The sequence below is a fragment of the Copadichromis virginalis genome, linkage group LG18 (genome assembly GCF_057382275.1).
Source record: "Copadichromis virginalis isolate Kocher_CV1m ecotype Utaka linkage group LG18, C_Virginalis_male_GT1.1, whole genome shotgun sequence".
NCBI lineage: Eukaryota > Metazoa > Chordata > Actinopteri > Cichliformes > Cichlidae > Copadichromis > Copadichromis virginalis.
Window position 1 is genome coordinate 36,779,002 of NC_140635.1, and position 123,459 is coordinate 36,902,460.

Genomic DNA, 123,459 nt, shown 5'->3' on the forward strand with positions numbered 1-123,459 from the left:
TGTTCTGCTTGTAATCTTGCAGGGAACACCTGGCTGTGACCCGATTTATGGTAAAATAATAATTATAATAAAATAATTAAAATAATTATTAGTTTAGAAATTCTTCTATAACCAGTGCCATTGGTACTTTTTGCAACAATACGGCCACAAGTGTGTTGCAGAAGCTCTTTGGTTTTACCCATGAGATATTTGTGTGACACCTTGGTAATGAGACATCATTTTACAGGCTTTATCAGTTGGGACTGAACCAGCTGATATGGATTTGCACTATGTGACAGCATTTCTTGGATCATTGATGATAACTGGTGATGTGTTCAATACTTACTTTACCTGCTGTTTAGTGTTTAACAGCAGGTAAAGTAAGTAAACACACACACACACACACTTCTATATACTTCAGGTGTAACGACTGAATATTAGAATTAGGCTGTTGCCTTCCTTTGAGCTCAACAGTCACCTCTTGAACCATTTTTAAATAGAACAATTGATATTTTCTCTGTAACAGATCACTCTATGTAACCTGGTTTTATGCTTAAATCCCAGCAGATACGCAGCTTCTGAAACCTTCAGCCCTGTAGTACCACAGCATGGCGTGATTAAAGTCATTTAAGTCACACTACTTTCTCATTTTTATGCCTAGTTTGAAAAGGTTAGGTTTGACAGTGTCTACATGCTTAAAGGCATGGAAGCGCTTTAAACATGTAGCATGTGGCTAATTACACGCTGTATGCGTAACAGTAAGCACACGTACTCCAAGTCCCATGATGCATCTGGGCAGAAAACAGGCACAGACACACCCCGCATATCCGTGTTGGTTCTGTTTGATGTGACATCGTGCTTCTTCGCCCGCAGGCTACACAAACTGCTGTGACACAATATTGAACGGCTTGTGTTGGAGACGCGGTGTTGTCCCACCAAATAAAGAGCACGGTACGTTTCCTTTCTCTGCGAACTCTACAGATACGCTTTATTAGTTTCCGTTATCAGTTTGATAACGTTAGCCTATGTGGAGAGCAAAGGTTGACTCAAACTGATGCGGTGTGTGCCAACAAGGCGAGGGAACGGGTTCACTGTCAAACCGCCTGAACGGGACTCTGGGTTTTTGGTGAGTTAATGAAAGTTAATTTCAGCTGAAAGCATCAAAGTGTTTCATGATATGCTTGCCTTTTGCAAACGGCTGTAACACGGCAGCGTGTTACAGCTGGTGTTAAACTGCCAGTGATGCTTCACAACAAGATACAAGTTTTGATTTTTGAGTAAGTTTTTGTCTAAATTCCTAGAACTGGTTACTTTTAGTGAATCATACAAAACTTCATCACCAGAAAATTACTTACCCGGATGTTTGACAATCAACAACTCGAGTTTTAATTGTCCCAGAAAAGCCTGCAGTCGTTTTAAAAAGCAAAAGGTGTCCTGATTACCTTTGACACGAAACCTACTTTCTAACCTTTGTCCAATCGGGACAACAGTTTTCAGAGTTTTGAGGTTTTGACCGTTCAAAGAGGAAGTGGTTGTTGCCTTGCGGTTTGGTGCTGTCTGCAAATTCTGTCTCACGTGTAAGGAGGTTTTTGCGAAGGGTGATTTCAGTCTTGTGGCATATATTTAAAAAAGTACACACACATAGAAAAGTACACACATTGAGTTCTCAGGTTTTTCTCACTTACTCATTATAGAAATAAAATCGGGTCCCTGCCAGCTTCTGAAAGTAAAGTAATGCAACCTCTGATGAGCAGCACATGTTGTATTATACAATGTCATTATTTAACACGGTGGTTGATTCGACAGCTGTTAGCTGTCCTTAGCAGCAACACATTGAAGTAATGAATGGCTGTCAGTCTGGCATCATTGTCAGTTTTTAAACAGCGTTGCTTTACGTTGAGCTTTGCAGCCAGTTGTTCATGTACAGCTCTTGCTCTGGTCCACTACAACATTTCAGTCGAGGTCTGGACTTTGACTGGGCCATTGCAGCTCATTGATTCTTCAGCCCTTCTTGTTGCAGGTGTGTTTGGCTCTTTATCATGTTGCATGGCCCATTTGCAGCCAGCCTCTAGATTTTAAACAGATAGTCATACATTTGACTGTAGGAAACTAAGATAGGAAACGCATTACAATTAGGGCTGGGCTATACTGATAATCACGGTCACGATAATACCGGTGTAATGTTGGGCAGCGATAGGAAAATGAAATATTGCGATAGAATATGGGTAAAACACGCATGCGCAGTTACTTTTTTTAAGTAGTAATGGAGTTACAATATTGTAAACGTAACTAATTACCAGGAAAGGTAACTATTGCATTACTTTAGAAAATGTTTAAATTAGAGATGGCACGATACCACTTTTTTTTATGTCCGATACCGATATCATAAATTTGGATATCTGCCGATACCAATATAGAATAGAATAGCCTTTATTGTCATTGTACAGAGTACAACGAAATTGGAGTGCCACTCCGTTGGTGCAAGTTTCAATAATAAATATAAATGTAAAATATAAAAAGTACAAAAAAAACAATCGTAAGTACTCAAACAATAGTATGTACAATATATACAGGATAGCAGCATTAATATAATGACAGTATGAGTAGCAGCATAATATAATGACAGTGACTGTATGGAATAGGTTCAATTGTTTTTGTGCTTATTTACTACGGTGGTAGCTCTGGGAAAGAAGCTATCCCTGAATCTGTTTGTCCTGGTTTTATGTGACCTGTACCGTCGGCCTGACGGTAATAGTTCAAAGTAGTAAAAACGAGCACCAAACTGGAGAGCTAAGAGCCGCTGCACCCGTGCGCGCCGCCATCTTGAATCTGTCAATATGAATCCGATATAGTGTTTTTTAATCAATAAGACTGTTTTTTTAATATCTTGCTGCATTTTGATAAGTTCATACTCAAGTTTAAATAAACAACAACACTAAAGCTATTCTGTTAAACCTGTATGTAAAAAATACACTGCACCCAAAACATTACATAGTTCAGCAAAACTGATCAATCTAATAAACTTAAACCTGCTCCATCCTCCCTATTCTGGCATTTTAAAGAGTACTTAGCAGAAATATTAAGCAACCTAACTAATAGGGTTGCAAACTCCCAGCAAAAAAAAGGGGGGAACCACGCTCCACCTCATGACGCTTAATCGACATAATCAACTTTAATTTGATGCAGTGTGAAAAAAAATGCACAGAAATCAATTATTTTTCAAGAATAATTAAATAGATTCAACATCTTTCTTCAACAGAACTGCACAGATGGTATCTTTCCAAAGGAAAAAGTACTATAGCTTACTAGGGTATATTAGACTTAATAGTTACTATATACAGTAATGGACTTCTATACATTTTACATCAGATTAAAACTTTGGGTGTAAGATTCAGATAATTATTTATTAAAAGCTCGACATTTTAAATGAGAATAAGAAAGAAAAGTATGTCTTTGTGCCCCCTTTTCCCTGTTCATGCCCTATCGGCCCCCCTGGCTAAACTTTGCTAGATCCGCCCCTGCACAGTTACAGCCGTCAGCTGTAGAAAAAGATCCTCGAGTAGAAAGTAATATTAAATACATTATAACAACAGCTTATCAAGCTAAAACGTGCTGCTGTTGTTCAGCCGCTGGTTTCCTCTTTCTGGTGCAAAGTGGGCCAAAAACAAAGAAGAGAGACGGACTCGCCACAGAAAAGCCGATCAGCTGATCATTGATCAGTGTCACGATTGAAGTGGCAGCAGGAGAGAGAAGAGGCAGTCGCTCCATAGGTTGTTAAGCTTAACGCTGGAATGCTTTACAAACATTCAGAGATGAACTTACACACTTGCTTTACTTCTCTCTGGGAAAACTTCCTCGGAGATGAAATGTTGGTTTGGTAGCGAGGCTACAAATACACACAGCTGCTCTATCACGTGACCACACTGCTGCGACGTGCTACGGTTATGAGCCGAGTTACGCCGTGTTGCAAGTTTTGTGAGGTGCTTTTTTTTTTTTCTTATATTTATTGGATCGGATTACATTTTTTATTTTTCTCCGATATCCAATCCAGTAATTTACGTCAGTATCGGACCGATACTGATATGTAATATCGGATCGGTCCATCTCTAGTTTAAATATGTAAAAGAGCTTGGATCCCCTCTTAATGAACTCTACTAAAATATAAATTACTAAACATACTTGAACATACTAAAATATATCTTCAGCTGTTTGTTATAAAAATGAGTTTATTATTAAAGTAAATGGGAACTAGCCTTTTATCTCTTCTAAGAGAAAAATCATTTCTGCACTTCCACTTCAGCTGTTTGCTACCTTTGAATTATCTGGACTCTCCATGACTTTGTCTCATCGCTCTACATATCTGTTTGTATGTCAGCACCCGCCCATGCCTGCCTCTGGTTGATTTACCATGACTACTTTACTCTTCCTCAGCCAATCAGCAGCACTTGTGCAATTGTTTCACCCTCCCTAGCTCACAGTAAGATGAAGACGGCTTTAAGCATCTGTGTGTTGAAAAACAGTAACGCACCCACCGCATTTTCTTGTTAGTAACGGTTACGGCGTTGTAATGATAGAAAAAGTAATTGGTTAGATTACCAGTCGCTGAAAAAAGTTATTTTAATGGCCTTATTCTCATCACTGTGAAGAACATGGCTGCTGGTTTGTGGTACCCCAGATACTCCACCTTCCTCCGTCACTTGGTTTGGCCGTGAGTCTGGCCTGCCTCAGAGACTCCAGGATCGTGGCCACCTGCTCCACATTCTTGGCACAGATGTCGTTGTGGATGATGTTATCTGGGGAGGTGCAGGAAAGTGTCTGGGACTCCGAACAAGCCAAATGCATTACTCTGTGTGTGGACAGGGGAGGCCAGTTAACCAAAGAGTAAAAAGTACAATGGTGAAATATAGCGCTGCATGATCAAGCAGTGTCTGTAAAAGAGCTCACGCGAGTGTTCATATAAGTAATCTCATCATAATCAACGTGAGGTAAGAACGTGGTAGCAAAGTTGTTTTTGATTCATTTCTATAGAAGAACACTACTTTTAATCTGAGCTTTTTTTTAAATTAATTTTTAATATGTGACTTGAGACACATTCATGTATTAAAATAGCTAGGTGTTTATAACCACACAAATTCAATTAGGCAGGTATTTCTTTTAGTTTGCAGACAACATGTGCTTCATTTTGCCAGCATTCAGTACGAGTTTGAGATGGAACAAATGTGACTGAATAATAAATGCAATCTGTAGATGATCAAAATCCAGGGCATTTGAGTTTGTGTGATAGTAAACAACAGTGTCATCAGCGTAGAGATGCAGCAGATGCATTCTGCTCCAAATTATTAATGTAAACTGCAAATAGTGTCGGTCCTAATACAGAGCCTTGAGGTGCACCTTTTGTGACACTTGGATAACAAGAACAATCGTGGACTGCATCGTGAACACTCTGCTTATGATCAGAAAGATAATTTGAAAACCAGTCAGTAGCTTGGTCTGGAAAGCCAATATCTAAAAGTCTGTGACATAACAGCTTATGATGTACTGTGTCAAATGCTTTTGACAAATCTATAAAAAGTGCCACACAGTAAAAGCTTCCACAAAGTCATTTAAAACTTTAATCGAAGCTGTGACAGTGCTATGTTGCTTTCTGAAACCAGACTGATCGGGGGAGAGAATATTATTTTAGAAAAAGATTTGGAAAGCCTCATTCGCACTGGAAAACTACATTTAACATACATTGCTACTACACCATCTTTTCTTGGACGATGAACACCATATCTATCTTGTCAGGTAGGCATTAACATGTAAAATATGTAACCCAGGCATGTTTTTAAAACTACTCAGGTGGGCCAGGATTAGGCTGAATGCCAGAAATGAGTCCACTGTCAGAGGCCATAAGAAGATCATTTGTAACCTTCACTAAAGCTGTTTCTGTGCTGAGCTCTGAAACCTGACTGAAACTCTTCAAATAAACCTCTGCAGATGATCTGTTAGCTGTTTGACAACTACTCTTTCAAGGATGTTTGATATAAAGGAAGGTTGGAGATTGGCCTATAATTAGCTAAGACTGCTGGGTCTAGAGATGGCTTTTTGAGTAAAGGTTTAACTACAGCCAGCTTGAAGGCCTGTGGTACATAACTGATTATTAGAGATAGGTTGAGCATATTTAAGATCGAAGAATTAATTAATGGCAGGACTTCTTTGAGCAGTTTTGTAGGAATGGGGTCTAAAAGACACGTTGATGGTTTGGAAGAAGTAATTATTGAAGTTAACTCAGAAAGATCAATTAGAGAAAAAGAGTCTAACTTAACATCAATGGTACTAAGAGTAGCTGTAGATAATAATACATCTGTGGGATGATTATTGGTAATTTTTTCTCTAATGATAAAAATTTTATTTGTGAAGAAGTTCATGAAGTCATTACTAGTTAACGTTAAAGGGATGGTTGGCTCAAAAGAGCTCTGTTTGTCAGCCTGGCTACAGAGCTGAAGAGAAACCTAGGGTTGTTCTTATTTTCTTCAATCAGTGATGAATAGTAAGATGTTCTGGCTTTGCGGAGGGCTTTCTTATAAAGCAGCAAACTATTTCTCCAGGCTAAATGATGATCCTCTAAATCTGTGACACGCCATTTCCTCTCCAGATTACGAGTCATCTGCTTTAGGCTACGTGTTTGAGAATTATACCACGGAGTCAGGTACTTCTGATTAGAGGCCTTAGTTTTCACAGGAGCTACAGTATCCAGAGTCGTACGTAGTGAGGAGGTGAAATTATTAACAAGATAATCGACCTCTGTTGGGGTAGCGTTCAGATAGCTGCTCTGCTCTGTGTTGGTACAGGGCATTGAAGATGATAACAGTGGGTGGATTATATTCTTAAACATAGTTACAGCGCTTTCAGAAAAACATCTACTTTGATAAAGTCTACTCTCCACCGCTGTGTAATCAATTATTGTAAATGTAAATGTTATCAGGAAATGATCAGACAGGAGAGGGTTTTCAGGAAACACTGTTAAATGTTCAGTTTCTATGCCATATGTTAAAACAAGATCTAGAGTGTGATTAAAGTGGTGGGTGGGTTCTTTTACATTTTGAGAGAAACCAATTGAGTCTAATAACAGATTAAATGCCATGTTGAGGCTGTCATTTTCAGCATCTACATGGATGTTAAAATCACCCACAACAACTGAGCATTAAACCAGATTAAAAACAAAGAGTTCTGATAAAGTCTGAGTAAGGCCCAGTTGGATGACGGGCCGCAACAAAAAAACAGGTAGTGTGCATATACTTTCTCCTGGCTGTGTTTGACATCATTATTTAGGGCTGTGCTGATAATATGGTATGGTATTACTTTTTATGTGATTGTCGTATCACAGTGTCATTGTTATAGCAATGCTATGCGTTCACATCTTCAGCACACACAATGGAACAAGCACAGACACACAGGCATGTCTGAGAGGGAGAGCTATTCAATCTTCAATACTGTGTAAAATAAACTTGTTTCACCACTTAAGACAAAAAAACTTTTCTCCTGCTATATATGCACTATGATGCAGCTCATGTCAGATTTGCACTCCAAACGAGGTAGTGTATGATAAATGAGGGGCGCTTGCTGATTGTACTCATTATTTATTTACACTTATAAATGGTCCTGCCTGCAAGTTGCCAGTATCAATGCTGATACACGGTGCATTCAGAAAGCATTAACAGCATATCCCTTGTTCCACGTTTTGTCACGGTACAGCCTTTTTCTTAAATTATTATTGAAATGGTGTCGGTCCTAATACAGAGCCTTGAGGTGCACCTTTTGATTATGATTATTCCTGAATTCATTTTTCACAAAATTCTATAATGCCCCAAAACAACTTGCTTTGAAGTTCTTTTAAATTCATTAAAGACAAAACTAAAAAGAGTCATAGGAATAACACAAAGGTTTCTGTAATCTGACTGAAGCTACTTGTATAAAAAATTGGAGGAAAATCATTTCATCAAGATTTCCAGTCTTATTCATAATACCAGGAAACGTTTGTTTTGTTTTTGATTGATGTCTCTCTTCTTTCTTTCCAGATTCATTATGAATTTCTTCTTGGAAACCATCAAAGTACTCCTTTTGTCCATCTGGTACAATGTGGAGTCTTTCATCTACTTCTTTGTGCCAAAGAAAAAGAAGAACATTGCTGGTGAGGTGGTGCTCATTACAGGAGCCGGTGGTGGAATCGGCCGTCTCATGGCTCAGGAATTTGCAGCTTATAGCACCGTGCTGGTGCTGTGGGATATCAACCAGGAAGGGATGAAGGAAACTGCTAGACTGGCTAAAAGTAATGGAGCCAGTCGAGTCCACTACTATATCTGTGACTGCAGTGACAAGAATGAAGTTTACAGAGTGGCTGACCAGGTAAAGTTTCTGGGTGAACATTAGACCGACGTGCCTGTAGCGCAACTGGCATCTACTTCGTTTTTGACTTGAGTTAACATCGATGTGTACGTGCAACAAGTTAACCACCTGAGCTTATTACAACGTCCAAACTTTCAGTGGCTTGAAAATAAAAATACATTATATTAGTCTAAGTAGTTTTAGAACTTTTAACTTTTGTATTCAAATGATTTTAAGTCTTCAGAGAAATCTGTGGTTTCCCTCATTGTCTAATTCAGGTTCATTGGGGGGCTGGAGCCTATTGTAGTGGGTGAAAGATGGGGCGCACCTTAAACAGGTTTCTACTTGTTGCAGGGCTAACAGAGAAATGACCATTAAGAGTCATAGTCACAATTTAGAATCAGCAGCTAATCTAACCATATATTTGTGATGGGTGAAGCTGGAGTACCTGGACTGCTACACAGAAAAGTCCCAGGAAGCCAGTGCTTTTAACTGTAGGACGTAATTGCTGTGCAGCAACAGTGCTAACCACTGGATCAACATGTTACTTACTTTGTTATCACACTGTCTGATCCATTCACTTTAATTCAGTTTTTTGGCTTGTGACAATGATGCTATGGTTGCACAATTATAAGAAACCATATGAAAAATTTATGACATACAAGTTGTTCATAATTTCTGCAGGAGTTGGCAGAGCTGCATAAACGTTTGCTCATTAAGACCCCGTTGAATGCTAATGATGTGTTAATTCTCTCCTACTTAACAGCACATGGAGCTTTTGCACTTATGAGTAACTCGCTCTCTCACACTCAGCCACACACACATAGGCTTTCTTCTGTGTTTAATTTTACTTTTCCTTTATTTTTTCACGAGCAGCACTTGTCTCCTTGTGTACGACCGACAAACCTTACTGGACATAAAAGACGGTCTTTCTTATAACTTTCCGGAGTTCAAGTTTTGCAACACGGACGCTCCGTTTGCAGACCCCCCATTCATCTCACCTGAGACGCCTTTGTTCTCTGGCCCTGGAGGCCGCAAACGCCGACGCAGAGGGAGAAGATCTGGCGTTCTGGTTCGACTGAGACGGCGCACTAACAGACCACCGTTACCCAGTTTATTACTGGCTAATATGCAGTCTCTGGAGAACAAGCTGTGCGAGCTTCGGGCACGGATCTCATTCCAGCGAGAGATGCGGGACTGCTGCGTGATCTGCCTCACAGAAACCTGGCTATCGGACAAAGTACCGGACTCCGCAATACAACTGCCGGGGTTCTCTGTGCACCGCGCGGACAGGTCACAGGATCTTACTGGGAAAAGCAGAGGCGGTGGTGTGTGTTTCATGATCAACAACAGCTGGTGTGATTATGCGAACGTGCACCCGGTCAAATCCTTCTGCTCACCGGACCTGGAGTACCTGATGATTAAGTGCCGGCCATTCTGGCTACCGAGGGAATTTACAGCAGTGATTATTACGGCTGTTTACATTCCCCCACAAGCCGACACTGACCGTGCACTCAGGGAACTGTACAGCGCGATCAGCAGCGAGGAAACCGCACACCCAGAGGCAGCGTTTATCACAGCCGGAGACTTTAATAAGGGAAACCTGAAGAAAGTCTCACCAAAACTCCATCAACACATCCATTTTAACACACGTGGAGACCGGCTACTCGACCACTGCTACACCTCTTTCCGGGATGCGTACAAAGCCCTCCCCCGCGCCCCATTCGGCCAATCAGATCACTGCTCTATCCTGCTCCTGCCCGCCTACAGGCAGAAGCTGAAACAGGAAGCTCCAACCCGGAGGGCGGTGCACTGTTGGACGGACCAATCGGAGTCTGCGCTGCGGGACTGTTTTGATCACGCGGACTGGGAAATGTTTCACGTGGCCGCCAGAGACATTGATGAATACACAGACTCAGTCTGTGGATTTATCAGGAAATGCGTGGAAGATGTCGTCCCATCCAGAACAGTTAAATCCTTCCCAAATCAAAAACCCTGGATTAACGGAGATGTTCGCGCGGCACTGGCGGCACGGAGCACCGCCTTTGCCTCCGCGAACACATCGGACTACAAACACGCACATTACCAACTCCGGAAGACGATCAAAGCAGCCAAACGTGAGTACAGGGACAGGGTGGAACAACAGTTTGACAACCCTCGGAGTATGTGGCAGGGACTAAACACGATCACAGACTTTAGAGGGAAAACCAGCACACCGCAGACCACGGCCTCTCTGTGTGAGGATCTAAACGTATTCTACGCTAGATTCGACGCAGCGAACACCATGAGACCGGACAGTGTGCGCACCGCGGATGACGTCAGTGCGCACTGTGTCTGAGGAGGATGTGCGGAAGTGCTTCAGGAAGGTGAACGCACGCAAAGCTACTGGTCCGGACGGGATTCCCGGCCACGTCCTCAGGTCATGCGCGGCTCAGCTGGCTGGAGTGTTCACGCACATCTTCAACCTTTCCCTCTCTCTGTCTGTAGTCCCAGCCTGCTTCAAAATGGCCACCATCGTCCCTGTACCCAAATCCTCCACCATCTCCTCATTGAACGACTGGCGACCTGTAGCCCTGACCCCCATCGTGAGCAAATGCTTCGAGAAGCTGGTCAGGGACTTCATCTGCTCTGCACTACCCGACTCACTGGACCCTCTACAGTTTGCATACCGCCACAACAGGTCCACTGATGATGCCATAGCCCTGACACTACACACTGCCCTGTCACACCTGGAGAAGAGAGACACGTATGTGAGGATGCTGTTTGTAGATCACAGCTCAGCATTCAATACCATCGTTCCCTCAAAGCTGGACAGGAAACTGCAGGATCTAGGACTGAGCAGCTCCCTCTGCAGCTGGATCCTTAGCTTCCTGTCTGACAGACGCCAGGTGGTCAGACTGGGCAGCATCACCTCATCCCCCATCACACTGAACACTGGTGCTCCACAGGGGTGTGTACTGAGCCCTCTCCTATACTCACTCTACACCTACGACTGCACAGCCACTAACAGCTCCAACATCATTGTGAAGTTTGCGGACGACACTACAGTGGTGGGTCTTATCACCAACGGTGATGAGACGGCTTACAGGGAGGAGGTCAGCGCCCTGACCCACTGGTGTCAAGACAACCATCTCACCCTCAACGTCGCAAAGACAAAGGAGTTGATAGTGGACTTCCGGAGGTGCAGAGAAGTACACACCCCCATCACCATCAGCGGCGCTGCTGTGGAGAGAGTGAGCAGCTTCCGGTTCCTTGGAGTACATCTGGCTGAGGATCTTACGTGGTCAGTACACACAAACAAAACAGTGAAGAAGGCGCAGCAGCGCCTCTTCTTTCTCAGGAGACTGAAAAGATTCGGCATGAGCCCCCGCATCCTCAGGACCTTCTATCACTGTGCCATTGAGAGCATCCTCACTGGATGCATCACCACCTGGTATGGCAACAGCACCGCCTACAACTGCAAAGCTCTCCAGCGAGTAGTGCGGTGCTCTGAACGGATAATTGGAGGTGAGCTTCCCTCCCTCCAAGACATCTACAGGAAGCGGTGCCTGAGGAAAGCGGGGAGGATCATCAAGGACTCCAGTCACCCCAGCCATAAACTGTTCAGACTGCTTCCATCAGGAAGGAGGTTCTGCAGCATCCGGTCCCGTACCAGCAGACTGAGAGACAGCTTCTTCCATCAGGCCATCAGACTGCTGAACACGTCACTTGTTTTGCACATATTCAACTCTGTATATTTTATTATTATTATTATTATTATTATTATTTTATTTTATTTTTTTACTATTTAATTTGTAAAAATGTGTATACACACACACACACACACACACACACACACACACACACACGTAGGAAAATATTTAGTATACCCATCCAGAAATGCATACACTATTATATATTGTACATATATTTATTAGTTTCAGGTTGGCCATTCTTGTATTTTGCTCGTTTGTGTTGTTGTGTTTGCACATCTCTGTTGCTTGTGGGGCTCGCACACAAGAATTTCACTCACATGTGCTGTGCCAGTGTGCCTGCACATGTGATGTGACAATAAAAAGTGATTTGATTTGATTTGATTTGATACACTAAAATTAAAATTAGCTGCAGACAGCTTGAGTAATGCCGTCCTTTGCATTGTTGACTTTTCATTTATTTGAAATGCTGGTGCAAAGTGGCAATGACAGCAGTCGTGTTAATCACAGTGGCTCCTACAGCAGCTTTTCCCTCATCGTTAAAGTGAAGCTCCGCATATTTTAGGTATAATTCTTTAGGGCAAAAAACCCCAAAACAATAATAAAAATAATCCAAAGACTAAAATGCACCTTTCTCTGACTCAGCAATTAATTAATTCATGTTTTATATTAAGACTTTTGCTTTTTGTACACATCTGTATACATTAGCAGTACGGTTAAATAATTGATTTGTCCTTTCATGTGTAGAAACATGAGTCAGCAATAACCATCGAGTACAAGCATCACTTCCTGCCTTCTGTCTTGTTTGGGTCTAGATCAGCGTTTCACAGGAAGATTTAACACTGAAAAATGTAAACAGAATGAATATACAGTGTAGGAAGCTGTAAATGAACGGACACTCACACTACTCCCCCGGTAGTGTTGCTTAGCGGCGTTACTACTCGTGGTGTCATTGTCCACGTCACAGGCGTGGGATCGCTTTACCTTGGCCACGCCCGCTCCGGCTGAGGAGCCACCACGGGCCGTTTTAAGTGTAACTGTAACCATCCAAACATGTTTCTCTCTTTGCATACTCTCTCTTGATTCAGTTTGTTGTCAGAGGTTTTCTCTAAGATGGAAGCTGACAGGATCTTTGTTTTATCACTTTATTGGGAGGCTTTTATTTTGTGTACCATAATGAAATATTTTCTAGTCAGTGTAACATAATGTAGTGTGTGTTTGATCTCCAACTGAATTGTGAATTGGTGCTATTTAAAATTTAACTAAAAAGTGAATCTAAATGTTATGTAGACTGAGCCTGCGGCGCTGTGAAAAACTGTTGGCCCCGTCCTGATTTCAGGTTTTTTGTATGTTTGTCACACTTGCATGTTTGAGCTCATCAAAGAAATTCAAATATTAGATGATCAAATATTAGTTACATGACACACAAACAGGAAGGCTTTTAAGAGGGAAGAAAAATCCATACCTACATGGCCCCATGTGGAAAAACTGATATACCCTGATCTGATTTAAATCTGATTTAAACTGATATACTGGTATACAAACCCCCCGTTATAACAAATTCATTGTGGTGTATCACAGCATTGTAACGCTGAGTTCAATGCCAATTTAGCCACATCCAGGCCTGATTACTGCCACACCTGTTCTCAATCAAGAAATCACTTTGAATAGAACCAAAAAGATCCTCAAAAACAAGACGACATGGCACGATTCAAGGACATTGAGGAAGAAATGAGAAGCTAATTGAGATCTGGAAAAGGTAATGAAGCCATTTCTAAAGCTGTGGGACTCCAGTGGACCACAGTGAGAGCCATCATCCACAGATGGCAAAAGCATGAAACTGTAGTGGACCTTCGCTGTTCTCTTAGGGTAATTTTGGTCGGCCGGCTTTTCCTGAGAGGAGTCATCCGAGATCACCAAAGACCCCAGAACAACAACTGCAGGCCTCACTAGCCTCAGTTAAGGCTACTGTTCATGACTCCACAATAAGAAAGAAACTTGGCAAAAATGGCCTGCAGAGCAGTTCCAAGACAAAACCCACTGCTGAGCGAAAGGAACATAAATGCTCGTCTCAGTTTTGCCAGGAAACATCTGGATGATCTCCAAGACTTTTAAGAAAATACTCTGTGGACTGACGAGACAACACTTTTTCACACCGCTGTATGTTTGAGTTATGTCTGTGCATCACTGAGGCAGCTGAGAGAACAACAACAGCTCTTCGTCTAAATCACAGATCAATTTCAAGACAACACAGATTGTTTGGGAAATCATAGAATCTCTTTTCCTCATGCATATCCTACAGCTGTTGTACATTTTACTTTGGAGTATCTTTTTTACAAAATGATATTTATTCATACGTGATGGTTTTTCTTCATTCCTTCATGTAGGTGAAGCGAGAGGTGGGTGATGTCAGCATTTTAGTGAACAACGCCGGCATTGTGACAGGAAAGAAGTTCATGGATGCTCCTGATTCACTGATTGAGAAGACCATGGATGTCAACATCATGGCTCACTTTTGGGTCAGTCAGTAAAGGACATGGACAAGTCTCCACATGATTTTACTAGCAGATTAGACAACACTGTGATATTTAATTTGGCATTAACGTCTCCAGTTGATTCTTTAGTAGAATTTAAGAATGAATACGACCTTTTCTGTTACAGCAGGTGATTTGGTCTTTTTTTTTCCCCCCCTTTTCTTTCTCCCCTCAGACCTACAAGGCCTTCCTTCCTGCTATGATTGCCAACAATCATGGGCACCTTGTCAGCATTGCCAGCTCTGCTGGACTAATAGGAGTCAATGGATTGGCAGGTGTGTTTTCTTCCCTAAACATGTGATGCATCTCAGTAATTCTAAAGTTGAATGTGTTGGATGAATCCCCTGTTTGACACGTGGAGCTTGAGAACATGACGTATTCTTTAATCTATTTATTGTTTTTATTAAGGACTGAATTATTTATTAAGCCATCAGTGTAAAAGTGCATACTCCCATACGTGATCATTTTAACTAAACAAATACACTTTCTGGTATTGGTGAAGTAACCTTATTTAAGGAACATCTCTTTGTAATGCTTTGTCTTATACCTTCATTCTGCAGACTACTGTGCCAGTAAATTTGCTGCAGTAGGGTTTGCAGAGTCTGTGGGTCTTGAGCTGCTAGCAACTGGGAAAGATGGTGTCAAAACTACGATTGTATGCCCGTACTTCATCAACACCGGAATGTTCGATGGATGTCAAACTAAGTAGGTCATGCTACATGGTTTCCATTTTTATGGTTTCAAATGTCACAGGTGTCATTAAGAACCTGTACAGTGGTTTTCAAAAGTATTGGCCCCCTTGAACTTTCCCACATTTTGTCACATTACAGCCACAAACATGAATCAATTTTATTGGAATTCCAGGTGAAAGACCAACACAAAGTGGTGCACACGTGAGAAGTAGAACGAAAATCAGACATGATTCCAAACATTTTTTACAAATAAATAACTGCAAAGTGGGGTGTGCGTAATTATTCAGCCCCCTGAGTCAATACTTTGTAGAACCAGCTTTTGCTGCAGCTCCAGCTGCCAGTCTTTTAGGGTCTGTCTCTACCAGCTTTGCACATCTACAGACTGAAATCTTTGCCCATTCTTCTTTGAAACAGCTCCAGCTCAGTCAGCTTAGATGGGCAGCGTTTGTGAACAGCAGTTTTCAGATCTTGCCACAGACTCTTAGATCTGGACTTTGACTGGGCCATTCTAACACATGGATATGTTTTGTTTTAAACCATCCCATTGTTGCCCTGGCTTTATGTTCAGGGTCGTTGTCCTGCTGGAAGGTGAAGCTCCGCCCCAGTCTCAAGTCTTTTGCAGACTCCAAGAGGTTTCCTTCCAAGATTGCCCTGTATTTGGCTCCATCCATCTCCCCATCAACTCTGACCAGCTTCCCTGTCCCTGCTGAAGAGAAGCCCCCCCAGAGCATGATGCTGCCACCACCATATCTGACAGTGGGGATGGTGTGTTCAGAGTGATGTGCAGTGTTAGTTTTCCGCCACACAGAGCGTTTTGCATTTTGGTCTCATCTGACCAGAGCAGCTTCTTCCACATGTTTGCTGTGTCCCCCACATGGCTTGTGGCAAACTGCAAACGGGACTTCTTATGGTTTTCTGTTAACAATGGCCTCAGACTTCTCACTCACTCTGCTTCATACTTGGCTGTTAACCACTCCGATGTGGGATGGAGTTCACCACCTGATACCAACAGAAGCACATCATCTACAAAAAAACAGAGATAAAAGTTGCAAAAGTCGAAATTTTGAGATTTAAGTCAAATGTATTTTGAGAAAAAAGTCAAAATGTGGAGATTATGGTTGTTTCCAGACAAACTGCAGCAGTTGCTGTACCCTATAAGTTTATAACGTAGTACTTCAGAATCTCATTTAGTAACAAGGAATGAAGTTATTTCTCTTTTGGGTCAAGTACAAGGACATTGAAAAGATGGTGCAGAAAGTTGCTTATGGCCACACAAACTTGGAAGAATGGATTTATACAGCATGAAATGGTTGTTCATGGACAGATTCAAGGCTACCAACAGTTGCATCACAAGTATGCTGATCAGTTAGTAAAACTAACTGTCTATACAAGGCATTTTGTAGCTGTGGCAGTTTGTCTCGAAATAACCGTAATCTGAATATTTTTACTTTTTTTTCTCGAAATAGAATTACAATAGTTTTTCTTAGTGTCACACCAATATTCCTCCATGCTACAAACGGAGATAGATGCCACTGTTGTCAAGGTGCATACTCCTCTTAAAGCATGGAGGTCTCCACCTGAAATCCAGCACACTGTGACTCTATGAGCAACAGGAGGGGGAGGATTAGGATTACTGAGTGTCAGAGCCATCATCAGAGATGCGCCAGCCCACCAACCATCACCACCTCACCAGATGAGTGGCTCCAAGAATGCCTTAAGCAGCTGAAGATGCATAAAGATGTCGGACCAAGCCCTTGCATGATACCATTGGGCGAGGATGTGCTGACATCAAGAAGTGCTACCAGTGGCTAGAAAAGGCCAATGTAGACAGAGGCTCTGATTATTGTTAACAGGCCTAAGCAGCAGGTCCACAGAGACAGGAGCCTACCCCAGCTGACATGACCTAAGTTGCAGATTCTGCAAAGGTGTCCCAAGACGCCATCTAGCACATAGTCGCAAACCACCTTGCTGACACATATGAGGAGTAGAAGTCCTGTTACACTTCCAGTTTCACACAAAAACAGCAGCTGCTGACCAACTAACCAAACATATTGGTTATTAACCAGGAACAGAAGACCACAGGTTATGTGATGGAAGTGGACTGGCAGCACTGAAAGTGCTAAGCCACATGTTAACAGACACGACTGAACATGAGGTTCCTTTTTTTTGGGCACACGCTTACAGCCACTTTATTAGGTACACTGTTCAATTGCCTCTCAACACAAACATGTGATCAGCCTACCATACAATGCAATTGGGCAAGTAGACATGGTCAGTACGACTGCCTGAAGCTTAAACTGAGGATCTGACTGGCATCAAACTGAGACTTCAGTGACTTTGAATGTAGCATGGTGTCAAACCATGCTTCTTAGTGTTTCACAAACTGCTGATCTGCTGGGGTTAATCCCACCCAGGCATCTGTAGGATGGCAGAGACTGGTCCAGAAATTAATAACCAGTGAGTGTCAGCTGTCTGGGTGACGAGCTGATAGGCAACATTAACAAGGTTACTGTGACTTACAGTAAAATTTCCTCCCTTACTGTAATGTTTGGATGGCAATGTCAGAATGTCAGTTCATGCTTGTGGAGATGTTACGGTGTGTGTGTCCTGTTTAAATAGTGTTCAGTTGGTACTGAGTATTGTTGCCACAGTGTCCATCCCTGTATCACCACAGTGCATCGAGCCAGATAAGGCATCATGTCATAAAGCTCAGTCAGCTCAATATTGTTTCTTCAACATGGCAATGAGTTCACTGTAGTGGCCTTCAGCTGCCACATCCCAATGAAGCAGCTTTGGGATGTGGTAGGTTCACATTATGCACGTGCAGCCGACAGATCGGCAGCAGCTGAGGCCATGATGTCAACGTGCACCAAAATCTAAGTACTGTTTTCATCACCTTGTTTAATCTATGGCACAAACATTAAGGCATTTCTGACAGCAAAACGGGGGCAAACCTGGTGCTAGTACGGTGTAACTATTCATAGAGTTGCCATTTGTAGCATTATTGAAGGGTAAAATCTTTTTAGGGGGCCTGTTTGTGCAGATTCCAATAGTCTGTTTAAAATTAGAATTACATGTTGTATATTTGGTGTGATGAATGTTATAATACACATCATGTAAGCAGATGTAGTGCATTAATTACATGAATTATATAAAGTGTAATAATTTTCCAAATCATTTAAAAATCTACCCTCTGTAACCTTCAACCAAATATCTGATTACCCACCCAGATTGTCGCAGGAGAACTTGAAATGGAGAACTTGACAAATGCTAAGTTCAGTGCTTTTTTTTTTTTTTTTTGTCTCTTTTTTTGTGTTCATCAGGTGGCCAAAACTGCTACCAATCCTGAATCCTGATTATGTGGCAAAGAAGATCATCCATGCTGTGCTCACAGACCAGGTCTACTTGCTTTTGCCTCGGAGCATGTACCTCATAGCTGGTCTGAAGAAGTTAGTCACTACCTTTCTTTGTTTCTTTCACTTGCACACAGTTCCACACTCACTAATGTAGAGATATCTGAAGATTTATCCACTTCACTTGTCCCATATTTTGTCATGCCTTATCACAAAATGGATCATTTGTATATCCCCATTGGAAAATTGAGGGTGCAGAAATTGGTAAAGTGAAATAGAACAAGTGCTGGGGTTTAATAGACCGCCTGACCTACCTCAAGACACAGAAGGCCTTGATTGGTCCTTCCATAGATCAATGCACCTATCTGGGGAAGGGTAGAGAATTTCCACAGCACTGAAGATCACAGTGAGCACAGTGGCCTCCATGTGTAAATGGAAGAAGCTTAGAACCACCAGCTCACTCTTTGGAGCTAGCTCCCCAGATGATCTGAGGGATCAGGTAGAAGGGCCTTAGTTAGCAATTATAACCAGATGGTTGCACTCAAAAAAACTGGAGCATTGCTGTTTGGAGAGAGAACGGTCCAGAAGGACTGGCTGTTTTGCAGCACTGATCATTTATACGCAGAGGCCAGACAGAAGTCACTTCTTAGTAAAAGGCATGTGGCAGCCTGCCTGAAGTTTGCCAAAAGGAACCTGAGGGGACTCTGAGATCACGAGAAATTAAATTCTCCAGTCTGATGAAACAAATATTAAACTCTTTTGCCTGAACGCCAAGCGTCATGTCTGGAGGAAACGAGGAACTGCTTATCACCTGACCAATACGGTCCCTACAGTGAAGCCGGGTGGTGGCAGCATCATGCTGTGGGGATGTTCTTCAGCAGCAGGAACAGGGAGACTGGTCAGGGTGGAGGGAGATGAATTCAGCAATGTACAGAGACGTCCTTGATGACCTTTTCCAGAGCACTCTGTACCGACCTCAGACTGGGACGAAGGTTCATCTTCCCCCTAAGCACACAGCCAGGATAGCAGTGGCTTCTTATCATGTCCCGAGTGGCCCTGCCAGGAGCCAGACTTGAACCGGCGGGGTTTTTGTTTTTAAGGTGAAAAGTGAATTGAATCCATTTTGAAAAAAGGCTTTAAGATAAAAATGTGAAACAAGCGAAGTGCTGTGAATGCTTTCTGGATGCTCTGTGCATAACAAATATAGTTTGGCTGCACTCCACTTTCTGGTGAAAACACTCATGCAGCAATGCACAGAAATTATGAATGACTAACTTTTTAATAATATTGTGGGCTATTTCTGGGGTCATGGGGGCACCAGTCACCATTCTGTGTATTTCTGGTTGTACTCTGGTGATTCAGGTGGCCTTGATGGGAGTGGGAGTGGCCTAATGACACTGCCTGTTGCTCTCTGGCCTTTGCTCGACTTGGTTAACTTCTAGTTTTTGTTGTGATGCATGTTACCATCTTTGAAGGTCGATTTTTGCTGGAGGTGGGGTGTTGAGGAGGATCATGTACACATGTTCACACGATGGGGCGGGGAAAGGCTATCACAAGAATACAAGGTGATGGATGTCTCTACCTGTAGCTGGTGACGTTTCACCTACAGGAATGGGACAACCTGTCAATATTTACCTGAAGTCCAACCTCGAAAAGAAGGCCTGGCCAAAAAAACGGGACTTTAGACCCTAAATCATATTTAGTTAGAATAATGTAAACCATATCAATAAATCCTGTATCCATTTTTACATATAAATATTAGGGGTGCAACGATACTCGTATCGATATTGAACCGTTCGATACAGTGCTTTCGGTTCGGTACGCATATGTATCGAACAATACAAAATTTTTTATTTATTTTATCAACTTTTCTTCTGATGATGCTGTCTGTGTTGAGCGCTCAGTGGATCTGCGTTCGACTTATCCGCCTAGGCTGCACTGTCGAGCGCAGATCCACTGAGCGCAGCGCAAGCTAGCAAGACAGAAGCTAAGCTGTTGCAACATGGCAAATTGAACCTCCCCCACCCTCATTCAGATCTGGCGTTTGGAACTATTTTGGTTTTCATGTGACGTATGACCCTGAAGGTAAGCGCGTCATGGACTAAAGTAAAACAGTATGTTGGATGTGCCACGCAATGCTCAATTACATGGGTGGGAACTAGTGTGTTAGCGCAGTTAGCTTGTTAGCTTGTTGGCCGTCCAGCCCCATGCACGGGGCGATCCGCGGTAGCTCGTTAACGGAGATTTGCCGTGTTGTGGCGTTAACGTCATTTCAGATTAACGCTGACAGCACTAGTGGGAACACAACGAATATGACTGCACATTTACTCCGACAACATCCTAGTGCAAAGACAAGTGGAAGCAGACAAAAACAACAAGCACGCATGCTGCAAACTTTACCCGAGTCATTGAGACAGCCGTTAGCACAGGATTCTCCTTATGGGGACCTGATATGTTTAATATGCTGCTGAGAATATAGCCCAGAAGAAGCGTATAGTATAGCTTTTATTTTGAAAGAGCAATTTCTCTGTAATAAACTCTCTTTTCCAAAGATGAGGGATTCCTCAATCAGATTTATTTTTTATTACTTTGTTGTTTCAGCAACATTAAATTTAAAAACTGTACTTTTGAGTTAAAATATATATTTATAATTTTAATAAATGACAAATTAAAAAAGCATGAACATTTTTTTGTATCAAAAAAATATGAAGCCGTGACACCAAAGTATCGAACCGAACCGTGAATTTTGTGTATCGTTGCACCCCTAATATATATATATTTTGCCAGAATCTCAGCTTAAAGCTCACAAAACTATTTCAACAAACTCCAAACAGTTAAAACAGCAAACGATTAAAACGGAGTCCACATAAAGTGGTGATGTTCCTAAATGAGAAAAGGAGAAATCCAGATTCTAGGTTTTATCCATTTCTCAGCAGAGAGAGTTTTATGGCTTTGTCCAGCAGCTGAAGCTGTGTCACGAGTTCCATACATATTGAAGGATGTCAGTGTGTCAGTTTGAACTGCTGTTAGCAGAGTTGGAAACAGATCTGAGGAGGAGAAATCGTTTCAGAGAGCCCAGTGAGCCAGACCAGCGTTCATCAGTGTGTCTGTGGTAAAAATGGTAACATTTTCCTCTTTCTGTATCATTGTATATGCAGCTATGAGCAAGCTTGTTGCCAAATACAGCGATTTGGTTGGTCAGATCAGTTTATTCGGATCCAAAACATCTGAAGAGTCAAGCTTGGTTTGACAAAAATAAATTCAGCAAATTCGTCCAATAAAAATACACGATTGGTGTGAACGGCTGCATTAGCAATAGGTAGTCCAAAAGTATTTTTAACGCACAAAATGTTCACACGGACGTCGTATGTCCGTATGTCCGGTGTGAAAAGGCACCAAATTTAAAACCAATTTGATACGTGCAAAAACTTATTGTATATTTAAAAAACAAAACAAACCCAAAACTGATTCTGAGATTTATTTTGTTTTTAATTATTTCTTTTTGCCCTCTTACTAACGTTTCCAGAATGACTCAGACCTAAATAATGTCTTTGGCACACACTGAACTCATGCACACTAACTAACACTCATAAAGATTCCACTTGGATGACTTTTGTGCCAGAATACAGTAATGTTGCATGTTGTTTATGTAATGGTCTTATCGTTGTCGGTGTGTTTGGTACAGTAGTTGTTTCAGGTCTGTCCTCGTCTTTGTCATCTTTTTGTGTGGATGTTTGTTTTTAGATGGATACATCCCAGCAATAACATGAGGTTAAACTTGGCTTTAAACTGATTGTTGAAGAGAAATATTATTTCCTTATAATTAAAATGACATCACAGCCATCACTGGCAGATTATTCGATTGCCGTAATGGTTACATATGTTATGCATTTCATTAAAATGACCTTGGTGCTGATGGGGTTATATTTCTGTTGTTGTCCTCATCCTGTTCTCTTTTGTTTCCCTCCATCATCGTCAGTGTGTTACAGTGGAAGCTGCGCTACCTCTTTGGCCGTTACATGGAATTGGCCGTTGAAATAGACTGCCACAAACGCCTCAGTGCACACTGAAATGTGTTTGGATGTTGTGCTCAGCTGTAATCTCTAACCACGTACAGGGCACATTGTAGCTCGGACTGTTGTAACGTGTAACGAAACATTCTGCAACCTCCGTCTGTGCTAAATGTTGAAGTTTACTAGGAGGGATTTGATGCTTTATTGACCATGAAACCCAGCACATGACATTTTTACATGTGATGGTGTATTTACATGTAGTGAAGCCATGAGTGCTATATAATATCTAAAATGTCAAGTATTAAAGACAACATTCAGATACTATGTCTTGCTCTCATAACACTTATTTAACTTTCATTAAATTTGTGTTTCCCTAATATTGTATTCGCCAATGTCATTATACTGAAACAAGATGTGGGGTCAAATCTTCCTGGACCTGACTTGTGCTACAAAGCTGGATTGCTCTTACGCAGCTAACTAACCCAGTGGTTTAAGAACTACAAAGGTGGATCATTTCTTATTGGGGAAGATTACCATGGCAACTCATGCCTAACTGGTTTCAGAGCATGTTATAATCCAGATTAGAGATCAGCAGGTATCGGATCAGCCACCGACTGACCAAGATCCCTAAGATCTCAGATGTTTCAGATCCTTAGGATTCCTGGGACCTCGTTCCATGAATTAGATTGTTTTTGTTTTTTAAGAGCATCTAATGTCTTTGTGTTGCCTCAAACACAAAGTGAAATACTTGATTGTAATTCATCTAATCCCCAATTTAATGATAGTGTTGTCATATTGATAAATCTGTTAATTTTCTGAATTTTATTAATGTGAACAAATGAAATGGCTGTAGCTCAGGTGGTAGAGCAGATCAGCTACTGAGCTACTGTTGGTGGTTCGATCCCCGGCTCCTGTCTGCATGTCAAGTGTCCTTGGACAAGATACTAACCCCGAGTTGCTCTCCGATGCGTTCATCAGAGTGTGAATGTGTGTGAATTAGGGCTGCCACGATTAGTCGACTAGTCACGATTACGTCGACTATTAAAATCTTCGACGACTGATTTAATAGTCGACGCGTCGTTTGAAGCTTTGTAAGATCCCAAAAGACGCAGGAATAAGTAGCAGGATTTAAGAGTGTAATAACGGACTGAAACAGAAGATGGCTGCACTGCATGTACAAGGATGCCAGCTACCGTTAAACCCCGAAGAAGAAGCAGCTGTGTCCCAGAATTCATAGCGCAGCCCAGCTCAGTTTCCAACAATGGCGGCAGCTAGTTAGTTTTAATGTTACTCTTATTATTCTTTCTGGGTCACAAAATAAACGTTTAACATATTTCAGGCGAGAATGTAGCTGTGTAAACCTCAAATATCTGCTCAGTTTATCAAGACACCACATATTTTCAAAAGCGCTCCGACGTTTTCAGAGACGTCTGTTACCCACTAGCTCGATAGCGAGCCGGGGGCTAGGTCACTAGAGCCGTGAGAACACCGGACTCCCGGCAAATCGTTTTCAAACCCACCGCCGTCTTTCGCTACTCAGGTTAAACATGATATATGAGTCACTTAGATAAATTAAAATGTTATTGTTTGGCTTTTTTTAGTATTTTATTTGTTCCTGAGTGAATCGGTTTGGCTGAGATTAAAGTTATAGTTTTTACACAGCTGAATAAACATCAAGCAGACAGCTGATCATCAGAAGTGTGAGATGCTCCAGAATATACTCCGTTGTCCTGTTATATTTTAGATAGCAAGGAGTTTATTAAACTTCACTGAAACAATCTGCAAATTTCATTAAAATTTAATAAACTATCATCCTGTCTTTATTTTTAGTGAGCACAGACCTTAAACACTTAAAGCTGTAAGCTAATGATAGTTATATAAGAGCAGATGCTGCTGGTGCAATAAGCTGTAGTTTTACGTCTAATGGATGATGATCTGATTAGTCGACTAATCGCAAAAATAATCGGTGACTAGTCGACTATCAAAATAATCGTTTGTGGCAGCCCTAGTGTGAATGCTTAAGTATAGAAGGAAGTGCTTGTATGAGTGGGTGTGAATGGCTGAATGTGGCATGTTCATTCATGTTCATGTACACAGTGCTTTGAGCACTCCGGGAGAGTAGAAAAGCGCTGTATAAGAATCAGTCCAATGTTCAGAGCACAGACTGTCTGCAGCCTGCATTTAAAACTCACCTCAAATGCATCTAGTTCAGTTTTTGATTTTTGGTCATTTTAGGCTCAACTTCACTCAAACACTGGAATCCTCTCAGACACGAGTCACTGACCAGTCTGGTCTGTTGAACAGACAGCTGCATTCAATTCAGTTAAATTTCATTTATTTAGTGCCAGAGTTACAAAGATGGAGATTATAGAGTTTGTTCTGAGCTGCTAATAAATCTGTGATGTGATCACCGTCTCCGGCCTTTGATGTTGACGAGTGAATGACTGTAAACGTGTTTGTGTCAGCTGCCAGTGCCGCCCCTCAGCCTCCAAGTAGATGCATGTTTGGTATCCATTTGAAAATCTTAAGTGTCTTCCTACTTGAGTTATTGCATTCACAGGATTTTCAGAAAACGTGACCCCTGACCTTGACCTTAAATCCAAGGTCACTGAGATTCTGACTCATCTAACATGCCAAGTAGGTACACCTGTGGTATGAATTTTAAAATCCTACATCATCTTGTTCTTAAGTTATTGCATTCACAAACCACGCTGCCTGTTATAATACAAATGTATAAAGACACAATATACACTGCAAAAGCAAACAAGTTTCTAAAGGCAAAGAATTTGGATATTGTATCAACTAGTCTGTCACTTTGTGCTCTGCTGGGGGAAAAAGACAAAACTGGATTAAAAAATATGGCTGAGGGACGCTACAGTAAAGGGCTGGCAGATTCTCTGAACGGAGGAAATGCAGCATTTGGTGATGTTCATGGGTTCCAGACGTGAGGCATTTAGTGACTGCACAATTTTCATTGTGTAAAAATTACATATTTTTTTTATTTGTTAGATATTTTTTTCTGCCTTTGAGACTGAAAATGTGTCACGTGTGTAAAATTGACTCTGATTATAAACAAAAATGAATACTTTTCTTAAACCTCTTGAATTACAGCTACTGTATCCACTTCAATCATCTTGTTTGTTTTAAACTCGTCTGTAGTGGTTTATTTGTTTATTTATAAGGAACCCCATTAGCTTCCACAACAGTGGTGCTGAGAAACAAAATGTAAAATAAAAATAATTTTCAGCAACCTGCTGGGTCTGCCCCTAGGATACAAGGGACACTTCACGCACCTAGTAAACACACTTGTGGTTAAGAACTTTAAGTAAAAAAGCAAGGTAGGGCCAAAGTCACATAATTAGGAAGTTTTTCCTTCATCGTGTATTCCTACAGAGAAAACAAAGGTCTTGGAAGGATCCAGCTCAGCAGAGCTAATTTAAAAGACTTGAGACATAGAGTGGCCACATCACTTCCCCATGACAGGTGTATCCCTGCTGCTGCACCATCTTTGCCTTTTGGTGATGCATTTAAAACTATGTAATGGTTAAACTTAAATATGATCAATCTGTTTCTATTAATGGGCTATGTACCAGCAGTCATTAAGGTGGCAGTATTTAAACTGTTACTCAGAAAGCATCTCTAGACCCAGCTGCCTTAGCTAATTATAGGCCAATCTCCAACCTTCCTTTCATTCCTTTTTGTCTTTTGAGTAGTTTCAGTCAGAATGTAACGATCATCACGGTACAGAAAGTGCAAAGTGAAGGTTACAAATGGTCTTATGGCCTCTGACAGTAGATTCTAATGGTAGTTACTCTGGATGGTGTTACCCTTTATGAATGAGGCTCGAGTATAAAATGCTCTGAGTGTTCGAGCAGAGTAGAAAAGCACTAGGGGAGACTCATAACACCACAAATGTCACCAATGAGGAAGGCGCTAGGAGTCTCACGATCATTTCAGTGTTTGCCCACATGACACAATCCCTGTTTTTGCATGGTGGTTGTCATGGCTGGAAACCGCTGCATGCAGGTTTTATTGGGGGGAAACTGATTTTGAGGTAAGAAAGTTGATCTTTTGAGCAGGTTTAGTGCTAAACTTTGTTTAGTGCTTAAACTGCAAAACAGTGTGACTTACAGTAGATGAAATTGTAGTTTCTTAGGCAAACTGTGATGCATTTTCCCCCTGATCATTTCAAACCACAATGCTAAAGCCGTTAACAGATAATGGTAGGGTGGGTTGTAACATATTTTTTAAGTGTTACAACCATCCCCTTCCCTAAAGAAGAGTTTATTCATTTTTATACTTTTCCAGCTGCCTGGAAAAGGGATACTGATACTGGTGTGGCTGCTGAAGGCAGTCAGATCAGTGGCAAAGGAACATCTGCCATGTAACACTGAGTAGATGCTGCAAAAAGCTGTGAGACCGAGACCCCGTGATCCTTGGTAGGTTAGTATAGCAGCAATAAAGCTTTCTCCGAAGCGCAGGAAAAAGTGTTGGTTGACTATTCGACTTCGACAGCAGACCTGGTTATAAGTTAGACAGAATACTAGCAAAGGTGCCTGACCAATTAAAAAAAATGTTTGTACTCAGTCGTTATTCCACTTCTTTTTTTAGGTCTGAAAGTTTTTTTATTAGCTCACAGTAACTTATAACACCCACAATCATGTGGTGAGAAGCACATGGTTTACAATTTTTATGAAGCAGAACCACAGCCTGTTGCAGAGGAGTGCAGAGGCAACTAGTCATGAAAATAAAGAAAAACCATTAAAGGCGTGTGGTAGTGCATATATCAGTGAAAGCTATCCAGTTCTGCGAGGAAAGGGGAATCATGGCGCTTACCTTCCATCCCATCTGCACCCATGAACCTCATCCACTGGATCGCAGTGTCTATGACCCATTTAAGAAAACGGGAAATAATGCAAGTGTTGCCTGGATGAAGATGAATTCTGCCAAGACTATGATCATGTATTATATTCCAGGGATTGTCGAGGCTGCTCTGCCTCCAGCTGCAACACCCAAAACCATTCCATCTGGTTTACAGTCCACAGATATTTCGCCCTTCAATTCTGACATTTTTGAGAAGTGTAGCGATGCACCGTCACGAATCAAAGACCGCCCAGAACCAGGTCCATCACTAAGATCTGCAAGTTCCCAGCCATGCTGTCCTCCAACTCTCCTAGGGACTTATGACTTCCTTACTATTTATGTCCTGTCCTCTAGATGAACCTAGTACCTCAGGGTTGTCTACAGCTCAGACAGTCAATTCTTCAGGTATACGGCCATTTTCAAAACCAGGGCCAAGAAAAAAGACTGGCAGGATCAGGAAGAAGAGGCAGTCTGAAATGATCATCAGTACACCAGTATGGGATGTGGCTCAGGTGGTAGAGCAGATCAGCTACTGATTGGAAGGTTGGCGGTTTGATCCTGGGCTTCCCCAATCTGCATGCCAAATATCCTTGGTATTAGTTAGTGTTAGTATCCAAGATACTAACACCAAGTTCCCCTCTGATGTGTTCATCGGAGTTTGTTAGTTTGCACTTGAGTTTAGAAGTGCTTGTATGAATGGGTGAATGAGGCATGTTGTATACAGCACTTTGAGTACTCCGGGAGAGTAGAAAAGCGCTATGTAATCCCTGACAATTTAATGTCTTTAGCTATTCAGCGATGCCCGCATCATCAGCTGGCATTGTGTGGGAAATGGCCACTATTCTCTAAAAGTAATGACGGAGCGGTATGCGTTCACACCCAGTAAATTTGTCTTCTCATTTTGACTTGCAAACCTGTCTGAGTCTCATGCAGAGGTTTGCCAGCATCTGAGGTGTCGTATTACAGATTTTTCTGTCTCAGCGTGCTGTTGCACACTGTAATGCAGATACAGTCATTCTTTCACTGTTTGTCTAGCACAGTTGATATTCAAGAAAGAAACTGTGCAGAAGAGAAGATGGAAAAGCTGTGCATTTCTCAGTTTTAAATTGTATCTTTGAGGACTTTGTTACTAGTAGCCTGTCGCAAAAACACATAATTTGCTCACATTTCTTTAATCGAATCTATGGGGAAAAGGGGGCAGACCTAACAAAACAATTTAAAGAAGATAAAACAGTATCTGAAAGTCATGTCCTTAAGAAACAGATGAAAAGACAGTAAAGACCGTCTCAGTGGAAGCATTGCTGTCAAGGAGCCATTCTTAAAGAAGGGAAACATGGAGAAAATGCTGAGCTATGCCAAATTAAACAAGAACTGGACTGAAAATCAGTGGGAACAGGTCTGATGGTGGAGGGACTTCAAATGGGAAATTTATGGTTCAAACCTTCATCAATAGGTACGAAGCAGGTCAAGAGAAAGACACAACAGCCATCTGTAAAACATGGTGCATGGTGCAGACTCTACCATGGTTTTGGGCTGGATTTTAACCAGTAGTATTGGGAATATTACCAAAATTGATCAAATTACGAAGCAGAAAAGTACTGGCAGATTTTGATCCACCATACAAACCTTCTAAAAAGAAGAGAAAAGAAGAAGAAAAAAGTGCTATATAAGAATCCGTCCATTTACCATTTAAAACAAGCACTAATGCAAGTGGACCAGAAAATAACCAATATTACAAGAAAGAGTATCTCAGGAAAAAATCAAGGCGAGCAGAAGAAAAATAGAAATGTGCCCAAAAAAGTCTTAAAGTAACGCTGAAGATTCTGAGACAGCAGATGACAAAAACTTTTGCGTTGTCTGTCTGGATTTGTTAACTCAAAGCCGGAGGTAGTTTGGGTAAAATGTCCACCCAGCCTGCACTTTAAATCAAACCTATATGTTTGTCACACAGGTGCATTGTACTAACTGTTTGAGTATTTGTAGTGTCATGAAAGTTTGTTTAGTGAACTAATTTACACACTGATACCACAAGAGTGTGTTTGAGTTATGGCCAGTCACAGAGAGAGGCGGACGCTGTTCTTTCTTTTCAATAAACCACTTTTTTGAAGCATGTTCTCTGGTGTAATTTTAATGTTAACACATGAGATCTGTGGTATTCTTGCAGGTGTCATTCATAGTAAACAAACAGGATATTTTGTTTAAAAGTACAAAAATTCATTGAGTTACAGATGCTTAAGCACAATGTGTTACAACCACACATGGCTTTCCCTATATAGGAACCTATCCATTTACCATCTCTTTAAATAGAGACGTTGTTATATAAGTTGTATTTCACCAGTGTAAGTCAAATAAAGGTTCCCAACTAAAAGCACCCAGGATGTTTGCTTTGTTGTCTTTATATACATTTAGGAAAATATCTTCTTATTCAAGGAAAAGAGCCAAGACATGAAAAATACAGGTGGGTGGATGCTTTTGGAAAATATAGTAGATATCTGAGGAAACGAATCTAAGGCAGCTTGAAGGGTTAGACTGGCAGCGTGGCAGAATAACAAATTTACAGGATGTGTTTGGTAGCAGTGTGTGATATTCTGAAAATGTAATCTTGAATGGATATGAAACCTGACTGAGTGGTGATGAAGTTAGGAGCTGCAGCCATTATTTGTGTAATGGATTTACATATGTTAATGATATTCCTGGTTCTCCTTGTTATAGTGATGAAAGCGAATGCAGGCCACAGTCCTATTTTAGTGTTTGTTCATCTGGTTCATTACAGTTTTTTATATAGCACCAAATAATAGGACCAAATCAACAAACAGTTGCCTCAATAATCGAGAGAAAAGACCAACAATCAGACAATGTCCTACGAGCAAGCACCTGGCATCAATGGGGAGGAAAAAAACTCCCTTTTAAAAGGGTACTAGCTAAGAATTATGGGGAAATTGAAATTAGATGAATTGTAATAATTACTAATGATTAAATGTGAGTTTGGTGTGTAAATTTGCAAAAATAGAGTGGACTAAGAGTGAAGAAACTGATTTTGAGGTTTCTTCTGAAACTCAGCTGCTCCCTCCCTGAGCCTGGTTGTGCTGGAGGTTTCTTCCTGTTAAAAGGGAGTTTTTGCTCTCCACTGTCGATACATGCTTGCTCATGGGGGATTGTCAGATTGTTCAGATTTTCTTTCTAATATTGTAGGGTCTTTATTCTACAGTATTTATTTAAATAAAATCAATTCTAGCATTAATATATAGAGGTGTATTACAATTTATGCCAAAAACATGAAGATGTATCATATCTGCAGTTGCCAATTAACAGTCTGTACTGGGAGTTTTCATCCTTTTTCGATGTGTCAAAAATATAATTCTCAGCTAATTGAACCTTGCACTCAAACTTAATTAAACTTTAATTGTTACTTATAATCATGTATGTAACTTTGTAATTTTAACATGTTGTCGCCTCTTGGCCAGGACTCCCTTGGAAAAGAGGTTTTTAATCTCAATGGGACTTTTCCTGGTAAAATAAAGGTTAATAATAAACTTAATATTTCTATCAGTTTTCTGTTGCTCAGTTACAGAAATGGGATAGCAGAACATCATATAGACATTTTGAATGTGGCATTTACTGTGTCAGTAATTCTGTAGAAGTCAACAAAGAGGAGAGATCGTAGTCTGTCTAAAATGTGACTTGCCTTTTCAATGCATTGGTGGAACTTTAAAACATTGCAGATTTTCTGTACAGTTTGTATGAAGGTGAGCAAATTTCCACCAGCTCGTATGTCAATCAACGCCATACTTTGCTCTCATTGGCTTCACATGCTCCCCTGGAAGTTCTGCCACTTCCCTTCGAGCACAGTTGTTTCACATGTAGTTGCTCAAAGTCACTGCATGTTATTCACTTTCCGCAGCTTCTGATCACCACATCAATATGAGTTGCTTGACACCTGAGTCTGAAGCTCCGAGAATAGTGAGGGAGGTTAACCCCTTTTGGTTATAAAGGCAGCAGAAGTGAGCAAAAATGTCAGCGCGTGAGTTTTACATAATAGTGCATTAACCTGTTAATGTGGTTTCCTGATCTCCACGATCTCCTCCCTCTTGCACCCATCTTTGGGTGTTTAAGAGGTTAACAGAAGTTGCAATGATTTCTTGCTGGGACTGTAAGGTCACATTGTATTTGACTGCCCTCAGCTTGCCAACATAAGTTAAAAGTCTAGTTGTATGAGCACTGTGTAAACTTCACATCACTTTACCCAAATGAGTGAAATCTGTAATACCTTAGCAATAACACTGATAATAGAAATAATAATGCACCATTTGGAAGAGCCAGGTCTTAGATAGCTGAAGCCCCCTGCACTGCTGCTGAATCGTTTTGTTCTTTAATTGTATTTCATGAGTGAGTGTTTAAGAAGAAAAGATGTCTGCCATTCTTTTCTTCTTCTTCCTCTAGTCCATTTATCTGAGGACAGGGCTATTATTCTCTATTAGAAAGATTTTTGTCTCTGGAAAACAGCTCACACAAATACAGCTCACAGATAGTGCCTCGCCTGTCACCTCTGTTCATTTTAGATAAAAGCCATTGTATCCGGGCTTTTAATAATGTGTTGTATTATCCTGCCTTGTCTCTGCTCCCTCTTTGAAGACAGTCATTGTTGGAGTTGTTCGTCATCCAGATTTCGCTACCAGTGAGAAATGCAAGCAACATTATTCTGGCTCTATGAAATTATTAGACATGACCTATTTAAATTAGAACAAATATTTTGTTCCATTAGGAGCTGTTTGTTAGATTCATTGTTATGCTTAATGCTAATGATGCTAATGAGGTCATCAGTCCTTGGAATGTTTGTTTATTTTTAAAGGATTGCTGCAGCACTCTTGTAGAGTTGCTGGAGGTACAGTTTCATTGTTTTAGAACTTCTCACGTGATCATAAACTTTCTAAGAACCAGCTAGCTTTGCTCTGCTGCCTTGCTCATCTTTACAGTGAGTCGTGTCCCGTCGAGGTGTCGTGTGTTTATTGAGTAGCTGTTTGGTTTCTCCAGTACATACACTATGTTGCTTCGTTTGTGTTTGGGAGTTCTGTCCTTGGGATGAAAGAGTTCATTTACATGTATGTGCTCCTTTTCTTTCTGTTTCTGCCTTATTGGGATGGGCTTTTGCCCGGTGTTGCAGGGTCCTGATTACTCCAAGTTTGTGTTTCAAAGGGTGATGGGAGTCAAAGAGTAGATGCTGGTCTGTGTGCGTGAGCTTCCAGTGAACGTAAATGTTGAGGCTTCCCGAGTCCTCAATGCGCTCAGCACAGTCCATAAATGGCAAACTATGGTCCTTTGTGTCTTCCCCGGTGAGCTTTATGTTTCTATCCACTGAGCTGATGTGAACAGTGAAAGATTCTACTTCTTGGGTTTTGATAGATTTTGATTTTAACCGCAGTGGCATCCACATATCTTTAGGTGGCTAGGTTCTGTCTGTTTGAAAGAGCCAAGAGCTGTACTTATCTATAGATACCCTTGTTGTGTTTAAAATATCTGGTTGTAAGTATGTGGTCTAACAGCATGTCAATCTAATGCAACTTGTTCTTTACAGTGGCCCTTTCTCTGATTTTTAGATATATATTCCTCTTGACTGTCCTGTTTGCCATTTATTCCTGCTGTCAACTATTCATATTTTTATTCCAGCACAGTTACTGTGGAGCACCCACAATTTCATTGTACATGTACAGTGACAATAAAGGACTATTCTATTCTATTCTGTTCTGTTCTATTGTATTCAGGAGTAAAGTTCTCTTCTGTAAGGAGCTGGATGCTGTTGTCTTGTTGTGACAGTCTCCACTGCCTTGGTTAAAGATATGCAAGTGGAAATGTAGGCCTCATTAAAGGACACTCTGGTTTCATCTGGATCCAGTGATCCAGGTTTTAGGTCTGTAGAGTTTTTAATGGGGTGTGTTTTCCACCGGGGGCTGGGATGGTGGTGAGATGTTTGGAAATGTTGTAGGTGGATGAGTTTACTGCTAACAATGCACTTCTTGTGCTACATACTGGCAACCATGTGGTACTGAATCCCCCTTTCTAGAGTAGGTTTGTGAATGGCTGTGGAATTAAAGCACTGAAATTAATTAATTTATTTATAATAGGCTGACTCTTTATAATACACCCTGTCTATATACATGTGTGTCAACATGTATGGTTTGTATTGATAGCACAAATGAGATACTGCAGGGTTATTGAAAGGAGGCACTCTCTCCAGTGTTCATGTATTTTGTTTGAAAATGACTGAGTGCTGCGGAGAGGTGCGGCCCTACTACTTCCTCAGCAACTTTCTGTGGGCAGTCACTGAGGAAGTCCTTAATCCAGAGGGAGATGGAGTGTAGGAGGCTGAAGTTGATTAAGTTTGTTACCAGTCTGTTAGGGATGAACAATGATGTAGGTTTTGTACATACTTCGGAAGCTTTCTGGGGGAAACACAACCTCTTTTTAGGAAAGATGGCATCCATTCCACTTTGGATGGAGCCGCTTAAATTTCTGGAAATCTGGCCAAATTTCTTAAACCACCTGAAAATATGACTATCCAGTGATTCCACACAGAGCACCTTGGGGCTCAATGTCTTGCCCAAGGATACTTTGGCATGCTGGATTAGTCAGGGTTCAAACCAGCAACCTCCCTGATGACCTCTCCTAGGCTATAGCCACTCCAGTTGCATTTGGACTTTTTTACTCAGTAAAACTTGATCACAAAAGTTTTGCAGAGTTGATGTTGAAACTGTTCGTGGAAACTTACACTCGCTTTGGTCCGTGCAGTTTCTGGTGCAGTTGCATTGTTATAGCATATTAAGACATTGGCACATAAAAAGAAACTAACACAGATGTCAAACACCTTTTTGTATGTATTTTGTATGTTCATTTCTATGTTTTTTCTCTCTTCAAAGTGTACTGAACATGAAGCAGGCCATTGTTCTGGGCCAGTACCTGGGAGCCTTCAACCTCATGGACACGTTCAGGGGGCGCTCCAGGAAACAGGAGTGACGGAGAGGAGAAGCACTTATGAAGAATACCTAAGATGGAAGGATGGATGCATTAAAATTAACATCAACAACAATTTAATTGTTAACCCTCGAATTAAGTGTTTGTTGGTGTAATATCAGGGAGCAGCACATCTCAGTATAACGAGCCTTGTGTTTTTAATCTCAGCTTCCCAAATGAATGAATGTGTTTTTAAATGTGTTTTTAAATTGCGTTATTATTATTAGTGAATCATTGTCATTTTACAGTCTGTGATATAGTATTAACAGGAATACAAAGACCATTCATGGTGATCCTTTATATGTAGTTTTGTTAATGCATGCTAGTCCTCATAACTCTGCATCAAATGTGACGTTGTTGTGAATGTTTCCTGACATTTCTGAAATTGCCTTTGTGTAGATTGTTTAACACTGACAGTTTCCAGCGTAATTGTCAATTAAAAATGCTTATATGATGTTGCTACCAAATTTAGTGCATTAATAAAGAACATCCATTTACTAAGAGGCCTCTTCAGTGAACGTGCTATATTTAGAAACCTTTAAAAATGGCATCAGTTGAGTTTTTAAACAGGCACACCATGGACCTGAAAATGGGACCCCAGGAAAAGAGAGGCTGACGCATACATTTAGTTGTTCATGCTGTTTAGTGTTTACCAGCTGAAATACTTTCTCATCAAACACCAAGTGCCAGAGCTAAGCACTCAGGAACAATCAACCATGATAAAGGAATTTCTAAGACAATTTCTCACCCTGCTAAGGTTAATAGCTGTTGGTTCAGATTACTTAAAACTGCAGTTAGTTCAGGCTGGAAAAATCATTTTCTTTATTTAAGTACGTCTTTATTTGTAAGTAACTTTACAAAACGTTGAGGCATTAAATGTCGTGTGTTGAAGCAAAAACTTGAGACAAATCTTTGAAGTTGAGACTTCCAGCTTGTGCAGATGCACCAGTGACATTGAAATAAATGTGGTTTTGTGTAGGCCTGAAGCAACTCTTTCTAACTTTAACTGTAATATAACATAGCAGGAGCCATGAGCACGTGCAGCTCTACTTAAATCTGGTCTTTGATGTAACACGTGCATACATGTGTGTGTGTGCAATGCTACCACTCTCTGCACCCACCTAGTGTGTCAGATCTTGTAATTATGTCTTCATTCCACATATTTTACATAAAGGGCCATGGGTAAACACATGGCTCGGTTCTCTCCCTGTGATGCCCTCACGTCTTGTAAACTGTACAAGAACTCACCAATCTGCAGGTAAAATCCAATTTCAGATTTTTCTTTAAAAGTTCTGAAATTCTCTGATCCTCGCCTGCGTGCAGTCGCCTTTTTATGAATTCGCTTTGGCATTTAAGGACATTCTGTGCTCAGTTTACCCAAAGCTATTGCATTGGCTAGTTACTAGTTGCTGTTTAATGATTACTTTAAATATGAATTAAAAATAGGAATATTTTCTGTCACAAACTTTCCACGTTCTCAGTCCGATCATTCTGGCAGCTGCCCAGATCCAACCCACTCGGGTCGATCGCTCTGTTCGGCAGCCTCATGTTGATCTAGAGAAACGTCTGCAGCAATTGTAGTGAAACTAATTGCATTTGCCCTTCTGCTCCTTCCTCCATTTACGGCAAACAGCGCTTGCATCAAGTCATTTGAAAGTGAGTTGTGTCTTAACCTTGTAAGCAGAAAGTGATCATTCATTCCTCCCTTCAATAGATCATATTATCCCTAAAAGCAACCAACGTAAAAGGGGGAAAATTAGTTCACGACACATTGCTCACCCCCAAAATTACAAGAAAAAACTCATAATCATGCATCAAGGAGCTCTGGGCTGCCCCCACACCTTATTGGAGGGAGCCTGTTTATAAGTGGATCGTTGTTCGAGTGTGTGTGTGTGTGTGTGTTTGTTTGTTTGTGACTCAGAGGTGGTTAGAGTGTTCTGAGGCCTCTCACATAGAGCTAGCTCGAAAATAAATGCATGGATGTGATCCAATGGATGTGAGAGGAGATGGGGCGGAAAAAGCAAGATATATAGATAACAGACAGTATTATTATTGATGACAATGAAACAGTTAAACTATCTGAAACCTGGCTCACAAGAACAATTACTGACAAACACATCGCATTAACGGGTTACAATCTTCTCCACTGCGACCGCCCAGTGTTGCAATTTATGTAAAAAACAAATTCCATGTTACTGTCCAATCATCAGTAACTGTTTGTAAACACATTGCAAGTTCTAACTTTACAAGGGCTATTTTATCACCATTGTGGGCTGTTATAGACGCCCCTCAGCTAGTAGTGAGGCTTTAATTTCACTTAGTGGAAAAATGATCTACTTTAGATTTTAATGAAATTATCCTGACCGGAGATTTCAACTGGGACTGGTCGTCTTCTGCCTCAGTTTTAAATCTATGTGTGACTGATATAATCTCACACAACTAATTTATAGCACAAATCTTAAATACCTGGAAAAGTTGTCACTTATTGATTTATTTTTAACTAACATGCCACATAAACATTCTCACACTGGTGCAAATGAGATCAGTGACCACTGCGTGGTAGCTGTACTCCGACGCTCCTAAAATCAAGACCACAAATAGTTTTTAAACAAGATTTTAAGCATTTCTTTGAGTAAGCTTCTCTTTTTTAAATCAAAAGTAAAAATAAAGAGTAAAAATACAGAAACAATCCTTTGTTTTCTCCTCAGCTCTCCAGTCTCCTCAAAAAAAGGGGTGCTGCCTGGGCTCAGGCCAGAAAAACTCAATCTGAAGTGGATTGGCTGATTTTTAGACAGCTCAGTGACTGGATGAAGGAGAGAAGTAACGTCGGCTACCCACACACTTTTCACCCAGAGAGCTGCTGCACTTCCGATACCAACGTGTTCACCTTTGAAACACAGACCAACGGTCCGGTGTTTGGAGAGGACAGGGAAGGCCGAGGACCAGGACGAGATTCCGGTCTTGACAGATGGCGAGCCAACCACTTTCAGGACAAATCACTACCACAAAGAAGATACACACATCCACACTCATACATTACATTTACAAGGACCTTTGACGTCAGCTGTTGCTAACATAACTAAATTCTTTAAAGGGCCCCAATGAATACTTTTTAGTTTGTTTGAGTGTGCACACTCTTCATTTCACACTCTAAGCTCTAAATGATCGATTTTGTAATTTTATCATCAGAGCCGCATCCATCTGGACACTCGGGTGACGAGAGGTTCTGAGCTTTCAACTGATCACCATCTGGTGGTGAATTGGATCAGGTGGTGGGGGAGGATGCTGAACAGCCCTGGCGTGCCTAAAGGTATAGCGATGGTGTGCTGGGAGCACCTGGCAGAGGCCCTGGTCCACGAGATCTTCAACTTCCACCTCCAGCAGAGCATCAACAGGATTTTGAGGGGGACTGGGGACATTGAGTCCGAATCGACCATTTTCAGCACCTCCATAGTCAATCAGGCAGTTAAACAACAAATTAGTGGCAGGGCCCCTGGGGTGGACGAGTTCCTGAAGGCTCTGGATGTTGTAGGGCTGTCATGCCAGAGGGGCCGATGGCGCGATATGGCAGCCTGGCTTCTGTCAGTCTGCCCCAGGGCAGCTGTTGCTACAACTGTAGCTTGCCTCCACCAGTGTGTGAATGTGAGAGTGACTGAATAGTGGCATTGTACAGAGCTTTGGGTGCCTTGAAAAGCGCTATATAAATTCCATCCATTATTATTATTATTATGGTTGACACACCTCTACAATGTTGCGTGGAGATAAGGGGCAGTACCTCTGGATTGGCAGACTGGGGTGGTGATTCCCATCTTTAAGAAAGGGGGCCAGAGGGTGTATTTCCACTATACACACTCCTCAGCATCCCCTGGAAGATATATGTCAGGATTCTGGAAATGAGAGTCTGTCTATCAGTCGAACCTCAAATACAGGAGGAACAATGCGGTTTTCTATCTGGTCGTGGAACACTGGACCAGCTCTTTACCCTCTCGAGAATACTTGAGGGTGCATGGGAGTAACAACCAGTTACTGCACAACTAGTCCATGTCTTTGTGGACTTGGAGAAGGTATTCGACCTCATCAGAAATCTCATATCTATTTTTTGGAGATGAAGTGTTTCTGTTTGCGTCATCGGGTGATCGCCTCTAGCTCGCACTGGAACGGTTCACAGCCGAGTATGAAGTGGTGGGAATGAGAATCAGCACCTCCAAATATGAGGCCATGGTCCTCAGCTGGAAAAGGGTGGAGTGCCCAATCCGGGTCAAGGACGAGTTCCTGCCCCAAGTGGAGGAGTTTAAGTATCTCAGGGTCTTGTTCACGAGTGTGGAAAGAAGGTGGCGGGAGATCGACAAACGGATTGGTGCTGCGGCTGCAGTGATTTGGACGCTGTACCGGTTCGTCGTGGTGAAGAGAGAATTGAGCGTAAAAAAAAGAAGCTCTCAATTTAGCGGTTGGACTCAGGTGCAGACCAGCTGAACTAGAGTTAAAGTCACAAGTTTATCTTTGAATAAATCCCAGCCCCAGTGTACTGGGGGTCCAGGGAGAAAGGGAAGAGGGTCCAAACACACTCCGCTCATTCACTCCTCTCACTCCTCTCACATTTGTCTTCAGCACCCACACCCACTCCACGCCACGCTAAACTAAGAAATCACACAAGAAACAGAGCTTACCAGAGCTGAGCTGACGAGTGTTACTCAACAATCCAGCGAAGACGCGTGGCTGTGTTTCTGTCAGGCAAACTATCCTGGAAATATCACCCTCTCAGGTGGGTTTTGGCTCCACCCCCATGAGAGCATATAACTAATAGGTGGTCACAGTACTATTTTAGCTCAACAGTGTGTTATCACTAATAAGTTACACCACATATAAAATGACAGAGGCCCAATATTAAATATGTGTTTCAACTCAAGCAAAGACAGTGAAAGTTTTAAAACACACCTCGGCAGCTTCTGTGTATGAACAAAGATGCTCATCGTGAGTTATATAAGTCATAATCTGATCACGTTCAGAACATATAAAATGGGGAGTCTGCAGCTTAGATGGACTACTACTGCCATCATATGGACTACTTGTTAATAGCTGTTTGATAAAACACTTGATGTTGTTGGAGTTTTCAAAGCAGAAAACTGACCTGTACTTTAAAGAGAATTTGATAGAAGTATTTCCTGATAGGCATTATTATTTGTACTTCTGATATCAGGTTGTTAAAGCAGACAAGACAGCCCACGATGCTGATGACATTTATGAGACATTCTTAATAGGACATATGGTCTCACTTTACAGTAGGACTCCTGTTATAGAAAGCTAATAAATAGTTTATATATATGTTATTAATGAATCTGCAAACAGTTTTTCATAAGTGTTTACTATTCATTATTTAAGGGCAAAAGATAGAAAAATCTGACTAGTTTCTTGCCAAATAGTGAACCGAATCTGTTCACCTATGTACTTCATCTAGAGTTGCTATATTAAACATTTCAGAGTAAGCTACTACCTTCTAGGCGCAATAAGCATTTTTCAACATATTTTTTTAGCATATACTTTATCACTGCCATATAAATATCCAGAACTATCAAAGGGAGCTATGTTGTAAAGTGTGTAACGTGTGAAACATTATACCTTTTATTAAATCAAATTAAATCACTTTTATTGTCACATCATATGTGCAGGTACACTGGTACAGTACATGTGAGTGAAATTCTTGAGTGCGAGCTTCACAGCAACAGAGGTGTGCAAAAAATACAATAACATAAAACAAGCAAAAATATAAGATTGGCTAAATCTGAGAGTAATAAATATATGTACAATATAAGCGTGTATGCATTACTGGATGTGTTTACGGTCAAGGACGGCTACAAGGCACAATCCCGCCCCCCGTTTGGCAAATCTGATCACGCCGCCATCTTCCTCATGCCAAAATACAAACAAAGGCTGAAACAGGAAGTTCCGGTTCAGAGGAAGGTCGCGCGCTGGACGGATCAATCGGTGGCCGCGTTACAGGACGCACTCGATGACGCAGACTGGGGCATGTTCAGAAACAGCTCCGACGATGACGTCAACGTGTTTACGGAAGCGGTTGTGGGATTCATCGGGAAACTAGTGGATGATACCGTGGAGACAAAGACTATCACAACGTTTCCCAACCAGAAGCCGTGGGTGGATAAAACCATCCGCGACGCTCTGAGATCCCGCACCGCTGCCTACAACACGGGACTCATGACGGGGGACATGGACCCGTACAAAGCCGCGTCATATAACGTGCGGAGGGCGGTGAAAGAGGCGAAGCAGCGCTACGGGAGGAAACTAGAGTCACAACTCCAACAGAGTGACTCTAGGAGCCTGTGGCGGGGACTAAGGACAATAACGGACTATAAAGCACCAACAACCGGTATGACGAACGCGGCCGTGACTCTGGCAGACGAGCTGAACACTTTCTATGCTCGCTTCGAGGCTGCAGCTAAGGTCTCCAACAATGCTAGTGTTAGCGGCGCTAACGGCTGCAGACAGGAAGATACTGCCAGCACCGGAAACGTGCTCGTCATCTCCGAGCATGAAGTAAGGAGAGCCTTCAAGAGAGTGAACACCAGGAAAGCAGCAGGACCAGACGGCATCCCAGGTCGTATCCTAAGAGACTGCGCATACCAGCTAGCTCCTGTGTTCACTGAGATATTCAACATCTCTTTATCTCAGTCGGTGATCCCCACATGCTTCAAAGAGTCCATCATTGTTCCTGTCCCGAAGAAACCCCACCCTGCTTCTCTCAATGACTATCGCCCTGTAGCCCTCACCTCAGTAGTGATGAAGTGCTTTGAACGCCTGGTCAGAGACTTCATCATTTCTTCACTACCAGACACACTGGACCCACTACAGTTCGCTTACCGTCCAAATCGTTCCACAGACGATGCCATCTCTCATCTCCTCCACACATCACTCACTCACTTGGACACTAGAAGGGGGAATTATGTTAAAATGCTCTTCATAGACTACAGCTCTGCATTTAACACCATAATTCCCTCCACACTCACCACCAAGCTGGAGCATCTGGGACTCAGCTCATCTATGTGTCAGTGGATCTCCAACTTCCTAACTGGTAGACCACAGGCAGTAAGGATGGGCGGACATGTCTCAGCCTCCACCACTCTCAGCACTGGAGCCCCCCAGGGGTGTGTTCTGAGCCCCCTGCTGTACTCTTTGTACACATATGACTGTGTGGCCACTACCAGCTCCACCACCATCATCAAGTTTGCTGACGACACCGTCGTGGTGGGCCTGATCTCTGATAACAACGAGACGGCCTACCTGAAGGAGATTAGGAATCTGGAGAACTGGTGCCAGAGGAACAACCTCCTTCTAAACATCAGTAAGACAAAGGAGCTGATAGTGGACTTCAGCACTAAGCAGGAGAGGAACTACCAGACCCCCGTCATCAACGAGTGCCCAGTGGAGAGAGTGGACAGCTTCAAATACCTCGGAGTTCACATCACGCAGGACCTGTCATGGTCCTGTCACATCAACACCGTGGTGAAAAAGGCCCGACAGCGTCTCTACCACCTCAGACGCTTGAGAGACTTCCAACTGCCCTCCAAGGTGCTCAGGAACTTTTACTCCTGCACCATAGAGAGCATCCTGACGGGAAACATCTTAACCTGGTTCGGGAACAGCACCATGCAGGACAGACGAGCTCTACAGAGGGTTGTGCGATCAGCTGAGCGCACCATCCGCTCCGAGCTCCCTGACCTGCACTCGATCTACAGCAGGCGGTGCTGGACCAAGGCCAGGAAGATGGTGAAGGACCTCAGCCATCCCAACAACAGACTGTTCTCTCTGCTGAGGTCAGGAAAGCGATTCCGCTCCCTGAAGACCAACACAGAGAGACTGAGGAGGAGCTTCTTCCCGCAGGCGATACGGTCTCTCAATCACACCACCACACAGTACTGACCCACACATATGGTTCTTACACACACTGGACTTTCTGGACTTTGGTTTTGCACAACACTGGTCACTATATTCTTCATTTCCGGTTAATACTTGTACAGCTGCTGTTATTGTGTATATATTTATTTATATTTCTTCATACATTCTTATATAGTTCTATATTGTGTATTTTGTTGTACAGTTATTTTATTTTCAACTTTAATTTATATATTTTATCTTATTCTCCCAGTTAAATTTACCCTTCATTCTAATTTGTGTTGTACAGTTATTTCATTTTTAACCTTAATTTATATTTTATTCCTTCCTAGTTAAATTTACCCTTTTTAATTTTTCATATTTATTTCCTATCTTATTCATAGCCTTTTCCTTTTTTGTTTTCTTTAGGTCACGAGCAGTTGTCCAAGCATTTCACTACATATCGTACTGTGTATGACTGTGTACGTGACAAATAAAATTTGAATTTGAATTTGAATTTGAAATTTACTAAATACGTATATCTACTTGTGTGTATGTGTGTGTGTGTGTGTGTGTGTATGTGTGTGTGTGTGTGTACACATATTTTACAAATTAAATAGAGTAAACAATAAAATAAAATATATAAAATATACAGAGTTGAATATGTGCAAAACAAGTGGCATTTATATACAGTGTGGAGTGCATAATGTTGAAGTTCCAGTAGTGAAGCTGAGGTGTCTATGACGTGTTCAGCAGTCTGATGGCCTGGTGGAAGAAGCTGTCTCTCAGTCTGCTGGTACGGGACCGGATGCTGCAGAACCTCCTTCCTGATGGAAGCAGTCTGAACAGTTTATGGCTGGGGTGACTGGAGTCCTTGATGATCCTCCCCGCTTTCCTCAGGCACCGCTTCCTGTAGATTTCCTGGAGGGAGGGAAGCTCACCCCCAATTATCCTTTCGACCCACCGCACTACTCTCTGGAGAGCTTTGTGGTTGTAAGCGGTGCTGTTGCCATACCAGGTGGTGATGCATCCAGTGAGGATGCTCTCAATGGCAGAGTGATAGAAGGTCCTGAGGATGCGGGGGCTCATGCCGAATCTTTTCAGTCTCCTGAGAAAGAAGAGGCGCTGCTGCGCCTTCTTCACTGTTTTGTTTGTGTGTACTGACCACGTAAGATCCTCAGCCAGATGTACACCAAGGAACCGGAAGCTGCTCACTCTCTCCACAGCAGCGCCGTTGATGGTGATGGGGGTGTGTACTTCTCTGCACCTCCGGAAGTCCACTATCAACTCCTTTGTCTTTGCGACGTTGAGGGTGAGATGGTTGTCTTGACACCAGTGGGTCAGGGCGCTGACCTCCTCCCTGTAAGCCGTCTCGTCACCATTGGTGATAAGACCCACCACTGTAGTGTCGTCTGCAAACTTCACAATGATGTTGGAGCTGTTAGTGGCTGTGCAGTCGTAGGTGTAGAGTGAGTACAGGAGAGGGCTCAGTACACACCCCTGTGGAGCACCAGTGTTCAGTGTGACGGGGGATGAGGTGATGCTGCCCAGTCTGACCACTTGGCGTCTGTCAGACAGGAAGCTAAGGATCCAGCTGCAGAGGGAGCTGCTCAGTCCTAGATCCTGCAGTTTCCTGTCCAGCTTCGAGGGAACGATGGTATTGAATGCTGAGCTGTAATCTACAAACAGCATCCTCACATACGTGTCTCTCTTCTCCAGGTGTGACAGGGCAGTGTGTAGTGTCAGGGCTATGGCATCATCAGTGGACCTGTTGTGGCGGTATGCGAACTGTAGAGGGACCAGTGAGTCGGGTAGTGCAGAGCAGATGAAGTCCCTGACCAGCTTCTCGAAGCATTTGCTTACGATGGGGGTCAGGGCTACAGGTCGCCAGTCGTTCAATGAGGAGATGGTGGAGGATTTGGGTACAGGGACGATGGTGGCCATTTTGAAGCAGGCTGGGACTACAGACAGAGAGAGGGAAAGGTTGAAGATGTGCGTGAACACTCCAGCCAGCTGAGCCGCGCATGACCTGAGGACGCGGCCGGGAATCCCGTCCGGACCAGTAGCTTTGCGTGCGTTCACCTTCCTGAAGCACTTCCGCACATCCTCCTCAGACACAGTGCGCACTGACGTCATCCGCGGTGCGCACACTGTCCGGTCTCATGGTGTTCGCTGCGTCGAATCTAGCGTAGAATACGTTTAGATCCTCACACAGAGAGGCCGTGGTCTGCGGTGTGCTGGTTTTCCCTCTAAAGTCTGTGATCGTGTTTAGTCCCTGCCACATACTCCGAGGGTTGTCAAACTGTTGCTCCACCCTGTCCCTGTACTCACGTTTGGCTGCTTTGATCATCTTCCGGAGTTGGTAATGTGCGTGTTTGTAGTCCGATGTGTTCGCGGAGGCAAAGGCGGTGTTCCGTGCCGCCAGTGCCGCGCGAACATCTCCGTTAATCCAGGGTTTTTGATTTGGGAAGGATTTAACTGTTCTGGATGGGACGACATCTTCCACGCATTTCCTGATAAATCCACAGACTGAGTCTGTGTATTCATCAATGTCCCTAGCAGCCACGTGAAACATTTCCCAGTCCGCGTGATCAAAACAGTCCCGCAGCGCAGACTCCAATTGGTCCGTCCAACAGTGCACCGCCCTCCGGGTTGGAGCTTCCTGTTTCAGCTTCTGCCTGTAGGTGGGCAGGAGCAGGATAGAGCGGCGATCTGATTGGCCGAATGGGGCGCGGGGGAGGGCTTTGTATGCATCCCGGAAAGAGGTGTAGCAGTGGTCAAGTAGCCGGTCTCCACGAGTGTTAAAATGGATGTGTTGGTGGAGTTTGGGTGAGACTTTCTTCAGGTCTCCCTTATTAAAGTCTCCGGCTGTGATAAACGCTGCCTCTGGGTGTGCGGTTTCCTCACTGCTGATCGCGCTGTACAGTTCCCTGAGTGCACGGTCAGTGTCGGCTTGTGGGGGAATGTAAACAGCCGTAATAATCACTGCTGTAAATTCCCTCGGTAGCCAGAATGGCCGGCACTTAATCATCAGGTACTCCAGGTCCGGTGAGCAGAAGGATTTGACCGGGTGCACGTTCGCATAATCACACCAGCTGTTGTTGATCATGAAACACACACCACCGCCTCTGCTTTTCCCAGTAAGATCCTGTGACCTGTCCGCGTGGTGCACAGAGAACCCCGGCAGTTGTATTGCGGAGTCCGGTACCAGGTCTTCTCCCTCTGCATTGGCGTTTGTGGCCTCCAGGGCCAGAGAACAAAGGCGTCTCAGGTGAGATGAATGGGGGGGGGTCTGCAAACGGAGGGTCCGTGTTGCAAAACTTGAACTCCGGAAAATGATGAGAAAGTCCATCTCTTATGTCCAGTAAGGTTTGTCAGTCGTACACAAGGAGACATGTGCTACTCGTGAAAAAATAAAGGAAAAGGAAAATTAGACACAAAAAACAGCTGTTGCAGTATGGCAGCTTGCGACGAGGCTGCCATACTCGGCGCCATCTAGCATCTTTCTGAGATGTTATTATGACTAATATTATTATTATATATATTATTATTATTATGACTAATAAACATGTATTAACGCCAAAAGAGTGCCTCGTTGTAAAGTGTGTATTTTTCACTTCATCGCTGCCTTGAATTGCAGCCTCACATCACTTATCAAAGCTAGAACTGCCTCTCCACTCGGCCTGTTGGACAGTAGCTCCTGATAAACATTTGGAACTGCAAGAAAAGCTCCTCAGCTGATGAAGTGGACACAACAGTGTTTCTGTTCATCACATGCTTCTGAAAATCTTTCGCCATGTCTTTGGAAATGTCTTGAAGAGGGATTTGTATTGCTGCACATTGTCACCTTGCGTTTGGACAAATCTCTCTCTATATATATATATATATATCCTATTCATGTAGCCCCTTCCGCCAGGGTTACTTGCGTAGTAGCATTCCAACAACGCCCTGTTTTCGTCTCTTGCCCACCGATGCCTTCTTGTTCCAGTAGCCCACTTTTCGTCAGGGTGCCCTGGTTCCTCAACACCTGACGCGGACCTTTTTGATCCGGGCGACGTCCGAGCCGGCATAGGGGGTCTAGCCTTAGGACCCTTACTGGATACAGACGCCCCAGGCAGGAATCGAACTTGCGATCCTCTGTTCCAAAGGCGTGTAGTCTAACCACTACGCTATCCAGCTGCTATCTCCCAAGCTAGGCGAGTGGCTCCAGCAGATCCCAGGAACAACATCGGAGATCTCTGTCCAGAAGAGCGCAGTCCTGGGAACAGCTAAGATACTGCGCAGGACCCTCAAGCTCCCAGGCCTCTGGTAGAGGACCCGAGCTTGAAGGATAAACCGCCCGCAGGGGCGTGCTGGGTGTGTTGTGTGTATATATATATATATATATATATATATATATATATATATATATATATATATATATATGGCTGCAGGACCATAAAAATCTGTCCCCACAATCAAAGGATGCTTCAGGTGGGAGCTCACTGCAGCTTGTACTTGATGCGTTTTGCCATTCTATTTCATTTGTAGTGGCTCTATGGGATATTTGTGTATGTGTACTTGTCTATCCCCATGTCCCTATACACACCTCAACTCCACCCACTCTAAAGCCAGTGGCTGATGCTCCATGATGATGGCACACAGTGGTGAAGCGTCCTGGAGCAGACTGCACAGAGCTGGAACTAGCTGCCTCCCAGCCGTTGGTCATAGGTGCTCTGATGCCTCCCTGGGCGCGCCGACAGGTAATCCATGGCCCGCATCATGTCCAAGCTGGCCTATTGGTGGCAGTGGACCCACTCTGTGGTGTCTGAGGGGGTTCCCCAATGAATTGTTTGTTCACCACCTGCTCCAGTGATGTGAGCCTTCAGTGGGGCCATGTTGTAGCCACCATGTTGTTGTGTCAAAGAGCCGCTTGTCATAGGCAAACGTCCAGTTCTCAATCAATGCTGGTGATCATCCTCCGTCCCGGAGTCTAAGCAGTCCACTACTGCTCAGCGGACATCTTCAAAGCTGCTCCTTGCTGCTATGAGCCATTGGAGAGCTGCCGTGGCAGTGATGGACCACTGCCTGCTGCCACTGCATGGCCTACAGCTTGGCCACCATCTGGCCCAGCGCCTCAACTGGCTGGGCCGGTTGAGGGTCCACCATACCATGGCACGGCACTGTTTTGGCACCACTGTGATAGAACAAGGAACCTTGCAGATAGTGTTGCAAGATGAATGAACTTTTATCTGCACAATTTCTCCTTGCAGCAGATTTTCAGCTACACACCACATTCTGAACCCACTGCTCCACCCCTGCCCTGTAGCTATGCCACAAACCACACCCCGCCACAGAGGTCTAAACACCAGCTCTGCTGCACTGAAACCTGTGGACCTTTCTCACAGCATTGGGAAGACAATTGGCAACCCCTCATCCCACTCTCTTCTTATCTCAAGGCAAAATTTCCTCATCATGGACTTTTGAAGCATTTGACAAAAATGCTCAAGTGCCTCAGGATGGATTCTGTGACTCACTGGATTGTTGATGCTTGATGGATGATCGTGACTTTTAGGACTGAACATTTTAGATATGAATCTGAATCCTTGGTCAGTTTGAATGGACTTTGGCGAAATAAAAACTGAGAAAAAATGCTTTGATTTTGAAAGTGGAATAGCCTCGGAGAAGTGTGTGGGAGCGCACATTAGCGGACCTACACAGTCAGGAGTAAATGGCTAAAAGGTGACATATGTGGAAAGAGCAGCAGTACCTGGTTCTGTCCCCTTTTCATTGATATAAACACGAGGACCTTCAGCACTTGGGTTTGCAGTCGACAGATACAGGGAGTGCAGAATTATTAGGCAAATGAGTATTTTGTCCACATCATCCTCTTCATGCATGTTGTCTTACTCCAAGCTGTGTAGGCTCTAAAGCCTACTACCAATTAAGCATATTAGGTGATGTGCATCTCTGTAATGAGAAGGGGTGTGGTCTAATGACATCAACACCCTATATCAGGTGTGCATAATTATTAGGCAACGTCCTTTCCTTTGGCAAAATGGGTCAAAAGAAGGACTTGACAGGCTCAGAAACGTCAAAAATAGTGAGATATCTTGCAGAGGGATGCAGCAGTCTCAAAATTGCAAAGCTTCTGAAGCGTGATCATCGAACAATCAAGCGTTTCATTCAAAATAGTCAACAGGGTCGCAAGAAGCGTGTGGAAAAACCAAGGCGCCAAATAACTGCCCATGAACTGAGAAAAGTCAAGCGTGCAGCTGCCAAGATGCCACTTGCCACCAGTTTGGCCATATTTCAGAGCTGCAACATCACTGGAGTGCCCAAAAGCACAAGGTGTGCAATACTCAGAGACATGGCCAAGGTAAGAAAGGCTGAAAGACGACCACCACTGAACAAGACACACAAGCTGAAACGTCAAGACTGGGCCAAGAAATATCTCAAGACTGGTTTTTCTAAGGTTTTATGGACTGATGAAATGAGAGTGAGTCTTGATGGGCCAGATGGATGGGCCCGTGGCTGGATTGGTAAAGGGCAGAGAGCTCCAGTGCGACTCAGACGCCAGCAAGGTGGAGGTGGAGTACTGGTTTGGGCTGGTATCATCAAAGATGAGCTTGTGGGGCCTTTTCGGGTTGAGGATGGAGTCAAGCTCAACTCCCAGTCCTACTGCCAGTTTCTGGAAGACACCTTCTTCAAGCAGTGGTACAGGAAGAAGTCTGCATCCTTCAAGAAAAACATGATTTCCATGCAGGACAATGCTCCATCACACGCGTCCAAGTACTCCACAGCGTGGCTGGCAAGAAAGGGTATAAAAGAAGAAAAACTAATGACATGGCCTCCTTGTTCACCTGATCTGAACCCCATTGAGAACCTGTGGTCCATCATCAAATGTGAGATTTACAAGGAGGGAAAACAGTACACCTCTCTGAACAGTGTCTGGGAGGCTGTGGTTGCTGCTGCACGCAATGTTGATGGTGAACAGATCAAAACACTGACAGGATCCATGGATGGCAGGCTTTTGAGTGTCCTTGCAAAGAAAGGTGGCTATATTGGTCGCTGATTTGTTTTTGTTTTGTTTTTGAATGTCAGAAATGTATATTTATGAATGTGGAGATGTTATATTGGTTTCACTGGTAAAAATAAATAATTGAAATGGGTATATATTTGTTTTTTGTTAAGTTGCCTAATAATTATGCACAGTAATAGTCACCTGCACACACAGATATCCCTCTAAAATAGCTAATACTAAAAACAAACTAAAAACTACTTCCAAAAACATTCAGCTTTGATATTAATGAGTTTTTCGGGTTCATTGAGAACATGGTTGTTGTTCAATAATAAAATTATTCCTCAAAAATACAACTTGCCTAATAATTCTGCACTCCCTGTATTTAGCCATATATATACTGTGCTTGTGTCATATCTGTCCTTTCAATTTTAATAGCATTTTAGTTTTCACCCAGTCATTCTCACTATTTACACCCCATACACCCATATACACCAACACATGCACCCAGTGGGCTACTTTTAACACAGACAAGCGGGGAAGTGGTCTCCTGCACCCTGTCTGGGGCTGGGGTTTGTGGTAATCCCCTGATTACACAGAACTACCATAGGTAATTGAGTGGTACTTAGAAACTTAGAATTATTACGTTCTTGTTTCCCTCCTTGTTACCCTACTTTTACCACTTTATCACCAAGCTGTAATCTGAACATTATAGAATTCATTTTGAAATCGTATTACTGACTTTTAAAGCTCTGACTCGGGACGCTCCTGTCTGAGTCTGTGATCTTTTAGAACCCCAGATTCTGTCTGGGTTTATCTGGAACAAAAAAACACCCAGAATACGCAAGACATATCTTCAAAGACCGAAAAAGATGGGGGGGATGGCTTTACCAAACTTTATGTTCTATTATTGGGCATGTAATATTCGTATTCTCAGGTATTGGCTACAGGGGGAAGACACCAACAATGCCCCGGCCTGGCTCAGTTTGGAGACTTCTTCCTGTGTCTCAGCCTCTTTACCAGCCCTGATTTATGCCCAAAAGCAGCCTTCGAGTACAGGCTCTTATAATAACTCTATTGTCAAAGTTACCTTGAAAATATGGTATCAATTTTGTCGTTATTTTAAGTTGACCTTTTTTCCCCTTCAATCACCCATCTTGAAAAATCCCTCTTTTCAGCCTTCGTTAGCTGATGGTGCTTTTTATTTGTGGGCCTCTTTGGGTATCAGGTCTTTTTCTGATCTGTACATTCAGAATACATTTGCCTCCTTTGAACAGCTCTCATTGAAATTTGGCCTTCCAAAAAGTCATTTTTTTCGCTATTTACAAATCCGGAGTTTTGTTAAGGAGAAATCCTCTCAGTTCCCATCTAGACCTTCTTATCATGACTTTGATAACCTTCTATTGCCTCCGCCCTCATTACAGGGCCTGATCTCCTGTTTGTATGGGAGAATATGTTCCTTTGGCAACTCTTCAATCTCGGCTATTAAATTGGCATGGGAGCAGGATCTGGGGTGTGTGATTCAGGACGACTCTTGGGATAAAATTCTTTACCGGGTCCATGGCTCCTCATTCTGTGCCAAACATGGGCTGATTCAATGTAAGATTCTGCACCGTGTACATTGGACTAAGGCCAGACTAGCTCAAATATACCCCAATCTTAGCCCTGACTGCGACCGTTGTCATCAAACACCTGCCTCTTTAATGCATATGTTTTGGTCATGTTCATCCCTCAAACAATACTGGATTAATATTTTCTTGATTTTATCTAAGATCATCCAGCTAACCCTCCAACCTGTGCCCTTAACTGCTTTGTTTGGGGTTCTTCCTGATTCAGTTGCCTTGCCGACGCCTCAAGCGGATCTGGTCGCCTTTCTCACCTTATTGGCAAGACGCAGAATATTGCTATGTTGGAAGTCCCCTTCTGCCCCATCCTGGGAAATCTGGATCAGAGACGTTCTGCATTTTAGCAAACTCGAAAAGATTAAATTCACCCTGCGCGGGTCTACGGCCAAATTTTTTAAGACCTGGCAACCCTTTTTTGATCATGTTCAGACTTTGCGGTCTCGCAATGCTCCCAATTAGCCAGCTCAGACTCTATCATATTTTATTTTTTCTTATCTTATGTTCAAGTAAGAGGCCTAAGTTTAAGTATATGGATTCTATTGTGCCTGCGTTCTATGATGGTATTTATTTAACTACTTTATACATATTTCTTTTCTCTAACAGAATTGATTTATCCCTATAACTAAGCTGACCATTTATCATGTGTGGGTTTATTTATTTATTTATTTATTTTTGTTTGTGTCTGTGTGGAGGTGGGGGTTTTGGATACTCTCCACATCTCCCTTGTACACTCAGGAACTGTTGTCTTGTACCCTAGGGTTTGTTACTAGTATTATTAGATTGGATTTTTTCCTTTTTCTGTTTGTACACCCACTGGTACTGCTATAATTATGAGGTGGGAGTGTATGTCTTATATTGCTTTATGTTCTTTAAAAAGAAAACGGCATATTGTTCAATTTGTCTTTTGTAAAAGTCGATGCAAAAACTTTAATAAAAATATCGGGAAAAAAAAAAAAAAGAACCCCACGTTCCCTCTTTGCAGCCTGAGATCATCTAATCAAAGGCTGCTGGTAGCCCACACAGATTTATTTGCTGCTTTGCACAGTCTTAGTGCAGTTCTGACGTCAACCAAACCAGTGGTTTTATATATTATCCTTATTGCTCGTTTTTGCAGAATGTATATTATGAGAAGACCAGCAGGTCTGCAGTGTGGTTTGAGGAATACTCTGAGAAAATGACACCTGTCATGGAGGAGAAGAGAAAACCCCACCCACACAAAACCAGCCACTTCTGGTCCTCTGAGCAACCTGCAGCAGATTGCCAGGTGACAACGAGTACTGGTTCTAGCTCTGCTCTGACATACAGCTGACACAGGCTAGGACTGAATCAGGCAGGCTGTGGGCTCCATACAGAAGAGAACCACACCTCTAAAGTTCACAACAGGCAAGTTAATCCAGGATTAAGTACAACAGATGGAGGCTGAGTAGAGCACTACTCTGAGCTGTATGTCAGGGAGAACGTTGTAACTGAAGAAGCCCTGAACACCACTGACTGCATGTGCTAAAGCAGCTGGACAAACCCTCATCTAAAAGAACTCAGCAAAACCCTGGACTGTCTCGCGTCTGGCAGAGAACCTGGGAAACATGACATTCCTGCTGAGGTCTGAGAGTGCTGCAAAGGGACTATCATCATCAAACTGCGTGAAATCCTTTGCCTCTGTTGGAGGGACGGTTCTGTGCTGCAAGATATGATAAATGCCAACATAGTCACACTCTGACATAACAAAGATGACGGGAGCAACTGCAATATTTCTCTCCTCACCATCTCTTTACACAAGTTTCTCTGAAAAGCCATAATTGTGTTGGCAGAGAGAGTCTACCCACAGCTGCCGTTTGGACTCTGTGCCAACAGGTCCACATGGTGACAGCTGCAGGAGAACAGGGACAAAAGGCAGGGAACAATGGTGCCTGTTCATAGCCTTCATAGCTCTTACAGATATGAAAGAAGATTGAATGTCCTCCAAGGCTCTTCAGCATCATCAGGTCTTCTTATGAAGACATGAAGGGTAGTGTTGTGTTTGGCTATGTCAGGGCTACACCCTTGCATCCACCCTATCTGTAATATTCTTTGCAGTTCTTCTGACGCATAGCTTTGAATCTGCTGCAGAAGACATCAACCTCAGAAGCTGGTCATACGGCAAACTCTCCAGACTAACATCAAAATACAAAGTTTAGCTGAAATGCTGATGGTGGAAGTAAACACTAGTTAATATAGTGGAGAATACCTGTGGTAAATAACATGGGCGCACACTCACAGCTAAAAGTCCAGTGTCTGACGAGCTGAGTCCTTCCTTCACGCTAACACGTCCTGGATTGCACCACCTGTCATTTACAACACTGCAATCACACCACCTTTCTTCTAACTGCTCAGCTTGAAGTCTTCTGTTAAAGATATACTTAGTTTGCACAAGTTCACCTTAAAAATATAATTCTACATGATTGTATTGGCATTTGTACATTTTGTAAGCATTTACAGTCATGCACAAAGGTTTTGGCAGTATCACCACTAGCATCTAAGTCTTTGAACTCTGCGACATACTGACGATAGATCATCACTAAATACAAACGTGAATAATAATCTCAATAAAAATGAAGTGGCAAAGTGTATGAAACACAAAATTCATGCAGAAACCTTTGGCCATGACTGAACTCAGACAAACTGTGAGAAAGTCGACGTTTTATCCTTTGGACTGTGTGTGCACGAGAGGGTCAGAGGGCATCAGGGAGAATGTTCAAATAGCCTGATACATGTTTAAATACATGTTTACTGCCCGTGGAACAGAGCGAGGAAGGTTTATGTCTGGAAAAAGTGTTTATAATCAAAGGTCAAACTCTTCTCACCAAGCTCATAAAGATGTCAGTGTTTTTGCCAGTAGATGGCAGTAGCGTTTTTTGTTTTGTTTTTTTTACATCAGTGCCTGGTGCTTAAACATCTCTATGCATGATTTCAACAGTCACTGCTGGAAGGAAGTTCTCAAATGACGGTAATTCGTTGTTGGGGTCACTTTTGTCCATGAAAACATGTAACACACATCCAGAGGTTGGGAGTGCCACAACTGTCAAACATTAAAATAGTTTGCCAATGTTTGGCTTCAAAACTTTGGAAATATTTATGATTGACTTATGATTCTTTACCAAAAATAAAAATTGAAGAAACAAAGTGCATAAAACAATTTGTCTCACTGACAAAATAAATGTGGCCATGACTGTAATCTCCGTTGCAAACACTCGACTCTAGAAATAAAATGCTTTTTTAGATGAACCACTCTTCTCTTAAGTCTGATATTTTCCTCTTAATTCTTTTGGCGCACTCAGCAGCAGCTTGTTGGTAACCCTGGACAGGTTGCCAGAGTCTGTTCAGTGACAGGTTGCTTCTCCCCAAGACAAGAACTAACAGACTTAAAAACTCCTTTGTCCCACACGCCATCAGACTGTTTAACTCCTCTCTGGAGGGGAGAGGGAGGGGAAACAGGAGGACAAAGGAGGGGGGAACAACTAAGCTGTAGTGCCTCTGCACCTCACTGTACAATACCTTGTGCAATACTTTTGTAAATAGTCAACAGTGCAATAGACTCAATACTTGAAATGTGCAATTCACTTGTATTTTTATTTTTTATTCCTATTTATTCTATTTATCCCCTTTGTATATTTTATTTATATTGTCTCTGTATTTATATATGTGTGTGTGTGTGTGTGTGTGTGTGTGTGTGTGTGTGTGTGTGTGTGTGTGTGTATATATATATATAACAGTTCTGTAACTGTAACTTCTGTCGGTGCTGTGCTTTTTTTGGAAGTCGAATTTCCCAGAGGAACCCACCCGAGGGATTAATAAAGTTCTATCTTATCTTATCTTATCTTAGTTTGTCACCAGAACGTTTAATAGAAATTTAAAATATTGTCGTACTGTAAAAATGCCTTCAACTTACTGCAGTTCTTTGTGATTTTCTTTAGTCAGCTTACACATTAAAACAAGTGATGGGTGGAATCAAAGGTTGGGAAGTTTAAAAAGAAAATATTAATTAATATATATTTTCAAGATACTTTATTTGTCACGTACATAGCGTTTCTGATTTGACCCTGATAGTGTGGAACCTTCTGCCTGATTGCAGAAGCTGAAGCAGTTTGTTACCTGGATGGGACGAGTCCTTTAACATCTGAGCTGCTCTGGACCAGCATCTCCTGGTGTAAATGTCCTGTAGGAACGGGAGAACAGACCTGCAGCAGCGTCTTGACACACAGATCACTCTCTGAAGAGCTTTTTGGTCCTGAACACAGATATCCGTATACCAGGATGTGATGTTTTGTGTGAGGATGCTCTTCAAAGAAAACAAAATGTGTGTATATATAATGACTGATTTTTATCCTGTTCTGGCAGCCATTCTTCCTTGTCTAAACAGTTTGAACTTATTTAAAAATTGTTGCAAGAAACAAGCTGATCTGACCATCCCTGCATTTTTTAACCAAAGGACACACCAAGTAGAAATAAATAAACTGTATAAAATGTCAGGTAAAGGTGTTCAAGATTGTGAAACAGTTGTGGTATGGAGTACTGTTGCCGTCATCTTCCAACTTCTGTAAGAAGAAAATGATGACACGCATCTCCCGCTGTCGTCTGTCAGCCTTCCTTCACTGAAGTCAGGGCCCAGCACAAACAGCAGGACGTCTGCATCCACCTGCAAATGCATTAAATACAACATGGTTTACAATAACATTAACAATGCAAATAACCAAATTAACTGGTGCAGTGATGCTCACACAATAAATGTGGGGTTCCTGAGTCCATAAGAAACAGATACCATTAGTAAAAATATATCTTTTTTACAACCTTGTTTACAACTTTACTTACAACCTTTGAATGTCCGGGAACGAAAAGCTGCTGGCTCTTGTAAACCACAGAGCTTTAGTCCCTGAGTGTTGGGATCAGCCGCACCAGTGCATGCAATGTCATGGCACTAAGACAGGGAGGAGATAATACTTTAATTCATTCTGAATGAAGACCAAATATTTATTGATGCTTTATGACTGCTTTTGTAAAACAAGCAAACAATTAAAAAAGAATGAAAGAAAAGGTATTGTTGGACTTTTTGTAAGCATGTCAAATGTTGCATCAGAACAGTTTCTTATGGTTTGTGACTCACTGTCACAGTTGAAATTGTTCTCCTGGTGGTCACAGATACTGTACTTAGTGGCTTTTGCCTTTTTGTCCTTCTCCATCAAAGAAATTACTCCCAGTTCCTCTCATTATTTCTGTGAAAAAGGCCGGTTTCTGTTCAAAGCACAACCTAATTATTCAGATAGCCTGACAGGGACAGAAACTGAAGATCATACATGGGCGAAAGGGTTGTAATCGGAAGGTTGCCGGTTCGAGCCCCAGTCACAGTCTCGGTCGTTGTGTCCTTGGGCGAGACACTTGACCCGTTGCCTACTGGTGGTGGTCAGAGGGCCCGGTGGCGCCAGTGTCCGGCAGCCTCGCCTCTGTCAGTGCGCCCCAGGGTGGCTGTGGCTGCAACGTAGCTGCCATCACCAGTGTGTGAATGTGTGTGTGAATGGGTGGATGACTGGATGTGTAAAGCGCTATACAAATACAGACCATTTTACACAGTTTACTGATTTAATGAGATCTGCGATCAGCCTTCACTGACAGCCGAACAGGACAAACAGGTAAGAACTGTGCACCACTACTGAAATAAATAGGTTATTACTGAAATACAAGCAAACTATGATATGAATCTAAAGGTGCTATTAACACGTTTAGTTATGAAGGACTCATTAGTTTTCTTCTAACATCCAGAAGTCTGCACGATGTGTTTCATGGTTAAACGTAACATGACCGAAACACCAACACCCCACAGAAATCTGATGCTAATCTGATTTTATCCACACTGGTCCACACCACCAACAGTTCAAAGCCATCGATTATCCGGGATCAACTGTCTTGGCTTAGTTTGCACGGTAACCAATCAGGTGTTAGACAAGCTGCAGTGGCAGCGTTAACCCCGCCCCCCTGACTTTGATAACATTAATTAATTACCACAGCCGCAGCGCCAGGAGTGCCAGAATGAATTAAATAAATACGCCATTAAATAATTAATTAAATGTGTTATTAATTAAATACAATTGGAAATAAAGAAATCACTTATTCATTTTTTAAATGAAACGAATGGACATTCAATGAATTATTGAAATATTTATTTAATCAATTAATTCCAATCCTAATTAATTAATGGAACATTTAATTAATGATTTAATGCAGTTTTTAATGAATTCATTGAATCTATACATATACAGAGTTACTTCTGTGCCAGCTACATGATGTAAGTCAGCCTGTGCTGCAGTGTTTCATCTCTTTAAAACAACACTAACAATATCAACATCAACAAATACTTAGACCAAGCAACAAAGCACTACAAACCTGACGTTACCATCGTATATGTTATGTCACGTCAGCATAAATGACAGATACATTTCCCTTTTTTGAAAATGGTGCACAGTAATATCTATTTTCATTTTTGCTGCAGTTTATAAAAATTAATATAACAGCTTTTTTGAGGGATGTATGTTTGACATTTCTGTAACTAGAAAATTGTGACACTTAATACTTACATGTGGACTGAATACATACATATTATACAGTTTTTTAAAATTTGGGATATAATGCTTGTACTGATGCATAGTGTTTGAAACTTGAAATGTTCCAAAAATGCCACAACAGCATGTAAAAATGTGAAAGAAACTCTGGTGGATTTGTTCTATGTTAGGTGTAAAAGGGTTAATTAAATTGTATTTTCATGCTATGGCATTATGGTTTAAAAAACTATTATATCAATATGGAACAACTGAACTGAACTGAAACAAAAGCAAGAGAAAGCGAGCGGGTCAAGAGTACGATGAGAAGGAGGGAGGGATTTAGAAGGAAAGAGACAGAGAGATTGGAGGATACAGAGGGAGGCAGGGGGTGAGTGCACATGGAGCATGGTTTTAGTTCAGTGGAGTGAACTGACAGAGGAGCTCGCCACAGAGGGAGAAATATTTGGACTTAACTTCCAGCAGCGTGGAGGGACACTGGAAGGCTTCTGTGAGGTAAATGCACTGCAAGTACCACGGGGTGCTGACTCTGCACACGGAAATTAAATGGAAGTTTCTGTGATTTCTTAACAAAGCTTTTATTTCTATGTGTCAACAAGCATCAAGGTTAGCAAGCTTTAGCGTGAGAGGTAAGCAGTAAGTCAGGGGGGGAGCTTCCAGGCTCTGTCTTAAATCAGTTCAAGAAGTGTCAGCTGCAGTAACGGGAGCTGCAACAAGGCCGTGTTGTGCTTTCCCACACAGGAACACATGTTCACTTTCTGCACTGCACTGCAAGCATTGTTGCACTGTTGCATTCATACACGTTATAATAGTTTGAGAGTGCATCATATTCTTTCAACATGACTCGTTTGCCAAATGTGGACTGTTAAAAAAGAAGCTTCAATTGTGGCATTAAGAGTAAAACAATAATAATAGACACACAAAAACCCTGTGAACCACATTCCCAGCAGCTAACAGCATCTGTGTGATTAACCTCTTTCACCTGACATGATATTTATTTGGCCTGGTTCTTCTAAAGAGCTTTTTCATTATACCTGAGCACTCAGACTGCTTCCCTCATTTACACAGGATGTTTGTTCTACTGTCTATCTAAAACCCACACACATTCACACCCCGATGGGTCCATCGGACAGCAGCTTGGGTTTAGTATCATGCCCAAGGATATTAGGCATGCAGACTGGAGCATGGACTGAACAGGGATCAAACCAACAACCTTCCAATTAGTAGATGTCATATTTGAAAAATTCAGGGCATTAAAAATGAAAGCAACTTGAGCTGCACTTTAAATCTCATTTAAATGTTGAAAAGTTACACAATTGTTGTAATGTCCAAGGCAGCCCTCCATTTATGTCCCTTTTATTTAAAAAAATGTGTTCACTCAGAGAGAATCCATAAGACACTGGGAGAACACAGAGTAGCTTCAAACCCAGGACCGTTCTCCTGTGAGGCGATGATGCTAACCGCTGCACCACTGTACTGCCATAGCCTTATTAGTGTAAAAGCTTCGTCCTGAACCTTTAATTAGTATTAGTTTGTCAAGGAGCTCCTCTGTGTATCAAAGTATTCTGGAGTTAATTCTGCGGCCATCTGTCCGTCAGCTTAAGCTTTTCCCAAATCGGGTCATGCAGTAGGACAATGATCCCAAGCATGCCTGCAAATCTACAGCAAATGGCTAAAAAGAGAAAAGAATCAAGCCAAAGTCTAAACTTCAACCCAGCTGGCATGATGTGTCAGGACCTCAGGTAAGCTGTGGACAACTGAACGCACACAAACCCGAGCAGCGTTTTTCATTTCAATCAGGTTTATGTAGTGCCAAATCACAGCAGCGGTCACCTCAAGAAACTTCATATTGTAAAATAAAGACCATGCAATAATGCAAAGACCCCCCCCCCCAAAAGACCCCCCCCCCCCATCAGAAAACCAAAAAGCAAACAGACAAACAAAAACAGTAATATTCAAGTGCCAGAAATGTACCATCACATCAAAGTAAAGAAAGTTTCCATAATTAAATTACAGTAAATGTCCTCATGTCATAATAATTTAAATATGGTTGTTTTAGTTTTAAATTTACACAAAATATTGTGTATTTTAAGAGATTTTATATAGTAAATAAAGTTGAAACAATGAAATGACTAATAATATGGTCAAACACAGTTCTTTACATTTACATAAACCTAATATTGCAGAAATGCGCTGTTATTGGGTTTTATTATGAAATTTAATGTAAAACAAAATCTTGTTCTTTTATTCCATAATTTAAGTCAAAATACTTTTATTAAACTAGTAACTGGGTTTAGAAATGACAGTAATCTAATGTTCATCTTTGTGCATATGACGTGTAGAATTTTTCCATGTATTCTAAGATGGATTCAGCCTTTTACAGTAGCCAGAAAACGGTATTGTAATTATAATATAGTTTGTTACAGATCACATCAAGTAGATACTAATGGTGTGAATATTGAAAGAGCTGACTCCAGACCATCACACTTCCTCCTCCGTGTTTGACAGTCCACACACTATGGAACCGTCCTTTCACCCACTCGACGGTGTACAAAGATCCTGTCTGATGACCCGAAGATATCAAATTTTGATTTATCAGTCCATAACAGTGTTCTTCAAGTTACTTCAAAAAAGTAATTAGTTACTTATTCTCCAAAAAAGTAATCCCATTACATTGCTGATTACTTATTTTCAAACGTAATAGTTACTTTTAAAAACATGATGCACAACCTGAATATGTAGTAAAGCAACAGACCTTTAAGCCCAATTCTACTTTTCTGCATAATCCATCATATAAGATGTAATCCAACAGAAAGCCTCTTCCTAAAAAATGTTTTATTAGTTTTAATCTTTGAACTTTGAGCACATTGCATCGAGCAAGAATTTAATCATATGCAACATTCTCTGACTTGTGTTCAACATTTAAAGCTATTTTCTGCACATTCCAGCAGATAAAGTCAAATCATGTTTTAAGTAGATGCAAGTAAAAAAAATAAAATAAAATCAAAGACTCAGCAGCTCTTAAATCTATTGTCTGTGTTTATCAGGAGTGGGGCGGGTGGAGGTTTGCCCACAGTGGTCATGTCAGTGGGAGGATCCGGGGGTTTCTTGGTGAATGTCACGTTCCTGTGGCAGCGCGCTCGCTGCTCGCTCAGATTTCAAGTTTCATTTTTTGCTGTAAAAAGAAGTTTTCTTCCCACGCAGAGTGAACACCGGACACTAATGTTTTTGTCACTTTTTACAGAATCAAACTCAAAGTAATGTGATTACTTCCACACTTTAAACGCTGCATGGTCGTACTCTCTCCATCACTCCATATGATCCATTGTTGATCTCCACACAGCTGTTGCCACGGACGTCGCACACTCGTACGTCATTGTCATGAGACACTCTCACAAACAAAATCACGGTTTAGTAACGCAGTAACGCAGCGTGACTACAGGAAAGTAACAGTAATCGAATTACTTTTTTTTTTGCAATAGTAATCCCTTACATCACTCATTACATGAAATAAGTAATCCGATTGCATTACTGTCCATCTCTGGTCCATAATACCTTCTTCCAGTCTTCAGTCGTCCCGTGTCGGTGTTTCATGGCCCAGACAAACCTCTGTCTTATTCTGACGTCTGGCTTTCTTTCTGCAACTCGTCCTGTCAAACCTGCAGCTCAACGTTTCTCTTCACAGCTGGAACTGAGACTTTCTCACTACGACCACTATGAAGCTGCTTGAAGCTGTTGTCCTGTGAGCCGCCATCACACAGCTGTTACCTCTCAGAAACTTGTCCTCTGATTCAGTCGTGTCTTTGGGTCAGCAGACGTCTTCCTGTCACAGTTTGTGAGCCTTTGGATGCTGAAGGAAACTGGACTCACTGACACTTTGACTTTCTTTGCAGTTTCTCTGTAGGACAGACCGACATTTATAAGTGTTATGTTGGTCTGTCTCTCTTCCACTGTTAATCTCACGATTTTGTACCAACACACTACTCTCAGCAGTACAGTACTGTTCAACTGATGCTGACGAGGGTACCACAGTGTGTTCCAACACTGCTTTATGCAGACAGAGGGGGTTGGAAGTAATGCAGAAAATCCAGAGAAGTTGAAACAGCTGTAGGATTGAGTAGCACCAGCTTTCAAGGCTTGCTCAGCCTCCATCGCTGCAGAACAGCTTTAGGTTGTTAACCCACGCTGTGTTCCCCGAAAAAGTCTTTTTGTCTAATTCTGAAATGTACCTTATTTATTCTTTGTTTTTAACCTCTGGCATTTCACCACTTAAATTTGTACAATTTCAAGCTATTCATAGGACTTAAAATGCAACAAATAACTGGAAAAATTAGGATGTTCTAAAACTTGACCAGTAGTATATATTAGAGAATGGTGAGATTTTACTTTATAGTGACAACTCCTAAGCAATTAGGACACTAAATTACTGTGCCCTAATTTTTTAATTATTACTAACAAATAGACCACAACAAAAAACAAACCCTAACAATTTGATATTAAAAAAGAATAACTTATTCAAAAAGGTTTTTAATGAGCCATTAAAAACAGAAATGAAAATTAAAAACATTAAACCCTAAATTTAGAGTCACACTGAATGTGGCAAGTTTCCCTGATGATTCAGGCACCTAGAGATGCTTGAACAGCAAAGATATGTTTGAATCTGAGTGCAGTTAATTTCAGGTAAAGTTTAGGTTAACTGTGAAACAGTGCACAGGTAGTCTGGCTCTACCAGGACGGCACGTCCATAGATGCAGTTGCAAGAAGGTTTGGTCTGTCTCCAAGCACTGCCTCAAGAGTGCGGTAGAGATACCAGGGGATAGGCTATGACATGAGGAAAGCAGAACAGGACTGTGGAAAGGCATCGACTGTGCCTCGGGGCCAATGCCTTCATGCAAGGAGGAAGCGAACAAACCCAGCCATAGCTCACAGTCAGCTCCATGCAAACTGTCTGAGATTCCCCGGAGAATAACAGAACTGGCTGGTCAGCTGTTTACAGTGTTCCTCGTCCCTTTATCATCTTTTTGCTTTGATTTATCTTGATGAGGCATCTGTTGAATTCAGTTTAAATAGACAAATCTGAAGAATGGTATTGAGTGACTAAACATCAGCTTTACATTAATATATTGTTTTATATATCAGCAATGACCGCAGCAAAACAGGGGGAGTTTGCAAACTGTATGTTTGTGGTGTGTCATGGTGAGGATGAGGACACAAAATCAGGACTCAGACAAAAGGGTAACTTAGCCGAGGGTAGAGTCTCAGCTTCTGGTGGCCGGCCGTAGCCCACGGGGCCGGGTGCAAAAAAGTGGCACAGCTCTGTCCTCCTGTGGGCCCACCACCCACAGAAGAGGCCGTAGTTTGGTGCTTACTAGACTTAGCAGTCAGAGGCAGAGGTTCTGGCACTCTCAAAACTAGCTTATGGTACATGTAGTGTCCCCTGGTGCAGAAGGAGCTCGAGCTGGTGCACAAGGTTGGAAGATGCTGACTAGATATAGTCTGGCTCACCTCAACACAAAGCTCCAGTTTGGTGGAGAGCAGTTAGACTCTCTTGCACTGTGCAGTTGTCCAGGGTTAGGTATACCTGCAGCCCCTTGGCTTTCCCCAGTGGACAAAAGAGTTGCTTCCCTGCATCTTCAGGTTGGAACAGGCTCTGGCTGTTATTTGTGCCTGTGGGCCAAATGACAGAGTGCCAAGTGTTGTTAGTCACAGGGTGGGGTGCTGGAGAGTGCTCCAATCAGAGTTATAACACCGACTGGTTTTATGAGTGGATTATTCTGCCACAATATTCAGTTAAAAAGGGTTGGACAGCTTTCACATTTGAACTTAAATACTGGTGTACTGTGAGGGTGGCATCACTGTTGCAGTTCTGGTACACTAAAATATTAAATGCTAATGTTAGATTGTTACTGGTTATAGTTGTGTTACATGAGGTACAATGACTAAAACCTCAGTGTGTGTTTATTTACCAAAAAACAGCATTCTGACGAGAACGAGCAGCCATCAAGTGGATAAATGAATTCAATTAATGAAAACATAAACAACATCATGAAAAAAACCTAATCAATTGCCTGAACAAGATATAGATGGGTTTGACTTTTTTATGGTGGCAACAAATGTTCGAAAGTTAACTTTGGTTTAAACGTTTGATCGGGACTGTGTGTGAACAAACATCCTCTGTGATGAAGAAGAGTCTGGATGCAGATCCTCTCTCAGTGACTGAATGGGACTTTAAGACACTGCGTTCAGCCCAAAATGAATTCGATTTCTGTCACTGAACAAGAAAAAATAAATGAATAATTAAAGATGAAAGAGGGTCGTTCTACAATTACTTAAAAGTGATTTCTTTTTTTTAAATGGAACCTTTATTTGACTGTTTCTTGTAATAAATTTAAGAAAAACAAATAATAAACAACCAAAAACTTAGTCCAGCTCGGGCATCAGAAGTACAAATGTTTGGAGATATTTAGTTGCTATGCTCAGCACAACAGTTAAGGATGAGTCGCCCTCATAATGAAACGTCATTCAACTTTAGATATGACGTAACTTATATTCGTATAAGCAACTTTCAAAATCAAGCATGCCCCAGTTTTCAGTAGTCAGCTGTTTCTTTTAGTAATTCAGTACTCATCATTTTTCTCATTGCCCAGATTATTATAATAATAATCAAAATGACAGAGCACTGCCAGAAGATTGTGAGTGATTTTTGTGGAAGCCTTTACACGTGCAGTCTGACAGTGTGTAGACAAAAAAGTTTAGTAAGAATTATTTAAAAACACGTGAGAGAAAATCATCAACCCCATCATAAGAACAACGATGATTCAGTCACTGAATCATGGGGGGGTCCATACCAGGTCCTTGGCCCTATGTCACAGTGATGGCAGCCGTTCAGACACTGCCCCTCTGACGGAGAGTACAACAATGTGAGCGTAGGTGTTGTTATGTATTCACTGTAAGTCTGTGAAGCAGGTGCATGACAAGACTAATCAGGTATTAACATCACCTCCCGCTTGTATTTAATGGTTCAAACAAGGCAAAATGAACTGCTTTAGAAAACCATTGAGACAGGAAGGAAGGGAAAAAAATTATGCTTACATAAAAAAAAGTTCATAATCCCACTTAAGTAATAGTACTTAAGTTTTAATAAGATAAGTAAAAATGTATGCTGAGACCACCCATCTATCCATTTTCTTCTTTTAATGCAAAACAAAGCAAACACAATTTAAATTGGCAATAAAACATTAAAATGACAGTACCAGTGATCCTGATGTGTGATTAAGATTTCCTGTATGTCCTTGTGCCAGTGGATCTGTGTCACAGCAGGTACTCCACTACCTGTCCAATCAGCGCTGCAGAGCAGTGTCAGGATTACAGGTGGGATAATAGTTTGTTCTCTGACTTTGTCTCCACTAAAGCTTCAAATGTAATAAAGCATTAATAGATTTAAAGTTTATAAGTAAATGTAAGTAACAAAAGTGAGACTTTGTAGCTGAACTGTTTTGTTCAAGTCTACATTATAATGCTGCTATTTAAACCTGTTCTTCCAGGTGTCTCTGCTGAGGAACTGAGGAGAACACGAGGTGGTTCTTCTGCAGTCACAGAACAGGACGAAACTCATGGTCCAACAAACCCAGGCCAACCAACAATGACCTTCAGAGATTTGCCTGATTGAGCAATGACAGTATATGAATTATCTGGGAATACAGTGGAATTCTTGCCCAGTCCGTGCCAGCAGGTCAAATCCAGCTTTGGACGTTCATTCTCAACCTCAAACTAACCCAGTTTGTTTTTAACATTGCTTTCCCTTTTTTTGACAAACACATTCACTGATGATAACAAAGAGATATGTCACTATATTCCTGGTGGGATCCTGCTTGTTATTGGACCACTCCTCCCAAATCCCTTTGCAGACTTCCCTCCACAACAGAACTAGCAGGGGTGCCATTACATTTTCTGGTGGAGGGAGGAAAAATCTGAGTTTGAGGCCTTCTTTGGGGGAAGTTCCATCAGTGGAGGGCAAGAGGAGATGGCGGAGGCAGGGTAGGTTGGGAACTCACCGGATTAAGAGAGGATGGGTGTGGAACCAGTTCTTTGTCCTGGAGGAGTACATGGGATCTGAACCTCAGTATGTTGGAAAGGTAAGCGAAACAAAATCGTTATATACGATCGTTATATATGCTGTTACCAGATTATTTTGAGAGAGCTTGTGTGTAATCTGTACTTGTCTTTAAACAGCAACTTTACCAACATTACTGACTCTTTACCTTCTGTTAATTTTAACAGAAAAGACCTGATGTTTTTAGCTCGTCCATGTTGCTTCATTTTTACATTTTTCTGCTTGGAGCTCGCTTGTACCAGGAAGTGGATTTGGATGAAATCTTTAGAAAATATCCAGATAAGGCTAAAATATATGCTTTCATTTCAAATGCTTTGAGATGTTTTATTTGAAATAAGAAGAAAACAAAAAGGCATGAAAACTAAGAAATCTCACAGAACTCTAAAAATATCAGAGGAAAACTATCAAATCAGATAAAACTAAAGTGTACAAACTCCCAAACTTTGTAGTATAACACAGTAAGATACTTAAAAATGAGAGCAGATGGCTAAGCTAAGCTAAGCTAAGCTATGCTACTACTCCAGTACTACTAAAAAAAAAACCAAATACCAAAAAACTCTTTGCTGTTGCACCTGTTCAAATTCTATCTAATCAGCAAATCACATGGAAGAAACTGAATACATGTAAGTATTTAAACATAATGAAGACAACCTGGTGATGCACAATAGAAGCCAGTACAGATGATGAACACCCTTCCTTGTTGACTTGAAGTCCACATCAGGGGTAAACGTGTGAAAAACCAAGAAGATAATTAAACCATGTATTTGGAGATTTGTTATACTCCTGCTACTTTATAACTACTACTACAGAGCTGGGCAGCCCAACTTTACTTACACAGAACATTATGACAGATGATCTCCATCTCTCTGTCTTTTTCTTTCCTTTAATGGAGATGGTCCTCTGTGGCTGAGTGCATCACTCTGGTTACCAATAGAATAAGCTGATTTTAACACATTGCTTCATTACAACATAATAGTATCAAAAGGTTGCACCATTTCTTGTCTAAATGAAATTTGCCCATTTCTAAGCCTTGTTTGGTAACGGTGCAGCTGAAGACAGCGTAGGCCCCGCTAGCTGTTCCCCGGCAGACTGTCCTGAGCAGCTGGGGAAAGAGGGTGGCTGGGTGATGGTGAGGAGGAAGCGTAGTCTTAAACAGAAGCCCCAGGTACACTACCAACCATGTGTCTGTTTTTCCCCACTCGGTGACACACCCGCCGGGGGTCAAACTCTGGTAATTGGTGATTCTGTTCTCAGACATGTGAAACCTTCTGGAGGAAACCTGGTCTTGTTAGGAGAGACGGCATCCATCCCACTTTGGATGGAGCAGCTCTCATTTCTAGAAACATGGACAAATTTATTAACCCCCCCAAAATATGACTATCCAGAGTTGGGACCAGGAAGCAGAGTTGCAGTCTTACACGCCTCTCTGCAGCTTCTCTCCTCCTGCTACCCCCCCAAAAACCCATCTCCATAGAGACTGTGTCAGCTTCCAAACAGACAAAAAACAAACTAAAAACCAGCAACAAACAACTTAAACATAAACAATTACAAAGAAAGAACAATACAGTATCCACATCTGAACCAAAGAGTAACACAGTGAGATGTGGATTATTAAATATTAGGTCTCTCTCCTCCAAGTCTCTGTTAGTACATGACTTAATAATTGATCAACAAATTGATTTACTCTGCCTTACAGAAACCTGGTTGCAGCAGGATGATTATGTTAGTTTAAATGAATCAACACCCCCGAGTCATTCTAACTACCAGAAACCTCGAAGCACAGGCCGAGGGGGAGGTGTGGCAGCAATCTTTCACACCAGCCTGTTAATTGTGGCTCAAGAGTTGAGAGTTCGCCTTGTAATCGCAAGGTTGCCGGTTCGAGCCCCGGCTCGGACAGTCTCGGTCGTTGTGTCCTTGGGCAAGACACTTCACCCGTTGCCTACTGGTGGTGGTCAGAGGGTCTGGTGGCGCCAGTGTCCGGCAGCCTCGCCTCTGTCAGTGAGCCCCAGAGTGGCTGTGGCTAAATGTAACTTCATCACCAGTGTGTGAGTGTGTGTGAGTGGGTGGATGACTGGATGTAGTGTAAAGCGCTTTGGGGTCTATAGGGACTAAGTAAAGTGCTATACAAATACAGGCCATTTACCATATATATATATATATATATATATATGTGTGTGTGTATATATATATGTGTGTGTGTGTGTGTGTATATATATGTGTGTGCGTGTATATATATATATATATACACACACACATACTTTTATGTATTTATTCATCAAGATAAATCCAGCCACTTCGCACATAGGATTTGAATACAGATTGTTTAGATTACAGTTCTGGCTAACCAGCTATTGGCTGATACAGTGGGGCAAAAAAGTATTTAGTCAGCCACCGATTGTGCAAGTTCCCCCACTTAAAATGATGACAGAGGTCAGTAATTTGCACCAGAGGTACACTTCAACTGTGAGAGACAGAATGTGAAAAAAAAATCCATGAATCCACATGGTAGGATTTGTAAAGAATTTATTTGTAAATTAGGGTGGAAAATAAGTATTTGGTCACCTCAAACAAGGAAAATCTCTGGCTCTCACAGACCTGTAACGTCTTCTGTAAGAAGCTTTTCTGTCCCCCACTCGTTACCTGTATGAATGGCACCTGTTTGAACTCATCATCTGTATAAAAGACACCTGTCCACAGCCTCAAACAGTCAGACTCAAAACTCCGCCATGGCCAAGACCAAAGAGCTTTCGAAGGACACCAGGAAAAGTATTGTAGACCTGCACCAGACTGGGAAGAGTGAATCTACAATAGGCAAGCAGCTTGGTGTGAAAAAATCAACTGTGGGAGCAATCATCAGAAAATGGAAGACATACAAGAACACTGATAATCTCCCTCGATCTGGGGCTCCACGCAAGATCTCATCCCGTGGGGTCAAAATGATCATGAGAACGGTGAGCAAAGATCCCAGAACCACACGGGGGGACCTGGTGAATGACCTGCAGAGAGCTGGGACCAAAGTAACAAAGGTCACCATCAGTAACACACTACAACGGCAGGGAATCAAATCCCGCAGTGCCAGACGTGTTCCGCTGCTGAAGCCAGTGCATGTCCAGGCCCGTCTGAAGTTTGCCAGAGAGCACATGGATGATACAGCAGAGGATTGGGAGAATGTCATGTGGTCAGATGAAACCAAAGTAGAACTTTTTGGTATAAACTCAACTCGTCGTGTTTGGAGGAAGAAGAATACTGAGTTGCATCCCAAGAACACCATACCTACTGTGAAGCATGGGGGTGGAAACATCATGCTATGGGGCTGCTTTTCTGCCAAGGGGACAGGACGACTGATCCGTGTTAAGGACAGAATGAATGGGGCCATGTATCGTGAGATTTTGAGCCAAAACCTCCTTCCATCAATGAGAACTTTGAAGATGAAACAAGGCTGGGTCTTCCAACATGACAATGATCCAAAACACACCGCCCGGGCAACAAAGGAGTGGCTCCGTAAGAAGCATTTGAAAGTCCTGGAGTGGCCTAGCCAGTCTCCAGACCTCAACCCCATAGAAAATCTGTGGCGGGAGTTGAAAGTCCGTGTTGCTCGGCGACAGCCCCAAAACATCACTGCTCTCGAGAAGATCTGCATGGAGGAATGGGCCAAAATACCAGCTACTGTGTGTGCAAACCTGGTAAAGACCTATAGTAAACGTTTGACCTCTGTTGTTGCCAACAAAGGTTATGTTACAAAGTATTGAGTTGTATTTTTGTTATTGACCAAATACTTATTTTCCACCCTGATTTACCAATAAATTCTTTACAAATCCTACCATGTGGATTCATGGATTTTTTTTTCACATTCTGTCTCTCACAGTTGAAGTGTACCTCTGGTGCAAATTACTGACCTCTGTCATCATTTTAGGTGAGGGAACTTGCACAATCGGTGGCTGACTAAATACTTTTTTGCCCCACTGTATGTAGTTAAAGCTGTAGTGCTGTGTGTGTGTCTGTGTCTGTGTGTGTGTGTGTGTGTGCGCGCATTCCTTCTTCTGGAGGATTTATGCTCCTCCCAGTGACAGCAGGTGTCTCCCCTCATAATCAGCTTTGCGGGTTTTAAAGAAGAAGAAGAGGGGAGCAAATAGGGCTGTTGGGCAGTGTTCACACTGTGTGTGTGTGTGTGTAAGAACACTACTGATTGTCGTGTTACTCCCATTGGGGAGGGTGTGCACTAAGTGTGTTGTTTAGCAGCAGATGTCAGTGGACTCTGGTCATCAGTTTGTATTACTCTGCTTTCCTTTGGAGTTGTTTACCTTTGTGTTTATTTATATACTTTCATTTATTTATACTTTTTTGTGAAGCATCTTTGAGGTTCTTGACAGGGGTTATACAAACCTGAGTTAATATTAATTTAATTGTCCTTGCTGAAATACACAAGGCCTTGCCTAAAAAACAAAAAACAACTGGGTTCTAGTTGTTCTACGGATTTTTGGTCATATTCTTCATTTCAGTGCATCAAATGTTCGAAATTGGTGAGCACTGATTTGGAGCTCTCCTCTAAAAATCCAGGCTCCTGTAAGAGGAGAAAATGTGAGGCCTTCCCTGAAAAAGTAGTGTTCTTTGCTCTTGTATATACCTGTCAGCACTTATAGTTGTCAGTTACATAGGCGTTGATGCGCACCAGCTCCCCCCGCCCCCCCATCAACACCACCACTGGGTATTAAGCCGAATAGTCCCTCTCCTTTGTAGTTTTCCAAAGAGAATTTGAATTTGTCTGATCACTGAACTATTTTCCACATAAGCTTTGTACCAGAGCAGACGATGGTATTTCTGGATAATGTTGATCTCTGACTTCTTGATACCACAGCAGAGCTTTAAACAGCAAACTGTGTTCATAACTGATGCTGGAATCGTGCTGATGGCCTGACGGCTTTCAGTATTGGTTTTTAGCCTCGTCAAGATTCTTGGACTCTTTATGTCATTTTGTACGGTAGATGATGAGATTTTTAACGTCTTTGATGTCTATTTTAAATGATTCAAAAATAACTTTTAGGCAGAATTATTTCAGATTGGTTCACTTCTGTCCATCATTACTTATGATTTCTTATAATTGTCTCATTATAAATATTGTATATGTTTTCCTGTTGAGAGAAGAAACAATTCACAGATAAACATATCATGTTTTTATCATTGCATTCGGTTGATTTACATTTTACAACTTTTTTGGACATGTGGTTGTAAGTGGTTGGTTTATTAGCTCGTGTTGCTCTGAGTTTCATGCATGAACTGTTTTTGTCTGACACAGTGATCAGTGTTTGGAACGTGTGCCTCAGTACTGGTCTACCCCCGCTCTGTAACATCGTCACATTTCTACTGCTAAAAATCACCTGCAGCTGATCGTTGAATATCTAGGAGGGACTTCATTTCACAAACTGACTTGTTGCAATGGTTGCAACTTATTACAGTTTATTATGCCAACATCTTAGCCGACTGGTTATTAATTAAACTACAAAAGGTCTAAATAGATCCTCATTGCAATGTTTGGAGCCCACTGGTCAGTTAGTTGTTGACTTTCATATTTCATATATTGAACCCCTTTTAGATAAGTGTAATGCCCTGCACAGTAGAGCTTGTTTTGAAAATATTTGTTGACTTTATATTTATTATGGATGATTTATTTGGAAATAGTGTTAGTTAGTATAGTAATTGTAGTATATATTCTACAAACAAGAGATTATTCTGTTGAATGAGAAATTATGTTGTTTGATTAATACATTGTATTATTATTAGGCGTGGGACTCAATTAAAACAAATAATCTAATTAATTAGAGGCTTTGTAATTAATCATCTCGGTTAATCACATTTAATCGCACAAGAAAATATTCCTCAAAGTGCAAATGTTTTTTTTTTTAATTTAAAAGGGTTTTAGTGGGCGACAGAATCAAATAATAAACATGGACATGAATATTGGAAACTCAAGCTCTTTACATTTCTGGAAAAAAAATCCCTGGGCAGGCTTAAAAATGAAGCGCTGTTTTAAGTACTTTAAGTATATTTTCAAAATGGCTTTGTTTTTAAATAATAATAATAATTTCAACATGAGTGAAGTTTAATCTTCTTAAAAAAATAAACATAAAAGGTTATTTGAGCAGCTTCACCTTTAAACTCTGAGTAACCTGAGCCAACATTATTTTGTACATTAGGCTAAAACAGTGAACATAAAACATGTAGCTCCGGCGGTAGAGCATCTAATGATTGGAAGGTTGGTGGTTCGATTCCTGGCTTCCTCCTAGTCTTCATGCCAAATATCCTTGGGAAAGATACTAACCCCCTGTTGCTCATCCATTGTATGTTAATGTTAGATAGGCACTAACAGCTTAGAAAAAGTGCTTGTGTGATTGGGTGAATGAATTAGTTGTATAAAGCGCTTTGATGCTCAGAGTAGAAAATCACTAAATAAGAACCAGTCCATTTACTCACAGTACCTCCATGCTTATTTACTGTCCGTCTCTTTCAGCCAGTTACAAACTAGCCTGTTCACGTGTTCAGAGCAGCTTTTTGTTACTATGTGACCTGCAGGTGAGAACAGTCTGTCACATGGGACAGAAGTGGCAGGACCAATCACAGACAGCTGTGGGTGGGTCCCTGCTCGACTGGACCACCACTGCAGCGGGCAGTCTGTCTGGCTGATGGTGGATTCTGCTCTGTGCAAACTCTTCCTCATCAGAGGGGAGGAGGAGGCTCTTTGTCTCTGCTGGCTCCTTTGTGGTGCCATCTTCACACTGTTCCTGCAGCAGGACCTCAAGGCTGCTGACACCTTTTCTTGTTACTGGGACTGCTAGCGCTAACAGCTCCCACAGTTTCTGTACTCACTGCAACATGTTTTGCATTTAGATGATGCCGTAAGGTTGAAGTGCTTCGGTGGTATGCAAACTCCTTTTTGCACAGTTTGCACATAACCACGCTTTTATCAAGGTTCCATTGGATAGTCTTTAGAAATCAAATTAGCCTCTGATCAGTCTGAGGTGACATGAGCCGGCTCCTTATTGGGAGCCATGGGTTTTTTTTCCTTTCTCTCAGCCTCTCTCTCTCTCACTTTTTTCCGCTTCACTCCGCACGTGAGCCTTGTGCTTTGTGCTGGGCAGAGGGGGGAGGGGCGGTAGTTACACTCAGTAGCACAGGAACAGAGCGGGAGGGAGAGAGAGAGAGAGCCAGGGACAACAACGTCACATTAGAAAGGTATAGTAATCATCCACAACTATTTTCAGTTGCAGATGATGAAGGATTCAGAAAGTTTATTCATGCAGGTCCATATGACAGAGAATATGCATGTTCTTTTTGTTTTCATATTATAATTTATATTTAATTGTGTTGTGGTTTGCAGTGTTTTGTGTTGTTTCACTTTAAATTTGTTTAAAAGGAAAAAGCTGAAAATTTAAATAGTTAAAAGTTCAAATGTGAATAGTTGGTTTTTGTATTATATGATTTATTTATTACATTTTATGTGGAGTGAATAAATAAAAGTACATTTACGGTGGCCGCTAGAGACAAAGCACGTACAAAACACAACAGAAGTGCTCCAGGACGCTAGGCGCAGTGTTACCTGGTGGCTACACAAGCCAGCAAGTACCAACGACCGGATTTGGTGTGTGGTAGTAACAGGTAAATAAACTTTTTTTTTTAAATTATTTGAATATATGTGAGTGCTTGTGTATAAATACACAAACAAGATAATTGAATATGCTTTCAATTGTGTAATTTAAGTGATCTAGTAGCTCTGTTTTGGAAGTTCAGTTCATGCTAGAAATGTGTTTTGGAGTTTGTACGTGCTTTGTCTCTAGGGGCCACCGTAAATATTTATATATAAACATATATAAATAAAAAGACTTTTTTTACATTAGTAATTCCTTTTTTGCATAATTTTATATTATTGTTAAAAATAAATTAGTTAAAGCAACAAAACAACCTGAAGAGCCGGTTCGGAGCTGAAAGAGCCGGAAATCCCATCACTATTCTTTGTAGCTCTGATGTGTGCATCAGTGTAATCGGTCTACCAGGAAATGGTGCATTGACAAACGTTCCTCTTTGCTTGGAATGCAAATATGTCAAGCCAGTGTTATTAAATGCGTTATTTTTTTATGCGTTATATTTTTCAAATTAATTAATCACAGTTAACGCTTGTTAACACTGAACTCATTCATCTGTTACAGTGTTAAACCCAAATGTTTCTAGTTAGCATGGGATTTGGACTAAAAATGGCATGTTAGTGAAAAATGTATATTTGACAAAGATGACCCAAATAAACCCAAAAAAATGAAAAAAAAAAACTGTTTTAAATGATGATTTCATTTGCAAACAAAAAACATTAACCAAAGTTAGAGCAGTCTGACTATTCTACACTGACCTCTGGCATCAACGTGTGCAGGAAACTCCCAGCAGATCAGGGTTTCAAACTCCGGCCCTCGAGGCCTGCAGCAGATAGCTGCTTCTGAAATAAGCCCAGCCCACCTCACTCCCAAACTATGCCACCTTCATAGTCACTTAGATCACTCTTGTTCCACTTCAGCAGCTTATACTGACCAAGTCTACATGCTTACAAACAGATACACATTACACACTATGTCATGCTGATTAGATACTTGCATTAACAAGCAGCTGAACAGGTGTACCGAATGCAGGAGCTAGTCAGTGTATTCATATCGTTCTCATAGACAACAAATGAAGACTGATGCAGTTAATGTGCATATCATCTCCTAAATAAGAAAACAATACAGTATTTGTGATGCTTTTCTGACACATAATTTCCTCTGCAGCTCCACACTGAGATGGACCAGGGAGATAATGCAGTGAAATATACACTCTCAGGAGAGGGAGTGGGGTCTGTCTTCACCATTGACCAAATGACAGGAGATATACATGCACAGGTGGTGCTTGACAGGTCAGTACCTCCCAATAATATTGTCTAAACTGACTAAGCACCTGAAAACAGTAATATCTAAGTAGGAACCTAGAGAAGGCACATCCTCCCAAACTGTTTTTCTCAGGAGTTGCAATGGACGGGGAAGTGAGACTTGGACAAATCAGAATCAACCTTTTTCTGTCAGAGAGATGATTGTGTCCACAGAGATGCTGACTTTGGCTGAGATTTTTTTAAAAACGCACAAAAGATTCAAGGCGATTTTTTTTTTCCACAAAACAGGCTGAGGCTTGATCAACTTCAGCTGAGTCACCTGAGCAAGAATGTTTGATGTTCAAGACCTGAAACAGCTGCTGACCTCAGAAAACATCACTGAACATATGCATTACCTTTAAAACTGCAGATGTGTTATTACAGCTTTCTCTTGAACTGTCACTGCGGGCGGCCAGCCCTGTTGTTTGGAGACTTTGGGAGTCGTTGAAAAAAAGACCAATCATGAGTAGCATCTGCCTTCAGAGTTTCTACCGTTGCGGCTCGAGGGCTTGATAATATTCACATGCTGCCATCACATTGTGTTGCAGTCATTCGTTGCATACAATACACAGTAAAACTGTCAAATTTATAAATTGATTCTATACAAAATCAGCACGCTCTAAAGAGTGTGTGTGTGCGTGCGAGCGTGCGCGTGTGTGTGTGTGTGTGTGTGTGTGTGTGTGTGTGTAAGAGAGAGAACCCATTCCACCTAAACAGGACACATTCAACAGTGGCAGTTGTTTTGTTGTTGTTGCTTTTTTGCAATTGCAGGTTTTTATCACATGTTTACTTTTGTAGCTGCGTTGCTAGTGCAGTGATCTTTTATTAACAGTGGGGCAGCTTTCCAGCTGTCCTCATCGGCTCTGCACCACACGCAGCTCTCTCGTCAGGTCCCCGCATCTGACTGAAATAGGAAAGGCATGGGCAGGTCCGCCTCCCCCGACACCACACCCTGAACCCACTGCTCCACCCCTCCCCTGCAGCTGAGCCATAAACCACACCCCTCCACAATTAAATAAATAAGATATTGTTGGATATCTTAATGTCACATTAAAATTCAGAAAATCATATCATAAAAGAAAGTTCCTCTTTGATATGATGATAAACTAACTAAAATGATAAACTAAGCTTTGCACATGAACAACCCCCGTAAGTATAAAACTGTGACTATGCCAATAAAAGTCTACCTTTATTCATGCATTTGCATCAATAGACGAGCATTTCTATGGACAAAACACTTTCCTGTCCCAAAATTGAGTCACTACTTGATCTACAGCACATCTAATATTTCCATTTTCTTTAACAGTCTGTTTGGCAGCATGAGTGCAGCCTGACATGGAATCAATGCTGAGACACCATGAGACTCATAGCCTGAACACATAATCATATCAGTTGAGTATGTGCCAGTGAATTCAGTGTGTGTAAATTTAATACTTGATGTTTTGCAGGGAGAAAAAATCGTACTATACGCTGAAGGCCCAGGCTGTTGACGTTCATACAGGCATCCCTCTTGAGCCAGAGTCTGAGTTTATCATCAAGGTGCAGGATATTAATGACAATGAACCTCAGTTCCCAGATGGACCCTACAGCGCCAGCGTCCCAGAGATGTCCCCAACAGGTAAGACAGCTACAGGCTCGGATGCAGTAGGTGGATGAAGAATTTAGATAGCAGAACTCATAAAGATAAATGAAAGTGTACACTCCTTATCAAGGAAAATATATTTTAGGTATAAAAAAATACACAGTGCACAAAAATATATTAAAAATGAAACCAATTTTTTAGACAGGACAGTCTCTCGTAACAAGACCAGGTTTTCCCAGAAACTTTTCCAGTTATCTACATTGTGTTTTAGACACAACTGAGCCAGCCAGCAATCTAAGGAGATCTCCTTAGATTGCTGGCTGGCTCAGGTGCAGCTGAATATGTCACCCCTGGTCCGATAAGGTAGGGGATAGTGAATACTGTGAATGTAATTAGCAGGTGAAGTTTTTAAATCAACTGGCTCCACAGATAAGCTACACACTGTGGAACAGGAAGCAATACTCTGCTGCAGAGAGCAAACACCAAGTGACAGCGCCACTGTCTCTCTACTGTTTTCTTCTTCAGTGCCATGTGCCAAAACAATGCAGAGCGGTTACCTACTCCCACAGAGCTTAATAATTCTACATCTTCCCTGCGTACCACTACTGTAGCTCCTCTGAAAAAGAAAGCCCGAAATCAGAAATTCTTGATTCCCTGGTGTAACCGTCAAACATGCACCTTAACACAGAAAACTTGTAAACTGGAGAGAAACTGGGATCTTATTTAGAAGATCATCATTTAGCCTGAAAAAAACAGTTTGCTGCTCTACAGAAAAAAACTTCTGCAAAGCTAGAACGTTTTAGTATCCATCACTGATCGAAGAAAATAAGAACAACCCCAGGTTCCTCTTCAGCACTGTAGCAGGGCTCGCAAAAAGTCAGACCTCTGTTGAACCAAGCATTCATTTAACCTTATCTAGTAACAGTCTTCACAAATAAAATTTGAACCATTCATAACCATCTCACAGACTTAGATTTATGTTTAGCTACTTTCAGCACCATTGATATTCATTTAGACTCTTTTTCTCCATCTTTCTAAATTAACTTCAGTAATTACTTCCCCCAAACCATCATTGTGTCTTTTAGAACCCATTCTTATAAGACGTCCTAAAATTAATTACTTCTTCAGGCTATGATCAACCTATTTATCAGATTTTAGGTTTCAGAGCTCATCACAGCACAGAAACAGCTTTAGTGAAGGTTACAAATCGTTAGCTTCATAGCATAATTGCCTAAGTCATTTGACTAAGTCAATGACTTAGGCAATTATGCTATGAAGCTAACGAAATGATCTTCTTATGGCCTCTGACAGTGGACTCATCTCTGTGCTTGTCCTGCTAGACCTCAGTGCAGCGTTCGATACTGTCGACCATAATATCCTATTAGAGCGATTAGAACATGCTGTAGGTATTACAGGTACTGCACTGCAGTGGTTTGTATCATATCTATCTAATAGACTCCAGTTTGTGCATGTAAATGGAGAGTCCTCTTCACACACTGAGGTTAATTATGGAGTTCCACAGGGTTCAGTGCTAGGACCAATTCTGTTTACATTATACATGCTTCCCTTAGGCAGCATCATTAGAAGACATAGCATACATTTACACTGCTATGCAGATGACACCCAGCTCTATCTGTCCATGAAGCCAGATAACACACACCAATGAGTTAAACTGCAGGAATGTCTTAAAGACATAAAGACCTGGATGGCCGCTAACTTTCTGCTTCTTAATTCAGATAAAACTGAGGTTATTGTACTCGGCCCTGAAAATCTAAGAAATATGGTCTCTAACCAGATTCTTACTCTGGATGGCATTACCTTGGCCTCCAGTAACGCTGTGAGGAACCTTGGAGTCATTTTTGACCAGGACATGTCCTTCAACGCACATATTAAACAAATATGTAAGACTGCTTTCTTAGGGTGTGTTTACAAGATCAAATTATCTGATCTTTCTTTTTTTGTTCTCCAAAGTCTTGGCATACATCCATCCATCCTCCATCCATCCATCCATCCATCTATTTTCTTCTGCTTATCCGAACCAGGTCATGGGCAGCTTAACCCAGAAAACCCTCTGCTCCCCAGCCATCACATTCAGTATATCTGGGAGAACACTGGGGTGTTCCCAGGCCAGCAGAGTGATATGATCTCTCCATTCCTATCCTGGGGCCTCGTGGAGACATGCCAAGAACACCTTAGCCAGAGGTCACCCAGAAGGCATCCTAGTCAGATGCTCAAACCAACTCTGGCTCCTTTTGATGTGGAGGAGTAGTGGCTCTACTTTGAGCCCATCTCAAATGACTACAATGGTATACTGTCCTCCTCACTGTACCCACGACCCCATCTTACAATCTCCCTGTAAAATTCCTCTAACAACTGGGGCAGCAACTCTACCCTGACCCTGGGAGGACACTTCACCCTTTTCCAGCTGAGGACCATGGCCTCAGACATGGAGATGCTAATTTTCAATCACGTCACTTCACTGCAAGCTGGAGGCCACAGCATGATGAAGCCTACAGGGCGCATCATCTGCAAAAAGCAGATATAACATTCTGAGGCTACTAAGTTGGAAGCCTTCCACCACTTGGTTGGATCCTGTCTGTAAAGATTATGAACCGAATCAGTGACAAAGGGCAGACCTTCCCAGGGAGGCTAAGGAGTGTTTAGATCTCCATGTGATGTTGCAGAAGTGTGTGAACCAGAACAGCCTTACAATATTCAGGAACTCGTGGCAAATGTCACCCACCCCTGGGGCCACCAAGGAATTACTGCATTATTGAACTACGTCAGTGAACTCAGTGATGGCAAAGTTGTGCCCATTTTTCCCACATTCTGTTTCCTTTATAGGAGAATTTTAAAAAAAATGTCAGTATTGTCTTCTTACATATGGTGAACCTCAGTAGTGGTTCACTTCCACGGCCACAGACGCATAAAATCAAACAGGCTGCAAACATTTGTGAAATATTGGGTCATTCTCTGGAGCTCAGTGAATTCCAGCGAGGTACCATGATAGGATGCCATCTGTGCAACAAGTTAAGCTGTGAAATTTTATCACCACTTAATATTCCACAGTTAGTGATTAGTGGTATTATAACGATGTGGAAGAGAGTAGGAGTGACAACAGCTCAGCCACAAAGTGACAGGCCAAGTAAAGTCACAGAGCACGGTCAGCAGGTGTGTAGCACGCAGACGTCGCTGCTTTTCAGTTTCTAGAGAGAAACGTAATCTGTATTAACATAATCTGTGCAAACATGTTTGTGTTTGTTTAGGAACCTACGTGACACAGGTGACTGCCACAGATGCAGATGACCCCACGTATGGCAACAGTGCTCGCGTTGTCTACAGCATCCTTCACGGCCAGCCCTACTTCTCTGTGGACCCCAAAACAGGTGACAGGACAGCAGCTGGAACGTTTCTGTTACAAAGCAAGAATAATTGATACAGTTGTACTAACAGAACTCAGACGTCGCATGAATTCAGTTCACTTCATGATACCTCACGAGTTACTCCCCAGTCCTACCCCTGATAAAACAAGCACCACAAAGACAAGTTACCATGGAAACATGAGCTTTACGTTGTGACTGTTTCTATTGCAGGTCAATGTAAATATAGACCTGCAATAGAAACATAGGAGCACACATATAGTGAAAAAACAGCAGCTTTTGTTCCTGTAAAGACCTTTATTGGGAAAAAGCTGCCGGGCGTCCTTCATCAAACCGCACGTTAAACTCATTCAATTCAATTTCAATTCAATTTTATTTATATAGCGCCAAATCACAACAAAAGTCACCTCAAGGCGCTTTATATTGTGCAGTAGATACAGAGAAAAACCCAACAATCATATGACCCCCTATGAGCAAGCACTGATTCTAAATTCTAAAATAACACGTACCAGTTAAATTAAATTACAGGAGAGTCTTAAAGAGAAAAAGACATTTATACAGCATCAAATTGCAACATCAGTCGCCTCAAGGAGCTTTATACTGTAAGGTTGACCCTACAATAATACATCCAGAGAAAAACCCAACAATCATATGACCCCCTATGAGCAGCACTTTGGCGACAGTGGGAAGGAAAAACTCCCTTTTAACAGGAAGAAACCTCTGGCAGAACCAGGCTCAGGGAGGGGCGGGGCCATCTGCTGTGATTGGTTGGGGTGAGAGAAGGAAGACAGGATAAAGACATGCTGTGGAAGAGAGACAGAGGTTAATAACAGATATGATTCAATGCAGAGAGGTCTGTTAACACATAGTAAGTGAGAAAGGTGACTGGAAAGGAAAAACTCAATGCATCATGGGAATCCCCCGGCAGCCTACGTCTATTGCAGCATAACTAAGGGAGGATTCAGGGTCACCTGGTCCAGGTTAAACTCATGTGTGAAGAAAAACAAACTTTGTAGCTGCTTCATCCACCACAGCAAACATCTACTGTAAAGAAACAGACATTATACACATGAACTGTTAACTTTAAATTAGATAGCTCACAAAATCACTCATAGCCAGCACTCTTCTTGCCTTCTATTAATTTAAGAAAGCCTTCCAAGTAGACAGAGTATTTGTATATATAATTATATATAATTTTATGTTTTGCCTTGTTTTAGATCAAAAGTCAAATATAATAAGGTATACAACCTTATTATATTATGTACGCACCTGCATGTAGGATAATGCTGAATAACCCAACAATAACGTTAATGAGTGTCCGGATCTTGAGTTTCACTGATTACTATGAAAGGATGAAAACGAGCACATACTCAAGCTTAGATGATTAATCATCTTCAGGCTGTTTAAATCAGAGTGCCATACATGTAGTCTTACTATTTACTGATCCTCTGGTCATGAAACATCTGAGCCTATCAGGTCACATCACACGCAGCCATGCTGGGTGGAGTCTAACATTTCTCTGATACAGGGCTTGCTTTGAACAGTGCACTGATGTCTTGATAGACCCTTTTAGTGGTACCTTGATGTTTAAGCTTGTAGTTTGTGGCCCAGCGCAGTGCAGCTTCTTTCTGTGGGAATACGGAGAAGCTGACCAGGATAGTGTGGGGGTTATGACCTTTCACTGGATCTGGAGGTCGGTCGGGGTTTGTTGGACTCTTTCCAGTTCAGATGACGTAGGGAAGACTGGGGCCCATTGCCTGCATTGATACCTCCAACATAAACTTTAGAGGGTCCCTGCCATGTTTGCTCCCTTCAGGAATGTTTAGTATACAGAGATTAACTCTCTGTGAGCGGTTTTCAAGGTCATCGTTCAGTGCAGGAGCAACTGGTTTTGGTCTTGTAATGGTGGATTTGGCTGCAGTCAACCATTCAAACTTTTCACCAGTTAGAGACGTCACTGTTGTTTGTAACTCGTCTGGGGATGCCTGTAGCAGTTTTATGGGGGAGGGGGATCACTTTTTCACACAGGGCCATTTTGGCTTTTTCCCCCCTTAATAATAAACACCTTCATTTAGAAACTGCATTTTGTGTTTACTTGCATCATCTCTGTCTAATATTTACATTTTTTGTGACAAATATACAAAAAATATTCAAATGTGGGAAGCACTTAGATACACTGAGGCAAAATTAGGCATAGGCATACAGCGTGTGTAGACTAAAGCCAGATTCATCTTTGTCTTTCTTCTTTGTTATAGTGAGGTCTAAAATGTTAAATCAAATCCTTTCAGGTATAATTCGGACAGCTCTGGCCAACATGGACCGTGAGGTGAAAGAGGAATACCAGGTTCTTCTCCAGGCCAAGGATATGGGTGGTCAACTGGGGGGACTGGCCTCCACCACCATCATCAATATCACCCTGACTGATGTCAATGACAACCCTCCACGCTTCACTAAGAGTAACAAACTCTTAGCAATGTCTAATTTGCTCATTGTTTAAAAAAATCTACTCATTCATTCATTCAGTTACGTTGGACTAATAATAGTGTTTAATTGGTTGTCTCTTTTTACTGATCTTTCTTACTCTTTAAGGTATTTTTAATCTTCATGTACCAGAGTCAGCATCATTGGGTGCAGCTGTGGGACGAATTCAAGCCCAGGATTTGGATGTAGGCAGCAACGCACGGGTGGAGTATGCCATTGTTCCAGGAGATGAGGGCAACATGTTTGACATCATCTGTAATGGTCAAAGTCAAGAAGGGATAATTGTTCTGAAAAAGGTCAATTCACCCTTTAGTGCACGTTAGTTGCTTTCTAAGTGCTTCCTGCTGCAAAGCATTGATCCATTCACACAGCACTTTATTTTATGTCTTCAAGCTGATGATGGAAAGATTGTTTTATGCTGATGCAAAGTTCTTTAAATCATATGAATTAGGCCACGTTCACACTGCAGGTCTTAATGCTCAATTCTGATTTTTTGATCAAATCCAAATTTTTTTTGTCTGTTTTTCACACTACGAATAAAATGTGACAGCAAACGCGCTCCAGTGTGAACGGTTCACGGCCCTCAAAGCGTCACACGTGCGCAAAAGAAGACGTCACACACAACAGAAGTAAAAATGGCGGCTACAGAGCTAGTAGGTGTTGTTGCAGCAGTCGATCAATTTCTGCACAGTCGTAACCGACAGAATTTTGACAAATTAATTAAAGAAAAGACACTGAAAAAAAAAAGAGCCTTTGCTTTAACAATGGCCGCCATGCTTTCTCGTTTGTCTTCTGATAATTGGCGTCTGTCTTGTGTCAGTGACGTAAAAGACGGATTTAATGCGACGTGACCATCAAACAGCAGTCGCTTTCTACAACCTCGGATATGTGTCAGATTCAGTACCACATACGAAAGTGACCCAGGTCAGATTTGAAAATATTGGATTTGTGCCATGATCGGATAGATGGGTCGCATAGGGTCAAAAAAGTCGGATTTGATGCGCTTTCGCCTGCAGTGTGAACGTAGCCTGAGACTGCTTCACAGCCACATTGTTAAATGTGGTTCATAGTTCTAAATGTGTTAAATTGTCAGTGAGAACAGAGAAACACTAACTGACTGTCTGGTCCATTGTAATTGCTGTCACTGGGGTAATACCATGTAAGGGACTATTGTACTTTGTACTGTATTCATTCCTTCATACTTTGTGCTCTGGTGACAATTTTGTTATTTTGTTGAATGCCAAATGTGGCTGACACGAGTATTTGACCAGGACTACACAGTGATGAGTGCAGGACAAACTCTCTGACTTTCCTGTGAGAGATAAAGACATGGATGTGTACATGAAATGGATTGAAAACATTAGATAGAAAGCAATTATATGTAACCCCTGACTCACTCTAAATAGTTTAGAACAGCCAAAACTACAGACTAGGTTTAGCAGGATTACAATAGGAAATGAGGTGACCGTGGAGTGAAATGGCTGGAGACAGGAAATGAGCAACAATGGTTATTATTTTGTACAGAATTGAAAATTAAATGGCCTGTATTTGCATAGCACTTTACTAGTCCCTAAGTAGCCACAGCTACACTGGGGTGCACTGACAGAGGCGAGGCTGCCGGACACTGGCGCCACCAGGCCCTCTGACCACCACCAGTAGGCAACGGGTGAAGTGTCTTGCCCAAGGACACAACGACCGAGACTGTCCAAGCCGGGGCTCGAACTGGCAACCCTCCGATTACAAGGCGAACTCCCAACTCTTGAGCCACGATCGCCCCAGTAAATCAGACACAAATTCCACAATAACAGCAGTAATAGTAATGATAAGCCGGCATAACAAAAATAACCTACTGAGCTCAATATTTCAATTTCTGGTCATTTGTCAGGTCTGGATTCCTTATTAGTCTAGTCAGGGTTTCTTACTAGTCTAGTTCTTTTTTCCTTGGTTTTGTGGTTTGTGTGTTACCACTTTTATGCCTCTCTTGAGGGAGAGATTAGTTTAGTCTGGGCACAGGCTCGCTACCTCTATCCGGAGAGAATCCAAAATCTTAGTTGCTTTATCACACGAACAGAACACCTAGCCAAAATGACAGAAAATTCCGCACGGACCATCCGAAGCCTGTCTCGTCTACCTTCCACGTGCGAAAAACCAAGCTCGTGTGTAATGGTGGTCCGGTGCTTGGAAGGCGGGACTGAAACCGCTTCCAACAAATGAAATGGCCATTACCCAATGTGATCCGTAAAAAGAAAAATAAAGTTTGATAGAGGATCACACTTCTTTCAAAATAAATTTGTCTTTTCAAAATAAGAGAGTGGAAATACATTTATACAAATAAAGAGAAAGCAAGAAAGAATAACAATAAAAGCTACTGGGTTACATACACTTGTGTGTAAAGTGGTTAAGTAGAGCAGAGAAGTGCTAGTGTATATAAGAACCAGTCAATTTATCATAGTTGTCATTACCTGGATCTATAGTACCATTAGAAACCTTGAAGTTGTTTTGTGTCTAAGACTGCATTTTTGATCTGCATAATATTGCTAAAATTAAAAACACGGTGTCTAAGAGTGATATTGAAAAAATTGTTCATGCATTTATGGATGGAACCATTTTGATTCCCTTTTAAATAATCCTAAGTCCTAAAAGCTATCTGTAAACCTTTCACATTGTGTTCATTGTACTTATTCCACAACCAGTCAAGGCAGGTGTTCATAAAAAACAACTACCCTCTCAGATGCATCATTTCTAATTTGGTTTCTTTGACTTCGTCTACGCCTCCATTTCTTTATCTCTCACAGGAAATGTCAGAGCGCTTGTGTTCGGCTCTTTTTCAAGGGGAGGTAACATAAATGAGCCCAGAGACGAGGGGGGGGGGGCAGATTAAAAAAACACAAGGTTTATTACCACAACTGAAAACACATAGTGAAACGACTCACTAGGCACTGAGGCAATTCAAACAAAAAAACAACTCTCAAATTTTCAAATAACACAAGAACACTAATAGAACACGAGTCATCTCAAAGGCCACAACTCAAAAAACAGAGGCTCAAAAGGCAGCAGCACAAAGGCAGAGGCAGGAGGGACAGCCTACGTCTGTTCAAGAGAGTCGAACATGAGTGAAGAATCCTCAGCCTTTTGTACTCCCAGGTAAACGCAGGCAGCCGCAGCAGCCAACGGTGTGTGTGGACTGGTCAAATACTCGTGTCAGCCAAAAGTGTTTCTCTATTCTCACTGACAATTTAAAGCATTTAGAACTATGAACCACGTTTGGTAAATGAATTGATTTTTATATAGCCCTTTTCTATTCTCCCGGAGTACTCAAAGCGCTGTATAGCCTCATTTACACCCACTTCTAAACTCAAGTGTAAACTAACCAACATTCACACTCTGGGGGGGGGGCATTTTTCTGTCCTGTACAATGAGATGATAAACATGTCAGCCGACTGACTAATTCTACATATACTGTGGTTTAAAATACAGGAATTTGATTGGACTGTTAAATTCAAATTTTAAAGATAAATGCCAGAGATTTTCACTCGTCTTTGATGCCATCAAAATGAAGTTCAGTGCTCCCATATTTGAGCACACGTAATAAAAAACTTCACATTGCAAAAGGGAAGTAAAAACATTTTCTTAATGGCATATAGTTTCATTTTACAACACAATTACTGTGAAATAAAGCATGCAGAATACCTTTTAAACAATCACAGTCACATACATGAATAAAATGTCATTTTTATTTAACTTTCACACTGGATTGATTTTTTTTTTTGTGATCAACATTTTATTGATTTAAAACGGGGTTGGGGGGGGGGGGGGGTACAGACATATACAGTACAACTGTAAACTGCAGTAGCAAAGCAAACATTAGCAAACAAGGCATAGGGACAGCAAAGAAAAGACACAACAACACAAAGTTAAAACCAATTATTGCCTCTTCCAGGAGATAACTCTGGATGAGAAGGTTTTCCAAGCGTCAACAGTCGTGGGTCGAGCTTTATTTAATTTTGCTGTGGTATGTTCAAAACCAATAACACGGATAAGACATCGTCTCCAGAATGATTCCATACAAATGTCAGGACAGAAGCATTGCTTTGTAATAGTCTTCTTTGCGCTGGATTGATATTTTTGTTTGGACCGCAAAAACAAAAATTTCCGTAGTTATCTTTTTAAAAAGTTCCCAGATGGTCCTAAAATTATACTTCAGAAAGTATTTTAGTTAAAATCACTGTAGACGGCCTGTGGGCGTCCTCTCTCTGCAGACATGAGGTAATATAAGGATTGCTCTGAATTTTTTGCTTCATCTCAGTGGATTTCTTCCCATGTTTTCCAGACTCTTGACTATGAAACCCAAGCGTCCTATACTTTCAAGGTGGAAGCATTTAATGCAGAGCTAGATCCCCGTTTCCTCCATCTGGGGCCCTTCAAGGACTCTGTGACAGTCGAAATTAACGTACTGGATGTGGACGAGCCTCCTGTCTTCACCACGCCTTACTATTCTTTGGACGTGTACGAGGACACTCCCCCAGGAACCATCATTGGCTCAGTGACCGCTTATGACCTGGATGCTAGTAGCAGTGCTGTCAGGTGGAAAGCGCTTCACAGATCTGTGGAATTATGTCAACAGACTGTTTATTTTTTTAAGTATTGTTAACAGTATTATTCATTTCCTGGAAGGCTGGAAATTGTAATGATGTTGTTCTACATTATAGTTTGAATTGGATTCTTGTTCACCAAGTAACAGTTTAACCAATTAAGAGAGTTAATTTGTTAAATAATCAAATATGATTCCATATAAAAAGCACGTTAAGAACTCTGAAGTGAAACTATTGATTAATTACCACGAACTGACAGATCACTGCAGACGTATAACTTTCAGGCAGAAAAAGCTTTTAAAACTAGTCAGTAATATTTTTAAAAGTTCTTTTTTATTTGACTGATGAGTTTATACATGCAATTAGTTTTTATGTCTGGTTGACCAAATTAAATTTCTATAAAAATGTAAAATGAAGTTAAAGTCCATGGACTGTCTGATGTGTGCAGGTATTCTCTGGAGTGGCAGACTGGCTCTGACAGCTTTTTTGACATTGAGACGGTGGAAGGAATCATATCCACTAATGAATACTTGGACAGAGAGACAGCTGTTCAACACAATATCACTGTGGTGGCAACCAAACTTAGTAAGTATTCCACACCAGTAACTACACACAACCACCAACAGTATACTTGTGTGTCAGAAACTGTACAGACACTAACTGTGCAAACAGGTCATCTCATAACCATCTCATCAACTAAACAAATGTTAGTTAGAAATTCCAACATAAATGTTGAGTGATAAGTTATCAATGGGAGAAAACTCGTATAAGAAAAGTGTTCTTATCAGGGGGCACACTATTCACCAAGACTGCATTTTCTTATATAGAAAATCCTGCTTTGCGAGGACCCAGGAGTCGATTTAGAATGAGGGATTTAGTATAATATACAAATTTAATTTACTTTTCAGACCTCACAAACGTAAAAAACATGAATCCTTCCTTTTTTCTTTTTTCAAAGCTTGTTCTTAGCACTGCTGCCTCACAGCTATAAGGTCCCAGGTTTAAATCCACCATCGGGACGTTTAATGTATCGTCTGCATGTTCTCCGTGTGGCTGCATGGGTTCACTTTGACTCTGCACTCCAAAGACATGCAGTTAGTGGAGATGGGTTCATTGGTTATTCTAGATTCTTGGTATTTCTCACTGAGTTAGCCCTGCAACAGAAATGTACCAATAATTGTTTCTTCTAGCCAATAAGTGTTTTGCGTGTTATATATTTGTCTTCACTGTATTAAGTGACAAGAAACAAATGCAGTGTGAACAAAACAGAACACTATCCCCTCACGATTCACACTTTACATACAGTGATGTGGGAAAAGGGTTCCTCATTTTCTCTTTTTGTGTATTTTTGTATAGAACCGGACCATCGAAAACATCCATAAATTACTACTTATTAAAAACCGCAGTCATCACAGCTTATAAAAATCACTGTCATGTATTGAAAAAAATAAGATCATGTAGAAACTAGAACATAACACTGAGAACAAGTTCATGATTCAGTCCTTTAGATGACAGCGTCTGTAAGGTGAATACCCAGAATGCCTCTCTTCAATGATAAGTCATGGTTTCCACTGTTGGAGGCACTGGAACATGTTCAATGGCACAAAACTGTGATGATGCTGTATCATGTTTCATATCATTAAAGTGGGCTGCTACTCGATAATCTTTATCAAATCAGTGAATAGCTTTTCGATGTTTGCCTTTTCTCTGCGGTTCCCTGTGCTGTTGCACATATATGCAACATTGTGATTCATGCAGAGCTACTTGATTAGAGTTGAGTAAAAAATGTGGAGCTGGAAGTAAAGAAACGTTTGCAGGACATGCCCACAATTGTTACCTAATGTATTCTTTGCAGGTGACCTACTCAAAAATCAGAGCCAAGCTAATGGTAGTTTGAAGCCCACAGGATGTTCGGGTCACACTGGCTGTGATGAATATATTTGGCTGTCACACTAATTATACACGGCTTCATGCTGACCCTCACAGATAATCCTTCGCTGTCTGCAGAAGTGTTAGTGAAGGTCAACGTCCTGGATGTGAATGAGTTCCCTCCTCAGCTCACTGCTCCTTCAGATACATTCGTCTGTGAGAACTCCAGAGCTGGACAGGTATGCTGAGCTACAGCACATACAAAGATCTTCATCACAGGTATTTGTTAAATACATTAACTGGGCAATAGTCAAGGATTTCCATAGCTCAGCCATGGAAATCCTTGACATGAAGCTCCCCATGCAGTGTTTGTGCTGATGTTGGTGTAAGAGGAGGTTTGGAACTGAGCACCGGCTTCAGCACTCAGCAACCTTGTCCTGTAACTACGTGATGACAACAATTGTTTTTACTCAACTGAGAATATTTCTGTTTCGTGGGGGTAGTGTGAGGTTGTCATCGGGAGTAGGTGCACTGCATCAGCACAGACTAAACCCGTGTGGTGAATCCAGATATTTTCAGTTCACAAGTTGTTCTGTGTTTTTCTTGAGTGTGTTTAGCACACAATCTTCCTGTTTTGCTGAGCAGGTGATCCAGACAGTTGGCGCTGTGGACGAGGACCAGCCCCCTGTAGGCCAGAGGTTCTTCTTCAAGTCCTCCAAGGAGCTCCGAAACAGAAACTTCACTGTTAGAGATTATGGAAGTAAGTCAAAGAGTAGCGGCTACTAAAGAGTAACTACAGCTTTTGTGTTGTGTGGGAGATGCACATGCATCTCTGAGATCAACCATAAACAGAGTTTTTCCCATTTGTAGTGCTCTTTGTACCTGTGACATGTTTATGGTGCAGAGAGTCTTCAGTCAGATATATCAGCGATGATACACTTCTCCTTGCAAACAGTAGGACTCAGGGTACCTTATCAAGCAGATGGCTCATGTCCAGTGTGACCGTGTCAGAATTTTTATTGACTGAGCTGCTGATTTATAAACATTTTGATACATGGAGGCTGTGAAAGGCTCCGTCTCACCTGGGAGGGTTAGACCCACCCAGGTGAGTGTGGGCGGTTTGGTGGGGATGAAATGCACGAGCTGCTCCACCACCGGGAGTTCAGCGAGCCCCAAAATTTTACCGTCAGCGATCTCCAGACCAGAGTAAGACTTGATGGAAACTCTGTGGTGAAAGGTTTTATCCCAGTAACCCCTCATTTCCTGCATACATGCCACGACAGCAGGAATCAGCCGCTTGGTGGAGGACTGGAGAGTGTCTGACAAGCAGGCAATATTTTCCTGTCAGACAGATCCCTCTCCTCCCCCCTGTCATTCTGCGCTGCAGGCCGTCTAATGGACAGCGTGGCTGCTGCACGATTACCTATTGTCACGGTCTGCAGAGGCAGGTCGTGCGGTGGTGTGTGTAATGGACCCAGGAGCGTACACAAGTGAGTAGACGGGAGTGAGTTTAACAGAAAGCGAGCCTTTAATATGACTGAAGACCAGGAATACAAACACAGCAGGGATAGCGTGGCTAAACTATAACTAAACTGGGAAAACTAATACTGTGACAAACTAAGAGAACTCTGAGACGAAGATGATCACAAAAGACTGATCGTGAAAACATGGGGGTGAGAACACAGACGACGCGACACAGACTACATGAAACACAGAGACTAAATACACAAGAGGGATGATCAGGGGAAGTGGCCACACATGGGAACACAGCTGACACAGATAAACATAACAAGACATGGCAGGAGTAAACAACACTGACGGGAGACTGTCAAAGTAAAACAGGAAGTACACAGGTGCAAACAGGAGGAGAGAGAGAGCGCGGGCATAGTGGGCTGGGGAAACATGGAATGAAACAAGGAGGGGAGATGAGGGCTCACAGATACATAGAGGGGCACACAGGGGATAAAAGTCACAAGGGGAAGTCAAATAAGGAACAACACAACAGGACAACTTAGGAAACATGGCCTAAATAAGGAATGAAATACAAAAATACAAGAAACTAAGAATACTGGGCCCACATGGCCCAGGACCATGACACCTATCTCATGTAAATCGACCTCAGTTTCCCCGCCGGTGGAGCTGCCAGGCTGCGATGCCTGGGTAGAAGGCAGAACGGCATTAACTTTGTCCTGCTTGTTTTCATCTCCAAGGATATCCATATTAACATCCTCTTCCTCATCTTAATTCTTTTTTTCCAGTTCAAGAGGTTTTCTCCTCTCTTCAACCAGATATTTAAAGTCAAGGGGCAGATTGAAGAGAGGAGTAAACTCCGCCTCCAGGTCCTTGACCATTTCCCCCTAGCAAGCAGTGGCTTTGCCGAATTAGCCACTGGGATTTTCCTACATCGATGGGAAAGGAAAGAATCGATTTTTGGGCCCACCACCACTCGCAAACACCACTCCCACTCCTGGAAAAGGAGGGACCCTGTGTCTGTGAAGTGATTGGTCTGTCTTGGACAGGCATGGTGGTAGTTGAGCTTCTGTGATTGTTCACGCCAGAGGGCACTTCCCCCTTAGTGAGATACCAGTGTGGTTTGGAACAAAACGCGTGTCAACCTAAATAACACTTTAATGTCTAAATATGTCTGTGAAGGTTCTCAGTCATCCAGGTCATCGTAGTCTAAGGAGCTTGGAAAAAAAAGCGTCTGGACTTCTTTGAGTTGCTTGAAGACGTTTCACCTCTCATCCAAGAAGCTTCTTCAGTTCCCTGAACATGTTCCCTCTAAGCCTGAAGGGAGAAAGAAGGAACACACACATGTAAAGGAAGCACTCAAAACATGTAGTTATCCTAACTGAGAGTTTATAAAGTCAGCAAAGAGGCACAGAAAAGAAGACCAGACACCAGCGAGGGAGAATAAGAAAGACAGACCCAACAACATTGTCATCCCCTATGTAGCCGGTGTATCAGAGAAACTCAGGAGAGTTTTCGCCAAGCATGACATCCCAGTGTATTTCAGACCCAGCAACACGCTCAGACAGAAACTGGTTCACCCGAAAGACAAAACTCCAAAACACAAACTTAACAATGTGGTGTATGCTGTACAGTGTAGCGAGGAATGCCCAGACCTCTACATCGGAGAGACCAAACAGGGTGGGGCCAGGTTTCACAATGAGCTCACCTGAAATCCTGCCTGATTGGGACCCACACCCATTTTCACACCTTAGCTCATGTGATCATCAGGGGGTCCTTTGTCCCTCTTTGGGGGGAAACTCCCACTGCGTTTTAAATCTGGGACTCTCCACCATTTGACTCTTAGAACTGAAGAAGCTTCTTTAATGTCTAAAAATAAAACTTGTGTTACAGAAATACAGTGTGTCAAATCATGGGCCCTGTGAATAATGGTACATGAGACCACATTGAAACTGATGTTAAGGACAGTAGCCCCGTCTCACAGGAAAACATGCCTGTCCACCGTGTGCCTCTTCAAAGTGTGAAGTGGACACACATACAGAAGTTGCGTTACTTCAAATTATATTACCAACTTGTATAAAAGGCAAGAAGTTGGTAATGAGCAAAAAAACATATGAACTACATTCCAGAGTCTGTAATCACCAGAAGGATTAAAATTGACGGCTAATATGTATTTACATTAAAAATGTATGAATAATATCAGTTGTAATGCTGTCCTGTGATTATTTAATGTTGCCTTGAAATCACAAATCTCCATCTGCTGTTACTGCTGCGTACTGTTACTTATTGTAAATTCTGCATGTCGACCAGCATGCAGTATAACAGTATAACATTTTATCTACTGTCTGTATAAATGCTAAATGATACCAGAGGTCCCAGTTGTCCCTCTGGTCCCTCTTATGCTTTGCTTTTAGGACTAATTTAAGCCAAACTGCCAACTTACTTGTTTCATTTCAATGAAAGCAAGCCTGAGAGTGTTTATACCTGGCTTACATACCAATTATTACCTGACCAGTCCAATTATTAATTAGCAGTAATTATTATGTTACTATGCATGATGTTGTACATAGTTGTTGTATGTAATGTAATAATAACGCAGCATCCCTGTTGATCTTACAGACAACACTGCTGGGATTGTGACTCGACATTCAGCTTTCCAGCGGCGGCTGCAGGATGTCTACATCCTTCCTGTTGTAGTTGAGGACAGCGGTTACCCCGCTCAGAGCAGCACAGCTACCCTGACCATCAGAGTGTGTTCCTGTGAGACTGTGGGCTCACCTCTGACCTGCTCACCAGTGGCCATGTTCCTGCCCGCTGAGCTCAGTGCTCAAGCTTTGTTGGCTATTCTTCTGAGCATTGCTCTGCTGATTGGTAAGCTAGTCTCGCTATAATGTTGTGTCATGTATAAACACTCAAACTCTGGGGTTAGCACTGCAAACTGCAGTCTTATGTGCAGTGTGTTCTGACTGAATTTTACTTTTTGCACTGTTGACATTAGGTAGCCTAAAAATCTTTCTTAATGTTGTTTAATGAAGAAAATCATTCTTGGCACAACAGACCAGTTAATATTTTATTAACCTCCCACCAGGTCACAAGCAAATCAATTTATGTATTTATTTTTTGTTATAAACATTCTGTTTATATTGGACATACAGGTGAAAATACAATGTGCAAATTCCATATGAATATAAGGAGCTCTAAGGTTTTGAGCTTGATGATGACAAACTGATGCTGAACCTGAGCATATTACTCTGGTTCTCAGCCTGTTCAGGTAATCTGATGTTTTAAATTAGGGCTGATAATAAACCTGAAGTAGATAAATGAATAAATAAAGAACTTCATCACTTTTACTGCGTACACAGAACTGGATGGCTTTGAATACAATGTTGCTTTTACAAGACTGTTATTGAAAAGCAAAGAAACATTGTTTAGAAAACCTGCAGGATGTGGAAGAGTTTTGATGTAATGATGGATGGAGGGCTGCAGTGATCCATACAGGACACACAGCATGAAGGTGTGAGGGACCACACGACAGAGAGCAAGGGGCGACTCGAACAATATATACTTACCAGAATTCAATTCAATTCAATTTTATTTATATAGCGCCAAATCACAACAAAAGTCGCCTCAAGGCGCTTCATAGATACAGAGAAAAACCCAACAATCATATGACCCCCTATGAGCAGCACTTTGGCGACAGTGGGAAGAAAAAACTCCCTTTTAACAGGAAGAAACCTCCGACAGAACCAGACTCAGGGAAGACAGGATAAAGACATGCTGTGGAAGAGAGACAGAGGTTAATAACAGATATGATTCAATGCAGAGAGGTCTGTTAACACACAGTGAGTGAAGAAGAAACACCCAGTGCATCATGGGAATCCCCCAGCAGCCTACGTCTATTGCAGCATAACTAAGGGAGGATTCAGGGTCACCTGGTCCAGCCCTAACTATATGCTTTAGCAAAAAGGAAAGTTTGAAGCCTGATCTTGAAAGTAGAGATAGTGTCTGTCTCCTGAATCCAAACTGGAAAGAATAACAACAAAAGATGCAAAGGGTGGGATACAGCTGGAAACTATAACATGATGAGACACGCAATAAACACACCACTAGTCTGAACAAGGAACCATGGTTAGTTTAACAGGAGGACCAGACAGGACAGCACAGAGAGACGGATGAGATCGGGGACACAAGAGAACAAATCAGGGAAAATGAGACACAAAGGCACAGAGGGACGACAACCACAGGAAACACCAGATCGAAGGTCCGTGAACAAACACAAGACTTACTTCACACACGAGACTAAAGGACAAAACACAGAGACCAAGATAAACAACAATAGGAGGCATGAATACAACAGGACACAAGCAATAAACTGAAACTAGATACAATACAGTAAACGACTCAATAAATGCAGAAAAATGACAAAACACTGGGTGGATGACCCCTTATGGTGCCTGTCTTGCCCATCCTGGTGTTTGAACCTCAGTGGGGTATACTGCATTGCAACACGTTCCTAAAGTATTGTCCAAACATTGATCTAAAATCCAGCAGATTTGATTGCACCATGTAATGTTTTATACATTTATATTTTTAAGGATCATGTATGTGTGGTCACCATGGTAACCAGTGCTTCTCTCTGTTTTCTGCCTTGCAGGTATGTCAGTGTTATACATGAGTCAGAGGCCCCAGAAAGTGAAAGACACGCTGATGAGATCAAAAGAAGACATCCGTGATAATGTCATTCACTATGACGACGAGGGAGGTGGCGAGGCTGACACTGACGCGTTTCACATGGGCACCTTGTGCAAAACAGACCACAGCAGCATCTCCAACAAGAAGAAAAATGGCTATGGCGACGGCATTCTGATGCATCTCAGCACCCACTGTGACAATGTCAGGTCACCTGACATCCATCTGCAAACAGCCAGCTTCATCGCCACCGGGAACAAGCCTCCACTCTTCTGCCGCGGCAGGGCGACCCAAGGCGATGCTGAATTGATCAGAGAGGTCATTGAACACCGACTGAAGGAGAGCCAGCAGGGGTATGCGGCCCTACCTGCTGATTCACTGGAAACCTACGCATACGAGGGGGATGGCTCAGAGGCGCGTTCTCTCTCATCCATAGAGGACTCTTTTGTACTTGACAGTTTAGGGGATTTTAGCTCGCTTGGCGACTGGGGGCAGCCATTTAAAACACTGGCTAGCATCCTTGACAAGCAGCCACCGTCTCTCTTTAACGAGAGCTGAGAGGAAATTGAACTGAATATTAGTTCAGTTAGGCCAAATATTATTGAACATGTCACTTGTCAATGTATTTCTAAAGGTGCTGCTGACGTTTTCATACAAAAGGTGTCTTGAAGCTGTGATCTCAACAGAGGCTTGTTGTTACATTTCAGTAAGTAGTTTTTTTTCCCATGTCATTTTCTCATTATTACATCTGTTTCTCTGCATGTGTGGACTGGATGGGTTGTTGCTGCAATCTGGTGGGAATTTCAAGTCAACGGCACCTTGAGAAATATATTTAGTTAAACAATTGGTGATGTGTGTGTATGTGTGCATAATATTCAACCATCCAGTTTCTTCCACTTCTCTGGGGCCTCAGCCCCAGCAGAGAAGCCCAGACCTCCCTCTCTCCAGCAACTTCTTCTAGCGTGTCCAGGGGAACACCAGGGTGTTCCCAGATCAGCTGAGAACAATGATCTCTCCAGCGTTTCCTGGCTCTTCCCTGTGGGACATGCCTGCAAACCTCAATAAGGAGGCGTCAGATGCCTGAAATATACATTTTTAAACGTGACAGACACTAGAACGATGTAAGAATTGTCAGAATGATAAAACCAAACTTGTTCACGTCGGTAGTATTTATATGCTTCCACATCATCCAAGGGTCTGTCTTCTGTCTTCTCTCAAGTCTCAGCTTTCAAGCATTCTCCCAGTGGAACCTGGTTTGGTTCATCTTTGGATTCACCTTAGTTTGGACAAGCTGGCAAGTAGGTTGCAAAAGTGAATATAAGTAAACCTCTTAACTGGTCAGTAAGGACCCATACAGGTTTAGAGTAGGGTTTTGTTTTAGCTACTATAAAACGACCATTTGTGTTACTTTCAAGTGTCATACGTCAATGAGCAGTAATGTTTTTCCATTTAACAATGTTCCAGATTGGTGATTTATTTTATAAAAAGAGCTAAATGTTACTTTGAATCTAACTCCAGATGCATCTCAGTGGGTTAGTGCTAATGAGTTCATGTGTGTGACCTGTAAGCTAAAAATCCAGACTGGAAGGTAAATGTGTTATTAACTCATATTAATTTGTTTCATTGTTTTATGAAATGTTCAATCGTGCGCCTAAATAAAGTCAGAACCACAGCCACCAAAGCCACTTCTATGTGCTCATTATTATTTGAAAAATGTGATTTATTTACAAAACTACTGGTTTAAAATAACATAAAACAAAAATTGCAGTTAAAAATAACAGTTAATAACATGACAGCAAATGAGAGGGGCTATGATTGTGCTTGCCTTTCAAACACAAAGACAGGATTGTATTTTTTTTCCTGTGTTTTAGGTCCCTCACACCTTTCAAGAGCTACTAACATTAAATTGTATATTTTATGAATGTTTTTAGGGAGTCTGCCCCTAAGTCACCAGACACTTTGTCAGAGCTTGCATCACTGAATTTTCCTTCTCCAGATTCAGAAGAGTTCCACCTCCTTTGTGGCCTATTGCTAATGACCTTTTCTTTGTCAAAGCCATCCATCCATCAGCTGCTGACCTCCCTTCAGAGAAAGACTGAACTCAGAGTGGTAAAGCTCAAAAAAATCTTTATTTTACATTTCTCTGCACTACGTCACACCGACACACCGTTTACTTAGTTCCTCTTTTTTGTGTCTGGTTTCCTGTGCAGCTCTGCACTAAACTTCCCCTTTCTAAAGTCTGTTGCCAGATCGACCTGTCACCCTCTGACCTAGTTGTTTCTTATGCCTCTATTGCAAAGTACAAAAGACAATATAATCAGAAAATAAGCATTAAGAATATATATTTATATCGTAACATTACATAAAGTTTTCTGTACTTAATTTTAAAAAGGGGAAAGCCATTCAAATTCTGAAGTAAAAAAAGCTAAATGAACATTCTCCAAGTGTGGTGATTTCATATTTATTATCTGGGATTTTGAAAGACTTTTCTGCTTGGTTGCAAACCTGCCTAAATTCATATTAGTTATTACTTCCATTACAACAATTAATTTTGGTTCTTGTTGTCATCGTCCTGGGTCGGTGACCCAGCGCTTTAAGTTTATTATTATCATTTTCCAATTTATTATCATGATTATTATTGTTTGAGTTCTACGTGTTATATTCGGTCTGCCTCTGAGTCTGCGTCTGTATCTGTCTGTCTATGGCAGGGCTGCCCAATCCCAGTCCTCGAGAGCTACTATCCTGCAGCTTTTAGATGCATCCCTACTCCAACACAGCTGAATCAAATGGTTTGATTACCTCTTCAGCATGCCATCGTGTTTGGCAAAGGCCTGATAACAAACCATTCATTTGATTCGGGTGTGTGGGAACAAGGATGCATCTAAAAGCTGCAGGACGGTAGCTCTCGAGGACCGGGATTGAGCACCCCTGGTCTATGGTGTCACCCCGTCTGTTTGTGAATCTGTCTGTTTAGTTCAATGTCTTGTCTGGTTCCATGTGTCTGAGTTTCCTGTTTTATTGTGAAGGTCTGTGTCGTATGTGAGTGTGCTCAGTTTACGTTTCCCCTGTCTCATCAGCTGTGATTTCTCCCAGGTGTGTTCCCCTCCTGTCTCTCATCCCTTGATTACTGCCATCTGTGTATTTAAGCCCTGTGTTTCTCTGTGTCAGTGTCGCGTTGTACCCTCAACTTGCTGTGTGTTTGTAATGTCCTGTCCTCCAGCACCTCGGTGTAGAGTTTTGTTTTTGTAAGTTTTATTTCGTGAATCATTCCTCCAGGAATAAAGCTGCGTTTTCAGCTTATTCCCATCTCCAAGAGTCCTGCAATTTTGGGTCCACCACTTCTGCTTGCCTGCCACACAGCCAACCATGACACTTGTGACATGATATGTACTACTATGTGATCGATAAGCATTTAGGAAGCTTATTTCCAATCTTACCAACCACTCCAAGCCATTTAGACTTTATAAAAAGAAACAAATAGTTAGTGCCTGTTAGAACCACTAAAGATCCGAGGACGACATTATAATTGAAACCTGATAACTAGAAACAGAGATTACATTTGTTTAAAAAGAATATATAATTCAACACATCCCCCTTCCTTTTCAATTATCAAAATTTGTATATCTATGAGGGAAATGTACTGGTAGTTAGAAAAGCCAGCAAAAAACATTAGCTTTCTTAATAATAAAATATTGTTGAATAGTGTGAAATATATCACTTCATTAAAGAAACTTTGAAATATCGTATAGGTACGGTAATTCATGTAGAAAAACAATTGGTTGCATTAATAGTTTTATTAGGGTGAAGAGAGTAAAAGTCTACATTCAGGGGACACCAGAGTATCTCATCTTAAATAACATATGGTTAATATTCTGTAATTTTATAAATGTTAAAAGTAGGGCCATGTGTTACCATCAATATGATGAAAATAGTGACAGTCGGGACAATCATAACATTATACAACACAAATATACTGCCATAGCTTTCTTTATTCCCCTTGCCATCAATGGGATATTTCCAAAGCAAAAAAACAAATCCCGTCATACTGTCTGTTGAAAACTTTATCATGGTCATAGTTGTAATCCTTTGGCTTTTTTTTCTGCTGTAATTACAGTTACTAGTTTACAGTTTTTTACAGTCGCTAACAAGCGTTTGTCCAAACAGTTGTCACATTTGCAAAACTCTAAACACAATTAGCACAGGATCGGTCTGTTGTGGCCATACCATTCACACATTTCATGTCGTGTTCACCCAATATGCAGTCAGTGAACACATTTCCACAATGCTTACATTTTCTTAACAGACAAGTTATACCTCCCAACAAAACTATGGACTGTTCTTGTAGTATCTACGAATGTTAACACACAACATCCCACAATAGCAAAAACAATATTCCAAACCGTAGATACAGTATAAAAACCTCTGCCCCTGCAATGATATCAGTACAAAAACAATATCAATATCAAAAATATATCTCAGCTGTAAACAAACAAACAATTGAATAATTGACACACAGCTGATTTATGTTGGGTAAATTGGGCCAACCACACCTTCTTCCATTCTGGCTTAGACTCAGTGGGGTTCATAAGGCAAGACCTTGAGGAGTGATGTTTTTGGAAACAAAAAAAAGACAAACACTGTAATGTCTGGTCGAGGAGGAGTAAGAGCAAGGGGCCCAGAGAGAAGAGCAGGCCCAAGGAGAGGGCAAGGTATAGGTGTAAGAATGCGTGGTGGTGGCATTCCAAGGGCTGCAAGAACAGTAGTCAGTGATGAAAATCGTTCCACTATCATTGACCATGTAATCAACCATGGTCTTTCACTAAGAGAGGCTGGTGAAAGAGTGCAGCCCAATTTGAGGCGGTCAACGGTTGCCTCCATTATACGCACCTTTCAACAAACCAACAGGTAAGTATTGCATTTTACATGGATTGTTCCTATTCTCACTTGACATGTCAATATGGTCATACAGTAATGCATATGTTGAATTGTCTGTCTTTCTAAAGAATGCAACGTCTTCCACCCTCTGGGGGTAGAGGAAAGCTCCTCAGTAATGATCAGGAGCTTGCCATTGTGGAAATGGTTACTGCAAATAATGCAATAAAACTGCGTGAAATACAAACCAGAATTGTGGCGGACCATGAGATATTCGACAATATCGATAGAATCAGCCTCACAACCATTTCGCGGACATTGTCCAAACATAGAGTGCGGATGAAGCAGCTCTACACTGTTCCCTTTGAGAGGAACAGTGAGAGGGTCAAGGAGCTACGACGACAATATGTCCAGGTACAGTGTATATTCAATCCAATGTCCAGTTCTATAAGCTTTGCACTTTGCAAGTAGGTAACCTACACAATACTAGGTTACAGTACAGTATGGTATACAGTACTAACATGACTTACATAAACTTTGTTTCAGAGAGTTATGGAATTGGAGGCCAACCAGGCCCCTCATGAATTCATATACATCGATGAGGCAGGATTCAATCTGGCCAAAAGGCGTCGACGTGGACGGAATGTAATTGGAAAAAGGGCCACAGTTGATGTGCCAGGACAGAGAGGGGCAAACATTACCATGTGTGCAGCAATTGCAAATGCAGGATTACTCCTTCACAAATGTCAGGTTGGACCCTATAATACAGAGCGCTTGCTTGCCTTTCTCAATGATCTCCACCAGCGCCTGGTTCCAGAGCAGGGTCAGGAAGGTGAAAACATGAGGACCTTTGTAATTACCTGGGACAATGTGGCTTTCCATCACTCGCAAGCAATAACAACATGGTTTGAAGTCCACCCAAGACTGGTGAGTCTCTTCCTTCCACCCTATTCACCTTTCCTCAACCCCATAGAGGAGTTCTTTTCTGCATGGCGGTGGAAGGTTTATGACCATCAGCCACATGACCAGATGTCCCTCCTTGAAGCCATGGATGCTGGCTCCAGGGACATCACAGTTGACGATTGCCAAGAGTGGATCCGACATACCAGGCGGTTTTATCCCAGGTGCATCGACTTGGCTGACATCAGATGTGATGTTGATGAAAACATGTGGCCTAACCCTGAAGATCGCAGAGATTAGATGCAACTTTTTTGCCTTTTTTTAGCCCCCCTCCCCCCCTTTTTTTATCTTGGCTTTTTGCTGTTGTTTTTTTGTTCAGAATGCTCTTGTGTGTTTCATGGATATTTTGTTCACTGTAAGCAATACTGTAAAACTTTCTCTGTCCTATCATACCGTGTTTCTACTGTACCTCCTGTGGTAAACAGTAAAGAAACAAAAACTTGTTTGCTTTTTACTGGAAAGCTTTTGAATGTGAACATTACTGTACATGTGGACATACAGTTACCAACCAAGACATTTCTGGTGTCAATATGGTGGATTGCATGTTTCGCATGCAAATACCTGTGAAACTGAAACATAAAAGTCTATGCAGTTTTTGTAATGTCAATAATAGCCAGTATTTTGAAACCTGGTGTACTTTGATTGACTGCATGTACCTTGTGAAGTGAAAACAAGTGTTATTCTTTGACAGACTAATTTCATTTTGAGTCAGATTTATAGTGTTTTTGTACAGTTAGTGTGTGCAGAGAAAGATGTGTTCTAATTTTGAAATGAGGAGTTAGTATTTAACAAAGTGTATTTTTGGGAAGGATATTATCCATTTGGCCAATTGTGTTTTGTAGGTGTGGGTCTGTGTTAAGAGTTTAGAAAAAGTATCTGAAGTATGGGTAGGCGCTTGTTAGCGACTGTAAAAAACTGTAAGAAATGCTGTCATTGAATCACATATAACAAAAATCCCAAGTACATTTTTTTCAAGACATTTGCATAATGAGTTTAATAAATAGATAAATATATTTGTGGGTAAATATTAAATAGATATTACACTTTTTAACTTAAATCCCAACTAAAAAAGAAAAGAAGAAGTAAACAGTAACATAAAAAAAAATCCTTTCACAGTTGTAGTGTTTTTATGGGGTTTCCATGATTTACCATTTAATAGATGGTAAAGACAAAGAGTGCGACTAATAGAGGGATTACATTCATTCTGACAGAAGATGCGTGACTTGTTGTTGTCGTGGATGATATAGCTGTTGAAGGCATTTTAGTGGTTGTTGTTGCAGCTGTTGTCATGGTTGGAGCAGCTGTTGGTGGTGGTGGAGCTGCAGTTATTGTTGTTGTGGCAGCAGTTGTTGTGGTTGGAGCAACTGTTGTTGTTGTTGCTGTTGTACCAGCAGTTGTAGTGGTTCGAGCAGTTGTTGTGGTTGTTGCCACGGTAGTTGTGATTGGAGCAGTTGTTGTTGTGGTTGAAGTAGCTGTTGTTGCTGTTGTTGTTGGAGCTGCAGCTGATGTTGTTGTAGAAGCAGTCGTTGTGGTTGGACCAACTGTTGTTGTTGTGGTTGGAGAAGCTGTTGTTGTTGGAGCAGCAGCTGATGTTGTTGTAGCAGCAGTTGTTGTGGTTGAAAAGGTTGTTGTTTGAGCAGCAGTTATAGTTGTTGGAACAACTGTTGTTGTGATTGGAGCAGCAGTTGTAGTGGTTGGAGCAGTTGTTGTTGTAGCAACTGTTGTTGTGGTTGGTGTCACAGTTGTTGTGGCTGGAGCTGCAGCTGATGTTGTTGTAGCATCAGTTGTAGTGGTTGGAGTAGCTGTTGTTGTTGGAGCTGCCGCTGATGTTGTTGTTGTTGCCACTGTAGTTGTGATTGGAGCAGCTGTTGTCGTGGTTGGTGGCACAGTTGTTGTGGTTGGAGTAGCTGTTGTTGTTGGAGCTGCCGCTGACGTTGTTGTTGTTGCCACTGTTGTTGTGGTTGGAGCAGCTGTTGTCGTGGTTGGTGGAACAGCTGTTGTCGTGGTTGGTGCCGCAGCTGTTGTTGTGGTTGGAGCAGCTGTTGTTGTTGTTGGAGCAGCTGTGGTTTTTGTTGTAGTAGCAGTTGTAGTGGTTGGAGCAACTGTTGTTATTGTTGTTGGAGCAGCAGTTGTTGTGGTTGTTGCTACGGTAGTTGTGATTGGAGCAGCTGTTGTTGTGGTTGTTGCCACGGTAGTTGTGATTGGAGGAGTTGTTGTTGTGGTTGAAGTAGCTGTTGTTGTTGTTGTTGTTGGAGCTGCAGCTGATGTTGTTGTGGAAGCAGTCGTTGTGGTTGGACCAACTGTTGTTATTGTGGTTGGAGAAGCTGTTGTTGTTGGAGCAGCAGCTGATGTTGTTGTAGCAGCAGTTGTTGTGGTTGGAACAGTTGTTGTTGTAGCAACTGTTGTTGTGGTTGGTGTCAGAGTTGTTGTGGCTGGAGCTGCAGCTGATGTTGTTGTAGCATCAGTTGTAGAGGTTGGAGTAGCTGTTGCTGTTGGAGTTGCTGCTGATGTTGTTGTTGTTGCCACTGTAGTTGTGATTGGAGCAGCTGTTGTTGTGGTTGGTGCCACAGTTGTTGTGGTTGGAGTAGCAGTTGTTGTGGCTGGAGCTGCAGCTGATGTTGTTGTAGCATCAGTTGTAGTGGTTGGAGTAGCTGTTGTTGTTGGAGTTGCCGCTGATGTTGTTGTTGTTGCCACTGTTGCTGTGGTTGGAGCAGCTGTTGTCGTGGTTGGTGGAGCAGCTGTTGTCGTGGTTGGTGCCACAGCTGTTGTTGTGGTTGGACCAGCTGTTGTTGTTATTGTTGGAGCAGCTGCTGTTGTTGTTGTTGGAGCAGCTGTTGTCGTGGTTGGTGCCACAGCTGTTGTTGTGGTTGGACCAGCTGTTGTTGTTATGGTTGGAGCAGCTGCTGTTGTTGTTGTTGGAGCAGCTGCTGTTGTTGTTGGAGCAGCTGTGGTTGTGGTTGGTGCCACAGTTGTTGTGGTTGGAGCAGCAGTGGTTGTGGTTGGAGCAGCTGTGGTTGTGGTTGGAGTTGCTGCTGTTGTAGTTGGAGCAACCGTTGTTGTTTTCTGAGCAGCTGTTGTTGTGGTTGTAACAGCAGTTGTTGTGGTTGGAGCAGCTGTTGTTATTGTTGGAGCAGCTGTTGTTGTTGTTGGACCTGCAGTTGTTGTGGCTTGAGTAGCTGTTATTGTTGTTGGTGCCACAGTTGTTGTGGTTGGAGCAGCTGTTGTTGCTGTTGTTGCCATTGTAGTTGGAGAAGCTGTTGTTGTGGTTGGAGCAGCAGTGGTTGTGGTTGGAGCAGCTGTGGTTGTGGTTGGAGTTGCTGCTGTTGTAGTTGGATCAACCGTTGTTGTTTTCTGAGCAGCTGTTGTTGTTTTCTGAGCAGCTGTTGTTGTGGTTGTAACAGCTGTTGTTGTGGTTGGAGCAGCTGTTGTTGTGGTGGTTGGAGCAGCTGTTGTTGTGGTGGGTGGAGAAGCTGTTGTTGTTGTTGGAGCAGCAGTGGTTGTGGTTGGAGGAGCAGTTGTTGTTGGATGAGCAGCTGTTGTGGTTGGTGCCACAGTTGTTGTGATTGTAGCAGCTGTTTTTGTTGTTGTTGTTGCCACTGGAGTTGTGGTTGGAACAGCTGTTGTTGTTGTTGGAGGAGCAGCTGTTGTTGTGGTTGGAGCAGGTGTCACTGTTGTTGGAGCACCAGTTGTAGTGGTTGTAGCAACTGTTGTTGTGGTTGCAGCAGCAGTTGTTGTGGTTGGACCAGCTGTGGTTGTGGTTGGAGCAGCTGCTGTTGTTGTTGGAGCAGCTGCTGTTGTTTTTGGAGCAGCTGTTGTTGTTGTTGGACCTGCAGTTGTTGTGGCTTGAGTAGCTGTTGTTGTTGTTGGAGCAGCTGTGGTTGTGGTTGGAGCCGCATTTGTTGTGGTTTGCGCAGCTGTTGTTGTTGTTGGAGCAGCAGTTTTTGTTGTTGTAGCAGCCGTTGTTGTGGTGGTTGGAGCAGCTGTGGTTGTGGTTGGAGAAGCTGTGGTTGTTGTTGTAGCAGCCGTTGTTGTGGTTGTAGCAGCCATTGTTGTGGTCGGAGCAGCTGTTGTTGTGGTTGGAGCAGCTGTGGTTGTCGTTGGAGCGGCAGTTGTTGTGGTTGGAGAAACTGTTGTTGTGGTTGCAGCAGCAGTTGTTGTGGTTGGAGCAGCTGTGGTTTTGTTGGAGATGCAGTTGTAGTGGTTGGAGAAACTGTTGTTGTGGTTGCAGCAGCTGTTGTTGTTGTTAGAGCAGCAGTTGTAGTGGTTGGAGCAACTGTTGTTGTTGTTCGATCAGCAGTTGTTGTTGTTGGAGCAGCAGTTGTTGTGGTTGGAGTGGCTGTGGTTGTTGTTTGAGCAGCAGTTGTAGTGGTTGGAGCAACTGTTGTTGTTGTTGTTGGAGCAACTGTTGTTGGAGCAGCAGTTGTTGTTGTTGGTGCATTTGTTGTTGTGGTTGGTGCCACAGTTGTTGTGGTTTGCGCAGCTGTTGTTGTTGTTGGAGCAGCAGTTGTTGGAGCAGCTGTTGTTGTGGTGGTTGGAGCAGCATTTGTAGTGGTTGGTGCCACAGTTGTTGTGGTTTGTGCCAAAGTTGTTGTGGTTGGAGCAGCTGTTGTTGTGGTTGGAGCAGTTGTTGTTGTTGTTGGAGCAGCTGTTGTTGTGGTTGGAGCGGCATTTGTAGTGGCTGGAGCAGCTGTTGTTGTGGTTGGAGCAGCTGTTGTTGTGGTTGCAGCAACTGTTGTTGTTGTTGGAGCAGCAGTTGTAGTGGTTTGAGCAGCTGTTGTTGTTGTTGGAGCAGCTGTTGCTGTGGGTGGTGCCACAGTTGTTGTGGTTTGTGCCACAGTTGTTGTGGTTGGAGCAGCTGTTGTTGGAGCAGCTGTTGTTGTGGTTGGAGCAGCTGTTGTTGTTGGAGCAACTGTTGTTGTGGTTGGAGCAGCAGTTGTAGTGGTTGGAGCAACTGTTGTTGTGGTTGGAGCAGCTGTTGTTGTGGTTGCAGCAGCTGTTGTTGTGGTTTGTGCCACAGTTGTAGTGGTTTGAGCAGCTGTTGTTGTGGTTGGAGCAGCTGTTGTTGTGGTTGGAGCAGCTGTTGTTGTGGTTGGAGCAGCTGTGGTTGTTGTTTGAGCAGCAGTTGTTGTTGGAGCAGCAGTTGTAGTGGTTGGAGCAGCTGTTGTTGTGGTTGGAGCAACTGTTGTTGTTGTTGGAGCAGCTGTTGTTGTGGTTGGAGCAGCTGTTGTTGTGGTTGGAGCAACTGTTGTTGTTGTTGGAGCAGCAGTTGTTGTGGTTTGAGCAGCTGTTGTTGTTTTTGGAGCAGCAGTTGTAGTGGTTGGAGCAACTGTTGTTGTGGTTTGAGATGCAGTTGTAGTGGTTGGAGCAGCTGGTGTTGTTGTTGGAGCAGCTGTTGTTGTGGTTGGAGCAGCTGTTGTTGTGGTTGGAGCAACTGTTGTTGTTGTTGGAGCAGCAGTTGTTGTGGTTTGAGCAGCTGTTGTTGTTTTTGGAGCAGCAGTTGTAGTGGTTGGAGCAACTGTTGTTGTGGTTTGAGATGCAGTTGTAGTGGTTGGAGCAGCTGGTGTTGTTGTTGGAGCAGCTGTTGTTGTGGTTGGAGCAACTGTTGTTGTGGTTGGAGCAGCAGTTGTAGTGGTTTGAGCAGCTGTTGTTGTTTTTGGAGCAGCAGTTGTAGTGGTTGGAGCAACTGTTGTTGTGGTTTGAGATGCAGTTGTAGTGGTTGGAGCAGCTGGTGTTGTTGTTGGAGCAGCTGTTGTTGTGGTTGGAGCAACTGTTGTTGTGGTTGGAGCAGCAGTTGTAGTGGTTTGAGCAGCTGGGCCCTGTTTCAGGAAGCCGGTTTGGAAAACTCAGAGTGAAAAACGACACTCACGGTTGAGTAACCCCGAACTGTCCAACTCGGAATATTCCGTTTCAGAAAGGCTGATAACAATTAGTTCAGTCAACGCGGAGTTGCTTTAACCCCAAGTGAAGCGCGCGGACGAGGATACATAAAGCCCTGATAAGCGGAGCACAGATTAAGCGAGTCACCATGGAGACGGAGGGAAAGAAGGCGCGGTCAATGTATTTTACAGCGCTTGAGGCCGAAATTCTGATGGCAGCATATGCCGATAACATGCAAATTCCGCGGAAAAAAGTAACACAGCCACAGCTGCAAAAGCATGCATGGCAAAACAAAGCCGACAGAGTCAATGCGTGAGTGTTAATTTAAACATTGATCTAGGGATTTCCACCCATTTAACACGTTATTTTATCATATGTTATTTTACTTGTTATTTTATACATTTTATTTTGTGATGTGATGTGAGCGCAGGTGCAACCCAACAGGCCCCAAACGTTCCTGGCAGCAAGTAAAAATGAAATATAAAAATATAGTCCAAACAGGTAAGGTGTAATTGTATTATGAGCCATAGTGCTTGGTCTGTTTGTCCCATGTAAATCAATTGCAGTTAGAGGCTACATTAATTTTCTTTCTGTAAGCACTTATTGAAATTATCTGAGCACATTACAAGTACATATTTGCTTACTCTGTATGCTCAAATGTGGCCCGTTATAGCCAACAGAAAAAAAGCGGAGGCCCGAAAAACAGGTGGGGGTCCTCCACCACCACCACTCACAGAGGCTGAGCAGTTGGCCCTCAGCCAAAACAGTGGGCGCCCTGTGGCCGAAGGCATCTCTGCGGGGACATTCTCTGAGTCAATAACCCCGCAAGACACAAGTGCCTACATAGGGGGTAACTTCAAAATAATACATGATGTGCATACATCCTTTCTTCACAGTCACCTTTGCAGTGCTACTCATTCATTTGATAAACTCTTTACCATAATGAATTATTTTGTAGTGAAGTTATTTTCCTACTGATTTTGCCTTCCCTCAGTCTTGGTTGTCTTTGAGAGCATAATGACAATGAAGTGTAAGGTGATTGGTATGTTTGTTAATTGCCATTTGGTCCCTTGTAAGTTATAAGTGACCTGTATAAACCTCATATTCTATCAGTTGATGGTGGTGGTGTACTGCATCTGGTGCAGCCTCCTGTTGAGCCAGACCAACATGCAGTTGTGAGTAATACTCCACAGATTATATGAGTTTACAGTAGAACAGCAATGTTGTTTATTTCTTTACTACAGGAAAATAATGAAGAAACATTGACAGCTGTTACAGAGGAGGAAGCAACAGAGACACTTTATGAGGTTTACATCTTTTAATACTTTGTGTACAGGAAACACAGGCGACCAATAAAGCCAGTTGAACAAAAAATCTGTTTATTCTTCTTTCAACATGTTGAGGTGATGGGTCAAAAGAAATGATTGTGACATATGGTGTCTCTGACTGCGCTTCCATCTTGTATGTCCGTGCGAGGGTCAGGATGTTCATGGTTTGGATCACTGCTGATGTTTGGTTCAGAAGGACAGTGTTCTCCTCTAATTGTGGCAATGTTGTGAAGAATCACACATGCCACAATAATGTCACATGCCCTTTCTGGGGTGACCCTGAGTCTTTGCAGGCACTGGAACCGGGCCTTAAGCATTCCGATAGTCATTTCAACTCTGGCTCTTGTCCTGCAATTAGCCAGATTATATCGCTGCTGTGGGCCCGGTTCAGGGTCAGGGTAAGGGGTAAGCAAATAGGGTAAACATGGATACCCCCTATCACCAAGCAAGTAGCCAGTGAACTCTCCTAAGACAGAAGGATACACTTCAGTTCAAATGTCCCTGAAGCAATTGGTCTTTATATATTTTAAAGTATTCTCAAATCACCATGTCCAAATTTTGTGCTCAGTGTACATTCACGGAATATTTGTGAGTCATGGACAGAGCCTGGCCACTTGGCTTCCACATTTGTGATAATGTTGGCAGCATCACATATGATCTTCACAGTGCAGAGAACACAAATTAGCATCCATTACTATAATGAAATAATTTGTTAGTTTGAAATGCTACAGGGAACTATGTACCTGTACATTAATGCTGTGGAAAGACTTCCTGTTCACATAGTCTCCTTCATTTACTGAAGGAGCAATGATTGGAATGTGAGTGCCATCTATACAGCCAATCACGCCTGGGAACCCTGAAAATAAATGTGCAATTTAAGTAGTAGTCCAAGTATCACCACATCATGAATTAAGTTTCGTTCATCCTGATACCTGCAATTTTGTGGCATCCCTCTTTGATAAATCTTGTGGGTCTGTGACCGGGGAACACCACAGACGAGTACAGGAGACGTTTCAGTGCAACTGTAACATTCCTGACTGCCCGACAGACGGTAGCCTTGGAAACGTGCTCAGCGTCACCAATATTATACAGAAAGCTCCCGTTTGCAAGAAACCGAAGTGCAATACAAATAATATGCAATGAACTGAGAGCATGTCCGCGATGTGTCACATGCGTAATATATGGCCTGAGGATGTTATCCAAATAAATTATAGATTGTGCTGAGAAACGGTAACGTTCGCACAGAAAATCATCAGGAAATGATAAAATGTCCAAACGCGCTCTGATCACTCTCTCCCGGCGGAGAGCTCTGCGGAGAATTTGGGCTTCACGATCTACTGGCTCTTCAAGGAAGTGGCACGCCATGTCCGACACTTCCTACTGTCAGGTTTCCGACAAAGAGGCGGAGACAGTCAGGGTTAGTTGTAGTAAACCTGCTAGGGGGCAGGTTAGCTTCACGGAGTGTGTCGTCATAGTGACTCACTCAGGCTGCAGCTGAACTCGCTTTGTGAAACCGAAAACCCAGAGTTTTCGTTAACTCAGGGTATACTTACTCAGTTTTTCCACTAAACCGGCTTCCTGAAACAGGGCCCTGGTGTTGTTGTTGGCGCAGCTGTTGTTGTGGTTGGAGCAGCTGTGGCTGTTGTTTGAGCAGCAGTTGTTGTTGGAGCAGCAGTTGTAGTGGTTGGAGCAACTGTTGTTGTGGTTGGAGCAGTTGTTGTTGTGGTTGCAGCAGCTGTTGTTGTGGTTTGTGCCACAGGTGTTGTGGTTTGTTCCACAGTTGTTGTGGTTGGAGCAACTGTTGTTGTTGGAGCAGCTGTTGTTGTGGTTTGAGCAGCTGTTGTTGTTGGAGCAGCAGTTGTTGTGGTTGGAGCAACTGTTGTTGTTGGAGCAGCTGTTGTTGTGGTTTGAGCAGCTGTTGTTGTGGTTGGTGCCACAGTTGTTGTGGTTTGTGCCAAATTTGTTGTGGTTGGAGCAGCTGTTGTTGTGGTTGGAGCAGTTGTTGTTGTTGTTGGAGCAGCTGTTGTTGTGGTTGGAGCGGCATTTGTAGTGGTTGGAGCAGCTGTTGTTGTGGTTGGAGCAGCTGTTGTTGTTGTTGCAGCAACTGTTGTTGTTTTTGGAGCAGCAGTTGTAGTGGTTTGAACAGCTGTTTTTGTTGTTGGAGCAGCTGTTGTTGTGGGTGGTTCCACAGTTGTTGTGGTTTGTGCCACAGTTGTTGTGGTTGGAGCAGCTGTTGTTGTTGGAGCAACTGTTGTTGTGGTTGGAGCAGCAGTTGTAGTGGTTGCAGCAGCTGTTGTTGTGGGTGGTGCCACAGTTGTTGTGGTTTGTGCCACAGTTGTTGTGGTTGGAGCAGCTGTTGTTGTTGGAGCAACTCTTGTTGTGGTTGGAGCAGCAGTTGTAGTGGTTTGAGCAGCTGATGTTGTTGTTGGAGCAGCTGTTGTTGTGGTTGGAGCAGCTGTTGTTGTGGTTTGAACAGCTGTTTTTGTTGTTGGAGCAGCTGTTGTTGTGGGTGGTTCCACAGTTGTTGTGGTTTGTGCCACAGTTGTTGTGGTTGGAGCAGCTGTTGTTGTTGGAGCAACTGTTGTTGTGGTTGGAACAGCAGTTGTAGTGGTTGCAGCAGCTGTTGTTGTGGGTGGTGCCACAGTTGTTGTGGTTTGTGCCACAGTTGTTGTGGTTGGAGCAGCTGTTGTTGTTGGAGCAACTCTTGTTGTGGTTGGAGCAGCAGTTGTAGTGGTTTGAGCAGCTGTGGTTGTTGTTTGAGCAGCTGTTGTTGTTGGAGCAGCTGTTGTTGTGGTTGGAGCAGCTGTTGTTGTGGTTGGAGCAGCTGCTGTTGTGGTTGGAGCAGCTGTGGTTGTTGTTTGAGCAGCAGTTGTTGTTGGAGCAGCAGTTGTAGTGGTTGGAGCAGCTGTTGTTGTGGTTGGAGCAGCTGTTGTTGTGGTTGGAGCAACTGTTGTTGTTGTTGGAGCAGCTGTTGTTGTGGTTGGAGCAGCTGTTGTTGTGGTTGGAGCAGCTGTTGTTGTGGTTGGAGCAGCTGTGGTTGTTGTTTGAGCAGCAGTTGTTGTTGGAGCAGCAGTTGTAGTGGTTGGAGCAGCTGTTGTTGTGGTTGGAGCAACTGTTGTTGTTGTTGGAGCAGCTGTTGTTGTGGTTGGAGCAGCTGTTGTTGTTGTTGGAGCAACTGTTGTTGTTGGAGCAGCAGTTGTAGTGGTTTGAGCAGCTGGTGTTGTTGTTTGAGCAGCAGTTGTTGTTTGAGCAGCAGTTGTTGTTGGAGCAGCAGTTGTAGTGGTTGGAGCAACTGTTGTTGTGGTTGGAGCAGCTGTTGTTGTTGGAGCAACTGTTGTTATGGTTGGAGCAGCTGTGGTTGTTGTTTGAGCAGCAGTTGTTGTTTGAGAAGCAGTTGTTGTTGGAGCAGCAGTTGTAGTGGTTGGAGCAACTGTTGTTGCGGTTGGAGCAGCTGTTGTTGTAGTTGCAGCAGCTGTTGTTGTGGGTGGTGCCACAGTTGTTGTGGTTTGTGCCACAGTTGTTGTGGTTGCAGCAGCTGTTGTTGTTGTTGGTGCCACAGTTGCTGTGGTTTGTGCCACAGTTGTTGTGGTTGGAGCAGCTGTTGTTGTTGGAGCAACTGTTGTTGTGGTTGGAGCAGCTGTTGTAGTGGTTGGAGCAACTGTTGTTGTTGCCACTGTAGTTGTAGTTGGGTTGGCTGTGGTTGTGGTTGGTGCTGCAGTGGTCAAGGGTGAATTACAGGTTGGTCCTGCTGTTATGGTACCAATGCTCTGCATGAACGGTAGAGATTTCAAGCTTGAGGGAGCTGCACACAGGTTCTTAGATGCACATCCGTAAGCTGGGAAAGTGTTGGTGCCGTCGGTCACTGCAGATGAAAAATTTTTATTGTCATGACATATCATATTTAAAGCATTAGTTAAGACATCTTAAAAATGAGTTTGCTGATATCCAGTATTAAATCCTCCCAATTCTCTTATTCTTTGGGCTGAAGGAAGGACAATACTTGGTGTATAAATGCTCAATCAACAATCCTTTATTCCATACAATTCAACACTTTATGAGCACAAACCATCCGGATGGGGAGACATGCATGCAGAGGGGCACAGCAAATCTCAAAATGGTGGAGCGTTACCCAAAGCTTTTATAGCCTCTGTTGACCCCCACCTAGTCGTAAAAAGCCTAAACTTACATACCCTCTAACTCTCAGTGACCCTGTGTTATGACCTTGGCTCCCTGTCTTTCTGACATAGAGAAAGGTGGGGGTAGAACTTCTGTGGAATGTGGTCTGTCTCCTCCACTATCAGAAAAAAAGGCCCTCTGCACACAATATTCTCTTCTTAACTCAGCAGTATGACATGCAGTGAAACAGTGTAAATCATTCACAGTAAATCAACAGTATAGGATAATATAGACATATCTAATAAATCTAATGATTTTCACAATTTCTTAATCCAGAGGTATAATGCAAATTAAAACTACATACTAATTATACTCTCTATAATATGGAGTAGGGTGTGGCTTACAGCAGTATAATGATTCACACAGTTCGATTATAGGGATAGGATAACATATGATAAAAAAAGAATCTTACACCAGTAACATCCATTATTATGTTGGTTTAGTGCCTTTTGGTAAGTCATAAGTCATGGTAAATGGTAAAACAACTGATACATTTATTGTTGTCTTCTACTTTAATAAAGCCCCCAATTTAATTTTTCCACCAAGCCATATTTACTAGTTCAGACACACATTTACCTTTCCCTGCTCCAGTCTGTTGTCCCAAAAGGTTTTAAGAGGACCACCATCATCCCTGTTCCAAGGAAAACTAATGTGAGCTGCCTAAATAACTATCACCCAGTAGCACTCACATCCATTGTGTGAGTGTTTTGAGCGCATAGTTAAAGCTCACATCACACCTTTACTCCCTGCTTCACTCGATCCCCTCCAGTTTGCCTACAGGCCTAACAGATCTACAGACGACCCAATAGCAATTGCATTCCACACTGCCCTCTCGCACTTGGACCAGAAAAACACATATGTGCGGATGCTGTTCATAGACTATAGCTCTGCCTTCAACACCATCATACCCTCCAGACTCATCATGAAACTTCATGACCTGAACATCAGCTCCTCCCTGTGCAGCTGGATCCTGGACTTCCTGACAGACAGAGCTCAGGTGGTTGGGATCAGCAGCATCACCTAATCCACACTCACACTCAGCACAGGTGCCTCCCAGGGATGCGTGCTTAGCCCCCAGCTTACACCCTGTTCACCCACGACTGTACACCAACACACAGCTCCAACACCATCATCAAATTTGCAGACGAACCTCCTCCTCAACAACAACCAACGAACTCATAATAGACTTCAGAAGGAAAAAGGCGGAGACCCAACCACTATTCATTAATGGGGACTGTGTAGAAAGGGTGGCAAGCTTCCACTTCCTGGGAGTCAATATAGAGGAGAACCTTTCCTGGAGTGTGAACACCTCCGAGCTGCTGAGAAAGGCCCAACAGAGACTGTACTTCCTGAGAATTCTCAGGAGGAATAACATCACACAGAGACTGCTGGTGTCCTTCTACAGAGCCACCATTGAGAGTGTTCTAACTTACTGCATATGCATCTGGTACACTAGCTGCACAGTGGCTCAGAGGAAAGCACTCCAAGGGATCATTAACACCGCCCAAAAGATCACAGGCTGCCCTCTCCCCACACTGGAAGATCTGCACCCGCTGTCTTAAAAAAGCCCAAAACATCATAAAAGACACCTCACATCCTGGCCACTCCCTGTTTGAACTGTTGCCCTCAGGCAGACGGTACAGGGCAATCAGAGCAAGGACTAATAGACTCAAACAGCTTTTATCCAACTGCAATAACATGTCTGAATACTGCTACAAAAAAAATGTCCATCACGCCACTCTTGTATTAATCTATGCGCTGACTGAAGCATGTATGTGGGAATGTATGTGAATGTTTGTTGATACTTCTTATTAGTACTTTAAGTATTCTATTTATTTTATTATTGAATTTTATTGTTTTATTTATATTTTGATATTGTTAGGGATGATGCATTGATTGGGAACCATTTTTAATTTCATTGTACCTGTGACCATGACAATAAAGTTTCTGATTCTGACCATTACACACTCCCTACAATTACTAGACTTTACACACTGCCACTTTATATCCTCACTGCATACTTTTTGCACAACTTTAAATACCAAACTGTAAATTCTGAACAACTGTCTCAAATTCTCTTAATATTAATACTTTAGTTTTTTGTTATTTGTTATCTTTATTATCATTATTATTATTATTGCTGTTGTTGTGGTTATTTTCTTTTTAAATATAACTGCAGACTTATATATGTTCATATAAAGCTGAGGAGCACGAGCCAAAGAATTTCACTATGGGTAAATGTGGCTACACTGTTTATATGTACATGACAATAAAACTTGAAACTCAGACAGCAGTTTTACAGTTAGCCTTTTTTGTGCTCTCTAACTGTTGTGCGCAACACTGATAATGCATGAAGTTAATTTGATGTTCAGAATCTTTCATGTTGACATGTGAACTCTAACCAAAAAATGTATAAGAAGACAAACATGCCTGTGTAGTAGCCTGTGACAATCCAAACATGTACTCAGAGTATTATAATTAAAATGGTTTCCTTTTTTATGCACTAACACTCCTGTCACAGCAATTTATTATTAAATATATTCTGTTACATTTTATTTAGAGCTTCTAATTATTTTTCAGTCAAAAGAAAATCATGAAGCTACACTGTAGATCAACTGTAGAGTTGTGGGCATTGACCATCATTATTGGTTTGCAAATGGTTAGGGAAATGCTTTGTACCTATCTTCAATATCTTTCACATAAAGAGTAATCTAAAATCTGTTTGTGTTCTGTTTGCTGAAACTCAAAATCTCACTGCAGTGACCTGAGAACACCACTAAAGGGTGTAGTTGTTTGTTTAACATTTCTAATGCCACCGGTAAACATTTTTTAATCAGAGAGAAGAACAGAGCCTGATTTTCAGTCAATTTTTATAGTGACTTTCACGTTTATGAAAACATGTAGTTACAATTTCAGAAGCCACTGATTTCCTTTTAGTGAATAGTGTTCCTACACTGGGTGATGGGAATACTTGTTAACTAATACATATATATAATTTCATGAACTAATTATCAAATCCTGACCTTCATCTTCAAAGATTTAAGGTACAAAATAAAATGTCTTACAAATACTGATGAAATGCTTCATAATGTTGCCATTGACTAATTAAAAAAAAAAAAAAAGAATAATATGTTTGTGAATTTATTTTAGGTATAAAAGCCAATTTAAAGATGATCTTTGTTAAAGTATACATGATGAAGACTCACTCGTTGATTGAAAGCATTGGTCCTCCAATCCCTGACACGGTAATGGAGTGTCGCACAGAGGGGTGGAACAAACGTTACATAGTCGGCCATTACTTGACTGAGGAGCAGGAGCTGTAAAAGAAAAGAGCATCATTTCATTTCAGAACTGAGAACATTTCAGCAAACATCAGAATATTGTTTCTTATTGTGTCTTTAATAAAACACTTATAGATTTGTACTTACCAGCCAGAGTTGCTGAGTTGCAGTTATCTGTGTTGCAGCACGTGGCAGATGCAAGAGCACTTTGAACACCCATGTTAACTGAAAATGTCTGAGAGCCCGTAACTGGACACAGGGAGGAAGATGCACATGCCTTGTAGATTTGTGTTGCCGTAGTTCCAGATGAAGTAGCTGCAAATTCAAAGTGTATTTTGTTAATGTTGATGGAAAGTACACATAATTTCAAAGTCATTGAAATTTACTGAAGTTTATCATATAAAATTTGATTTGATTTGATTTGATATACCTTTAGTCCCACAAGGGGAAATTTCATAATATGAAGAGAAGATTACCTAAAATAGTAGCTGTAACACACATGGTCTCTGAAGAACATGTAATTGGTAGTGTGCTTGAACACGTCTGATCTGTGCAGGTTTGACACTGAAGGGCTCCAGCTGCAATCAGGAGAGAAACAATAAAAGGATTGACGTTATAATGAAAGGTTTTAAAATACCCCAGTATAATTAAAGAATCTTTATCTCTTCGATTTCTTTACACTGTTACACAGATTGATGAAATGCAGTTAATCTCTTTAACATGTGTGTGCATAAATATTTTTAATAAAGTCGACATGAAACACTACATTAAAGTTAATTTAAGGTTAATCTATTAAGGATAATTTACACCATGGAGGCCTGCTCTAAAAACCTTCCAACATTTAACAGTTTGTGAAACTATATTTAAAATGTTATAATTTTTATGGCATGTGTAGAAAAGTGTGAGAAAAGTGTGAGAAAAGAATCTGACCACTAGATGCGATCACCAATATGAAATATTAAGGTGGACTTTAACTCCCAGTTATCTCTGGGTTAAACCTGTTTTCCCAATCACAACCAGTTCACGAGATAACAGGTTGTGACATCCACATCACAAACTGAACAAAGTGTTAAGCCATCCATCAAGATGTCCACACTGAAAGAAATGTTCACTTTCCAGTTTTGCTCAGCATGAAGTAGAACTTATCCACTCAGTGAAATGATTTGGCGAAAGTAAAAGATTTCCACATCAGTTTGCCAAACAGATTCAGAAACAGAATTTATAAACTAAAACAAAATGTATGGCATATCTTTCTCAGAGCCTCTTGGGTTTCTTTGTTTTTAATTGGCTGTATCACGCTCATTGATCTATTTTCTCTACATATATGCTGACAGATATCTGGTTTCCTGATAATGCTTTGAGAGAAAACTTAGTTATGTTTTTGGTGTGATGCTCATGTAGTTACCTAATCTTGTAAACTGCTTGGATGTTCTTGGAAAAGGACATTTAATATCTATATAAAATAAACTTTAAGGTTTTCTTTTTCTTTTATTGTAAAATTTAGACTTTAAATATTTAAATTAAATCCTGAATGATAAGGAAAAGAGCAGTTACCTGTGCTGGAGAGTGCCCAAAGGACAATTAGAGCAGTCAGCTTCATTGTGATGAACAGGTCAGTTCTGCAGATTAGTTTCCTTGGACTGTGATACTAAATCTCAGGAGCACTCCTACACTTTATATACTGAACAGGTGAGCTCAGGATTGGGTGTGTTTACATTTTTACAGCATGAACATTCAGACATTCATCTTCTCTATTGTCAAATCATTCTGCTAGCGCACTTTACCACACCCTGTGTTCAATTGTGCATATAAACAAAAAGGGTACGCAACAGCTTTTTAATTTCTAAATATAAATGAATGAGCACGATTTCTTATAATGCGTCACTGAGCCTTCATTTTCTCTTTTTTTTTTTTTTTTTTTTTTTTTTTTTTTTCTAAATGACATCAGAAACAGCAGTATGCGACATTACGTGATGGCAGAGCTTCAGTTCATCCTTTGTCATTTTTTTTTTTTTTTTTTTTTAATAAATAGGACAGGGGGAATGAATGAGAAAGAGAGGGGGAGAGAAAGAAAGAAAACCAAAGGGGAGAAGAGACGGTGAGAAGGGGGGGGAAGAGAGACAAAAAAAAACAAAACTCCTGGGTCACCTGTATGGAGAAAAAAAACAAACAAACAAACAAACAAAAACAAACAGAGGAGACAGCAAACAACAAAGAGCAACATAATAATAGAGAAAACAAAGCACCATCACAATAAACTAGCTAGTCATAGATATCAGTATTTACTAAGTAATAAACGATATTGTGCAGCACGCAAGATAGACAGCGCACAGTGTGCTTTGAGGCAGCAGCCAAGAAAGCTTTAGTCCGCGTCTGTGAATACCCATGTGTGCATACCTGTGTGGATCAGCATGCTTGCATTCCAAAGGTTTCTCCATGTAATGATCTGCTAGGGAGTGTGGGGGGGCCACAGCCCCGTCCTCCAGGGTGTGAAGCGGGTATGGAGGAGATCAAAACTCCAGACATCCAGAGGCCCCCAGAACACAAGAGACCATGGAAGACCAACAGAGGGGCAGCCGCGCCACTGTCCCAGTAAGAGCTGAGGAGAGTCCCAGATGAGGGCTCGCCCAGCAGCCGCGGAGCAGAAGTCAGGGGGAGTTGCAGTGACGCGCCCGTGAGCTCCGCCGGCCCCCAGCTGCGCCTGAGTGACCGAGCCCTAGGCCGAGAGGCCGGGGGCACCCCACCTCCAAAGGGGCCCGAGCGAGCCCCAGGCCCCAGGCCCCGACAAGCGGCCGCCAAGGAGTGAGCCGGTGTGTACCCGGACGCCCACCCCCAGACACAAAGAACCACCAACACACCGACACCTGAGGGAGTCCGCCACCGGCAGGGGAAGTGGTGGTGGGTGGAGATAGGCCTCCAAACCTTGGAGGGCCTGAGGTGTCCCCAGAGAGGTGGCGTCTGATACCCAACCTGACATATAGACACAGACATACAGGCACACACAGACACAAACATCCATTCCCACCCTCATGCTCTCATATGCACTTACTCCACACTCAACCAACGTGGAGACAGACATAAAGAGACGCTGTACACACAATCACACTCCCCAAGCGTACTCTACAAACCGGGTCTAGGTACCCTTGCCCCTGGAGGGGGGAATTGCACCCAGACCCAGGTGGTGTTACCCTTTTCCCTGCGGTGGGGAGAGGCAGACCACCCCGACTCCGCAGCAGCAGGGAGGCCCCACACCCCAGACCGCAGTCGGACGGCCAACTCCTCCTACTAGCCCTCCCGCTCCAGCAGGCCGCAGAGAATGGGGGTGAGAGAAGACTCCAAACCTCCCTCCACCCGCTCATTGTAGTGTTGATGCATATGTGTTCTAAGGTGCAATTAAAACCCAGGAGGGCATGGAGCTACCTGCCAGAGAGCAGCAGGTAAGCGCATAGTCCCTCCTGCTAACCCTCAATGACTAAGTGTATTTAAAATTGAGAGGTGGGCAACGACGTCAGGGGTGAGGTATACACCCTGATGGTGATTTGGACTCCGTGATTGTGCCCACCCCCAAGATCCTATATGTATGTGTAATGAGAGTGTGAATAATGTGAATGTCTAAGTTGTGGGATAAAATTGAGGCAGAGGCAGCCAGAAGGGGACAGGGGGGGGGGGGGGGGGGTAGCCTCCTCTGCACCCTGGTGACATACCCCCACTCCAAGGCCCTGCATGTGTGGGTGGTTGTGGAGGAGCGGGAAGAGGGATGCAGCTGGAGATGGGGAGGGAAGGAAGGGAGGGGCAGGTAACCCCTCCCTGGGGCCAGCTCCCCCGCTGACCCCAGTAGGCACTCCCACCCTCCGCGACCCGCCAGGGAAGGGGGGCCCAGGCCCATCAGACCGGGGCCCAGTGCAGTAGCGCCCCCCGGCTCCACAGAGCCCTGGACAGTCCACCCAACCCCACCACAGAGAAAACTGCACCCACCCCACCAACCACACATCTTCCAGACTACATAAGACGGTAAACGCCCAGGCTGAGATCTTCCTCCACCTCTCCTGTATCTCCCCCTCCTGCAGAGAGTTCCTGAGAGAAGAAAGCTCCTGCAAGATGTGACCATCCCCCCCACCAGTTGAAGAGCCCCCCAGGCGGCTCGATGCACCGGCGGCACCCTGCTCCAGGGCCGGGCCTCTTTTGCTATATAAATCTTTTTATTTTTTATTTTCCGTGTTTTGCATTTCTTTATTCACTAAATTAATATGAGTCCATGATTACTTGTCATAGTTGCTCATAGCGTCATATGATTGTTGAGGTGTCACGAATCGCCGTGCGGCAGGCAGGAGTAGGACCCAAAACGCAGGACTCACAGGCACGAGGGAATGAACTCAAAACTCAGCTTTATTCGCTGGCAGAACAAATATACAAACTAAACTAAACTGGGAAACCACAAACTAGAGAGACACAGGGAGATCCACACACGGCATGAGGGACGACGTCACACTGAACAGAGGGAGACGCAGACAGAAATACACAGAGGGTTAACGAGGGAAGTGGGAACACACGGGGAACACAGGTGACACTGATAATCATAACGAGACAGGGCGGGGTGAACTGAACACTGACGGGAGAGGTGAAACAGGAAGTACAGGAGGAGAGAGAGCACGAGTAGAACACCAACGTAACAGGCAGGGGAGACATGGAATAAACACGAAAGGGGACGAGGGCTCATAAATACATAGAGGGCACACAGGGGGAAGAGAGAGCACGGGGAGAACTTAGACATAAAGGGCAGGGGAAGCATGGAATAAAATACAAACATACAAGGAAACTAAGAACACTGGGCCAACATGGCCCAGGACCATGACAGTACCCCCCCCCCTCAAGGGCTGGCTCCAGACAGCCCAAACACAGAAAAACAAAACCAAACAGAAAACAACCCAGGGCGGGCGGCGGGGGCCCAGGACGGAGGGCCCGGAACAGAAAACAAAAGAAGGGCACAGCAAACACCGGAGCCCAAGAAAATAACCCAAACACAGAGCAGTTCAGGGGGCCGGCCGTGCGCAAGGCAACGGCGGAGACGTGGAAACAGTTCAGGAGGCCGGCCGTGCGCAAGGCAACGGCGGCGACGTGGAAACAGTTCCGGAGGCCGGCCGTGCGCAAGGCAACGGCGGCGGTGAAGGAGACGACGGAGCAGTTCAGGAGGCCGACCGCGCGGGAGGCGGCGGCGACGATGACAGCGCTGGTCCGGGGGCCGGCCGTGCGGAAGGCGACGGCGGCCACTCAGGCGATGACGGTGCAGTTCAGGGGGCCGGCCGCGCGGAAGGCAGCGGCGGCGGCTCTCCAGTGTCAGGCGTACTGGCCGAGGCCTGGTGGGCACGGGACCAGTCAAGGCGGGACCAGGCGAAGCACAGGCTGAGGAGGCTGCAGCAGACGAAGACTCTGAGGAGGCTGCAGCAGACGAAGACTCTGAGGAGGCCGGACCAGACGAGGACGAAGACTCGGAGGCCGGACCAGACGAGGACGAAGACTCGGAGGCCGGACCAGACGAGGACGAAGACTCGGAGGCAGGACCAGACGGAGCTGCAGAAGCCAAAGCTGGACCAGAAGCACAGGCTGAGACTGGACCAGGCGTAGCAGAAGCACAGGCTGAGACTGGACCAGGCGTAGCAGAAGCACAGGCTGGCCCAGGCGTTGACGAAGACTCGGATGCGGCTGGCCCAGGCGATGACGAAGACTCGGATGCGGCTGGACCAGGCGACGACGAGGCGGTCGCAGATGGCGGCTGGACAGGCTCCTCGGGCCCTCCAGCCGATGCGGCGTGAGGCTGAACGGGCCCCTCGGACCCTCCAGCGGAGACAGGAGGCTGAACGGGCCCCTCGGACCCTCCAGCGGAGACAGGAGGCTGAACGGGCCCCTCGGACCCTCCAGCGGAGACAGGAGGCTGAACGGGCCCCTCGGACCCTCCAGCGGAGACGGGAGGCTGAACGGGCCCCTTGGACCCTCCAGCGGAGACGGGAGGCTGAACGGGCCCCTCGGACCCTCCAGCGGAGGCCAAAACAACGCCAACAGGCATGAAGTCCTTCGGCCGACATGAGGACAACTGGCGCTGCACTGAGCACTGACTCTGCCCAGGCAATGCGAACATGGTGCAGTTCTTAGGGGGCTGCTTAAACTTCAGGGGTCCAGAATCAGCTGGTGACTGAGACCTAGCCTCTGGGGAAGCCCTGGAGTGGCAAACTGTGCCAACGGCGGCTAAACCATGGAAAGTACCCTGAGTAGAAATCCAGTTACCTCTCTGCATGGAGTGAATGAGCAAAACTGGCGACACAGGAGACTGAGCGGAGAGTGGCTGCTGGGCAGCTAACTGAGTTACTGGAGACACGGGTGAGAGCGGGAGCTGAGCTGCTGGAGACACGGGTGAGAGTGGGAGCTGAGCTACTGACGGTGGTGAAGTAGATAACTGCACGGGAGACTGAACTGAGGGCGTCTGCACTGGCACAGGGGACTGAACTGATGTCTGTTGTAACGGAGGTGGTGAGAGTGGAGAAGGCAGGGGAGTTGATGACTTCACAGGAGAATGAACCAGAGGTGAGTGCACAGGAGACTGAGCTAGAGGTGGTAGTGATAGTTGAGGGGAAAGTGGAGCTGGTGATTGAGTGGATGACTGTGCTAAGGGATGCTGCACTGGGGACACTGGAGACTGCACTGGGGACACTGGAGACTGCACTGGGGACACTGGAGACTGCACTGGGGAAAGCAGAGCTGCAGGTGACTGCGTTAGAGACTGCAGTGATGGTTGTAGTGGAGGTGTGACGGGTGGAGGAGTGGCTGAAGTGGCTGCGGGTCGGGCGGCTAGTGGCTCAGCTACAGAGCATATTAACGGCAGGGCTATGGGTTGAATGACTGACTGAGTAGCAGCCTGAGTGGCTGGGTGTAGTGACGGTTGTGGTGGAAGAGAAACAGGTGGTAGTGTGGATGATGGAGCTAAGGGCGACTGAGTGGCAGACCGAACTGATGACTGAAGCGATGGTAGAGGTGAAAATGGAGCTTGTGGTGGAGTTAATGGCTGAGCTAGCGGGGACACAGGAGACTGAGCTGCGGGTGGCGGCGAGGGAGCTAACTGAGCTGCGGGTGGCGGCGAGGGAGCTAACTGAGCTGCGGGTGGCGGCGAGGGAGCTAACTGAGCTGGAAGTAGCAGCGAGGGAGCCGACGGAGCTTCTGGCAGCACAGAAGGTGAATTAGAAGGCCGAATGTCCGGCTGTGGGGTGGCGCGTCGGCGGCGTGAATGCCGTTTCTTTTTTGATGATGGCTCTGACGGGCCGAGCGGCTCCACATCCGGCCCTTCAGGCAGGTGGGTAGTAGCAGCTGGGGGATGAAGGTGGAGCTCGTTGCGGATTAAATCCTGTTCGAGTGGGTGGAGCGCGCTGAGTAGCCAGGGAAGACCAGAGAACAAGCGCTGTAGTTTGGTTTCCACAGCACGGCGAAATTCCTTCCCCTCATGTTCGAGCCACAGATGCAGGAGTCTTTCCACGGAGTAGATTATGTCCAGACGCAGTTCTTCTGGTGGGTTGAGTGCTGCTGGGTCCATATCTGGTGACGTCGTACTGTCACGAATCGCCGTGCGGCAGGCAGGAGTAGGACCCAAAACGCAGGACTCACAGGCACGAGGGAATGAACTCAAAACTCAGCTTTATTCGCTGGCAGAACAAATATACAAACTAAACTAAACTGGGAAACCACAAACTAGAGAGACACAGGGAGATCCACACACGGCATGAGGGACGACGTCACACTGAACAGAGGGAGACGCAGACAGAAATACACAGAGGGTTAACGAGGGAAGTGGGAACACACGGGGAACACAGGTGACACTGATAATCATAACGAGACAGGGCGGGGTGAACTGAACACTGACGGGAGAGGTGAAACAGGAAGTACAGGAGGAGAGAGAGCACGAGTAGAACACCAACGTAACAGGCAGGGGAGACATGGAATAAACACGAAAGGGGACGAGGGCTCATAAATACATAGAGGGCACACAGGGGGAAGAGAGAGCACGGGGAGAACTTAGACATAAAGGGCAGGGGAAGCATGGAATAAAATACAAACATACAAGGAAACTAAGAACACTGGGCCAACATGGCCCAGGACCATGACATGAGGTTTTCTGTGTTATATTATTGTAGGGTCGATCTTACAATATAAAGTGCCTTGAGATGACTGTCGTTGTGGTTTGGTGCTGTATAAAAAAATTGAATCAAATTGAATT

The 123,459-nt window shown here is 42.7% G+C and overlaps 4 protein-coding genes and 1 long non-coding RNA gene across 6 annotated transcripts; 2 read left to right on the forward strand and 3 right to left on the reverse strand.

The window, feature by feature from the left end:
- Positions 1–794: 794 nt before the first annotated feature.
- LOC146688439 (epidermal retinol dehydrogenase 2-like) lies at positions 795–35,003 on the forward strand. Of its 2 annotated transcripts, none has more exons than XM_085438770.1 (7): positions 795–930; positions 8,040–8,367; positions 14,426–14,557; positions 14,748–14,847; positions 15,133–15,277; positions 18,588–18,713; positions 34,405–35,003. In XM_085438770.1, exons 2-7 carry the CDS (start codon positions 8,047–8,049, stop codon positions 34,499–34,501), a joined length of 921 nt encoding a protein of 306 aa, XP_085294896.1. In that variant the 5' UTR covers positions 795–930; positions 8,040–8,046; the 3' UTR covers positions 34,502–35,003. The 2 variants fall into 2 exon arrangements, with proteins under 2 accessions (XP_085294896.1, XP_085294897.1); XM_085438771.1 differs by lacking the exon at positions 795–930 and adding an exon at positions 967–1,105.
- Positions 35,004–65,161: 30,158 nt separating this feature from the next.
- Positions 65,162–96,380, forward strand: LOC146688440 (cadherin-12-like). Its single transcript, XM_085438907.1, has 12 exons — positions 65,162–65,729; positions 74,509–74,633; positions 76,094–76,263; positions 79,494–79,613; positions 81,896–82,063; positions 82,197–82,384; positions 86,419–86,672; positions 87,129–87,265; positions 88,667–88,788; positions 89,195–89,309; positions 92,639–92,890; positions 94,674–96,380. Exons 1-12 carry the CDS (start codon positions 65,421–65,423, stop codon positions 95,264–95,266), a joined length of 2,553 nt encoding a protein of 850 aa, XP_085295033.1. The 5' UTR covers positions 65,162–65,420; the 3' UTR covers positions 95,267–96,380.
- A 4,147-nt stretch (positions 96,381–100,527) lies between these two features.
- LOC146688441 (uncharacterized) lies at positions 100,528–104,056 on the reverse strand (the record flags this gene model as incomplete). Its single annotated transcript, XM_085440431.1, has 2 exons — positions 100,528–100,565; positions 101,929–104,056. Coding segments are annotated over 2 exons (2,166 nt in total), but the record flags the coding sequence as incomplete, so codon positions are not given.
- A 3,718-nt stretch (positions 104,057–107,774) lies between these two features.
- On the reverse strand, positions 107,775–109,321 carry LOC146688442 (uncharacterized). Its single transcript, XR_014916375.1, has 2 exons — positions 108,292–109,321; positions 107,775–108,211 (listed from the first exon to the last, which is right to left on the reverse strand). It is a non-coding gene; the product is annotated as an uncharacterized LOC146688442 (long non-coding RNA).
- Positions 109,322–109,367: 46 nt separating this feature from the next.
- Positions 109,368–115,422, reverse strand: LOC146688443 (uncharacterized; the record flags this gene model as incomplete). The annotated part of the gene is made up of 3 exons (XM_085440432.1): positions 115,350–115,422; positions 111,506–111,607; positions 109,368–111,307 (listed from the first exon to the last, which is right to left on the reverse strand). Coding segments are annotated over exons 1-3 (2,115 nt in total), but the record flags the coding sequence as incomplete, so codon positions are not given.
- Between the last annotated feature and the right edge of the window lie 8,037 nt (positions 115,423–123,459).

What these genes read in the sequence shown, in the direction of transcription:
- LOC146688439 (XM_085438770.1), top strand. Translation starts at nt 8,047, where the DNA reads ATGAATTTCTTCTTGGAAACCATCAAAGTACTCCTTTTGTCCATCTGG. An exon ending in AGGAGTCAATGGATTGGCAG is followed by an intron (nt 14,848 to 15,132) that starts GTGTGTTTTCTT and finishes TTCATTCTGCAG; the next exon opens with ACTACTGTGCCAGTAAATTT. An exon ending in CTCATAGCTGGTCTGAAGAA is followed by an intron (nt 18,714 to 34,404) that starts GTTAGTCACTAC and finishes CTCTCTTCAAAG; the next exon opens with TGTACTGAACATGAAGCAGG.
- LOC146688440 (XM_085438907.1), top strand. Translation starts at nt 65,421, where the DNA reads ATGATAACAAAGAGATATGTCACTATATTCCTGGTGGGATCCTGCTTG. An exon ending in CCCAGAGATGTCCCCAACAG is followed by an intron (nt 76,264 to 79,493) that starts GTAAGACAGCTA and finishes GTGTTTGTTTAG; the next exon opens with GAACCTACGTGACACAGGTG. An exon ending in CCCTCCACGCTTCACTAAGA is followed by an intron (nt 82,064 to 82,196) that starts GTAACAAACTCT and finishes TTACTCTTTAAG; the next exon opens with GTATTTTTAATCTTCATGTA.